Raw genomic sequence first — 144,179 nt, forward strand, 5'->3', positions numbered from 1 at the left:
ATTCATGGCAATGAGGTAAGCACTTTATATTTGAAATCTGAACGTTTATGTAGATGTACGGGCCGTAAACGGAGAAGGAGCAAAAACCAGGTTGAAGTTTCGTCATGACTGTCATGTTTCAGGGCTAAATATTAGCATGTCTTACCTGAGAAGCTGTTGATCCAGAAGTAACGTGCGCTCTGTCTGGAAAAACTGACGGTACGGCTGTACTTTTCAACAGTCGTCTCTTTGGAAGATACTTGTAGTCTGTCTTCAGAAAATGACCACTGCACACATACGTTTGGTACGCTTGCCTTGCGTCTGTAATCAACCATAACTTCCACAACTCTTTATTCTCGAAAGGAAAACGATGTAAAGTTTTGTCTCCACAAAAATCACGCGTCCACAAACTTGACTAAAGACACTAAAGTTAGTGTAGGCTGCTTGCTGTGGGTGTGTCTGTGAGTCAGGGAACAGCGTGGTGAGTTTGTTTACAAACCAAACCTCGCGAGATGTGAAACGTTTCCCCCGCGAGAGTTGAGGCCGCATCTATCATTATATAATTTATGTTTAATTATATATTTTTTAATCATAAAGTTGACAAAAACTCGTTTGTTCGCAAACACAATATATAGGTAAATTTAATATAACATACATTTTTGTTTATATTTTATTTTTGAAGTTTAAACCTACTGTATTGTGTGTATAACATTGTTAAATAAAGTTAAAACCTCTAAAATGCCACGGTTTCGCTGTGTGCGGGAAAGTTGCTGATCTACAAGCTCACCATGACTCTGACATGGCGTTTTGTGAGCTTGTAGATCGGCTATTTTCCCACACGCAAACGCGCGCACCTTCAAATGACGCAATGTGCATCCCTTCAACCAATGAGCGGCGTGCATTCGGCGGGCAGCCGGCCAATCAGAGGAGTCACGTGCGGTCTGTGGGCGTTGAGGTAGGTAGCAGCTGAGAGAGCGCTTCAGTCAGTGTTTGATGCTTCAACAACAGAGGACTTCTGACTCGCTACTGCCTGCGGTAGATAACTGAAGACGACAGACATCACTGTTTATTGACAGTTGCTTACGGTTTTATCGTATCTTCGGTGGAGTTTAGCATTATGGTGAGTAGCCTACAGTCATTATGAAAAATATCTAGAGTTAAGCTTGTTATTCTCCCGTTACTAAACGTTAACGTTGGTGTCGCTCGCCGAACTGTGTGATCTTCCAAGCTTATAACCGACGCTTTGTCAGCTTGAAGATCTGTTCTCTGCTGGTCGACAAGCGATGTTCATTGAGTTTCAGTCTTTTGCGTTGTGGTGTTTGTGGCTTATTTGACGTTATTTGGTTGTGTTCGTGCTGTTTTGGTTGCTGTTTGCTCATGTTTGCTGGTTCAACGGCTTTAAAACGTTGGTTGTTGAGAGCATTTTGAATATTTTGAACGTTGGTGAAGTGTGTTTTGAACCTTCGTCGATCGTTGCTTTTTAACTAAATTCAGAATTGAACGGTTTTATCTTATCTTCGGTGGAGTTCAGCGTTATGGTGAGTAAAATAATTATGAAAAAAAACTAGAGTTAAGCTTGTTATTCTCCCGTTAGGCTAAACGTTGACGTTATGGTGTTGGTGTCGCTCGCCGAACTGATCTTCCAAGCTTATAACGGACGCGTTAACTTGTCAGCTTGAATATCTGTTTTGGTTGCTGTTTGGTGATGTTTGCTGGTTTAACGGCTTTTAAACGTTGGTTGTTGAGTGAATTTTGAATGTTGTGAACGTTGGTGAAGTGTGTTTTGAACCTTCTAAATAGTGCTGCACGATTCTTGCTCAAATGTGAATCACGATTTTCCTCCATGAGAATTGAGATCACGATTCTCACACGATTCTCTTGTAAATATAAAAATATTAAGCACAATTTCTTTTTTTTTTTTAATGTTTTTTTTTCTTTTTTTTTTTTTATCGCCATAATTTAAAATCGAGATTGCATAGGTGTCTGAATCGAGATCACGATCTTTTTTTGATTAATTGTGCAGCACTACTTCTAAACGTAAAGTGCAGTTTGAACGTTGCTTTTTAACTAAACACGTTGTTTTTAATGTCTGTTCTGCTCGGCAAGCGACATGAATTGAGATTGAGTCTTTTGGGTGTTAATATGTGGCTTAATTTATGTTGTATTTGATCCAGTATTGGTTTTTGGTGAATCTTTTAAACCTCAAGTGCATTTTTAACGTTGCTCTTTGTAACTGTTTTTGTTTCTGTTTTTGAATGTTAGTTTCAACAGTGGATGAACGTGCAGAACCCTGCATACATGGGGAAGACCAACAGTGCTCCAAAGAGAGCTGCTCTTGGAGACCTTTCCAACTTTGCCAACAAGGCTTCTAACACCAAGGTAATATTTAAACCCCTTATTCTCAACCTTTACAATTTCACAGTTTTTACTTTTTTTCAGATCCCTACACTGAAATCCTTTTGTTAATTTAAACTGACTGTTCATTTAAACAATTACGTTGTTTACATTTAATTTGTATACCTCTAATGTAAGGTTCCCTTTGTAAACTCTCAGTTCAAGACAGTACAACAGGACAAGGCCCTGGATGGTGTCTACACAAGAATCCTACAGAGGATCCCTGATGTACCATGGGTGAACGTGGACCACATCAGAAATGTGGACCTCTGCAGAGGCCTCCCGAGAGTCGCAGACAAGGTCAGGGAGAGAACGGTGGCTGGGCACTGGCAGGCACCTGAAACTGATGGCAAACAAACATACACAAGGCACAGCTAGGAGGGGAGAGAGGCGCACCACCTATGTAGACACACTGCAGCGTGACAGCAGAGCTAACAACACTGCAGAGCTCCTGACGGGGGACAGGAAGGTGTGGAGAGCGTCCATCCTGGAATCCCGAGTAAGTTTTTGCTAGTCTGCACTGTAGCACTGCATATCATCGCTGTCGGGTGGAAACATATCTCCATATTTCAACTTTATGTTTTTATATAAATGAATGAATGCTCTACGTTGTCGTATCATGCAAAAGTAGTTACTCGACTAGTCACAACGCGTTTTTGAAGATGGCCAAACCTATTTAGCCCTGAGGCAGATTTCTTTTATAAACGGCCTCTAAATGCTAACCTTCTGAAAAAAAAATCTTCTTTATTAAAAAAAAGAAAAGAAAACTAAAATCATTTTGTCAGTTGCTATACAGTACATGGAAACATCTAAAATGACAGATGCTTTCCCAGATTGAAAGGTATAACAATGTATAGGCTTTCCAAGTCTAAATGGGTTAAGTGTGTGTGGGGTTTTATAAATATTGAACCAAATGACAGGTATTAACAAGAGCTTGTGACTAAATAATAACTACATTGGAGCCATTGGAATTGTTTCTTTTTTCCATTTCCTCAAAAGTAACAGTTATGGACATACAAGGTTTCTACCCGACAGTGACGATATACACTCAGAGTTACAGACCTGTAAGGGTCCATTTGGACCCCTGGTGGTCTCTGGACCCGATGTTCAGAACCAGTGATTTAAACTATGTACAAGAAACACATTACCTACAGTTTAACTTCAAAGAAGAATGTGTTTTGAATTTATTTTTTATTCTTTTCTCCTTCTCAGAGGACTGGAGTTGCCAGAGTTCAGGCACCTCCTCAAGTGTCTCCCTCCACTGGTCCAGAACAAGCTGCAGATGTTTCCATGAAGGAGGCCTTCCCTGACCCGCTTCTCACAGTAGAGGACATTGATGCAGGAGACTCACAGTTGTCCCACCTATGTTCTGAATATGTCAAAGACATATATGCACATCTAATGGATCTAGAGGTATGTGATGCCAGAGGCATGTTTTCTTTACTACATGATGTGACTCACTTTTTACTTGACGATTCATTGTCATACAAATAATTGCGATTAACGATTTAATTGTGTTTTTCAATTGAACATTGGAACATAAAAATGTAATTTCTATTTGGCTTTTAGGCCATGTAAACATTATGTAATAATTGTGACAGGCTTAGATGTGACCTGGCGTCTTGCAGCAATGTAATGAAGTCTTTTGTTTGTACAGGTAAAGCAGGCTGTGCGACCCGGGTTCTTGAAGGGCTACGACATAACGGCAGACATGCGAGCTAAGCTAATCGACTGGCTGATCCAGGTTCATTTAAGTTTCCAGCTGCGGCAGGAGACACTCTATCTCACAGTTGCCATCTTGGATCGTTTTCTGCAAGTAAGGGCAACTTACAAATTAGTTTGCCATTTGATCTGCTCTTGTCTTTCTTTATTTTCTTTTCCTTTTCTTTTTTTAATGAGCTGTTGTGATGTATTACAGGTTCGGTCAGTTTCACCAAAGAAGCTCCAGCTTGTTGGTGTCACTGCCTTGCTGGTGGCCTCAAAGTACGAGGAGATGAGACAAATAGGTGCCCCAGGGATCCAGGACTTTGCCGACATCACAGACAACGCCTTCACAACCACTCAGATTAAACAGATGGAGCGTGTAATGCTGAGGTACCTCAACTATGAGCTGGGGTTCCCGCTGCCCCTGCACTTCCTCAGGAGAGCATCCAAGGCTGCAAGCGTGAGTCACTGTTCACATGGTTCACTAACATACAAGGTGTAGTGATCAGACTTGACCCTCTGCACCAAGACTTTGTCCAGACTGCAGGCAAAATCTGATCTTTAGGACTGACTGTCAACACTGTTATTTGCAAGTGGTTAGTTTGGATTTGTGTTGAAAATAGCAGATCTACATGTCACAATTTGACATGTAAGCTTGTGGATCGTCTATTTCCCACAAGCGCCATGATCGTTCACAGTTTCAGTGTTCAGACTGAAACACACATTTAGAAAATTAGATTTCCATGAGGTTTTATGCTGTTCAGACTTGATAAAACAACTCTGATTTCCAATCTGGTTAGGACAATTATCAGATTTGGCCTGACGGTGTGAACATAGTCTAAATGAACATAGGTGGTGACTGGTCAAATGGTGGTTAAAATAAAACATGTAGAAGGGTATTTTCAATTTATTATGCAAGCATGCTTTTTAATAGTGTTGTTTGTTTGTTCTAGTGTACTGTGGAGAGACACATGCTGGCCATGTATCTCATGGAGTTGACACTCCTTGACTACGACATGGTTCACTACCGGCCCTCTGAGATTGCTGCTGCTTCACTGTGCCTCGCTCAGCTGCTGCAGGGTGGCCTGCCATGGGTGAGTTCAATAGAATCAATGTATATGTTGGCTTATTAGTACAGATGACTAGCTTGACATTTTGTCTTTGATTCTAGTTTTTTTCCCCTACAGAGCAGTATTGCACCACATATGATGATCCTAGCGATTGTTTTTCATGTGTTGCAGACTCCTACAGAGCAGCATTATACCAGGTATGACGAGGCTCACCTGAAGCCCATAATGCAGCACATGGCAAAGAATGTCGTTGCTGTCAATGAGGGGAAAACAACGTTCCAGGTGAGTTGGCAAACAAAGGCATTTGGAAGTTGATGGAGTAAGATGTGGATGTTTGAATAGATGAATACTAATGCTAAGATTCCCTCTCCACTAGGGTTGGCGTTAGGATAAATATAGGTTAGCATGTTATTTAGACAGATGCTAGGTTCATGTGTTTATCTGGCATCCTATAGTTTCAATGTACAGATTATTTACGTTTTGATACTATATTATTTAGACTGATGCTAGGTTCTTAGTTTTCCTATGATCCTAGATTACTAAGACACTACACTGTCTCTCTGCATGTGATGTACAGTGTGTTTACCTGGCTTAATTGCTAATGCTTACTGTAAGTTGCTCTGGATAAAGAGCGTCTTCTGAATGCCTTAATTGTAAATTGTAGTATAGTATAATGGAGTATACTATAATAAAGGAATAATAGGGATGTTTGCATAGATGAATAGTGAAGTACTAATATAAATGTTCCCTCTCCACTAGGGTTAGGGTTAGTATAATGTAGTATAATATAATGGAGTGAGATGGGGATGTTTAAATAGATTAATACTAATGCTAGTTTTCCCTCTCCACTAGGCTGTCAAGACAAAGTTTTCTGACTGCAAGCTGCTGAATGTCACTGAACTCTCCGAGCTGCAGTCCTCCATAGTGAAGAGCTTGGCTGCTCCCCTGCTGTGGTCAGTTTCTTCTGCATGATTGTGTCATTGCTGCCGTGGGTCTTATGGCATTATGTTGTAATGAGTCTATTTAGCTCCAGGTATTCTATCTATTGTGTCAGTGTCCTATTATAGTTTGTTGACACAGAGAGCGTTCTGCTTGGCTTAACTTAGTCAACGACTAGTCAGTGGACTTCTATCACTCTGAGTTGCCTGTGTTCATAAATGAACAATAACAAAAGGCATGTATATAAATCAATAATCTCTAACAGTTTTATTATTATTATTTTTTTGTCTGTGCGTATATAGGTATTTACATGTGTGTGTATATGCATATTAGTTATTATTATTGCTTTCTTCTTTCCTTTTTTTTTCATTCTAGAATTCAGCTAACAGTCTTTGACACTAACGTACTATTCAGTAATGCTTCTTCTTCTTCTTTCGTGTGTCATCATCAGATTTCCAGTTCAGTAGTGTACAGCCACGCCCTCGTCTCAGGTCCCACATCGAAGAGGCCGGCCTCCGAGGGTGGTTTATACAGGGGACAGACTGTGATTATGTGCTCAGCGGTCTGCTCCGGCTCCCCACACTCGCATGCTGCTCCGTCCGCCAGGCCCCACTTCCTCATGGATGTTTTGAAGCATCCGACCCCGGTTCGCAGGCGGTTCAGCAGGGTCCATTGCCGGCGTGGCAGTTCCTCTCCTTTAATGCCGCCTCCCGGGTCCTGGATGTAACGGTGGATGCATGTGGGCCCGGCCAACTCCCACTCCTGCTTCCAGGCTGCCGCCAGCCATGCCTCTGTAGACAGGTCCTCAGGGATGGACCTGAGCAGCTCTTGTACCGCCTTGCTGTACGGGTGGCGGGACTTGAGCCTATCCAGAGGCAACACTGTTGTGGTGGTGTTGTGCAGGATATGCCAGTCATGTCTACGGGCTTTCCTTGCAAGGGATTCAGTAATGCTGTTGACTGTTGTGTATGTACAGTATGTTTAGGAGCCAGGGATTAAGGTGTGTGTGTGTGTGTGTGTGAGAATGTTTGTATATATCCATGTAAATATCTATGAATTATGTAAATATCATTAATATAATAAAATGATCAGTTTGAACCATGAGAATTGTTGACTCTTGAATTGGAGTTCTATTCTCCTTCCAGTAGTATGGTAATGTTTATGTTGAATTAAAAGAAAGTCATGGCACTAGGTGTAATTCTCACGCCCATGAAACCTCCACCCGGTTTACTATGTACTTTTTCATTTGTCTAAGAAATAATTGAATAGACAAGTGGTTCCTATTGGTGTGCCTTGGGATTGTTTGACAGACACGCATTAATACAAATACAACTATACAATTTTTTAATATACATAAGTATTTTGTGCACACTCATTTCCCAATACAGAGGCAAATTATATACCCACTAAGAATATTTTAACCACTTTCAACCTGGCGTCCTTATTAAGGCATTTCTTTATAAGCTATATATTTTTTCCCAGACAAAAAACAAGCTCGTATTGTGCCATACTGAGCTTGTAGATCGGCTATTTTCGCTATGAATACAGGTGTGCCTTGAGATTTGTCTGTTGGTGTTGTGCACAAAAAGTGTGAAAAGCTGTGGAATAGACACAGTGGGGAACCATATGTGTGTTATACTGTCTATACCACCGTGCTGTATAGTAGTAGGCTACACTGGTTCTCAACGTTGGGTTCTGAGCCCATCAGGGGTCCAATAAATGAACCCTTACCAAATGCATAAATGGAAAGTATAGACTGGGGTCCCAGAGATAACAAATTGTATCAATGGGGGTCTGTGGCCTAATGCGTATCAAACTGGAGGTCCTCGAAATGGAAAAAGGTTTAAGAATCAGTGGTATAGAATATCTGCCATAATCTGCAAGAAACCCCATTGGTTTTAGTGCAAAGTTTGAAGGCAAGACACCAGACTGCTCCTCAGGGGAATTTAGGTGTTCACTGTCTTAATGACTGCATTCAGTGTCTTGGAATCAATACAGTTCCTTTATCTTTGCAACACCAAACCCATTCCTAAATGTAAACATTTTCTTATGTGGGCAACCCCATGTGTAGTGGTAGTACACTGCCACCTGGTGTCCAAAATACACCTCCTTGGTGTTACAAGAACTATTGCTGCACTATTATCGTAACAAACAGTGCAGAAATCAGTGCTACTGTACATGTTGATGTTAGTTAAAAGCTTAATATTTTTATCCAATTCCTGGTCTTCAAATCTCACTTAATGATCAGAAAGAGTGTTTTCTTTTGAATAATCAGAGGTGACATCATCATCAGTAGATCATGCCTCTATATTTTTTCATATCTCCTGAACATTCCTTCAACAAATCCTGAACAGAAATCATAATTTTTGACACTTGCTTTTCACTGCAAATTTTGATCTGTACAATGATGACTCCTCTATTCAAAAGATTCTATTCTTCATCTTGCGTGGGTCTAGAATCTGTTTGCTGTATGCTGTAAGTATGAGGGAAACATTTAGCAGCTGGTGATGACATGGGGTTAGGGTACTAAACACAACTAACTGTTCTGTGGTAAAATGTATCACTGGTAAATTCCATCATAAAGGGGTCACTAAATGTTACTGCTGCAATGGCGCCCTGGTACAACTTCCACTGCAAATAGATACAGAGTACATAAATTGCCTCAATATTATTTAGATTCATTAAGTGACATGTTAAGTTGAGAAAAAACACAGAATCCAACCGTGTGCACAAAGGAGATAAAATGTCTAAAAAAGCATGCTGAAGGTGCTTCTAGGATCAGGAGGAATGCAGGCTTAAAAATAAGAGGAGATCCACGAGCACTCAAAAAAGTTGAGGAGACCATTTATGGTCTTCAGTTCTCGCCCTGTTGAAGACCGTAACTGGTCGAAACATGTTGGCATTTTAACTCCATATCCTTTCCACTTTTTTGAGTGCTCGGATCTCCTCTTTGACATGTTAAGTTATTGTTTGTAAAAGTTCACACCATCAGACAAACTCACTTAAGCCAAACATGGTTCAGAGTCATATCGGCGATCTGGTTTTGAACAAAGAGCCTCCAAAGCAACACTTGCAGACAAAACATTATTGTCACTGATAAATCTATCAACTCTTAATAACCTTGCTACCTAATGTATGTGATTACAACATGTAGATTGTAGGTGTAGGACAACTTGACTCTTGAGCCCTGTTCCAGGTCCAGGACATGGAATCTTTGCCCATGTTGTTCTGCAAAAAGCTTCAATCTCCACTCCACTGGAACCTGAAGGACATCTCTTAGTTGTGACTTGTGATGATTGTAGACTTATGACTGAATTGTAGAAAAGTGTGTTCCTTCCTGTGTATCTGTCTAGTGTCTCTTTCCCTCCGTCTCAGGCAATTTGCTAAATGTGTGCATGTGTTTGTATTTAGGTGCCAAATGTGTCAAATATATAAAATAATACAAATGCCAAACTGAACGCCTGAGCTGCCATTAGAAGTTATGTTCTTAAATATTCGGTTTAAGATGTTGTTTTATGGGGTTAAATAGACCACATCTCTCCATTATTTACTGGCACTCTCAAATTTTTTATTTTCTCCACCATGTCTTAGCTTGTTTAGTTTTCATCTGTGTTCCACATAAGACGTAAAATACACAACCCACACACTACCAAAGTGTAATTGATCTTTAATAGCACATCAATGGCCTCAAACTCACTTAAGCCAAACATGGTTAAGGAAAGTAAGGTTCAGAGTCATACCAGTGATCTGGTTTTGAACAAACCGCCTCCAAAGCAGCACTTGTCGACTCAAAATAAATACTTTGTGTGTGTCGATATGCCCAAATGTGATGACTGACATCAGTTCTTGTGCTATATACAGTATCTTCAGATTGCAGTTCATTGAAAGGAGATGGGCACAGACTTTGGGGGGGAGGATCCTCCCTGGCTGGATGGGTTCTCTGCGGTTGGGTCTTTCCATAGAAACATAACCCTCATCTTTAAAGAGGTCCAGGTAGTCTGTGTGGGGGGTGGACGAATTCACCTGGAAATCGACCTGGAAATTAAACAGAATATTGTTAACCATTATTTAAATATTTGACATTTGAATCTGGACAGAATACAGGATCAATGTCATGAATATAGATATTGTGCTCTAACCTACCTTGCAAGAAGCCTTCCAAGAGGCACAGGATCCTTTCTAGGACCACTTCTGCCTCTTTGGGGAGTTGGAAGGGGCAGATCATGTCTGCGCACCAATTGCCACTATTGCCTTTTTTTGGCTCCCCCCACAACAAGAGGGGCCTTCATTTTCACCATCTTAAACAATGAAAAGCATATAAGCAAACTTAGAAACATTTTCATGGCAGGGTTACAAAGGCTAATGAACGGCTATTTCAGTTTAATATCAAGCCTGATATTCTGTCTTAAGCTGGTGTCGCTCACTGAAAAAAGCAGATAAACATGCTCTGTTTGCGTCACTTCCAATATCGGACAACACGGTCATACGTAAATAAACAAACATTAGTCCTGTCCAGATACATCTACCCTGTTCATTTGATATCCGAGTGCACAAATGTAACCTTTAGTGCAGGATCTCTGCAAGTCGGTTTTAATACCACTTTCAATGAGGTTCAAGACCAATTTATCAATAGCAAAAATGTTCACAGTGAGGCCTACTACTCAGATTTAGAGTCAATCACGTACAGTATGTCCCAGTTTTTAATAAAGTTCAGATGGCAAAAAGTTTAACAGTTAAGACATATTTTGGCAAATCATTAAACAACTATTCATTACTATATTTTTCTACCAGACATAAGGCTGTTCAGTTCATAGAGTTCAGTTCAAGGTCCTGGTGCTCACTTTTAGAGCTCTGCATGGCCAGGCACCTGAATATTTAACTGACTTGCTTGAACCATATGTGCCCAGCAGGTCCCTGAGGTCAGCAGACCAGGGTCTATTGGTCATTCCTCGTACCTGGTTAATCACCAAAGGTGAAAGAGCTTTTCAGTCTGTAGCGCCTAGACCGTGGAATGCCCTTCCTCGTGGCCTGAGAGCTGCAGCTTCTGTGGTTATTTTTAAGAATCAGCTAAAAACTCTACTGTTTCAACATGCTTTCGCTCATTGTTTGGTAGCTCATTGTGAGCTACCAAAAGATCTGTTTTAATCTTTGCAGCCCATCCAAACAGTCTCAGTAACATTAAGACAAGACATAGGCTGTGCAGGTGCTACATTGTTCCATTTCTCATTTATAACATCAGTTTGAACGTGTCTTGTAATGATTGGATGCCCTTTGCTATGGGTCCATCTGATAGCACTGAAGAGAAAGGAAGTCTGAAGATCTTATTAGAGCTCCCAGCTATTCATTTAGTTGAGGTGGACGTTTCGAACCCACACTGGTCTTCACAACATCAGCGACATTTAACGTCAGGGTGAACATGGCCAAATAATAACAAACAGACAAACTAACTCTGGCGAAGCAGGCTATCATTTAGCTCTGGTCCAGAGCAAGCTCCGGCTACTAAACAAAAACAACATCATAGTCAATGAACCCAAGTCCCTAAACAAGACAAAAACATTCGTAGTCTATAACAAAACTGGTGTTTCACCCCCCACTGCGCTGTGCAATATTATTTATAAGTGTAATGGATTAGAAAAGTAAAGACTGCTGGGTCTATATGTGAAAAGGCCCTTAAGACCCTTTCATACTGTATGATACTGTCTCATGTCCAGTCGGGGACATAGCCGAATATCTAACCTGGTAGATATTTGAAAATGGTCGGGAAGCCGATTGTTGTGCTAACTGGAACTAGCAATGGCTGGCAAAAATAGAAAGACAAAATGTTTATTACCGTACCTGTATCACACTGAGATCCACCACGTTTGACTGGTTGCTGCCATCTTTCATCTTCTTTGCCCAGGTTTGGGCCTTCTCTCTGAATTTCTTCAGGCTTTGGGTGTGCCTCTCTTTTCAATGCAACAGCTTCCCACACTGTGTAAGTGAGAGAGAGCAAGGATGAGAGAGCTATACAAATGGGTTCTAACTTAGCTGTGATACTAGAGACCCATAGTGTTTTTTCTTTCTAGACTTCTATGAAAAATAAACGTATATATGTTGTGTATACCTTTTATTGCATTTTCTAGATATCGTTGCTGTCGGGTGGACACCTTGTATGTCCAAAACCGTTCCTTTTTTATTATTATATTACAACATTTTAAAATAGTGAAAATAGCTGATCTACATGTTTGATCTGCTATTTTCACTACCTTTGTGTGACACTCTTGTATGATGAAGTATAGGGCATTCATTTACGAAAAAACTAAAAGATGAAACATGGAGATATAAGTTTTCTGCCCGACAGCAGCAATATACTGTATGAGTGTGTGTGTGTATAGATAAGTACCCCCCCCCCCCAATATTCTGCATGCTCACTGCTGTTAAACAACTTTTACCATGTATTTTTGTACCTGGACTATTGCCACCTTTATTCTATCTTATTTATATTACATCTGCATTGGCACAGGGGAGGGTGATCACTGGCACACTGGGATGTGAGAGTTTTTTTCTTTTAAAATTAATGATTCCCAAAAAACGCAAATGACATCCTGCACATAATTCTACATTCATTTAAACTCCTAACTGACTGGGGAGGGAGTCAGAGAGATAGGTGGGGTTATTGCTCTGAGTCTAATGATCATTACATCCTTTGGACAATCAAAATCAGTCTGTAATATTTATGTGGTTTCATAATTAAACTTAATGTTGATATGACTATCTACTTTATGGCACTTCATGTCATAAAGGTTGCAGACCCCTGACGTAAAAACATAAAAAGTTGAAATATGGAAATGGAAGGTTTCTACCCGACGGCGATGATATGCAATGCTACAGTGCAGACTGAGAAAAACGTACTTGGTGCTCTCCACAACTTCCAATCCCCCATCAGGAGCGTGCGTCTACATGGGTGGTGCGCCTCTCTCCCCTCCTAGCGGTGCCTTGTGTCAGTTTGTTGGCCATCAGTTTCAGGTGCCCGGCACAGTGCCCAGCCAGCGTCATCCTTCTCTCCCTGACCTTGTCCGTGGCCTCTGTAGAGGTCCACATTTGGTGATGTGGTCCACCCATGGTACATCAGGACTCATCTGTAGCATTCTTGTGACATGTGTAGACGCCATCCAGGGCCTTGGCCTGTTGTACTGAGAGTGTACAAACCCGTAGTGGGGTTTCCTAAACTTTAATTTTGAAGGGGTTACCTGCCCAAACGTCAGGTCTCTGAGTAGCATATGCTTGTCTCAAAGATTAAGCCATGCATGTCTAAGTACAAACGGCTTGTACAGTGAAACTGCAAAAGGCTCATTTAAATCAGTTATGGTTCCTTTGATCGCTCCTCAGTTACTTGGATGCGGTGAGTAAACTAATTGTAAAATAACTAGTTTGCTTGTTGTTCAGTTCTCCTGGTTGTGGCCAGTTGGCACTGACCAGTATGGGGCTGCAGAAAGCAGAAACCAGCAGTACAATAAAACTGCCTCGTGGTGGAGGAGCGAGGACGGCACCACTATGGGACCAGCATAAGGAAAATGTTTGTTTGATACAGGGCACGGACAGTCAAGTTCAAAAGACAGGTAAGGAAAGGATGGACAAACGTCAAACATGAATGAGACGTGAGTCGCCTTTGATCGTAAGTTGTCTGGATAAAGAGCGTCTGCTAAATGCCTAAATTGTAGAATAGTATAGAGTAAGATAGGGATGTTTGCTTAGATAGGGGCGGCAGTGGCTCAGGGGTAGAGTGGCCGGGTAGAGTGAACTGGAAAACCGCAAGGTTCCCAGTTCGATCCCGGGCTGGGGCGCTCCCCTTGAGTTAGTGTCGAAGTGTCCTTGAGCAAGACGCTGAACCCCTAATTGCTCCCGATGAGCAGGTTGGTGCCTTGCATGGTTTCCTCCGCCATCGGTGTATGAATGTGTGTGTGAATGGGTTAATGGCACAATCAATGTAAAGCACTTTGGTTAAAAGCGCTATATAAATGCACCATTTTTACCATTTAGATGAATAGCGAATACTAATATAAATGTTCCCTCTCTACTAGGGGTAGGGTTAGTATAATGTAGTATAATATAATGGAGTGAGATAGCGATGTCTAAATAGATTAATACTAATTTTCCCTCTCCACTAGGCCGTCAAGACGAAGTTCTTTGAGAGCAAGCTGATGAATGTCACTCAACTTTCTGAGCTGCAGTCCTCTTATCGTGAAGAGCCTGGCTGATCCCTGCTTGTCATAGCAAACAATCAAAGGAAAGATCCATTGCCTTCATCACTCTTCATGGCTGCATGAATGATACAATATATTTTTTGGAGTATGTATGCTAAACATGGATCGTCAAAGCATTATTAATAATAATATGATGTAATCTGCTAGAAGGTGCAATGTGTCCATTACACTCTCAGAGTTCATTTCTGAATTGTGGTGTGAAGGTTGGCCGATGGCTCGAGGCTCCAAAAAGTTGACAAAGTCCAGAATGTAGGTTTGGGTATATTTATTTCTCCCAAACAACAAAAGTCCTGTGCAGTATTTACAGTGCAGCTAGGCAAAATTCATAGGTTAACCGAATACGAATCAAAAATAATAAAGACATCAAAATGAAGACTTGGACAAACTGGATAACTGCAGACAAAAAGACAAAACAACTCAGGCAGTGCTATAGCAGGCTATACCTTCTAACTAAGGCCCTGCAGCTCTCTCCCCTGACTGTTGTATGTTGCTAGCCAAACACAGACTCAACTTGACTCATCCCAACCTGCCCTTTATACCAGGTGGATCCTACCAAGACAATGACCTGTAATGCGTAATCAATTAACTAAAATAAAGCTACATTATAGGCCATGAGTTACTTACCCAATTACATAAGGAATGTACCAACAATTCAAATACATTTCCTGCAAGCACCAATTAATTCCCCAAACTTAAAACAGAGTACTCTTAAACATGGACAAAACACCCCTCCTCTAAAGCACTTGGCACCTCCCAATCAAACAGGGTTGCCAACTTGCCAGTACTGCAGAGGAGAGACAGGTGACAAACAATCGCTCATTTCACAGTTTCAAATAATACATTTGAAAAAAAGAAAACCTTTAAACCATTGAATAGTCCTTGTAATCTTTATCAATGCACAGGTGTCCATGATGAGTGTAAGTAAACATGCAATACAGAACTAAGACACTTCCAAGCCGGCTTGATGATAACTGGAAGCAGTTGTATAGTTTGTGTGCATGCAAAGTTACTGTTCTTGTCTATAGTGCACAGGTTGCCCCGTGACATGTGGCCTGGTTTGTTAACCTGTGTTCATGCAAATAAATATCACACAAGTGACAGTTAACTATGATGTTTAAGTGACAGGTGCTGAGAAAGGTCCCTGGCCACCTTCTCAGACAGGAATGTGACTTGATGACTGGCCAATGACATCCAAATTAAGGTCTAATAGATACAAAATGATTTGTCCTAAGACCAGTGAATGCTCTTAACCCATTGATACCTGGAACGCTTCTGTGTCACTTTAGATGCCTTTGGCTATTCAAAAATAGCAGATATACAAGCTCATAGCGCGGCGAGTGCCGCGCTACGAGCTTGTAGATCTGCTATTTTTGAAAAATCAAGGAAAAAAAATGTGGGTTTTTCTTTCAACATTTTTTTAGGATTTAGAAGACATTTCTAGAATCTTCTCAGGTCTTAAAGGGTTAACCTGTACATGTAGATGAAGCCCTTTGGTAAATTGTGTTTGTGTGCTGTATATGTGTATGACTATTATATAATGTCTGCTCTGCCCCTCAAACTAATTCATGCTAGGGGACAAATTGTTGATCAGATTCTTTACTGTCTTGTATCATTTTAAGAACATTATGACATCACATTGTTGGCTTTATGAAGAGGTACTCTTTAAATCAGTGATTCTTAAAGTGGGGTCCTGGGACAACCATAGGTCCTTGAGGGGGTTCCAGGTGGTCCACAGGAAAATGAAGAACAGTTTAATTTCAATATTATTTCAGTTTAGAAAACCTTTTCAAATCAGGCTCCGTGGCCTAATACCATTTTGGGGGTCCTTGACAAGAAAATGTGTGAGAACCACTGCTTCAAACTGACTACAAAGTAAAAGGCCTTGGTACTAATTTAACTGTACAAATGTAGCCTTTTGTACACTCAATTAAAACTGAGGATTTGACTGTGCAGTGTGTATCGTGTCATACCTGTACAGTATGCTGATTAGTTGACAGTTTATCAATCACTGTACATTTTATGGGGTAACACGCCATTTAAAGTGGTGTACATAAGACTTACATGACACTGTCATAAACATGAAGCTTCATTAAGTGTCATTTATGAAGAAGAGGAAGTCCGCACACTGTTGATGTTCCAGCGACCACAATTTATTTAAGTTTCATACAACGTTTCGACCCCTTCGGGTCTTCATCAGGTATGAGGAGTGCAGACATAGGCAGGTTAAAATAGGGAGCAAACAAATCAAATCCCAGCTGTGTCGGGGATAATGGACACACCCCCCCTTTCTTAAGGGGACAGGCTACAAACAGTATGAGTAGAGGAACAGAAAATCAGTTCATTTTTAGAACAGTTCATTTTTAGAAATTCAATTCATTCTTCGAAAAAAGAGAAAATCAATTCATCCTTTAGAAAAATATAAATCCAATTCATTTTTAGAAAAATAGAATAGAAATATAGAAATTCATTCATTCCAATTCATTTTTAGAAAAATATAAATTCATCTTTAGAAAAATAGAAATGCATTCATTTTTTGTGACATAGTGTAGTGACATAATGCAACACAATACAGTTTTAAGAGGCAATGAAAAGCCAAAGGACTAATTATAGGCAGTATATACTGTAGGTGTTTTTGGGATCCCAAAAAAAGACACATTAGGAATAGAGCAATAGTTTAGCAGCTCCAAATAGACATTACTCAAGGCCTAGATGCACAGATCAAATAAGTACACAAAAATGGTACCATAAAGAAGGCATAGACAAAAAGACAGTATAATAAAGAGAACGTATAATAAAGAGAAGTTAAAAAACAAAAACAAAAAAGCTATTACAGAAAAGGTTTAACGTTAAACTCCTCATTCAGCCCATGAGGGGCCATGGTATTTAATGTATGTATATATATATATATATATATAGAAAGATTCTCGTTGCAGTAATAATCGATTCTGATCACCTCCTCGAGGGGGTCTATCTACCTTCTCTATACCCCAGTAGCGTAGAGAGGCAATGCTGTGTCCCATTTTCTTGAAATGGGCCGCTACTGGGTTTCGTTCATCCCCACATCTAATGTTACTTCTGTGTTCGCTTATGCGGGTACGTAGGGCTCTACTGGTTTTGCCCACATATGCAAGTCCACAGGGACATTTTATCAGGTAAACAACAAAAGTTGTGGAACATGTGATCACTCCTTTTATGGGCAGCTGCTTCCCACTGTGAGGGTGAGTAAAAGATTGGCATTTAGAGGTATAGCTACATTGAGTACAATTTGAACACTTATAGTTACCAGCAGATATGTTTGATAAAAAGGTAGAGGGGGTGGTGGAGGGAGTGTAAGAGCGTATGAGTTGGTCCCTTAAGTTAGGGGAACGTTTGAAAACCAACTTCGGAGGCTCTTTAAAGACCACTTTTAGTTTAGGATCAGTGTCAACAATGTGCCAATGTTTGTAGAGGATCTTTCTAAATTCAGCACCCATAGGAGAATATCTAGTAATACAAAGAGGAGATTTTTTTTTTGTTTAGAGCGTTTGGTTGGGTTCAGACACTCTTCCTGTGTGACAGATTCAAAACGCTTAGATGCAGTGTGAACCCATTCAGGTTTGTACCCTCGTGACAGAAAACGGTTTGTTAGGTCAGTTGCTTGTGTCTGATAACCTTCATCTGTGCTACAGATCCTTCTAGCCCTGTGGAACTGGCTAATGGGAAGGCTTCTAATGAGGTGACCAGGATGGAAACTGTCACCATGGAGTAAAGTGTTCCTGTCGGTGGGTTTCCGGTATAAATCTGTCTGTAGGGAACCTCCTTTCTTGGTTATTAGGACATCTAGAAAACTAATATGGGAATCACTATGTTCAAGAGTGAACTTCAAGTGTTCAGTGCATGAATTTAAGTAATTATGGAAGAGGCCCAAGTTTTCAGACGTGCCATTCCACACAATGAATATGTCATCAATATATCTCTGATAACTAAGTATGTGGGAATAGTAGGGGTTTACCTCAGAATACATAAGAGAGCTCAAACAAACCCATATACAGGTTAGCATAATTGGGAGCCATGGTGCTGCCCATTGCTGTACCGTTGATTTGAAGATAGAAATCATTTTTGAATTTAAAATAGTTAGTAGTGAGCACAAGTTCTGTAAGCTCACTAATACAAGCAGTACTGGGTTTGCTAGAGGGATCTCTCTGTCTGAGAAAATAGTTCACAGCCTCAATACCACCACTGTGGGGAATGCTGGTATATAGGCTGGACACATCAAAAGTAGCTAGAATACAATCAGAGGGTATATCAATAGCTTTCAGTTTGTTGATAAAATCTATAGAGTCTTTAGTGTACGATGACAGAGTTACCACCCAAGGTTTTAGTAAATGATCCACAAAAGTGGAGACGTTATTAGTGAGAGAGCCAATTCCACTCACTATTGGCCTACCAACTAAAGGAACAGTTTGGGATTTATGAACCTTGGGAAGGGTATAGATAACTGGTATAACAGGGTGATCTGTTTTCATGAAGGCATGTTCATCTTTACTGAGTTCCCCATTTTTAAACCAAAGATCAAGTTTGTCATGTGCATGTGCTCTGAGCTGAACTGTGGGGTCAGAGGGGAGTTTTCTATAGAAAATGATATCATTAAGTTGTCTCATAATTTCACAGCTGTAATCTGTAGCATTTTGAATGACCACACTGCCACCCTTGTCGGCAGATTTAATGACAATGGTGGCATCTTTGCGTAAATCATTAAGACATTCTCTTTCAGCTTTAAAATCACGTTTCTTTTTCAGAGCACATTGCACATCGTGTTCAACCATACGACAGTAAGTTTCAAGGGAGGCATTTCTATTTCTGGGAGGCATATACATAGATTTCTTTTTAAACACAACTTTATTGACCATAGGGGTGTCAGACTGCCCTATTGGTTCAGTAGTGACTGGAACCACATCACTATGTGCCGTATTGGACACATTAGAAGTACTGGAATAAGAAAAATTAGCAGTAGTAGGATGGAAAAGTTCTCTGAGTCTCAGTGTTCGAAAGAATTTTTGAAAATCGATATAGGTTTCAAAGTCATTGGTGGTAGCAGTGGGTGAAAAAGACAGCCCTTTATTCAGAGCCGACCTGGCCAAATCAGTCAGAGGCTTTGATGAAAAGTTCATTACCGTGTTTTCTTGCTGGACCGGGTGTAGTGTGCGTGGTCTCTTGTGTAAACCTCTTCGGAGTCGTCTGACGCATGTTGGTTGTTTCTGCTGTGTCTCCGACCCCGACCCCGTCCTCGTCCTCGTCCTTTTGTACCGCCTGGCTGCTGACGCCGGGTGGGTTCTCCTAAAAAAGGGACTCCCCGACTGTTGGCATCAGAGTCGACGGAGGAGGAGGAAGGCCAGGAGGATGGTGGTAGTGGTAGTGGGGGGCGACCATGTTGAGGGTTGCTCTGCGACGATGGAACTCCGTCTGGTGCCGGATCCGGTGTCGTGGGTTTCCTCCAGAAGTAGACATTCTCGTTCCTGTAGTCCTTGGTGTCTCTGGTGAACTTCTTTCTTTTCTTAATCAGCAGTTCATCGTAGGTTTTGGTTTTTAAAATTTCAATCTCTTTCTTAATTTCAGACAATGCAGTTTTGTCTGTGTATACAGTGTCAAGGCGGGCAGCAATGACCGTTATCTCCTCTCGTGTTTTGGTCAGTAATGCTGACGTCTCTTTTATCACGAGTGCCATTAAGTCCATAGAGCATTGTTGAGAATTTCACACCAATGGTCTAAAAACTCTGGACTGTCTACGCCGATAGCAGGGGACAGTTTTTGTACCCTGAGGCCCCTCGGTATTATCTTGCTGCGTATGCAGTCACTGAGGGACACGGCGTGTAGATATTGTTTGGTCTCACGTACCGAAAGCACTTTAAGTGATTTCACAAGCGAGTCGGTGTCATCTTGGGCGTTGATGCTTGCAACGTTGAACAGAGAGTCAGCCAAGAGAATGTTAGAGACCTCTTCAGAGGAGAATTCAAAGGTCTTGAATAGACGAGCTGGTATGTCGCTCAAGTCTTCCGCCATGTTTTTTGTTGTCCTGCCGTTGTTTAGGTCTGTGGAATCAGAGTGAGAGTGCTGTGCAAAAAATTTAGACCTTAGAACAAAAAGGGGATGCACGCACATCTCCACAAAAATGTGCAGGTGCTGGACTCAAAAATACACACCATAAGAAGAAGAGGAAGTCCGCACACTGTTGATGTTCCAGCGACCACAATTTATTTAAGTTTCATACAACGTTTCGACCCATTCGGGTCTTCATCAGGTATGAGGAGTGCAGACATAGGCAGGTTAAAATAGGGAGCAAACAAATCAAATCCCAGCTGTGTCGGGGATAATGGACACCCCCCCCCTTTCTTAAGGGGACAGGCTACAAACAGTATGAGTAGAGGAACAGAAAATCAGTTCATTTTTAGAACAGTTCATTTTTAGAAATTCAATTCATTCTTCGAAAAGAGAGAAAATCAATTCATCCTTTAGAAAAATATAAATCCAATTCATTTTTAGAAAAATAGAAATATAGAAATTCATTCATTCCAATTCATTTTTAGAAAAATATAAATTCATCTTTAGAAAAATAGAAATTCATTCATTTTTTGTGACATAGTGTAGTGACATAATGCAACACAATACAGTTTTAAGAGGCAATGAAAAGCCAAAGGACTAATTATAGGCAGTATATACTGTAGGTGTTTTTGGGATCCCAAAAAAAGACACATTAGGATTAGAGCAATAGTTTAGCAGCTCCAAATAGACATTACTCAAGGCCTAGATGCACAGATCAAATAAGTACACAAAAATGGTACCATAAAGAACAATTCTGTCATTTATGTCACTTTAAATGCAAAGTTGACAATATTTGGGAAGTCTTTGTTACGACAACATGATAACTAAGCCTGCTAGGTCATGTTTATGACAGGTGTTACTGTTGTCAGTAAAGTGTTCCCATCATAGACAGTCAGGAATCAATCTTCCTTTTGTGACATAATGCAGTAACTAGAAACAACCACCAGGTGTCTCATTCATCCAGTCTATGAAGAGCAGAGGATTTCTGACTGTCTGAGGGCCAGAAGATGCTTTTAGAACATCAATCACCGTCACTAAAATACATGTAGCATAATACTGTTACAATATATGTATGGAAATATGGATATCAAGTACTCAGATATTTTACTAAAGTAAAAGTATTACTACTGCAATACAGAAATACTATGTTGCAAGTAACAGGCCTGTATTCACAATATACAATGTTGTCCTTGGCCTCAGCAATGAGCTTGTCCTTTAGTTCCTTGGACATCTGAGGGTAGAGGAACTGTTTGAGGGCTCTCTCTATGGTCAAGGTCCACCGGTGCCTGAATGAACCCCTGCAGAAGAACTGTTTGATCTCATCTAAGTATGTCTGGTCACCAGGACGCCCTTTGACACCAATCATATCAATACAGATGTCTATGTTGAGCAGCCCCTCCTCCTCAGCCAAGCACATCTTGAGGAACTCATCCCCATTCAGCTATTTCACAGGCTTATTCTTCAGGTACTTGAAAGCGTAGGCAAAGTGAGCCTCGTCTCTGTTGACCTTCGCCCTCTCCTGGAACGTCTGCCTGAGAACTTGTCGAACTAGGGGCTCCCTGGCGATCTGCATGGCCACCATGTGTACCTTGTAGCTTCAACCACTGCCTCAGGAGTGGTGAACTGATTGCAGACATAATCTTTGGCTGGTAGCGGTGTCGCAAATTTTCTCCGAACTGCTCTGGTGTCAAGCCAAATTCTTTGGCCAAGCCATGAAGCCCCACTCTCTGGCAGAAGCTGTACATGTCCCTGTGTGAGGCCTGCTTCCGACGATCCTTGACCAGCTCACCTGATCCTTGAGCTGCTCTCCAGCTCACCAGGCTCATACAGCTCAAACACGCTCTTGCTGCTGTCAGCCACAACGTGAGCAAAGTCAAAGTCCCCACCAAAGGTCTCCTGGGCCTCCAGCAGGGCTGCATCAACCCTCTTCTTAATGGTGAGGGGTTGGTCGCCATCGTCCACAATGAAGTCGTCTAGGTCGGACTCCTCCTCCTGCTCCTCGTCATCACCGTGCTGAAGAGGCATATCAACGATCTCTTCATCCTCCAGCTCGCCCTCACCATCCCTGTCACCACTCACTGAAGATCTCATCTGCGATCTGTTTCTTCAGATCATTGGATGAGGATGGTGATGAGGACAATGACCTCTTCCTCTTCTTCCTCGCCGTCTCCTCCTCCATGAAAACATCAATGATGTGGCTCCCTACAGGATGAGAAACCATGAAACCATGAACCTACAAGCAGTTGTGGATACAAGTACTCAATTTCTTTACTTAAGTAAAAATATCAATACCACAATGTAGAAATACTCTGTTACAAGTAAAAAAAATATTGAGTAAAAGTACAAACGTACTGCATCAAAATATACTTAGAATACCAAAGTACAAGTAATCATTATGAATGGCCCACTTCAATTTCTTTTTAAAAATTGCTATCTTGGAAAAAAAACTCACGCACCGTGATGCGTTGTACATGTGAAGTTAAAATCAGGCCTTAAGTAATCAAAGGTTTTAAATAATTGTAGTTGAGTAAAAAGAACAATCTTTGTCTCTAAAATCTACTGGAGTATAATAAATTGAAATACACAAGTAAAACTAGGCTACCTCAAAATTGTACTTAAGTAAAGTACTTGAGTAAATGCACTTAGTTAGTTTCCACCACTGATGGAGATACAAGGTTTCTGCTCAACAACAACAATATACTGTATGTTATGTCTTTTGGGCTGTCTTCAAGAAAAATATAATATTAACTATTAATTGAATTGTACATTTTATTCATAAAAGTACTACGGTATGGTAATTAGAGTTATTATTTACAATGATTATTTGCAATGATTATTTACATTGATTAATGATGTATCCAGGGGTGGTGCAACAGGTCCTGTAATGTCGCCCTGTATGCTGGATCTTTGACTAGACAGCGGGTCAAAAAGTCCTGGCCACCTGAAAAGACAGAATTAAAAGTTAGTGAAAAGATGTGTGTGTACGCGCGAGTGTGTACTGTGAGAGAGTGACAAAGAGACTGTGTGAAAGCAAGCATGTTTGCATACATACATAGTTCCATACGCATGTCTAAATGTAACAGTGTAAAGTGGGTGAGTGCGGGTCTATGTGTACAATCATTTCATAGTTTATTTTATTGTATTGAATACTTTATTAGTCAGAAATGTAAACAGCAGTAAGACATTAAAGCTTAAAGGATAAGTGCAAATAAATAAAAGGAAGTATTTTGCTGTGTACTCGAGTGTGTGTGTATGGCTTACGTTGGGACAGCTGGTCCATCTCTAGCACTTGGAGGGTGATGTCAGCGTACCGGTCGAAGGGAAATTCTCCAAACAAGGTGACGTACGTCACCACTCCGAGTTGCCACACGGTGAATGGGACTGCCCTGTAGCGCGGCGGCCCATCTCCGTAGAACTCTGGAGGGTTGTAGAGGAGGGTTCCTAGAATCCACACAGACAGAAAGAAAGGGTAAGAGCAAGCGAGACCTAACAAGCAGGCATTGTAACCTTATGTTATGCCCGTACAATGTCCAGAGCAGACAGAGGCAGAAATAGTCAAACAAAGAATATTGTGGGAGGGAAGCCAGTCTGTGTTTTTTGTCACTGCACTAGCAACTCCTACAGGTTGATCAAGAAGGACTCCTGTCAGCAGGCATGTTCAACTGTGAGGAATAGGGTGGTTCCTCCACACACACTACGTCCTCCCGGTGAAGCTTCTCACTGGCACATGAAAAGAAGCGGCAGGATTCAGAAATTTCTATTTTCTATGAATTGATTACAAGGGACCCCAATGGAAACAAGCCATAGTGCTTTCTTGGGTTTCAAATCTTCTTAGCAGATCTTGTATTGAACTGTACTTTCCTGTGCTTTTTTTTGTTGCAAACTGCTAATACAATATTCAATCAAAAAAGGCGATTCCATGTGTATAATAGGAGGAGGTGTGATATCATCCCTGGGACCAACCAGTCCAACACACAACCAGTAGGGGTCAGCAGTGACAAGATTACACACAAGTAAGTGTGTGGGATATCAGGGAATTGCCATAACGACTATATTGGCAGATAATGGGGAAAGTTGGCACACAAAAAAGAAAAAGTCAAAAAAATATTGTACCAGCGATGTCGGTATATTCCTCATCTGTCTGGGCACAGCTACAGCCAAAGTCAATGATCCTGACTACTGGACCCTGAGAGCCTGTCTGCACTACGATGTTCTCCAGCTTGATGTCCCTGTGAAAAACACCTTTATGCTGGAGTTCCATCAGTGCGTCCACCAGCTGCTTTATTATGGCCTGAGAGAGAGAGAGAGAGAGAGAGAGCGAAAGAGAGAGAGAGACAGGGCCAGGGGATATGACAGAGAAAGACATGTTATGGGACTGTTGGACTGCTGTCATGACCTAGATTGATCTATTGAAAGGACATAGTACCTCCCCCAACACACACACACACGGTTCTGCAAAGCAGTGTTCTTTTTTTAATCTAATTATCTACAGGGCCCCTGGGCCATCCATCCATCCTCTTACCTTAGCCTCATGCTCCGGCAGGCTGCCTCCTCTTTCCATGACGTAGTTCAACAGGTCCATGGAGGGGACAGGTCTCTCCAGGACCAGGACCACCTGCTGACCCAGGTCAACCCAGTCCAGCAGGGTGACGGCTGCAGACTGACCAACAGAGGTCCCTGCTACCTGTCTCTGCAGCAACACCTCCATGGGAATCCTGAGCAGGTTCCCGTTCACAGTCTGAAGTCACAGTAACAAAGACTATTACATAATTATCTACTAGTATATTTTATATATTTAACTGTAAAGGTGCATTAACTAACAATGGCCATGACAGTGACTGGTTTCAGGTAAATGTATTGTCTAGAATAGATTCTACCACATAATATGGGGAGAGACAATATATTATAGAGAGAGAAGAACTGGTGAACATTTCAAACAACTAAAAACAACTCACCACTACTGTGAAGGTCACCTCCTCCTTTGGGATGTACTTTATCACCACCTTGAGGAGAGAGACACAAATATATCAATCATGGCTTCATCATGATAGGTCAATAAATAAGGTGTGTGTCTGTGTCTGTGTCTGTGTCTGTGTGTGTGAGATCCTTACCGGTAGGCTGTCAGCTCTACGGTAGCCTCCAAAGACGGTCCCTTCATCCAAAGGCTCTTGTTGGACATATTTGTATGTCAAACATATATCTAAAAGAGCTAAACAGACATAAAAATACAAGTTTAATCAATCAATCAATCTCTCTATCTATCTAAATTATATGGGCTACCTGACACTATCAATTATTTTCTTAGCGATTATTCTATCGATTACTTTCTCGATGAATCAAATCGTGTTTTTTGCGCACAGCGGTGTCCTGCGAAAATGGTGAAAATAACAGATCTACAAGCTCATAACACATCCCAATGTGACGTGTTACGAGCTTGTGGGGCGGCCATAGCTGAGTGGTTAGTGAGCCCGCCTAGGGAGCCAGAGGCCCTGGTTGCCCCAGGTACGATTCCAGGCCACGCCAGCATATGTGTCGATGAAATGAAATTTGTCCCTGAGCAAGACTCTTAACCCCTAATTGCTCACAGGCCCTCATTGGAAACAAGCCCGCAAGGACTTTCATGAACGTCCTGTTAAAAGGAATTATCCTTATCCTTTTTTTTGTAGATAGAATTTTTATCTTCTTTTGAAACGTTTAACCTATAAGTACATGCCCAAAATAGGGATCGATTATTAATAGATTATTTTTATTAAAGTATCCATTATCTACTTTTTTTTATACAAGCGATTACTTGGATTAAGTGTTGTGCGCTTACATTCTATACTGCATAGCTTACCTTTAATGGATGTATCCATCTCTGGATATATGGAGTCTGGGCTGTGGCTGTGGGAGGATGACCACCCCGATGCCCATGATGAGGACGATGAGGACGACAATGAGCTGTAGCCTTGGGAGAAAGACTGGGAGGACGTCCTCTTCCTCTCGCACTTCCTCCTCTCTGTCTCCTCCAGAACTCCTCCAGAACTCACTACAGGATGAGAAACATGAAACCATGATGAGCTTTTACTGCATTTTAAAACTAACAACAATATAACAACGTGTTGAATATCTATCCATCTATCTATAGAGATGAACCCATACTAGTTTTTCCTTCCCGATACCGATTCCGATGCGTATCGGTCGATACCGAGTACCGATCCGATACCAGTGTGTCAAAAATAAAAAAGGTCTAGGACAACTGGTTCTCAAACTGGGATCCGGGGACTCTGAGGGTTCCTTGAGGGGGTTCCAAGTGGACCCTTACAGGTCTGTAACTCTGAGTGTACAAATGGAACCAAATGGACCCGTAGGGTCCTTGAAGTTATACGTTTGAGAAGCACGAATCTAGGAATACATAGAAATTCTAATTATAATTGTTAAGTTGCAGCTACAAGTTGGTAAAATAATAATAACGGAAAGAGTACAGTAAGAGTATAAAACAGTAGTGCAACATCAACTGAAACATTCAAAATATCTATCTATCTATCTAAGAGGTTATGTAATAAATCATTTGAAAACTGTAGCAATGCAGAATAGCAGGCAAATTTCAGACGATTAAAGAAATAATTTATTCAACATTGTTTAACAAAAAAAAAGAAAAAGAAGAAGAGGCCTAGTGGAAGGAACAGGTTATCACCTATTGCGAAATTGCACATTGTACACATATAAACACAACTCACCAGTGAAGGAAGGCTGGAAGATGGTGGCAGACAGCAACGTCTCATTGTCCTCAGAGGGTTTGCTAGGTTTCCCCCCACAGCGGCCGTGGTCCAGTGTGAGAGGTCGCAGGTCACCGGTGGGTTCTGGCAAGGTGAAGTCTGCGTCCACGGTGGTGCTCTCCTGAGTGTACAGTAGAATGAGTAGATTGAGAGATAACATTTTTGTTAGTCGTGTTCTTAAAAAAAGCCCTACAGATGATAAACAAGTGAAATATCATGTTAATTCTGTTTCAGTTAGTTCTTCAGAGGATGGTCAAGTTCACTCTGAAGAAACAGAATTATTGGGTTTGTTGCTCATAAACACTTTTACACAACAAAGCAGTATGATGCAAAAGAAAATGTCCCCAAGGGGTACCTGGTGGTTCAGACAGCATGTCCATGCCTTGCGAATCCCACGGATCCGCTTTCCAATCCACCGTGCAACTTTAGCAAGCCTTTTCTTGCTCCGTCCTCCTGGTCTCTCCTCTCGCTGTCCTCCAGGCATCTCCTCTCTCTGCTCTAGGATCTAAATAAAGGATAAAAATGACAAAAAATAAACCCCAACAGCTCATGCAACCTAAGTAGGAAAGTTCAGTTCAAGTCCTTCTGGTGTTAAATGTATTACATTATTTCAGTTTGAATGTTAAAACATTGTAAATCGTACAAAATTAGGATTGACACAGTATTTAAAAACCTAGAAGTCCCACTAATGAAACGTCTCTGTTGGGTTGGTTCAAAACTGTTACTTTTCAGGATTCTAATTAGAAAATAGCAAAAGCCGCAGATCTACAAGCTCAAAACGCGTTGCTTTGTGCCGTGTTTCGAGCTTGTAGATCTGCTACTTTTGATGCTTTTGTGTGACGCTGTAGTATTGTGAAGTGGGGATTTAATTTAAGAAAACAAAAAACAAAAGTTAGAATATGGAGATAAGAGGTTTCTACCCGACAGCAACGAAAAGCAAAGCAAGCAAATACATACAAAACGTAGAACATTCATATTAAAGTGCTACAGTGCAACACTGTACCCTTACATGCATGTCTGGAACGTTGTCCGCGAGGAACTGTGCACACCTATCACACAAACAAGTACAAAAAGTCATTGATTAGACAAATATTAACCGATCAAAATTTTTGTAATCAAATGAGTTAGTGATGTATCATGTAAACATTTGTTAAATGTACTACAACTTTATATATATCATGAAATAAAAAAAAGTTTGTGGGTAAATATCCCAATTTATTTTAAACAAATAACAGGTGATTATCATTAAATTACAACCATGGCCAATAAGCTGCCCTAATAGCATATACTTCAATAATATTTAGCAGAAATAGCATCTAACTGTGAGCTTGTAGATCGGCTATTTTCAGTGACAAGATTTGGTGTAGACTCTAGACTTTTCCCCCTCTACACTGTAGAAGTACTCTGTTACAACAAATTTACTTGAGTAATAGTATTAAAGTATTGGTATCGAAATGTACTCAAAGTACCAGTAGAAAGTACTCATTATGCAGAATGTTTTCAAATGTATAATTAATAATATCAAAAACATATTTTGAAAATAGCTGATCTACAAGCTCACAATGCATCACATCGCGACACATTGTGAGCTTGTAGATCGGCTATTTTCAAATGGCCAAAATGTATACAGGGCTGAAGTGGTTACTATTATGTTTTGTAATAATCAAAATCTACAAAGTAACAAGTAACTAAAGTTTTCAAATAATTGTAGTGGAGTAAAAGCACAATATTTGCCTCTGAGATGTAGTGGAGTAGAAGTAAAAGTATTGAAAATTGTAAATATTCCAGTAAAGTAAAAAATACCTCAAAGTCTTACGTAAGTACATAGCCCCATTTGGAACCTCTCCCTTGGAGCTAAATAGCGGAGGGAGAGGATCCGATTGGAGCTATAAGTACAGTACTTGAGTAAATGTACTTAGTTACTTTACACCACTTGCAACAGAATATTTCTACATTTATATTATTTGTATTACTACTTTTACTAAAGTCAATCAAATCTGAGTAGGCCTGTTTCTCCCACCACTGAATTAAACATCTTGAACTGCTGGTACAACGGTTTCCTGTGCAAAATAAAAGAACAGGTCTAAAAGCTAAGCCCATACTACAGGTTGTTAGCTTGTAGATATGTTCTTTTTCCACATGAATGACAACAGCTAGCGTTCCGTTGATACATTTAATTGATTAAAACAAAAACAAGCTACAATCAGACGTTTTAAATGTAACTAGTACAATTATAGCATGTTGTAGTGAAAAGATAGTCTGTTAAAAATGACATATCCCCCTGTTGAGAACGATATTTTTTTTAAATCAACGTTGTTGATTAAAAAAAAGACGTTATAACGTCTACAAACAAGCTTTTTCTGACAAGCATATGGTAGCTTCAATTTAGGAGGAGATATCTGATGGTTAAATCAAAGAAGAGGACCGCACACTGTCAGAAACTTGCAAAAAAAATGTAGCTTTTTATTCGACGTTTCGGTCGTTAGACCTTCATCAGGAGTCCTGAAGAAGGTCTAAACGACCGAAACGTCGAATATAAAGCTACATTTTAAGCATTTTAAGCTAATAAAAAGCTTTTTATTCGACGTTTCGGTCGTTAGACCTTCTTCAGGACTCCTGATGAAAGCTTGGTCAGCTTCATCAGTCCTGGTCTAACAGCCAAAACGTCGAATGAAAAGCTACATTTTTGCAAGTTTCTGACAGTGTGCGGGTCCTCTTCTTTGATTTAACCGTCAGAGATCTCCTCCTAAATTGTTATGCTATTTAAAATGCCTTGCTCTGTGTGTTTGATTGTCCTTGATCTCCTAAATTGTGCATGTTTTACTTACACACCTGTCGCCAACCTTTGGCTTTGAGGTGTGCATCGGCCTCGTTTACAAAAAATAGCATAACAGTGACATTTCCCCTTAACCCCAAGACCCGAGCATCATCAAACTGAACTCACCTAGTTGTCGTTGAACGTTAGAAGTGAAGAAAGGCTGGAAAAAAGAAAGTGAACACCAAAAAGCCAAAACAAATCTGGTAGTTGGTGAAATAAGTCCGTTGTGCGTTGTCGGTTGTCCGTTGTCCGTTGTCCGTGGTTCGTTGTTCGTTGTCCGTTGAGAAGATGTGTCTCGCAGGTGGAGATGCAGCCGATCGAAGTCAATGTCACAGAGCATCTGAGGGTTGTTCGCGCTGCGGGACATTTAAACTCGGTGTCTTGCGCGAGCTGCGCGTCCATTGGTCAGCGTTCATAACAGCTCCTACGTCACATGTGCGTTCTGTTCCCGTGTCTCGCGAGAATGGTCTGAACTGGCAAACGACGCCCTGGCCGTTTTTCATTGGCTGCACGAAAGCACCGTAAGCCAATGAGAACAGCGTGTCTAGAAACTGCGTAGGCCGATGGACGATCCTTGTACCCAAGAGGACGGACAGGTGTTTGTTTTTGATGATTTTTCAAATCAAAGCAACTTTTCATCAACGTCACGAAAAGTACAAGCCTGGGATGAAGATTAGTCGTTACAGTCAGTGTTGCCAGATTCTGTGAGAGAAACAAGCAACCAGGTCTAGGAAAACCAGCCCAAAAGAAGTGACTATAATGGGCCACACCACACATGTGCACTTTAACATGTACATACATCAGCTATTTGAAAATAGCAGATCTACAAGCTCTCAAAGTGTTGCATCGCGACGCGTTGCGAGCTTGTATATCTGCTATTTTCAAATAAAATCTTGCGAGGAAATTATAATAAGCAGATCTGGCAACCCTGGTTACAGTTACAACCAGACTGTAGAGATGCAGTGAAACAGTGTTTGTAACATCATTGACCAACAGTTCTACACAACTGAGTAAGTCATTTAAATGTAATTTTACTAATCTATGCTACATTATATCAGGATTATACACTCATTATATACGTTATATACACTCCTGTTTCAGTAACTGTGTTTTAAATCCATGTATCATCACCTGTCTCAAGAGACTTTTGGTATGTCTTGAGACAGGTTTATTGATCTTATCTTTCCTATATGCACCTGTCAGATACTTTTAATCTAGGTGTGCCAAAGCTTTTAGTTGTTATTTGAATGAACAAATATATTGAGCAGTATACTGTAATGGAGATTATGGAGTAGGCCTACATCAACATCATAGAAAAAACAACAGGCCTAACGGTAGCTCTGGTCCAGAAGGAGGAGTCCTCCTTCTAACGCTATGGACCAGAGCCAGCCTAACAGATACATAACTAAAATTAAAACAAAATCAAAGGAAAGCAACATTCTAGTCCATTGGTTCTCAAAGTGGGGTCCGGGGACCCCCAGGATGAGGGGCTACCAGGGGGTCCCCAGCTAAATGATTTATAGGAACCAAATGGACCCTTAAGTGTCTGTAACTCTGAGAGTGTACAAATGGAACCTAACGGTCCATTTGGTTCCATTTGTACACTCTCAGAGTTAAATTAACATTGCTTTTACAATATGAATTGGGGTCCCAGAGATAGAAATGCCATTAAATGGGGGTCCGTAGCTTAATGCATGTCAAACTAGGGGGGTCCTTAAATTACAATGATTGAGAATCACTGCTAGAGCCGTAAAAATCTTCTCTTATGGGGGTCCCTGGCTTATATTTTCAAATGGGTGTCCGCGGGCTAATATGTGTCAATTTGGGGGTCCTTGAAATGAAAACGTTTGCGACCCACTATTCTAGTCAGACAAAGCAAAGGAGCAAACGTTAGCCTAAATAGATTGAATGTAGTATTACTTAGGCTTATCCATTTTTTAATTCTAACTCTTTAAAGTTGACTTAACAAAGACTTGTACATACTGTAAGCATTTGATCTATATCAGGGGTCTTCAACAGGGGGTGATGTTTTCATGGAGGAGGAGACAGCGAGGAAGAAGAGGAAGAGGTCATTGTCCTCATCCTTATCACCATCTTCATCCTCATCTTCATCCTCATCCAATGATCTGAAGAAACTGATCGCAGATGAGATCTTTAGCGGTGACAGGGATGGTGAGGGCGAGCTGGAGGAGGAAGAGATCGTTGATATGCCTCTTCAGCACAGTGATGACGAGGAGGAGCAGGAGGAGGAGGAGGAGGAGTCCGACCTAGACGACTTCATTGTGGACGATGACGACCAACCCATCACCAGTAAGAAGAGGGTTGATGTAGGCCTGCTGGAGGCCCAGGAGACCTTTGGTGGGGACTTTGACTTTGCTCATGTTGTGGCTGGCAGCAGCAAGAGCGTGTTTGAGCTGTATGAGCCCGGCGAGCTGGAGAGCAGCTACATGACCCACCAGGACAGCAAGATCCGCTCCACCGACATGCCCGAGAGGTTCCAGTGGAATCCCTGTGGAATCTGCTGAGGATGACAAGCTGGAGGAGGAAGCAGAATGGATCTTTAGACACATCTTCTCCACCCCAACTATTTCCAAGCAGGTATTGTATCAGCTGTAAAAACTGACCAGACATATGCACAAACGCACACGCGCGCACACACACACGCACACGCACACGCACACGCGCACGCACGCACGCACGCACACACACACACACACACACACACACACACACACACACACACACACACACACACACACACACACACACACACACACACACACACACACACACAGTGTCATTGTGTGCTATACATTTTGTCTACCCAGTTGCACATCTTTGTTGATGTGAGACATGGAACGATATTACAATTCGTCATATGTAATAACAATAATTGAGGCTAAACGTTTGTTCAGTGATATTGCATTAGCTTAAAATTAGTTACTGTACATATTAAAATATTTCCATTTGTATTGCCTAAGTAAATAATTACCAGTTTACAAAAACTTTTACTCACACACCATTTTCTTAACCCACAACATCTATTGATTAAAATATAATGCAAGTTTATGTACGTGTGTTTCTTAATCAGGAGAGCACAGATCACCTGGACAGAGAAACAACCACAAGCAGGAAGGAATAATAATAATAATAATAATGCTATTATCTTTTCCTGTCATTCTCAGGCTATTGATATATAAAATCTGAAGAAGTTTCTGAAAAGCAAGAAACCTCATGTGGTCGCTGTTGCTGGAGAGAATAGGTGAGTGTTTGATTCCTTTCTTTGTTCTGTTTTGTTTTGTTTATTTTCAATCAGCTTTCTTAAGAGTGGTTTTCTTAGTACTGATGCCAAACCAGTTTTTCGTATGTCTGCAGAGATGCTCTTATGATAACGGAGGACAACAAAATGACCATCAGTGAGCTTGCAAAACAAACCTCTCTGCCCCCCGTGGGAGTGGAGCTGGTCGACATTGAACTGGCTACACTGTACACGAACAGCAAGAAGTCTGAGGTAAATAATATATTTGTACATAGTGTTTTATTTGTTTGTGACATGTATTATCGTGTAAATGTTCTATGCTATGTTGATGAATTGAATACATAGGACCACAATGGAAACAAGTCCCCAGGACTTTTTGGGGTTATCGTTTTAGCCTTAATGTCTTACTGTACCATGTGCTGTTTACATTTCTGACTAATAAAAAGAACACACAGCACCAGTGTTTCCTAGGAGCCTATGTAAGGAGCCTATAACAGCAGGTTTTAACATGATAGAACTGTGCCCTGTATGTAGGCAGTCAAGTGGCTCACAGCAACTCACCATAACAATCTGCACCTGAACATCTCTACACTTTAACTGCTATGATTGTGTTTCATATCGGCCCATCTTGATGAACACCAACATCCACAGCATAAACACACTGACACCGCTAAAGGAGAATCTTTCCAGATGTGTTGTAATAAATCTGTGTCCTCCGTCTGTCTGCCCCTGTGTTCAGGTTGATTTCAGAGACTACCCTCCCCTGCTGCGACAGGCTGTGTCCATAGCCAGGAAGCTCCAAGATCCTCTGGTGGAGTATGCTCAGGTCTGCAGCAGTGACGAGGACATCCTCTGCCTCAAACTGCACTCCACTACAGGTGAGAGATGGGGGAATGGTGGGTGGAGGGTCAGGAGGTGCAGTGAAATGTACAGTATGTCATGTGACATCACTTGGGCCATACCTGTGGTCTGGCATCTTTAGCCCACTGACTCCCAGTATGCTTGACATTACTGCCGACCATTTTCCAAAGCTAGTTTGATTGATTTTAGAGGAAGCCAGTGGATTCCATACATTTCAGTACTATATAGAAATCAACGTGCAGAGACAAATAAAATGATAAATAATCCACCACACAAAATATCAATGATACAGATATTCTTTGTTAAATTGTTATTATAATAGTATTATTACCCTTGAATGCATTTTAAAAGGAGAATTACATTGAAAAGACAAGCTGAATATATAGTCCTTAGAGAAAAGATTGACTTTCAAAATTCAAATGTCCATGACTCGCAATGATCTTTAGCAAACATTAACTCAGTTATTCAGGTAAGCTCTGTAACGTAATAACTTTTGAAAAATGTAAACAAACGCGATGAGAGTCGATCTACAAGCCCACAACGTGTCGCAAAGTGTTATGAGCTTGTAGGCTATTTTTAAAGAATGGGTTAGGGAAAAAATTGGAATTTTTACAACACAAATCTTGTACAAGGATCTCAGGCACAAAATATTTTCAGATGGTGGGTCTGCGGCCAAATACATATTAATTTGTGCACTAACAACAATATCCAGTTAGACAAGAGGACAAACCAATAACTGTACTTCATTTGAAAGGGTGAACAACACTGACCTTGAAACAAATACATTTCATCCAGGTTAATTGCACTCTTGACAAAAGCTTGCATTTCAAACCGGTATGATTTTGCTTGAGCGAGACACACAACCCCCAACATCTTTGGAGATCAATTGGAAATGATTGTAACAGGAGAGGATTAAAGCATGTGACCACGCCACCACAGAGGTTGTGGGTTCAAATCCACGTGGTGCATCCGGCTTTGTGGAGCGTCTACAAAGGATGTAATGATCATTAGACTCAGAGCAATAACCCCACCTATCTCTCTGACTCCCTCCCCAGTCAGTTAGGAGTTTAAATGAATGTAGAATTATGGGCAGGATGTCATTTGCGTTTTTTGGGAATCATTAATTTTAAAAGAAAAAAAACTCACATCCCAGTGTGCCAGTGATCACCCTCCCCTGTGCCAATGCAGATGTAATATAAATAAGATAGAAGATCAAGCTTGTAGATCAGCTATTTTCACTATTTTAAAATGTTTTAATATAATAATAAAAAAGGAACGGTTTTGGACATACAAGGTGTCCACCCGACAGCAACGATATCTAGAAAATGCAATAAAAGGTATACACACAACATATATACGTTTATTTTTCATAGAAGTCTAGAAAGAAAAAACACTATGGGTCTCTAGTATCACAGCTAAGTTAGAACCCATTTGTATAGCTCTCTCATCCTTGCTCTCTTTCACTTACACAGTGTGGGAAGCTGTTGCATTGAAAAGAGAGGCACACCCAAAGCCTGAAGAAATTCAGAGAGAAGGCCCAAACCTGGGCAAAGAAGATGAAAGATGGCAGCAACCAGTCAAACGTGGTGGATCTCAGTGTGGTACAGTTACGGTAATAAACATTTTGTCTTTCTATTTTTGCCAGCCATTGCTAGTTCCAGTTAGCACAACAATCGGCTTCCCGACCATTTTCAAATATCTACCAGGTTAGATATTCGGCTATGTCCCCGACTGGACATGAGACAGTATCATACAGTATGAAAGGGTCTTAAGGGCCTTTTCACATATAGACCCAGCAGTCTTTACTTTTCTAATCCATTACACTTATAAATAATATTGCACAGTGCAGTGGGGGGTGAAACACCAGTTTTGTTGTAGACTATGAATGTTTTTGTCTTGTTTAGGGACTTGGGTTCATTGACTATGATGTTGTTTTTGTTTAGTAGCAGGAGCTTGCTCTGGACCAGAGCTAAATGATAGCCTGCTTCGCCAGAGTTAGTTGGTCTGTTTGTTATTATTTGGCCATGTTCACCCTGACGTTAAATGTCGCTGATGTTGTGAAGACCAGTGTGGGTTCGAAACGTCCACCTCAACTAAATGAATAGCTGGGAGCTCTAATAAGATCTTCAGACTTCCTTTCTCTTCAGTGCTATCAGATGGACCCATAGCAAAGGGCATCCAATCATTACAAGACACGTTCAAACTGATGTTATAAATGAGAAATGGAACAATGTAGCACCTGCACAGCCTATGTCTTGTCTTAATGTTACCAGTGACTGTTTGGATGGGCTGCAAAGATTAAAACAGATAGCTCACAATGAGCTACCAAACAATGAGCGAAAGCATGTTGAAACAGTAGAGTTTTTAGCTGATTCTTAAAAATAACCACAGAAGCTGCAGCTCTCAGGCCACAAGGAAGGGCATTCCACGGTCTAGGCGCTACAGACTGAAAAGCTCTTTCACCTTTAGTGATTAACCAGGTACGAGGAATGACCAATAGACCCTAGTCTGCTGACCTCAGGGACCTGCTGGGCACATATGGTTCAAGCAAGTCAGTTAAATATTCAGATGCCTGGCCATGCAGAGCTCTAAAAGTGAGCACCAGGACCTTGAACTGAACTCTATGAACTGAACAGCCTTATGTCTGGTAGAAAAATATAGTAATGAATAGTTGTTTAATGATTTGCCAAAATATGTCTTAACTGTTAAACTTTTTGCCATCCGAACTTTATTAAAAACTGGGACATACTGTACGTGATTGACTCTAAATCTGAGTAGTAGGCCTCACTGTGAACATTTTTGCTATTGATAAATTGGTCTTGAACCTCATTGAAAGTGGTATTAAAACCGACTTGCAGAGACCCTGCACTAAAGGTTACATTTGTGCACTCGGATATCAAATGAACAGGGTAGATGTATCTGGACAGGACTAATGTTTGTTTATTTACGTATGACCGTGTTGTTGGCCGATATTGGAAGTGATGCATACAGAGCATGTTTATCTGCTTTTTTCAGTGAGCGACACCAGCTTAAGACAGAATATCAGGCTTGATATTAAACTGAAATAGCCGTTCATTAGCCTTTGTAACCCTGCCATGAAAATGTTTCTAAGTTTGCTTATATGCTTTTCATTGTTTAAGATGGTGAAAATGAAGGCCCCTCTTGTTGTGGGGGGAGCCAAAAAAAGGCAATAGTGGCAATTGGGGCGCAGACATGATCTGCCCCTTCCAACTCCCCAAAGAGGCAGAAGTGGTCCTAGAAAGGATCCTGTGCCTCTTGGAAGGCTTCTTGCAAGGTAGGTTAGAGCACAATATCTATATTCATGACATTGATCCTGTATTCTGTCCAGATTCAAATGTCAAATATTTAAATAATGGTTAACAATATTCTGTTTAATTTCTAGGTCGATTTCCAGGTGAATTCGTCCACCCCCCACACAGACTACCTGGACCTCTTTAAAGATGAGGGTTATGTTTCTATGGAAAGACCCAACCGCAGAGAACCCATCCAGCCAGGGAGGATCCTCCCCCCCCAAAGTCTGTGCCCATCTCCTTTCAATGAACTGCAATCTGAAGATACTGTATATAGCACAAGAACTGATGTCAGTCAAATACAAAGTATTTATTTTGAGTCGACAAGTGCTGCTTTGGAGGCCATTGATGTGCTATTAAAGATCAATTACACTTTGGTAGAGTGTGGGTTGTGTATTTTACGTCTTATGTGGAACACAGATGAAAACTAAACAAGCTAAGACATGGTGGAGGAAATAAAACATTTGAGGAGTGCCAGTAAATAATGGAGAGATATGGTCTATTTAACCCCATAAAACAACATCTTAAACCGAATATTTAAGAACATAACTTCTAATGGCAGCTCAGGCGTTCAGTTTGGCATTTGTATTATTTTATATATTTGACACATTTGGCACCTAAATACAAACACATGCACACATTTAGCAAATTGCCTGAGACGGAGGGAAAGAGACACTAGACAGATACACAGGAAGGAACACAATTTTCTACAATTCAGTCATAAGTCTACAATCATCACAAGTCACAACTAAGAGATGTCCTTCAGGTTCCAGTGGAGTGGAGATTGAAGCTTTTTGCAGAACAACATGGGCAAAGATTCCATGTCCTGGACCTGGAACAGGGCTCAAGAGTCAAGTTGTCCTACACCTACAATCTACATGTTGTAATCACATACATTAGGTAGCAAGGTTATTAAGAGTTGATAGATTTATCAGTGACAATAATGTTTTGTCTGCAAGTGTTGCTTTGGAGGCTCTTTGTTCAAAACCAGATCGCTGATATGACTCTGAACCATGTTTGGCTTAAGTGAGTTTGTCTGATGGTGTGAACTTTTACAAACAATAACTTAACATGTCAAAGAGGAGATCCGAGCACTCAAAAAAGTGGAAGGGATATGGAGTTAAAATGCCAACATGTTTCGACCAGTTACGGTCTTCAACAGGGTGAGAACTGAAGACCATAAATGGTCTCCTCAACTTTTTTGAGTGCTCGGATCTCCTCTTATTTTTAAGCCTGCATTCCTCCTGATCCTAGAAGCACCTTCAGCATGCTTTTTTAGACATTTTATCTCCTTAGTGCACACGGTTGGATTCTGTGTTTTTTTCTCAACTTAACATGTCACTTAATGAATCTAAATAATATTGAGGCAATTTATGTACTCTGTATCTATTTGCAGTGGAAGTTGTACCAGGGCGCCATTGCAGCAGTAACATTTAGTGACCCCTTTATGATGGAATTTACCAGTGATACATTTTACCACAGAACGGCTAGTTGTGTTTAGTACCCTAACCCCATGTCATCACCAGCTGCTAAATGTTTCCCTCATACTTACAGCATACAGATTCTAGACCCACGCAAGATGAAGAATAGAATCTTTTGAATAGAGGAGTCATCATTGTACAGATACAAATTTGCAGTGAAAAGCAAGTGTCAAAATTGATGATTTCTGTTCAGGATTTGTTGAAGGAATGTTCAGGAGATATGAAAAAATATAGAGGCATGATCTACTGATGATGATGTCACCTGATTATTCAAAAGAAAACACTCTTTCTGATCATTAAGTGAGATTTGAAGACCAGGAATTGGATAAAAATATTAAGCTTTTAACTAACATCAACATGTACAGTAGCACTGATTTCTGCACTGTTTGTTACGATAATAGTGCAGCAATAGTTCTTGTAACACCAAGGAGGTGTATTTTGGACACCAGGTGGCAGTGTACTACCACTACACATGGGGTTGCCCACATAAGAAAATGTTTACATTTAGGAATGAGTTTGGTGTTGCAAAGATAAAGGAACTGTATTGATTCCAAGACACTGAATGCGGTCATTAAGACAGTGAACACCTAAATTCCCCTGAGGAGCAGTCTGGTGTCTTGTCTTCAAACTTTGCACTAAAACCAATGGGGTTTCTTGCAGATTATGGCAGATATTCTATACCACTGATTCTTAAACCTTTTTCCATTTCGAGGACCTCCAGTTTGATATGCATTAGGCCACAGACCCCCATTGATACAATTTGTTATCTCTGGGACCCCAGTCTATACTTTCCATTTATGAATTTGGTAAGGGTTCATTTATTGGACCCCTGATGGGCTCAGAACCCAACGTTGAGAACCAGTGTAGCCTACTACTATACAGCACAGTGGTATAGACAGTATAACACATATTTGGTTCCCCACTTTGTGTGCCCAACACCAACAGACAAGTCAAAATCTCAAGGCACACCTGTATTCATAGCGAAAATAGCCGATCTACAAGCTCAGTATGGCACAATATGAGCTTGTTTTTTGTCTGGGAAAAAATATATAGCTTAGAGCATATAAAGAAATGCCTTAATAAGGACGCCAGGTTGAAAGTGGTTAAAATATTCTTAGTGGGTATCATTTGCCTCTGTATTGGGAAATGAGTGTGCACAAAATACTTATGTATATTAAAAAATTGTATAGTTGTATTTGAAATAATGCGTGTCTGTCAAACAATCCCAAGGCACACCAATAGGAACCACTTGTCTATTCAATTATTTCTTAGACAAATGAAAAAGTACATAGTAAACCGGGTGGAGGTTTCATGGGCGTGAGAATTACACCTAATGTGCATTGCAAAAGATTGATTTCAATAAATAATTCATTTAATGTCAAAATGGAATAAAAGGCCACACTGAAAGGAATTCAAGTGTACCATGATTAAAGGAAAGACTTAATTCTCATCTCTACTGGTTAAAATGTATGTTTTGTAATGATAATCAAAGTCTACAACTAGTCACTAAAGTTTCCAAATAATTGTAGTGGAGTAAAAGTACAATATTTGCCTCTGAGGTGTAGTGGAGTGGAATCTACTCCAGTAGAAGTAAAAGTATAGAAAATTGGAAATACTCCAGACCGGCGCCTATACTCCTTTACTGGAGTCTCCAGTAAAGGAAAAGTACCTACAAATTGTACTTAAGTACAGCACTTGTGGGTACATGTACTTAGTTACTTTACACCTGTGTGTGTGTGTGTGTGTGTGTGTGTGTGTGTGTGTGTGTGTGTGTGTGTGTGTGTGTGTGTGGGGGGGGGGGGGGGGGGGGGGGGGGGGGGTTTAAATGGTGCATTTATATAGCGCTTTTATCCAAAGATTAGCCACATGATTTAGTCTACCAGCACCATCTCTGTTGAGCCCACTGATTTGTCTGTATCCACCATTACAACAAGTGTTATCAAGTCCTCCAGTTTAAACCAGTGTGAGGATGCTTTACCCTCTTCTCCATGATTCTTGCCTTGATGTCCAGCACCTGGCCTAAATACAGGTACAAGATGTGCACACAATCTCCTCTGTGAAATGTTTAGGACAGGTGTCATGTCAGTCAAGTGTTACCATCATAGCCAGTCAGGAATCAACCATCCTTTTGTGACATAATGCAGTAACTAGAAACAACCACTAGGTGTCCTCATTCATCAAGTCTATGAAGAGCAGATTCACATTTTAAATTACTACCAATGTTTTAGTTTAAAGCTGGACTGAAATATTTTCACAAACTACATGTGGGACAAAAGATAAGTTACAGCTCTTGTGGTCACATGACCACAAGAGCAATTTTGTCATTATGCCAATTGATTTCTTCCCTCACACATTTCTGTGTAGTCATTGCTGTTGCGTCCTACTGACTCAGCTACCAGCGAGGAGCCCCCACCAGGAGGACATAGAGCCTTTGTCCTACTCCTCCTGCCCAACACTCCCTGCTTACAGGTTCCGCCCCAGCCTGTAGGATTATTACATGCAATGACAAATATCAGCCTCCCCGCCCGGCTTCCCTCCCCCGAACACAGGCCAATTGTGTTTGTGTACTTTAGATAGATGAATACTAATGCTAGTTTTCCCTCTCCACTAGGCCGTCAAGATGAAGTACTCGGGGAGCAAGCTGATGAATGTCACTCGCCTTTCTGAGCTGCAGTCATCTACTGTGAAGAGCCTGGCTGGCTGCTCCCCTGCTTGACAACCCCCGAGGTTGAATCAGGCATGCAGACTTGTTGCCTTTCAGCTACATTCATTATCTTTTTTTTTCCCGGATGGGGTGACAATTGAGAGCCTGCTCAAAATGAAAGGATGCGTGTGACTCTACAGAAAATGGCCAATCTACAAGCTCACGTGTTGTGTTGGGACCTTGTACACAGCCTATGACAAAGGGTTGTCTACTGTTTGTCTGTCTACTTGTCATGTGAATATTTGTTTTTTGTACAAAAACAAATCATGTAACATCAATTCTGTTAATGTTGTGTGCCATCAAGTATGTGTATTATGTAAAAAGCAAACTAGCAAAGGTCTCATATATCCATCTATAAATTAAGTAAATGTCCATTAGTATAATAAAATGATCAGTTTGAACCATGAGAATTGTTGGTCTGACTCTTGAATTGGAGGTCTAATATGACGAGGCGAGGCGGAGGCCCACCTGAAGCCAATATATGCAGCACATCACTAAGAATGTAGTCGTCGTCAACCAGGGGAAAGTTCCAGGTGCAGTTTTGGCAAACGAAGGCATTTGGAAGTTTGTTTTCTGGCCAAGAGAGATGTCGGCAGCTTTTATCATAGCTCTTAATAGGCTCTACGCACAGCAGCCATATTGTAAAGAAATTGGGCCTCTTTCTTACTTCCTTCACAGGTCTTACCAATGATACTAATGAAGGCTCTGTTACATTCTGGTCAAACAGAGTCAGGGTGCTGGTATTGTGCATGTTGGCTCACTAGAAACACTCTGGTGCACCAGTGGGTTCCTTGGGAGGGTTCCAAATGGACCCCTTACGGGTGTGTAACTCTGAGAGTGTACAAATGGATTTGGTTCCATTTGTACACAGAGTTATGGAGCGGAGGCCTTGGAATTAAAACGTTTGAGAACCACTGTGCTACACTACAGTAAATGGAACAGAGCCTTCATTAGTGTCATTGGTAACACCTGTGAAGTAAGGAAGAGGCCCAAAATCTTTCTAATATGGCTGCTGTGCATAGAGCCTATTATGCTCCTCAAACGCCGGTGTCAGATGTTCGTACACCTCCCTCGTCTCCTCATCTGTCCTGAAGCTCCTACAGGCTGAGCTGCACAGTTGTGGAGTAAAGGATCTGTGGGGAGAGGAAAGGAAGAGGGGAGAAAAGAGGAAAAGAGAAATCATGAAACCACCTTCACCACTTCAGAAACATATCACTATCATCATCGTGTTTTCTGTTATGATTACCATCATTATCATCATCTGAATGTTTAAAGCCTCCTGACACTCTTCTTGCTCTGAGCACTTCCTGGATCTGCTGTCGCTCTCTCTGGACGGGTGAAGTTCACACAGGCAGTCTGTGCAGAACTAGCCTCACTACCAGCTTGGCTGCTTGATGAGGATGCTGTACTATCATGAGCCAAGTCCATTGAACTAAAACGTGTGTCTAGTGAAGCAAGGCCAGGAGAGGCTAGAGATTTTGGTGGACACAGAGGCCTATATGGACGGGTTGATCTTTTGATATTTATGACAGCTGGTGTTGACTCTGGTAAACCATCCTGTTTACAAAAGAAAATCAATGTTGCACAGTAACGGTATATACGGCGGTATATACACCATTAGATATGTCCAGTAAACTATTCAACTTAGCAAATTCTGTATAATACATGTGGCCCCTCAACCTCCCTTTCATTTGTGGACATCTCCAGGCTAGTTGATGCATACATACATCTTAGAACACATCATATGGAGATATACTTCAATAAAAGAGACATTTAAAATAAAATGGAGTGCATCTATATTGCCAGCACATAATAAAAAAATAGCTTCTCTTGGTGAGCTTTGCTGACACCGTAGTATGTCCCAGATATGGATTGACATGGACGTGCCATTGATGAAGGAATGTCTTTTTCTGCAGGACTCATAATCGAGGCCAAAGTAGGAACATGTGTGTTTTCAGAACCAGGGATTTCCTGAAATAAACAGAGGATGGGTTATATATTAGGACAAACTGTACTGTATTGCAATGGTTCTCAAAGTGGGGTCTGGGGACCCCCAGGGGTCTTTGAGGGTGTTCCAGGGTGGTGAAATTGTTTAATATATAAAAATCTGTTTAACCACTTTAACTATATGGTTGGCTGTTTGAAAATAGCAGATGAACAAGCTCACAACGTGTTGTGAGCTTGTAGGACGGCCTTTTTCAAAAATATCTTGAAAACATTTGACAAATAAGGAATATTTATTTAACAAATCTTGTATAGGGTCCCTGGCAAAAAATGTTTTCAGATGTGGGTTTGCAGTCAGATATATGGTAGTCCTCAACATGAAAACGAGAACCACCGCTGGAGTGAAAATTATAGCTACATACCGGTACACATACTACATATTGTCTGGATACCTGATGCCAAGAGTTGAAGAGACGAACTGGCGTAACGCCGTAGTATGAGCCAGATCTGTGTGGTCGTGCCTGTGTAGAAGAGGCCTTTCTGAGCACTGGACTGTACAGCTCAAGATTTGGAATACAGGATGGGAATTCTTCAGATATTGACTGTAATGAAATAAAAAAGATAACAAGAAAATTAATCGAATTAGCAAACAAACACTATTAGGTTGTGTTTTACTGCAATATCATCATGTTATAATACACAATCACACTATAAGACACATTCAACTATGAATCCAGTATGAAACACTATGGATGAAGAATGACTGTATATGCTAAAAAGTGTTTGTGGTTCAGGAATTTCCTCAGTAATTTATGCCTGCTGTGAAAAAAACAAAAACAGAAAAACAACTAGTATTCAACTTATCAGGCTATAGGCTCCTTTGGCTTCCCCCACCCAAACATATTATCTAGCTAGCTATCTGCTTTTCAAAATATCTTCTTCTAGGATGTTCCTCAGGTTATTTTTTTTCTCTGCATTTTTTTGTTTTGTTTGTACATATAGTGTTATTCTTTCTGTATTTTTGTGTTGATATTTGAACTGTTTTGTTGCTACTATAAATGCCTATGAATTGAACACCAAGGACCCCAATGGAAACAAGACAGCAAGGACTTTTTTGGACAGACCTTTTAGGCAAAGTATTATAAATGTAATTGTGCTGTTTACATTTTTGCTTAATAAAATATTTAATCAATCAATCAAAAGGAACCAGTTTACAAATCTAGCCAAGTATATGAAGTTAGCTAGATAAAAGTACATAGAATACACAAATCCAACAGTCCTGTGTGGAGGTGGTAGGAGAATGGAGAATGGACTGTGGACTGGCAACGTCCTGCTATGAACAGAGGGTGGGTTAACCAACTGTACTGTAATGCAGTGGGTTCCACATGATATACTATACAAAATTCTGTTTTTGAATGGGATGCTTTCCAAACATACACATCCACCCCTTATTTAACTTTAGCCTTGGTCCTCCTTGAACCAGCTCAAATGAACAAAGATCATATCTGAGTACAATATAATGACAAATGTCAACTGGAACTACGGTTAATTTATTTACTACAAACTATATACTATTAGCATGTTAGCTAGCCATGGATCACACGACGCTCGTCCGTCACGAGCGTCATGGCTGAATTTCAACCTGGTGTTTGCACGTTCTCCATTTACAGCCCGTACATCTACATAAACGTTAAGATTTCAAATATAAAGTGCTTACCTCATGGCCACGGATGTTACAATACTACTCGTGCCCTCAAAAGTACTCGCATCTTCCGTATTGTTCAATAAAAAGCATTTGAATCCGATCGGTGGCCATTCTTTGCATAGGCTTTCAACCGCGCGACCCTATCGGTTGGGAGGTGTATTGCAGTCTGATACATTATAACTCTATGAGAAAATGGCCACCGATCGGATTAACATGTTTCTTGACCACTGCACACTAGCTGTAGTATACAACCCTCGTAGACGTATTTATGATTCTGACGTTTTCAATCTACGAGAGTTGTAGGGCGCACTTCCCATAGTGACCTGCACTTTCTGCACTATGCCCCGTAGACACTCCAAACATTGTACAAAATGAAAATAAAGGCGCTTACCGCCGAGCCCCAAATGTTAACTGGGTCTACGGGGTAGTAGTGTAATGTAATAATCCATATCTTTCAATAAACAAGTGTTTTAATGCCGTCTGTGGCCGAACGCCATTTTTTCACCCTCGTTGACTTTTTGTTTACATTTAGTGTAATTCCGGGTTTCACCGGATGCGCCCCCTCACTTCCCGTCACTACCGCCCATTGGGAACTTCCGACAGAATCGGCCACAGACGGCATTAAAACACTTGTTTATTGAAAGATATGGATTATTACATTACACTACTACCCCGTAGACCCAATTAACATTTGGGGCTCGGCGGTAAGTGCCTTTATTTTCATTTTGTACAATGTTTGGAGTGTCTACGGGGCATAGTGCAGAAAGTCCAGGTCACTATGGGAAGTGCACCCTACAACTCTCGTAGATTGAAAACGTCAGAATCATAAATACGTCTACGAGGGTTGTATACTACAGTTAACTGCACACATAAGTTTGGTACGCTTGCCTTGCGTCTGTAATGGCGTGGAGCGCGGAGGGTGTCTGTAGCGATCAACCATAACTTCCACAACTCTTTATTCTCGAAAGGAAAACGATGTCAAGTTTTGTCTCCACAAAGACAAACTTGACTAAAGACACTAAAGTTAGTGTAGGCTGCTTGCTGTGGGTGTGTCTGTGAGTCAGGGAACAGCGTGGTGATTTTGTTTACAAACCAAACCTCGCGAGATGTGAAACGTTTCCCCCGCGAGAGTTGAGGCCGCATCTATCATTATATAATTTATATGTTTAATTCTATATTTTTTAATCATAAAGTTGACAAAAACTCGTTTGTTCGCAAACACAATATATAGGTAAATTTAATATAACATACATTTTTGTTTATATTTTATTTTTGAAGTTTAAACCTACTGTATTGTGTGTATAACATTGTTAAATAAAGTTAAAACCTCTAAAATGCCACGGTTTCGCTGTGTGCGGGAAAGCTACTGATCTACAAGCTCACGACATGACTCTGACATGGCGTTTTGTGAGCTTGTAGATCGCCTATTTTCCCACACGCAAACGCGCGCACCTTCAAATGACGCAATGTGCATCCCTTCAACCAATGAGCGGCGTGCATTCGGCGGGCAGCCGGCCAATCAGAGGAGTCACGTGCGGTCTGTGGACGTTCAGCTAGGTAGCAGCTGAGAGAGCGCTTCAGTCAGTGTTTGATGCTTCAACAACAGAGGACTTCTGACTCGCTACTGCCTGCGGTAGATAACTGAAGACTAGACTACAGACATCACTGTTTATTGACAGTTGCTTTCAGAATTGAACGGTTTTATCGTATCTTCGGTGGAGTTTAGCATTATGGTGAGTACAGTAATTATGAAAAATATCTAGAGTTAAGCTTGTTATTCTCCCGTTACTAAACGTTAACGTTGGTGTCGCTCGCCGAACTGATCTTCCAAGCTTATAACCGACGCTTTGTCAGCTTGAAGATCTGTTCTCTGCTGGTCGACAAGCGACGTGCATTGAGTTTCAGTCTTTTGTTTTGTGGTGTTTCTGGCTTATTTGATATTTGGTTGTGTTCGTGCTGTTTTGGTTGCTGTTTGCTCATGTTTGCTGGTTCAACGGCTTTAAAACGTTGGTTGTTGAGAGCATTTTGAATATTTTGAACGTTGGTGAACTGTGTTTTGAACCTTCGTCGATCGTTGCTTTTTAACTAAATTCAGAATTGAACGGTTTTATCTTATCTTCGGTGGAGTTCAGCGTTATGGTGAGTAAAATAATTATGAAAAAAAAACTAGAGTTAAGCTTGTTATTCTCCCGTTAGGCTAAACGTTGACGTTATGGTGTTGGTGTCGCTCGCCGAACTGATCTTCCAAGCTTATAACGGACGCGTTAGCTTGATCTGTTTTGGTTGCTGTTTGGTGATGTTTGCTGGTTTAACGGCTTTTAAACGTTGGTTGTTGAGTGAATTTTGAATGTTGTGAACGTTGGTGAAGTGTGTTTTGAATCTTCTAAATAGTGCTGCACGATTCTTGCTCAAATGTGAATCACGATTTTCCTCCATGAGAATTGAGATCACGATTCTCACACGATTCTCTTGTAAATATAAAAATATTAAGCAAAAAAATTTTTTTTAATATTTTTTTTTTTTTTGAAAAAAAATTGCCATAATTTAAAATCGAGATTGCATAGGTGTCTGAATCGAGATCACGATCTTTTTTCGATTAATTGTGCAGCACTACTTCTAAACGTAAAGTGCAGTTTGAACGTTGCTTTTTAACTAAACACGTTGTTTTTAATGTCTGTTCTGCTCGGCAAGCGACATGAATTGAGATTGAGTCTTTTGGGTGTTAATATGTGGCTTAATTTATGTTGTATTTGATCCAGTATTGGTTTTTGGTGAATCTTTTAAACCTCAAGTGCATTTTTAACGTTGCTCTTTGTAACTGTTTTTGTTTCTGTTTTTGAATGTTAGTTTCAACAGTGGATGAACGTGCAGAACCCTGCATACATGGGGAAGACCAACAGTGCTCCAAAGAGAGCTGCTCTTGGAGACCTTTCCAACTTTGCCAACAAGGCTTCTAACACCAAGGTAATATTTAAACCCCTTATTCTCAACCTTTACAATTTCACAGTCCCCAATTTGATACTTTTTTTCAGATCCCTACTGAAATCCTTTTGTTAATTTAAACTGACTGTTAATTTAAACAATTACGTTGTTTACATTTAATTTGTATACCTCTAATGTAAGGTTCCCTTTGTAAACTCTCAGTTCAAGACAGTACAACAGGACAAGGCCCTGGATGGTGTCTACACAAGAATCCTACAGAGGATCCCTGATGTACCATGGGTGAACGTGGGCCACATCAGAAATGTGGACCTCTGCAGAGGCCTCCCAAGAGTCGCAGACAAGGTCAGGGAGAGAACGGTGGCTGGGCACTGTGGCAGGCACCTAAAACTGATGGCAAACAAACATACACAAGGCACAGCTAGGAGGGGAGAGAGGCGCACCACCTATGTAGACACACTGCAGCGTGACAGCAGAGCTAACAACACTGCAGAGCTCCTGACGGGGGACAGGAAGGTGTGGAGAGCGTCCATCCTGGAATCCCGAGTAAGTTTTTGCTAGTCTGCACTGTAGCATTGCATAACATCGCTGTCGGGTGGAAACATTCTATCTCCATATTTCAACTTTATGTTTTTATATAAATGAATGAATGCTCTACGTTGTCGTATCATGCAAAAGTAATTACTCGACTAGTCACAACGCGTTTTTGAAGATGGCCAAACCTATTTAGCCCTGAGGCAGATTTATTTTATAAACGGCCTCTAAATGCTAACCTTCTGAAAAAAAACTCTTCTTTATTAAAAAAAAGAAAAGAAAACTAAAATCATTTTGTCAGTTGCTATACAGTACATGGAAACATCTAAAATGACAGATGCTTTCCCAGATTGAAAGGTATAACAATGTATAGGCTTTCCAAGTCTAAATGGGTTAAGTGTGTGTGGGGTTTTATAAATATTGAACCAATGACAGGTATTAACAAGAGCTTGTGACTAAATAATAACTACATTGGAGCCATTGGAATTGTTTCTTTTTTCCATTTCCTCAAAAGTAACAGTTATGGACATACAAGGTTTCTACCCGACAGTGACGATATACACTCAGAGTTACAGACCTGTAAGGGTCCATTTGGACCAGCGCCGGAGGAAGCCATTCCCAGTTGGGGGGGACATATTTGTACCGGCCCACGAAGTCGCGTGCGCACGCACCCCCACCCTCTCGCGCGCGGTTCTGGGCGGATATTTCCGAGTTTTGGGTGGTTATTTGCGGTTATTTCTTTTTATAACTCTTAATAAATGTGATTGTGCCGCTCTTCCACCTTCAAGCAGCTCACAGCAGCTCACAGCAGCAGCCAGCAGCCCTCCCGATCCAGGCAGCGGCCGCGGGGTCCTAGTGCCGGCCTCATTTGAGGCTTTTTTTTTCCTCCTCTTTTTCCCCGTGGCCTCGCGGCCCAAATACCGGTTCGCGGCCCACGCGAGGCCGCTCCGCGGCCCGCGGGGGACGAGTCCCCCCCGTCCCCCCCGTCTCCTACGGCCCTGATTTGGACCCCTGGTGGTCTCTGGACCCGATGTTCAGAACCAGTGATTTAAACTATGTACAAGAAACACATTACCTACAGTTTAACTTCAAAGAAGAATGTGTTTTGAATTTATTTTTTATTCTTTTCTCCTTCTCAGAGGACTGGAGTTGCCAGAGTTCAGGCACTTCCTCAAGTGTCTCCCTCCACTGGTCCAGAACAAGCTGCAGATGTTTCCATGAAGGAGGCCTTCCCTGACCCGCTTCTCACAGTAGAGGACATTGATGCAGGAGACTCACAGTTGTCCCACCTATGTTCTGAATATGTCAAAGACATATATGCACATCTAATGGATCTAGAGGTATGTGATGCCAGAGGCATGTTTTCTTTACTACATGATGTGACTCACTTTTTACTTGACGATTCATTGTCATACAAATAATTGCGATTAACGATTTAATTGTGTTTTTCAATTGAACATTGGAACATAAAAATGTAATTTCTATTTGGCTTTTAGGCCATGTAAACATTATGTAATAATTGTGACAGGCTTAGATGTGACCTGGCGTCTTGCAGCAATGTAATGAAGTCTTTTGTTTGTACAGGTAAAGCAGGCTGTGCGACCCGGGTTCTTGAAGGGCTACGACATAACGGCAGACATGCGAGCTAAGCTAATCGACTGGCTGATCCAGGTTCATTTAAGTTTCCAGCTGCGGCAGGAGACACTCTATCTCACAGTTGCCATCTTGGATCGTTTTCTGCAAGTAAGGGCAACTTACAAATTAGTTTGCCATTTGATCTGCTCTTGTCTTTCTTTATTTTCTTTTCCTTTTCTTTTTTTAATGAGCTGTTGTGATGTATTACAGGTTCGGTCAGTTTCACCAAAGAAGCTCCAGCTTGTTGGTGTCACTGCCTTGCTGGTGGCCTCAAAGTACGAGGAGATGAGACAAATAGGTGCCCCAGGGATCCAGGACTTTGCCGACATCACAGACAACGCCTTCACAACCACTCAGATTAAACAGATGGAGCGTGTAATGCTGAGGTACCTCAACTATGAGCTGGGGTTCCCGCTGCCCCTGCACTTCCTCAGGAGAGCATCCAAGGCTGCAAGCGTGAGTCACTGTTCACATGGTTCACTAACATACAAGGTGTAGTGATCAGACTTGACCCTCTGCACCAAGACTTTGTCCAGACTGCAGGCAAAATCTGATCTTTAGGACTGACTGTCAACACTGTTATTTGCAAGTGGTTAGTTTGGATTTGTGTTGAAAATAGCAGATCTACATGTCACAATTTGACATGTAAGCTTGTGGATCGTCTATTTCCCACAAGCGCCATGATCGTTCACAGTTTCAGTGTTCAGACTGAAACACACATTTAGAAAATTAGATTTCCATGAGGTTTTATGCTGTTCAGACTTGATAAAACAACTCTGATTTCCAATCTGGTTAGGACAATTATCAGATTTGGCCTGACGGTGTGAACATAAATAAATAAAGCATGTAGAAGGGTATTTTGAATTTATTATGCAAGCATGCTTTTTAGTAGTGTTGTTTGTTTGTTCTAGTGTACTGTGGAGAGACACATGCTGGCCATGTATCTCATGGAGTTGACACTCCTTGACTACGACATGGTTCACTACCGGCCCTCTGAGATTGCTGCTGCTTCACTGTGCCTCTCTCAGCTGCTACAGGGTGGCCTGCCATGGGTGAGTTCAATAGAATCAATGTATATGTTGGCTTATTAGTACAGATGACTAGCTTGACATTTTGTCTTTGATTCTAGTTTTTTTCCCCTACAGAGCAGTATTGCACCACATATGATGATCCTAACGATTGTTTTTCATGTGTTGCAGACTCCTACAGAGCAGCATTATACCAGGTATGACGAGGCTCACCTGAAGCCCATAATGCAGCACATGGCAAAGAATGTCGTTGCTGTCAATGAGGGGAAAACAAAGTTCCAAGTGAGTTGGCAAACAAAGGCATTTGGAAGTTGATGGAGTAAGATGTGGATGTTTGAATAGATGAATACTAATGCTAAGATTCCCTCTCCACTAGGGTTGTCGTTAGGATAAATATAGGTTAGCATGTTATTTAGACAGATGCTAGGTTCATGTGTTTATCTGGCATCCTATAGTTTCAATGTACAGATTATTTACGTTTTGATACTATATTATTTAGACTGATGCTAGGTTCTTAGTTTTCCTATGATCCTAGATTACTAAGACACTACACTGTCTCTCTGCATGTGATGTGTTGAACAGTGTGTTTACCTGGCTTAATTGCTAATGCTTACTGTAAGTTGCTCTGGATAAAGATATGCCTTAATTGTATAATGGAGTATACTATAATAAAGGAATAATAGGGATGTTTGCATAGATGAATAGTGAAGTACTAATATAAATGTTCCCTCTCCACTAGGGTTAGGGTTAGTATAATGTAGTATAATATAATGGAGTGAGATGGGGATGTTTAAATAGATTAATACTAATGCTAGTTTTCCCTCTCCACTAGGCTGTCAAGACAAAGTTTTCTGAGTGTAAGCTGCTGAATGTCACTGAACTCTCCGAGCTGCAGTCCTCCATAGTGAAGAGCTTGGCTGCTCCCCTGCTGTGGTCAGTTTCTTCTGCATGATTGTGTCATTGCTGCCGTGGGTCTTATGGCATTATGTTGTAATGAGTCTATTTAGCTCCAGGTATTCTATCTATTGTGTCAGTGTCCTATTATAGTTTGTCAACTACTAGTCAGTGGACTTCTATCACTCTGAGTTGCCTGTGTTCATAAATGAACAATAACAAAAGGCATGTATATAAATCAATAATCTCTAACAGTTTTATTATTTATTTTTTGTCTGTGCGTATATAGGTATTTACATGTGTGTGTGTGTATATGTATATATGCATATTAGTTATTATTATTGCTTTCTTCTTTCCTTTTTTTTCATTCTAGAATTCAGCTAACAGTCTTTGACACTAACGTACTATTCAGTAATGCTTCTTCTTCTTCTTCCTTCGTGTGTCATCATCAGATTTCCAGTTCAGTAGTGTACAGCCACGCCCTCGTCTCAGGTCCCACATCGAAGAGGCCGGCCTCCGAGGGTGGTTTATACAGGGGACAGACTGTGATTATGTGCTCAGCGGTCTGCTCCGGCTCCCCACACTCGCATGCTGCTCCGTCCGCCAGGCCCCACTTCCTCATGGATGTTTTGAAGCATCCGACCCCGGTTCGCAGGCGGTTCAGCAGGGTCCATTGCCGGCGTGGCAGTGCCTCTCCTTTAATGCCGCCTCCCGGGTCCTGGATGTAACGGTGGATGCATGTGGGCCCGGCCAACTCCCACTCCTGCTTCCAGGCTGCCGCCAGCCATGCCTCTGTAGACAGGTCCTCAGGGATGGACCTGAGCAGCTCTTGTACCGCCTTGCTGTACGGGTGGCGGGACTTGAGCCTATCCAGAGGCAACACTGTTGTGGTGGTGTTGTGCAGGATATGCCAGTCATGTCTACGGGCTTTCCTTGCAAGGGATTCAGTAATGCTGTTGACTGTTGTGTATGTACCGTATGTTTAGGAGCCAGGGATTAAGGTGTGTGTGTGTGTGTGTGTGTGTGTGTGTGTGTGTGTGTGTGTGTGTGTGAGAGAATGTTTGTATATATCCATGTAAATATCTATGAATTATGTAAATATCATTAATATAATAAAATGATCAGTTTGAACCATGAGAATTGTTGACTCTTGAATTGGAGTTCTATTCTCCTTCCAGTAGTATGGTAATGTTTATGTTGAATTAAAAGAAAGTCATGGCACTAGGTGTAATTCTCACGCCCATGAAACCTCCACCCGGTTTACTATGTACTTTTTCATTTGTCTAAGAAATAATTGAATAGACAAGTGGTTCCTATTGGTGTGCCTTGGGATTGTTTGACAGACACGCATTAATACAAATACAACTATACAATTTTTTAATATACATAAGTATTTTGTGCACACTCATTTCCCAATACAGAGGCAAATTATATACCCACTAAGAATATTTTAACCACTTTCAACCTGGCGTCCTTATTAAGGCATTTCTTTATAAGCTATATATTTTTTCCCAGACAAAAAACAAGCTCGTATTGTGCCATACTGAGCTTGTAGATCGGCTATTTTCGCTATGAATACAGGTGTGCCTTGAGATTTTGACTTGTCTGTTGGTGTTGTGCACAAAAAGTGTGAAAAGCTGTGGAATAGACACAGTGGGGAACCATATGTGTGTTATACTGTCTATACCACCGTGCTGTATAGTAGTAGGCTACACTGGTTCTCAACGTTGGGTTCTGAGCCCATCAGGGGTCCAATAAATGAACCTTTACCAAATGCATAAATGGAAAGTATAGACTGGGGTCCCAGAGATAACAAATTGTATCAATGGGGGTCTGTGGCCTAATGCGTATCAAACTGGAGGTCCTCGAAATGGAAAAAGGTTTAAGAATCAGTGGTATAGAATATCTGCCATAATCTGCAAGAAACCCCATTGGTTTTAGTGCAAAGTTTGAAGGCAAGACACCAGACTGCTCCTCAGGGGAATTTAGGTGTTCACTGTCTTAATGACTGCATTCAGTGTCTTGGAATCAATACAGTTCCTTTATCTTTGCAACACCAAACCCATTCCTAAATGTAAACATTTTCTTATGTGGGCAACCCCATGTGTAGTGGTAGTACACTGCCACCTGGTGTCCAAAATACACCTCCTTGGTGTTACAAGAACTATTGCTGCACTATTATCGTAACAAACAGTGCAGAAATCAGTGCTACTACTGTACATGTTGATGTTAGTTAAAAGCTTAATATTTTTATCCAATTCCTGGTCTTCAAATCTCACTTAATGATCAGAAAGAGTGTTTTCTTTTGAATAATCAGAGGTGACATCATCATCAGTAGATCATGCCTCTATATTTTTTCATATCTCCTGAACATTCCTTCAACAAATCCTGAACAGAAATCATAATTTTTGACACTTGCTTTTCACTGCAAATTTTGATCTGTACAATGATGACTCCTCTATTCAAAAGATTCTATTCTTCATCTTGCGTGGGTCTAGAATCTGTATGCTGTATGCTGTAAGTATGAGGGAAACATTTAGCAGCTGGTGATGACATGGGGTTAGGGTACTAAACACAACTAACTGTTCTGTGGTAAAATGTATCACTGGTAAATTCCATCATAAAGGGGTCACTAAATGTTACTGCTGCAATGGCGCCCTGGTACAACTTCCACTGCAAATAGATACAGAGTACATAAATTGCCTCAATATTATTTAGATTCATTAAGTGACATGTTAAGTTGAGAAAAAACACAGAATCCAACCGTGTGCACAAAGGAGATAAAATGTCTAAAAAAGCATGCTGAAGGTGCTTCTAGGATCAGGAGGAATGCAGGCTTAAAAATAAGAGGAGATCCACGAGCACTCAAAAAAGTTGAGGAGACCATTTATGGTCTTCAGTTCTCGCCCTGTTGAAGACCGTAACTGGTCGAAACATGTTGGCATTTTAACTCCATATCCTTTCCACTTTTTTGAGTGCTCGGATCTCCTCTTTGACATGTTAAGTTATTGTTTGTAAAAGTTCACACCATCAGACAAACTCACTTAAGCCAAACATGGTTCAGAGTCATATCGGCGATCTGGTTTTGAACAAAGAGCCTCCAAAGCAACACTTGCAGACAAAACATTATTGTCACTGATAAATCTATCAACTCTTATTAACCTTGCTACCTAATGTATGTGATTACAACATGTAGATTGTAGGTGTAGGACAACTTGACTCTTGAGCCCTGTTCCAGGTCCAGGACATGGAATCTTTGCCCATGTTGTTCTGCAAAAAGCTTCAATCTCCACTCCACTGGAACCTGAAGGACATCTCTTAGTTGTGACTTGTGATGATTGTAGACTTATGACTGAATTGTAGAAAAGTGTGTTCCTTCCTGTGTATCTGTCTAGTGTCTCTTTCCCTCCGTCTCAGGCAATTTGCTAAATGTGTGCATGTGTTTGTATTTAGGTGCCAAATGTGTCAAATATATAAAATAATACAAATGCCAAACTGAACGCCTGAGCTGCCATTAGAAGTTATGTTCTTAAATATTCGGTTTAAGATGTTGTTTTATGGGGTTAAATAGACCACATCTCTCCATTATTTACTGGCACTCTCAAATTTTTTATTTCCTCCACCATGTCTTAGCTTGTTTAGTTTTCATCTGTGTTCCACATAAGACGTAAAATACACAACCCACACACTACCAAAGTGTAATTGATCTTTAATAGCACATCAATGGCCTCAAACTCACTTAAGCCAAACATGGTTAAGGAAAGTAAGGTTCAGAGTCATACCAGTGATCTGGTTTTGAACAAACCGCCTCCAAAGCAGCACTTGTCGACTCAAAATAAATACTTTGTGTGTGTCGATATGCCCAAATGTGATGACTGACATCAGTTCTTGTGCTATATACAGTATCTTCAGATTGCAGTTCATTGAAAGGAGATGGGCACAGACTTTGGGGGGGAGGATCCTCCCTGGCTGGATGGGTTCTCTGCGGTTGGGTCTTTCCATAGAAACATAACCCTCATCTTTAAAGAGGTCCAGGTAGTCTGTGTGGGGGGTGGACGAATTCACCTGGAAATCGACCTGGAAATTAAACAGAATATTGTTAACCATTATTTAAATATTTGACATTTGAATCTGGACAGAATACAGGATCAATGTCATGAATATAGATATTGTGCTCTAACCTACCTTGCAAGAAGCCTTCCAAGAGGCACAGGATCCTTTCTAGGACCACTTCTGCCTCTTTGGGGAGTTGGAAGGGGCAGATCATGTCTGCGCACCAATTGCCACTATTGCCTTTTTTTGGCTCCCCCCACAACAAGAGGGGCCTTCATTTTCACCATCTTAAACAATGAAAAGCATATAAGCAAACTTAGAAACATTTTCATGGCAGGGTTACAAAGGCTAATGAACGGCTATTTCAGTTTAATATCAAGCCTGATATTCTGTCTTAAGCTGGTGTCGCTCACTGAAAAAAGCAGATAAACATGCTCTGTTTGCGTCACTTCCAATATCGGCCAACAACACGGTCATACGTAAATAAACAAACATTAGTCCTGTCCAGATACACCTACCCTGTTCATTTGATATCCGAGTGCACAAATGTAACCTTTAGTGCAGGATCTCTGCAAGTCGGTTTTAATACCACTTTCAATGAGGTTCAAGACCAATTTATCAATAGCAAAAATGTTCACAGTGAGGCCTACTACTCAGATTTAGAGTCAATCACGTACAGTATGTCCCAGTTTTTAATAAAGTTCAGATGGCAAAAAGTTTAACAGTTAAGACATATTTTGGCAAATCATTAAACAACTATTCATTACTATATTTTTCTACCAGACATAAGGCTGTTCAGTTCATAGAGTTCAGTTCAAGGTCCTGGTGCTCACTTTTAGAGCTCTGCATGGCCAGGCACCTGAATATTTAACTGACTTGCTTGAACCATATGTGCCCAGCAGGTCCCTGAGGTCAGCAGACCAGGGTCTATTGGTCATTCCTCGTACCTGGTTAATCACCAAAGGTGAAAGAGCTTTTCAGTCTGTAGCGCCTAGACCGTGGAATGCCCTTCCTCGTGGCCTGAGAGCTGCAGCTTCTGTGGTTATTTTTAAGAATCAGCTAAAAACTCTACTGTTTCAACATGCTTTCGCTCATTGTTTGGTAGCTCATTGTGAGCTACCAAAAGATCTGTTTTAATCTTTGCAGCCCATCCAAACAGTCTCAGTAACATTAAGACAAGACATAGGCTGTGCAGGTGCTACATTGTTCCATTTCTCATTTATAACATCAGTTTGAACGTGTCTTGTAATGATTGGATGCCCTTTGCTATGGGTCCATCTGATAGCACTGAAGAGAAAGGAAGTCTGAAGATCTTATTAGAGCTCCCAGCTATTCATTTAGTTGAGGTGGACGTTTCGAACCCACACTGGTCTTCACAACATCAGCGACATTTAACGTCAGGGTGAACATGGCCAAATAATAACAAACAGACAAACTAACTCTGGCGAAGCAGGCTATCATTTAGCTCTGGTCCAGAGCAAGCTCCGGCTACTAAACAAAAACAACATCATAGTCAATGAACCCAAGTCCCTAAACAAGACAAAAACATTCGTAGTCTATAACAAAACTGGTGTTTCACCCCCCACTGCGCTGTGCAATATTATTTATAAGTGTAATGGATTAGAAAAGTAAAGACTGCTGGGTCTATATGTGAAAAGGCCCTTAAGACCCTTTCATACTGTATGATACTGTCTCATGTCCAGTCGGGGACATAGCCGAATATCTAACCTGGTAGATATTTGAAAATGGTCGGGAAGCCGATTGTTGTGCTAACTGGAACTAGCAATGGCTGGCAAAAATAGAAAGACAAAATGTTTATTACCGTACCTGTATCACACTGAGATCCACCACGTTTGACTGGTTGCTGCCATCTTTCATCTTCTTTGCCCAGGTTTGAGCCTTCTCTCTGAATTTCTTCAGGCTTTGGGTGTGCCTCTCTTTTCAATGCAACAGCTTCCCACACTGTGTAAGTGAGAGAGAGCAAGGATGAGAGAGCTATACAAATGGGTTCTAACTTAGCTGTGATACTAGAGACCCATAGTGTTTTTTCTTTCTAGACTTCTATGAAAAATAAACGTATATATGTTGTGTATACCTTTTATTGCATTTTCTAGATATCGTTGCTGTCGGGTGGACACCTTGTATGTCCAAAACCGTTCCTTTTTTATTATTATATTACAACATTTTAAAATAGTGAAAATAGCTGATCTACAAGTTTGATCTGCTATTTTCACTACCTTTGTGTGACACTCTTGTATGATGAAGTATAGGGCATTCATTTACGAAAAAACTAAAAGATGAAACATGGAGATATAAGGTTTCTGCCCGACAGCAGCAATATACTGTATGAGTGTGTGTGTATAGATAAGTACCCCCCCCCCCAATATTCTGCATGCTCACTGCTGTTAAACAACTTTTACCATGTCTTTTTGTACCTGGACTATTGCCACCTTTATTCTATCTTATTTATATTACATCTGCATTGGCACAGGGGAGGGTGATCACTGGCACACTGGGATGTGAGAGTTTTTTTCTTTTAAAATTAATGATTCCCAAAAAACGCAAATGACATCCTGCACATAATTCTACATTCATTTAAACTCCTAACTGACTGGGGAGGGAGTCAGAGAGATAGGTGGGGTTATTGCTCTGAGTCTAATGATCATTACATCCTTTGGACAATCAAAATCAGTCTGTAATATTTATGTGGTTTCATAATTAAACTTAATGTTGATATGACTATCTACTTTATGGCACTTCATGTCATAAAGGCTGCCGACCCCTGACGTAGGGCATTCATTTCTATAAAAAGTTGAAATATGGAAATGGAAGGTTTCTACCCGACGGCGATGATATGCAATGCTACAGTGCAGACTGAGAAAAACGTACTTGGTGCTCTCCACAACTTCCAATCCCCCATCAGGAGCGTGCGTCTACATGGGTGGTGCGCCTCTCTCCCCTCCTAGCGGTGCCTTGTGTCAGTTTGTTGTTCATCAGTTTCAGGTGCCCGGCACAGTGCCCGGCCAGCGTCATCCTTCTCTCCCTGACCTTGTCCGCGACTCTCGGGAGGCCTCTGTAGAGGTCCACATTTCTGATGTCGTCCATCCATGGTACATCAGGGCTCATCTGTAGCATTCTTGTGACGTGTAGACGCCATCCAGGGCCTTGGCCTGTTGTACTGAGAGTGTCCAAACCCGTAGTGGGGTTTCCTAAACTTTTATTTTTAAGGGGTTACCTGCCCAAACGTCAGGTCTCTGAGTAGCATATGCTTGTCTCAAAGATTAAGCCATGCATGTCTAAGTACAAACGGCTTGTACAGTGAAACTGCAAAAGGCTCATTTAAATCAGTTATGGTTCCTTTGATCGCTCCTCAGTTACTTGGATGCGGTGAGTAAACTAATTGTAAAATAAATAGTTTGCTTGTTGTTCAGTTCTCCTGGTTGTGGCCAGTTGGCACTGATTGGAATGTAATCAAGTTCACCTGTGGAGCTGAAGCCCAGTATGGGGCTGCAGAAAGCTAGCCTGGTAAACCCCCCTCCCACCGGAAATCTCATTTGCATTTGATGTGTGTCGCAAACTTCTTCCATTTGACAGTCAGGTTAGCAGAAAGCAGCAGTACAATAAAACTGCCATGGTGGTGGAGGAGCGAGGATGGCATCAGCATAAGGAAAATGTTTGTTTGATACAGGGCACGGACAGTCAAGTTCAAAAGACAGTTAAGGAAAGGATGGACAAACGTCAAACATGAATGAGACGTGAGTCGCCTTTGATCGTAAGTTGTCTGGATAAAGAGCGTCTGCTAAATGCCTAAATTGTAGCATAGAGTAAGATAGGGATGTTTGCATAGATGAATAGTGAATACTAATATAAATGTTCCCTCTCCACTAGGGTTAGTGAGATGGGATGGGGATGTTTAAATGGATTAATACTAATGCTAGTTTTCCCTCTCCACTAGGCCGTCAAGACAAAGTTCTCCGAGAGCAAACTGACGAATGTCACTCAACTCTCTGAGCTGCAGTCCTCCATAGTGAAGAGCCTGGCTGCTCCCCTGCTGTGGTCAGTTTCTTCTGCATGATTGTGTCATTGCTGCCGTGGGTCTTATGGCATTATGTTGTAATGAGTCTTTATTTAGCTCCAGGTATTCTATTGTGTCCTATTATAGTTTGTTGACACAGAGCGTTTTGCTTGGCTTAACTTAGTCAACGACTAGTCAGTTGACTTCTATCACTCTGAGTTGCCTGTGTTCATAAATGAACAATAACAAAAGGCATAACTTTTTTTTTTTGTCTGTGCATATACAGTATAGGTATTTACGTGTGTGTATATATGCATATATTAGTTATTGTTATTGCTTTCTTCTTTCCTAACGTACTATTCAGTAATGCTGTTGACTGTTGTGTATGTATGTACGAGATTGTGATTGTGTGCGTGTGTGTAAAAAAAGAAGTGTTTTTAAAGAAAAGTTGTGTCCATCATCAAGTATGTGTAAATATGTTTGTATATATCCATGTAAATATCTATGAATTATGTAAATACCATTAATATAATAAAATGATCAGTTTGAACCATGAGAATTGTTGGTCTGACTGTGAGATAGCGATGTCTAAATAGATTAATACTAATTTTCCCTCTCCACTAGGCCGTCAAGACGAAGTTCTCTGAGAGCAAGCTGATGAATGTCACTCAACTTTCTGAGCTGCAGTCCTCTATCGTGAAGAGCCTGGCTGTTCACTGCTTGTCATAGCAAACTAGCAAAGGAAAAATCCATTGCCTTCATCACACTCTTCATGGCTGCGTGAATGATACAATATATTTTTTGGAGTATGCATGCTAAACATGGATAAGCACACCCAGCTTAGCGGTGGAGCTAGCAGGCTGCATCTGACTCTGGTAAGGGGAAAGCAGGGGGAGTGCGTATATTTTTTACGCGAATAACAGTTGGTGTTTTTCTCCACAGAGCAGTATTGCACCACATATGATGAGGATCACCTGAAGCCGATAATGAAGCACATCGCTAAGAATGTCGTTGTCAACGAGGGGAAAACAAAGTTCCACATATGATGTTGTGCAGACTCCTACAGAGCAGCATTACACCACGTGTGACGAGGATCACCTGAAGCCGATAATGAAGCACATCGCTAAGAATGTCGTTGTCAACGAGGGGAAAACGAAGTTCCACATATGATGTGGTGCAGACTCCTACAGAGCAGCATTACACCACGTGTGACGAGGATCACCTGAAGCCGATAATGAAGCACATCGCTAAGAATGTCGTTGTCAACAAGGGGAAAACAAAGTTCCAGGTGAGTAGGCAAACGAAGGCATTTGGAAGTTGATGCAGTAAGATGTGGATGTTTGAATAGATGAATACTAATGCTAAGATTCCCTCTCCTCTAGGATTTAGGCTTAATTGCTTACTGTAAGTTGCTCTGGATAGTCTGCTAAATGCCTAAATTGTAGAATAGTATAAGGGAGTAAGATAGGGATGTTTGCATAGATGAATACTGAATACTACCGTAATCTAAATGTTCCCTCTCCACTAGGGTTAGTATAATGTAGCATAATATAATGGAGTGAGATATAGGGATGTTTAGATTACAAGTAAGACGCGCGAATGCGGGAAGCAAACGCCCCAAAAAAAATTATGAAAAATAATTATTTAAAAAAAAGTAACCAATAAAAAAATATATAAGAAATACAAAAAAAGGAGCATCTTAGAAAAATACAAATTCACAAAGAAAAAACTTTGAATGTTTTTGAACAATTCAACAAAGTGTTTGAAGTGCCCGTTTCACCCACTTCCGGGGGGCGGAGCCAAAATCCGAGACCAAAGTATTTGTTCGTAGACCCCTCGTAGAAAAAGTTTCGGAGCGATTCGGGCACTTTTCATTTAACATGGGGTTTCAATGGGGAGTTTTTGGAGCCTTCTCCGGGGCGTGGCTTCCGGGGGAAGGGGCGGGCTTAAACGCAACCTTGACAGGTGTGTTCAGTTTTCAAAGACCTTTCATTTGATGTATGGTACATCTATATGGGACATTTACTTGGCTGCACACAGGCAGTGCACACAATACTGCACACAGAGACGCAGAGAGACACACAAGCCGAGCACGGTGTCATAGTAAGCTCCACTTGCGCGCCTCCTTCCGCTGCGTTCGCAAATACTAATGCTAGTTTTCCCTCTCCACGAGGCCGTCAAGATGAAGTACTCGGGGAGCAAGCTGATGAATGTCACTCGCCTTTCTGAGCTGCAGTCATCTACTGTGAAGAGCCTGTCTGCTCCCCTGCTTGACAACACCTGAGGTTGAATCAGGCATGCAGACTTGTTGCCTTTCAGCTACATTATCTTTTTTTTTCCAGATGGGGTGACGATTGAGCCTGCTCAAAATTAAAGGATGCGTGTGACTCGACAGAAAATGGCCAATCTACAAGCTCACGTGTTGTGTTGGGACCTTGTACACAGCCTATGACAAAGGGTTGTCTACTGTTTGTCTGTCTACTTGTCATGTGAATATTTGTTGTTTGTACAAAAACAAATCATGTAACATCAATTCTGTTAATGTTGTGAGCCATCAAGTATGTGTATTATGTAAAAAGCAAACTAGCAAAGGTCTCATATCCATCTATAAATTATGTAAATATCCATTAGTATAATAAAATGATCAGTTTGAACCATGAGAATTGTTGGTCTGACTCTTGAATTGGAGGTCTAATATGACGAGGCGAGGCGGAGGCCCACCTGAAGCCAATATATGCATCACATCACTAAGAATGTAGTCGTCGTCAACCAGGGGAAAGTTCCAGGTGCAGTTTTGGCAAACGAAGGCATTTGGAAGTTTGTTTTCTGGCCAAGAGAGATGTCGGCAGCTTTTATCATAGCTCTTAATAGGCTCTACGCACAGCAGCCATATTGTAAAGAAATTGGGCCTCTTTCTTCCTTCCTTCACAGGTCTTACCAATGATACTAATGAAGGCTCTGTTACATTCTGGTCAAACAGAGTCAGGGTGCTGGTATTGTGCATGTTGGCTCACTAGAAACACTCTGCTGCACCAGTGGGTTCCTTGGGGGGGTTCCAAATGGACCCCTTACGGGTGTGTAACTCTGAGAGTGTACAAATGGATTTGGTTCCATTTGTACACAGAGTTATGGAGGCCTTGGAATTAAAACGTTTGAGAACCACTGTGCTACACTACAGTAAATGGAACAGAGCCTTCATTAGTGTCATTGGTAACACCTGTGAAGTAAGGAAGAGGCCCAAAATCATTCTAATATGGCTGCTGTGCATAGAGCCTATTATGCTCCTCAAACGCCGGTGTCAGATGTTCGTACACCTCCCTCGTCTCCTCCTCTGTCCTGAAGCTCCTACAGGCTGAGCTGCACAGATGTGGAGTAAAGGATCTGTGGGGAGAGGAAAGGAAGAGGGGAGAAAAGAGGAAAAGAGAAGTCATGAAACCACCTTCACCACTTCAGAAACATATCACTATCATCATCGTGTTTTCTGTTATGATTACCATCATTATCATCATCTGAATGTTTAAAGCCTCCTGACACTCTTCTTGCTCTGAGCACTTCCTGGATCTGCTGTCGCTCTCTCTGGACGGGTGAAGTTCACACAGGCAGTCTGTGTGCAGAACTAGCCTCACTACCAGCTTGGCTGCTTGATGAGGATGCTGTACTATCATGAGCCAAGTCCATTGAACTAAAACGTGTGTCTAGTGAAGCAAGGCCAGGAGAGGCTAGAGATTTTGGTGGACACAGAGGCCTATATGGACGGGTTGATCTTTTGATATTTATGACAGCTGGTGTTGACTCTGGTAAACCATCCTGTTTACAAAAGAAAATCAATGTTGACAGTAACGGTATATACGCCGGTATATACACCATTAGATATGTCCAGTAAACTATTCAACTTAGCAAATTCAGTATAATACATACAACATGATCTAACATGTGGCCCCTCAACCTCCCTTTCATTTGTGGACATCTCCAGGCTAGTTGATGTATACATACATCTTAGAACACATCATATGGAGATATACTTCAATAAAAGAGACATTTAAAATAAAATGGAGTGCATCTATATTGCCAGCATATAATTAAAAAATACCTTCTCTTGGTGAGCTTTGCTGACACCGTAGTATGTCCCAGATATGGATTGACATGGACGTGCCATTGATGAAGGAATGTATTTTTCTGCAGGACTCATAATCGAGGCCAAAGTAGGAACATGTGTGTTTTCAGAACCAGGGATTTCCTGAAATAGACAGAGGATGTGTTATATATTAGGACAAACTGTACTGTATTGCAATGGTTCTCAAAGTGGGGTCTGGGGACCCCCAGGGGTCTTTGAGGGTGTTCCAGGGTGGTGAAATTGTTTAAAGGTATCATGACATTCATGTTTACACCACATTCAGAGTCTTTGTCCTGGTCCTTCAAACGTGTACAAAAAGTTTTAACTGAAAATTCCACTCCAGTGATTCACTGTAGGTGTTTTTGTCTCACATTTCTAAAGCCTTTTCAACTGCAATGAAAAAATAAATCTTTGCCTGCGGGTGTCGCTGGTGAGGGATTTTGCCTGTCAATCATCGCCTCTGCTCCGCCCCCCCCAAAGGAAAGGATAGGGAAGGGGAGGGGCGAGGAGGAGAGTGGGCGGGATTAATCGACTGTGACCTCACTGTCGAAGGGCCAAGCTCAGATTACTTTTCAGCCTAATTATTCAGAAAACCCCAGACCACAGAAAATCCACTGAATGTTCAAATTTTTTGGGTGTAATTGAGGTCATAAAACCCCCAAAAAAACATTAAAAAAAAAAATGTGAAAATGAATGTCATCGAACCTTTAATATATACAAATCTGTTTAACCACTTTAACTATATGGTTGGCTGTTTGAAAATAGCAGATGAACAAGCTCACTTGTAGGACGGCCTTTTTCAAAAATATCTTGAAAACATTTGACAAATAAGGAATATTTATTTAACAAATCTTGTATAGGGTCCCTGGCAAAAAATGTTTTCAGATGGGAGTTTGCAGTCAGATATATGGTAGTCCTCAACATGAAAACGAGAACCACCGCTGGAGTGAAAATTATAGCTACATACCGGTACACATACTACATATTGTCTGGATACCTGATGCCAAGAGTTGAAGAGACGAACTGGCGTAACGCCGTAGTATGAGCCAGATCTGTGTGGTCGTGCCTGTGTAGAAGAGGCCTTTCTGAGCACTGGACTGTACAGCTCAAGATTTGGAATACAGGATGGGAATTCTTCAGATATTGACTGTAATGAAATAAACAAGATAACAAGAAAATGTATCGAATTAGCAAACAAACACTATTAGGTTGTGTTTTACTGCAATATCATCATGTTATAATACACAATCACACTATAAGACACATTCAACTATGAATCCAGTATGAAACACTATGGATGAAGAATGACTGTATATGCTAAAAAGTGTTTGTGGTTCAGGAATTTCCTCAGTAATTTATGCCTGCTGTGAAAAAAACAAAAACAGAAAAACAACTAGTATTCAACTTATCAGGCTATAGGCTCCTTTGGCTTCCCCCACCCAAACATATTATCTAGCTAGCTATCTGCTTTTCAAAATATCTTCTTCTAGGATGTTCCTCAGGTTATTTTTTTTCTCTGCATTTGTTTGTACATATAGTGTTATTTTTTCTGTATTTTTGTGTTGATATTTGAACTGTTTTGTTGCTACTATAAATGCCTATGAATTGAACACCAAGGACCCCAATGGAAACAAGACAGCAAGGACTTTTTTGGACAGACCTTTTAGGCAAAGTATTATAAATGTAATTGTGCTGTTTACATTTTTGCTTAATAAAATATGTAATCAATCAATCAAAAGGAACCAGTTTACAAATCTAGCCAAGTATATGAAGTTAGCTAGATAAAAGTACATAAAATACACAAATCCAACAGTCCTGTGGAGTTGGTAGGAGAATGGAGAATGGACTGTGGACTGGCAACGTCCTGCTATGAACAGAGGGTGGGTTAACCAACTGTACTGTAATGCAGTGGGTTCCACATGATATACTATACAAAATTCTGTTTTTGAATGGGATGCTTTCCAAACATACACATCCACCCCTTATTTAACTTTAGCCTTGGTCCTACTCCTTGAACCAGCTCAAATGAACAAAGAACATATCTGAGTACAATATAATGACAAATGTCAACTGGAACTACGGTTAATTTATTTACTACAAACTATATACTATTAGCATGTTAGCTAGCCATGGATCACACGACGCTTGTCCGTCACGAGCGTCATGGCTGAATTTCAACCTGGTGTTTGCACGTTCTCCATTTACAGCCCGTACATCTACATAAACGTTAAGATTTCAAATATAAAGTGCTTACCTCATGGCCACGGATGTTACAATACTACTACGGCCCTCAAAAGTACTCGCATCTTCCGTATTGTTCAATAAAAAGCATTTGAATCCGATCGGTGGCCATTCTTTTCATATGCTTTCAACTGCGCGACCCTATCGGTTGGAAGGTGTATTGCAGTCTGATACATTATAACTCTATGAGAAAATGGCCACCGATCGGATTAACATGTTTCTTATTGAACAATACGGAAGATACGGGTACTTATACCCACCCGAAGTGAATTGAAACATTCATGGCAATGAGGTAAGCACTTTATATTTGAAATCTGAACGTTTATGTAGATGTACGGGCCGTAAACGGAGAAGGAGCAAAAACCAGGTTGAAGTTTCGTCATGACTGTCATGTTTCAGGGCTAAATATTAGCATGTCTTACCTGAGAAGCTGTTGATCCAGAAGTAACGTGCTCTCTGTCTGGAAAAACTGACGGTACGGCTGTACTTTTCAACAGTCGTCTCTTTGGAAGATACTTGTAGTCTGTCTTCAGAAAATGACCACTGCACACATACGTTTGGTACGCTTGCCTTGCGTCTGTAATCAACCATAACTTCCACAACTCTTTATTCTCGAAAGGAAAACGATGTAAAGTTTTGTCTCCACAAAAATCACGCGTCCACAAACTTGACTAAAGACACTAAAGTTAGTGTAGGCTGCTTGCTGTGGGTGTGTCTGTGAGTCAGGGAACAGCGTGGTGAGTTTGTTTACAAACCAAACCTCGCGAGATGTGAAACGTTTCCCCCGCGAGAGTTGAGGCCGCATCTATCATTATATAATTTATGTTTAATTATATATTTTTTAATCATAAAGTTGACAAAAACTCGTTTGTTCGCAAACACAATATATAGGTAAATTTAATATAACATACATTTTTGTTTATATTTTATTTTTGAAGTTTAAACCTACTGTATTGTGTGTATAACATTGTTAAATAAAGTTAAAACCTCTAAAATGCCACGGTTTCGCTGTGTGCGGGAAAGTTGCTGATCTACAAGCTCACCATGACTCTGACATGGCGCTTTGTGAGCTTGTAGATCGGCTATTTTCCCACACGCAAACGCGCGCACCTTCAAATGACGCAATGTACATCCCTTCAACCAATGAGCGGCGTGCATTCGGCGGGCAGCCGGCCAATCAGAGGAGTCACGTGCGGTCTGTGGGCGTTGAGGTAGGTAGCAGCTGAGAGAGCGCTTCAGTCAGTGTTTGATGCTTCAACAACAGAGGACTTCTGACTCGCTACTGCCTGCGGTAGATAACTGAAGACGACAGACATCACTGTTTATTGACAGTTGCTTACGGTTTTATCGTATCTTCGGTGGAGTTTAGCATTATGGTGAGTAGCCTACAGTCATTATGAAAAATATCTAGAGTTAAGCTTGTTATTCTCCCGTTACTAAACGTTAACGTTGGTGTCGCTCGCCGAACTGTGTGATCTTCCAAGCTTATAACCGACGCTTTGTCAGCTTGAAGATCTGTTCTCTGCTGGTCGACAAGCGATGTTCATTGAGTTTCAGTCTTTTGCGTTGTGGTGTTTGTGGCTTATTTGACGTTATTTGGTTGTGTTCGTGCTGTTTTGGTTGCTGTTTGCTCATGTTTGCTGGTTCAACGGCTTTAAAACGTTGGTTGTTGAGAGCATTTTGAATATTTTGAACGTTGGTGAAGTGTTTTGAACCTTCGTCGATCGTTGCTTTTTAACTAAATTCAGAATTGAACGGTTTTATCTTATCTTCGGTGGAGTTCAGCGTTATGGTGAGTAAAATAATTATGAAAAAAAACTAGAGTTAAGCTTGTTATTCTCCCGTTAGGCTAAACGTTGACGTTATGGTGTTGGTGTCGCTCGCCGAACTGATCTTCCAAGCTTATAACGGACGCGTTAACTTGTCAGCTTGAATATCTGTTTTGGTTGCTGTTTGGTGATGTTTGCTGGTTTAACGGCTTTTAAACGTTGGTTGTTGAGTGAATTTTGAATGTTGTGAACGTTGGTGAAGTGTGTTTTGAACCTTCTAAATAGTGCTGCACGATTCTTGCTCAAATGTGAATCACGATTTTCCTCCATGAGAATTGAGATCACGATTCTCACACGATTCTCTTGTAAATATAAAAATATTAAGCACAATTTTTTTTTTTTTTTTTTTTTTTAATCGCCATAATTTAAAATCGAGATTGCATAGGTGTCTGAATCGAGATCACGATCTTTTTTTGATTAATTGTGCAGCACTACTTCTAAACGTAAAGTGCAGTTTGAACGTTGCTTTTTAACTAAACACGTTGTTTTTAATGTCTGTTCTGCTCGGCAAGCGACATGAATTGAGATTGAGTCTTTTGGGTGTTAATATGTGGCTTAATTTATGTTATATTTGATCCAGTATTGGTTTTTGGTGAATCTTTTAAACCTCAAGTGCATTTTTAACGTTGCTCTTTGTAACTGTTTTTGTTTCTGTTTTTGAATGTTAGTTTCAACAGTGGATGAACGTGCAGAACCCTGCATACATGGGGAAGACCAACAATGCTCCAAAGAGAGCTGCTCTTGGAGACCTTTCCAACTTTGCCAACAAGGCTTCTAACACCAAGGTAATATTTAAACCCCTTATTCTCAACCTTTACAATTTCACAGTCCCCAATTTGATACTTTTTTTCAGATCCCCACACTGAAATCCTTTTGTTAATTTAAACTGACTGTTAATTTAAACAATTACGTTGTTTACATTTAATTTGTATACCTCTAATGTAAGGTTCCCTTTGTAAACTCTCAGTTCAAGACAGTACAACAGGACAAGGCCCTGGATGGTGTCTACACAAGAATCCTACAGAGGATCCCTGATGTACCATGGGTGAACGTGGGCCACATCAGAAATGTGGACCTCTGCAGAGGCCTCCCGAGAGTCGCAGACAAGGTCAGGGAGAGAACGGTAGCTGGGCACTGTGGCAGGCACCTGAAACTGATGGCACACAAACATACACAAGGCACAGCTAGGAGGGGAGAGAGGCGCACCACCTATGTAGACACACTGCAGCGTGACAGCAGAGCTAACAACACTGCAGAGCTCCTGACGGGGGACAGGAAGGTGTGGAGAGCGTCCATCCTGGAATCCCGAGTAAGTTTTTGCTAATCTGCACTGTAGCATTACATATCATCGCTGTCGGGTGGAAACATTCTATCTCCATATTTCAACATTATGATTTTATATAAATGAATGAATGCTCTACGTTGTCGTATCATGCAAAAGTAGTTACTCGACTAGTCACAACACGTTGTGAGCTTGTAGATTTGCTATTTTTGAAGATGGCCAAACCTATTTAGCCCTGAGGCAGATTTATTTTATAAACGGCCTCTAAACGCTAACCTTCTGAAAAAAACTATACAGTACATTGCAACATCTAAAATGACAGATGCTTTCCCAGATTGAAAGGTATAACAATGTATAGGCTTTCCAAGTCTAAATGGGTTAAGTGTGTGTGGGGTTTTATAAATATTGAACCAATGACAAGTATTAACAAGAGCTTGTGACTAAATAATAACTCCATTGGATCCATTGGAATAGGTTCTTTTTTCCATTTCCTCAAAAGTAACAGTTATGGACATACAAGGTTTCTACCCGACAGTGACGATATACACTCAGAGTTACAGACCTGTTAGGGTCCATTTGGACCCCTGGTGGTCTCTGGACCCGATGTTCAGATCCAGTGATTTAAACTATGTACAAGAAACACATTACCTACAGTTTAACTTCAAAGAAGAATGTGTTTTGAATTTATTTTTTATTCTTTTCATCTTCTCAGAGGACTGGAGTTGCCAGAGTTCAGGCACCTCCTCAAGTGTCTCCCTCCACTGGTCCAGAACAAGCTGCAGATGTTTCCATGAAGGAGGCCTTCCCTGACCCGCTCCTCACAGTAGAGGACATTGATGCAGGAGACTCACAGTTGTCCCACCTATGTTCTGAATATGTCAAAGACATATATGCATATCTAATGGATCTAGAGGTATGTGATGCCAGAGGCATGTTTTCTTTACTACATGATGTGACTCACTTTTTACTTGACGATTCATTGTCATACAAATAATTGCGATTAACGATTTAATTGTGTTTTTCAATTGAACATTGGAACATAAAAATGTAATTTCTATTTGGCTTTTAGGCCATGTAAACATTATGTAATAATTGTGACAGGCTTAGATGTGACCTGGCGTCTTGCAGCAATGTAATGAAGTCTTTTGTTTGTACAGGTAAAGCAGGCTGTGCGACCCGGGTTCTTGAAGGGCTACGACATAACGGCAGACATGCGAGCTAAGCTAATCGACTGGCTGATCCAGGTTCATTTAAGTTTCCAGCTGCGGCAGGAGACACTCTATCTCACAGTTGCCATCTTGGATCGTTTTCTGCAAGTAAGGGCAACTTACAAATTAGTTTGCCATGTGATCTGCTCTTGTCTTTCTTTATTTTATTTTCCTTTTCTTTTTTTAATGAGCTGTTGTGATGTATTACAGGTTCGGTCAGTTTCACCAAAGAAGCTCCAGCTTGTTGGTGTCACTGCCTTGCTGGTGGCCTCAAAGTACGAGGAGATGAGACAAATAGGTGCCCCAGGGATCCAGGACTTTGCCGACATCACAGACAACGCCTTCACAACCACTCAGATTAAACAGATGGAGCGTGTAATGCTGAGGTACCTCAACTATGAGCTGGGGTTCCCGCTGCCCCTGCACTTCCTCAGGAGAGCATCCAAGGCTGCAAGCGTGAGTCACTGTTCACATGGTTCACTAACATACAAGGTGTAGTGATCAGACTTGACCCTCTGCACCAAGACTTTGTCCAGACTGCAGGCAAAATCTGATCTTTAGGACTGACTGTCAACACTGTTATTTGCAAGTGGTTAGTTTGGATTTGTGTTGAAAATAGCAGATCTACATGTCACAATTTGACATGTAAGCTTGTGGATCGTCTATTTCCCACAAGCGCCATGATCGTTCACAGTTTCAGTGTTCAGACTGAAACACACATTTAGAAAATTAGATTTCCATGAGGTTTTATGCTGTTCAGACTTGATAAAACAACTCTGATTTCCAATCTGGTTAGGACAATTATCAGATTTGGCCTGACGGTGTGAACATAGTCTAAATGAACATAGGTGGTGACTGGTCAAATGGTGGTTAAAATAAAGCATGTAGAAGGGTATTTTGAATTTATTATGCAAGCATGCTTTTTAATAGTGTTGTTTGTGTTTGTTCTAGTGTACTGTGGAGAGACACATGCTGGCCATGTATCTCATGGAGTTGACACTCCTTGACTACGACATGGTTCACTACCGGCCCTCTGAGATTGCGGCTGCTTCACTGTGCCTCGCTCAGCTGCTGCACGGTGGCCTGCCATGGGTGAGTTCAATAGAATCAATGTATATGTTGGCTTATTAGTACAGATGACTAGCTTGACATTTTGTCTTTGATTCTAGTTTTTTCCCCCTACAGAGCAGTATTGCACCACATATGATGATCCTAACGATTGTTTTTCATGTGTTGCAGACTCCTACAGAGCAGCATTATACCAGGTATGACGAGGCTCACCTGAAGCCCATAATGCAGCACATGGCAAAGAATGTCGTTGCTGTCAATGAGGGGAAAACAAAGTTCCAGGTGAGTTGGCAAACAAAGGCATTTGGAAGTTGATGGAGTAAGATGTGGATGTTTGAATAGATGAATACTAATGCTAAGATTCCCTCTCCACTAGGGTTGGCGTTAGGATAAATATAGGTTAGCATGTTATTTAGACAGATGCTAGGTTCATGTGTTTATCTGGCATCCTATAGTTTCAATGTACAGATTATTTACGTTTTGATACTATATTATTTAGACTGATGCTAGGTTCTTAGTTTTCCTATGATCCTAGATTACTAAGACACAACACTGTCTCTCTGCATGTGATGTGTTGTACAGTGTGTTTACCTGGCTTAATTGCTAATGCTTACTGTAAGTTGCTCTGGATAAAGAGCGTCTGCTAAATGCCTTAATTGTAAATTGTAGTATAGTATAATGGAGTATACTATAATAAAGGAATAATAGGGATGTTTGCATAGATGAATAGTGAAGTACTAATATAAATGTTCCCTCTCCACTAGGGTTAGGGTTAGTATAATGTAGTATAATATAATGGAGTGAGATGGGGATGTTTAAATAGATTAATACTAATGCTAGTTTTCCCTCTCCACTAGGCTGTCAAGACAAAGTTTTCTGAGAGCAAGCTGCTGAATGTCACTGAACTCTCCGAGCTGCAGTCCTCCATAGTGAAGAGCTTGGCTGCTCCCCTGCTGTGGTCAGTTTCTTCTGCATGATTGTGTCATTGCTGCCGTGGGTCTTATGGCATTATGTTGTAATGAGTCTATTTAGCTCCAGGTATTCTATCTATTGTGTCAGTGTCCTATTATAGTTTGTTGACACAGAGAGCGTTCTGCTTGGCTTAACTTAGTCAACGACTAGTCAGTGGACTTCTATCACTCTGAGTTGCCTGTGTTCATAAATGAACAATAACAAAAGGCATGTATATAAATCAATAATCTCTAACAGTTTTATTATTTATTTATTTTGTGTCTGTGGTGCGTATATAGGTATTTACATGTGTGTGTGTATATGTATATATGCATATTAGTTATTATTATTGCTTTCTTTCCTTTTTTTTTCATTCTAGAATTTAGCTAACAGTCTTTGACACTAATGCTTCGTCTTCTTCTTCTTTCGTGTGTCATCATCAGATTTCCAGTTCAGTAGTGTACAGCCACGCCCTCGTCTCAGGTCCCACATCGAAGAGGCCGGCCTCCGAGGGTGGTTTATACAGGGGACAGACTGTGATTATGTGCTCAGCGGTCTGCTCCGGCTCCCCACACTCGCATGCTGCTCCGTCCGCCAGGCCCCACTTCCTCATGGATGTTTTGAAGCATCCGACCCCGGTTCGCAGGCGGTTCAGCAGGGTCCATTGCCGGTGTGGCAGTTCCTCTCCTTTAATGCCGCCTCCCGGGTCCTGGATGTAACGGTGGATGCATGTGGGCCCGGCCAACTCCCACTCCTGCTTCCAGGCTGCCGCCAGCCATGCCTCTGTAGACAGGTCCTCAGGGATGGACCTGAGCAGCTCTTGTACCGCCTTGCTGTACGGGTGGCGGGACTTGAGCCTATCTAGAGGCAACACTGTTGTGGTGGTGTTGTGCAGGATATGCCAGTCATGTCTACGGGCTTTCCTTGCAAGGGATTCAGTAATGCTGTTGACTGTTGTGTATGTACAGTATGTTTAGGAGCCAGGGATTAAGGTGTGTGTGTGTGTGTGTGTGTGTGTGTGTGTGAATATGTTTGTATATATCCATGTAAATATCTATGAATTATGTAAATATCATTAATATAATAAAATGATCAGTTTGAACCATGAGAATTGTTGACTTCTATTCTCCTTTCAGTAGTAACGTAATGTTTATGTTGAATTAAAAGAAAGTCATGGCACTAGGTGTAATTCTCACGCCCATGAAACCTCCACCCGGTTTACTATGTACTTTTTCATTTGTCTAAGAAATAACTGAATAGACAAGTGGTTTCTATTGGTGTGCCTTGGGATTGTTTGACAGACACGCAGTATTTCAAATACAACTATACAATTTTTTAATATACATAAGTATTTTGTGCAAACTCATTTCCCAATACAGAGGCAAATTATATACCCACTAAGAATATTTTAACCACTTTCAACCTGGCGTCCTTATTAAGGCATTTCTTTATATGCTCTATAAGCTATATATGTTTTCCCAGACAAAAAAAAAGCTCATATTGTGCCATACTGAGCATGTAGATCGGCTATTTTCGCTATGAATACAGGTGTGCCTTGAGACTTTGACTTGTCTGTTGGTGTTGTGCACAAAAAGTGTGAAAAGCTGTGGAATAGACACAGTGGGGAACCATATATGTGTTATACTGTCTATACCACCGTGCTGTATAGTAGTAGGCTACACTGGTTCTCAACGTTGGGTTCTGAGCCCATCAGGGGTCCAATAAATGAACCCTTACCAAATGCATAAATGGAAAGTATAGACTGGGTCCCAGAGATAACAAATTGTATCAATGGGGGTCTGTGGCCTAGTGCATATCAAACTGGAGGTCCTCGAAATGGAAAAAGGTTTAAGTGCAAAGTTTGAAGGCAAGACACCAGACTGCTCCTCAGGGGAATTTAGTTCACTGTCTTAATGACCACATTCAGTGTCTTGGAATCAATACAGTTCCTTTATCTTTGCAACACCAAACCCATTCCTAAATGTAAACATTTTCTTACGTGGGCAACCCCATGTGTAGTGGTAGTACACTGCCACCTGGTGTCCAAAATACACCTCCTTGGTGTTACAAGAACTATTGCTGCACTATTATCATAACAAACAGTGCAGAAATCAGTGCTACTGTACATGTTGATGTTAGTTAAAAGCTTAATATTTTTATCCAATTCCTGGTCTTCAAATCTCACTTAATGATCAGAAATAGTGTTTTCTTTTGAATAATCAGAGGTGACATCATCATCAGTAGATAATTTTTTCATATCTCCTGAACATTCCTTCAACAAATCCTGAACAGAAATCATCAATTTTGACGCTTGCTTTTCACTGCAAATTTTGATCTGTACAATGATGACTCCTCTATTCAAAAGATTCTATTCTTCATCTTGCGTGGGTCTAGAATCTGTATGCTGTATGCTGTAAGTATGAGGGAAACATTTAGCAGCTGGTGATGACATGGGGTTAGGGTACTAAACACAACTAACTGTTCTGTGGTAAAATGTATCACTGGTAAATTCCATCATAAAGGGGTCACTAAATGTTACTGCTGCAATGGCGCCCTGGTACAACTTCCACTGCAAATAGATACAGAGTACATAAATTGCCTCAATATTATTTAGATTCATTAAGTGACATGTTAAGTTGAGAAAAAACACAGAATCCAACCGTGTGCACAAAGGAGATAAAATGTCTAAAAAAGCATGCTGAAGGTGCTTCTAGGATCAGGAGGAATGCAGGCTTAAAAATAAGAGGAGTTCCGAGCACTCAAAAAAGTTGAGACCATTTATGGTCTTCAGTTCTCGCCCTGTTGAAGACCGTAACTGGTCGAAACATGTTGGCATTTTAACTCCATATCCTTTCCACTTTTTTGAGTGCTCGGATCTCCTCTTTGACATGTTAAGTTATTGTTTGTAAAAGTTCACACCATCAGACAAACTCACTTAAGCCAAACATGGTTCAGAGTCATATCAGCAATCTGGTTTTGAACAAAGAGCCTCCAAAGCAACACTTGCAGACAAAACATTATTGTCACTGATAAATCTATCAACTCTTAATAACCTTGCTACCTAATGTGATTACAACATGTAGATTGTAGGTGTAGGACAACTTGACTCTTGAGCCCTGTTCCAGGTCCAGGACATGGAATCTTTGCCCATGTTGTTCTGCAAAAAGCTTCAATCTCCACTCCACTGGAACCTGAAGGACATCTCTTAGTTGTGACTTGTGATGATTGTAGACTTATGACTGAATTGTAGAAAAGTGTGTTCCTTCCTGTGTATCTGTCTAGTGTCTCTTTCCCTCCGTCTCAGGCAATTTGCTAAATGTGTGCATGTGTTTGTATTTAGGTGCCAAATGTGTCAAATATATAAAATAATACAAATGCCAAACTGAACGCCTGAGCTGCCATTAGAAGTTATGTTCTTAAATATTCGGTTTAAGATGTTGTTTTATGGGGTTAAATAGACCACATCTCTCCATTATTTACTGGCACTCCTAAATTTTTTTATTTCCTCCACCATGTCTTAGCTTGTTTAGTTTTCATCTGTGTTCCACATAAGACGTAAAATACACAACCCACACACTACCAAAGTGTAATTGATCTTTAATAGCACATCAATGGCCTCAAACTCACAAGCCAAACATGGTTAAGGAAAGTAAGGTTCAGAGTCATACCAGTGATCTGGTTTTGAACAAACCGCCTCCAAAGCAGCACTTGTCGACTCAAAATAAATACTTTGTGTGTGTCGATATGCCCAAATGTGATGACTGACATCAGTTCTTGTGCTATATACAGTATCTTCAGATTGCAGTTCATTGAAAGGAGATGGGCACAGACTTTGGGGGGGAGGATCCTCCCTGGCTGGATGGGTTCTCTGCGGTTGGGTCTTTCCATAGAAACATAACCCTCATCTTTAAAGAGGTCCAGGTAGTCTGTGTGGGGGGTGGAGGAATTCACCTGGAAATCGACCTGGAAATTAAACAGAATATTGTTAACCATTATTTAAATATTTGACATTTGAATCTGGACAGAATACAGGATCAATGTCATGAATATAGATATTGTGCTCTAACCTACCTTGCAAGAAGCCTTCCAAGAGGCACAGGATCCTTTCTAGGACCACTTCTGCCTCTTTGGGGAGTTGGAAGGGGCAGATCATGTCTGCGCCCCAATTGCCACTATTGCCTTTTTTTGGCTCCCCCCACAACAAGAGGGGCCTTCATTTTCACCATCTTAAACAATGAAAAGCATATAAGCAAACTTAGAAACATTTTCATGGCAGGGTTACAAAGGCTAATGAACGGCTATTTCAGTTTAATATCAAGCCTGATATTCTGTCTTAAGCTGGTGTCGCTCACTGAAAAAAGCAGACCAACATGCTGTATGCATCACTTCCAATATCGGCCAACAACACGGTCATACGTAAATAAACAAACATTAGTCCAGTCCAGATACATGTCTACCCTGTTCATTTGATATCCGAGTGCACAAATGTAACCTTTAGTGCAGGGTCTCTGCAAGTCGGTTTTAATACCACTTTCAATGAGGTTCAAGACCAATTTATCAATAGCAAAAATGTTCACAGTGAGGCCTACTACTCAGATTTAGAGTCAATCACGTACAGTATGTCCCAGTTTTTAATAAAGTTCAGATGGCAAAAAGTTTAACAGTTAAGACATATTTTGGCAAATCATTAAACAACTATTCATTACTATATTTTTCTACCAGACATAAGGCTGTTAAGTTCATAGAGTTCAGTTCAAGGTCCTGGTGCTCACTTTTAGAGCTCTGCATGGCCAGGCACCTGAATATTTAACTGACTTGCTTGAACCATATGTGCCCAGCAGGTCCCTGAGGTCAGCAGACCAGGGTCTATTGGTCATTCCTCGTACCTGGTTAATCACCAAAGGTGAAAGAGCTTTTCAGTCTGTAGCGCCTAGACCGTGGAATGCCCTTCCTCGTGGCCTGAGAGCTGCAGCTTCTGTGGTTATTTTTAAGAATCAGCTAAAAACTCTACTGTTTCAACATGCTTTCGCTCATTGTTTGGTAGCTCATTGTGAGCTACCAAAAGATCTGTTTTAATCTTTGCAGCCCATCCAAACAGTCTCAGTAACATTAAGACAAGACATAGGCTGTGCAGGTGCTACATTGTTCCATTTCTCATTTATAACATCAGTTTGAACGTGTCTTGTAATGATTGGATGCCCTTTGCTATGGGTCCATCTGATAGCACTGAAGAGAAAGGAAGTCTGAAGATCTTATTAGAGCTCCCAGCTATTCATTTAGTTGAGGTGGACGTTTCGAACCCACACTGGTCTTCAAAACATCAGCGACATTTAACGTCAGGGTGAACATGGCCAAATAATAACAAACAGACAAACTAACTCTGGCGAAGCAGGCTATCATGTAGCTCTGGTCCAGAGCAAGCTCCGGCTACTAAACAAAAACAACATCATAGTCAATGAACCCAAGTCCCTAAACAAGACAAAAACATTCGTAGTCTACAACAAAACTGGTGTTTCACCCCCCACTGCGCTGTGCAATATTATTTATAAGTGTAATGGATTAGAAAAGTAAAGACTGCTGGGTCTATATGTGAAAAGGCCCTTAAGACCCTTTCATACTGTATGATACTGTCTCATGTCCAGTCGGGGACATAGCCGAATATCTAACCTGGTAGATATTTGAAAATGGTCGGGAAGCCGATTGTTGTGCTAACTGGAACTAGCAATGGCTGGCAAAAATAGAAAGACAAAATGTTTATTACCGTACCTGTATCACACTGAGATCCACCACGTTTGACTGGTTGCTGCCATCTTTCATCTTCTTTGCCCAGGTTTGGGCCTTCTCTCTGAATTTCTTCAGGCTTTGGGTGTGCCTCTCTTTTCAATGCAACAGCTTCCCACACTGTGTAAGTGAGAGAGAGCAAGGATGAGAGAGCTATACAAATGGGTTCTAACTTAGCTGTGATACTAGAGACCCATAGTGTTTTTTCTTTCTAGACTTCTATGAAAAATAAACGTATATATGTTGTGTGTATACCTTTTATTGCATTTTCTAGATATCGTTGCTGTCGGGTAGACACCTTGTATGTCCAAAACCGTTCCTTTTTTATTATTATATTACAACATTTTAAAATAGTGAAAATAGCTGATCTACAAGTTTGATCTGCTATTTTCACTACCTTTGTGTGACACTCTTGTATGATGAAGTATAGGGCATTCATTTACGAAAAAACTAAAAGATGAAACATGGAGATATAAGGTTTCTGCCCGACAGCAGCAATATACTGTATGAGTGTGTGTGTATAGATAAGTACCCCCCCCCCCCAATATTCTGCATGCTCACTGCTGCTAAACAACTTTTACCATGTCTTTTTGTACCTGGACTATTGCCACCTTTATTCTATCTTATTTATATTACATCTGCATTGGCACAGGGGAGGGTGATCACTGGCACACTGGGATGTGAGAGTTTTTTTCTTTTAAAATTAATGATTCCCAAAAAACGCAAATGACATCCTGCACATAATTCTACATTCATTTAAACTCCTAACTGACTGGGGAGGGAGTCAGAGAGATAGGTGGGGTTATTGCTCTGAGTCTAATGATCATTACATCCTTTGGACAATCAAAATCAGTCTGTAATATTTATGTGGTTTCATAATTAAACTTAATGTTGATATGACTATCTACTTTATGGCACTTCATGTCATAAAGGCTGCCGACCCCTGACGTAGGGCATTCATTTCTATAAAAAGTTGAAATATGGAAATGGAAGGTTTCTACCCGACGGCGATGATATGCAATGCTACAGTGCAGACTGAGAAAAACGTACTTGGTGCTCTCCACAACTTCCAATCCCCCATCAGGAGCGTGCGTCTACATGGGTGGTGCGCCTCTCTCCCCTCCTAGCGGTGCCTTGTGTCAGTTTGTTGTTCATCAGTTTCAGGTGCCCGGCACAGTGCCCGGCCAGCGTCATCCTTCTCTCCCTGACCTTGTCCGCGACTCTCGGGAGGCCTCTGTAGAGGTCCACATTTCTGATGTCGTCCATCCATGGTACATCAGGGCTCATCTGTAGCATTCTTGTGACGTGTAGACGCCATCCAGGGCCTTGGCCTGTTGTACTGAGAGTGTACAAACCCGTAGTGGGGTTTCCTAAACTTTTATTTTTAAGGGGTTACCTGCCCAAACGTCAGGTCTCTGAGTAGCATATGCTTGTCTCAAAGATTAAGCCATGCATGTCTAAGTACAAACGGCTTGTACAGTGAAACTGCAAAAGGCTCATTTAAATCAGTTATGGTTCCTCTGATCGCTCCTCAGTTACTTGGATGCGGTGAGTAAACTAATTGTAAAATAAATAGTTTGCTTGTTGTTCAGTTCTCCTGGTTGTGGCCAGTTGGCACTGATTGGAATGTAATCAAGTTCACCTGTGGAGCTGAAGCCCAGTATGGGGCTGCAGAAAGCTAGCCTGGTAAACCCCCCTCCCACCGGAAATCTCATTTGCATTTGATGTGTGTCGCAAACTTCTTCCATTTGACAGTCAGGTTAGCAGAAAGCAGCAGTACAATAAAACTGCCATGGTGGTGGAGGAGCGAGGATGGCATCAGCATAAGGAAAATGTTTGTTTGATACAGGGCACGGACAGTCAAGTTCAAAAGACAGTTAAGGAAAGGATGGACAAACGTCAAACATGAATGAGACGTGAGTCGCCTTTGATCGTAAGTTGTCTGGATAAAGAGCGTCTGCTAAATGCCTAAATTGTAGCATAGAGTAAGATAGGGATGTTTGCATAGATGAATAGTGAATACTAATATAAATGTTCCCTCTCCACTAGGGTTAGTGAGATGGGATGGGGATGTTTAAATGGATTAATACTAATGCTAGTTTTCCCTCTCCACTAGGCCGTCAAGACAAAGTTCTCCGAGAGCAAACTGACGAATGTCACTCAACTCTCTGAGCTGCAGTCCTCCATAGTGAAGAGCCTGGCTGCTCCCCTGCTGTGGTCAGTTTCTTCTGCATGATTGTGTCATTGCTGCCGTGGGTCTTATGGCATTATGTTGTAATGAGTCTTTATTTAGCTCCAGGTATTCTATTGTGTCCTATTATAGTTTGTTGACACAGAGCGTTTTGCTTGGCTTAACTTAGTCAACGACTAGTCAGTTGACTTCTATCACTCTGAGTTGCCTGTGTTCATAAATGAACAATAACAAAAGGCATAACTTTTTTTTTTGTCTGTGCATATACAGTATAGGTATTTACGTGTGTGTATATATGCATATATTAGTTATTGTTATTGCTTTCTTCTTTCCTAACGTACTATTCAGTAATGCTGTTGACTGTTGTGTATGTATGTACGAGATTGTGATTGTGTGCGTGTGTGTAAAAAAAGAAGTGTTTTTAAAGAAAAGTTGTGTCCATCATCAAGTATGTGTAAATATGTTTGTATATATCCATGTAAATATCTATGAATTATGTAAATACCATTAATATAATAAAATGATCAGTTTGAACCATGAGAATTGTTGGTCTGACTGTGAGATAGCGATGTCTAAATAGATTAATACTAATTTTCCCTCTCCACTAGGCCGTCAAGACGAAGTTCTCTGAGAGCAAGCTGATGAATGTCACTCAACTTTCTGAGCTGCAGTCCTCTATCGTGAAGAGCCTGGCTGTTCACTGCTTGTCATAGCAAACTAGCAAAGGAAAAATCCATTGCCTTCATCACACTCTTCATGGCTGCGTGAATGATACAATATATTTTTTGGAGTATGCATGCTAAACATGGATAAGCACACCCAGCTTAGCGGTGGAGCTAGCAGGCTGCATCTGACTCTGGTAAGGGGAAAGCAGGGGGAGTGCGTATATTTTTTACGCGAATAACAGTTGGTGTTTTTCTCCACAGAGCAGTATTGCACCACATATGATGAGGATCACCTGAAGCCGATAATGAAGCACATCGCTAAGAATGTCGTTGTCAACGAGGGGAAAACAAAGTTCCACATATGATGTTGTGCAGACTCCTACAGAGCAGCATTACACCACGTGTGACGAGGATCACCTGAAGCCGATAATGAAGCACATCGCTAAGAATGTCGTTGTCAACGAGGGGAAAACGAAGTTCCACATATGATGTGGTGCAGACTCCTACAGAGCAGCATTACACCACGTGTGACGAGGATCACCTGAAGCCGATAATGAAGCACATCGCTAAGAATGTCGTTGTCAACAAGGGGAAAACAAAGTTCCAGGTGAGTAGGCAAACGAAGGCATTTGGAAGTTGATGCAGTAAGATGTGGATGTTTGAATAGATGAATACTAATGCTAAGATTCCCTCTCCTCTAGGATTTAGGCTTAATTGCTTACTGTAAGTTGCTCTGGATAGTCTGCTAAATGCCTAAATTGTAGAATAGTATAAGGGAGTAAGATAGGGATGTTTGCATAGATGAATACTGAATACTACCGTAATCTAAATGTTCCCTCTCCACTAGGGTTAGTATAATGTAGCATAATATAATGGAGTGAGATATAGGGATGTTTAGATTACAAGTAAGACGCGCGAATGCGGGAAGCAAACGCCCCAAAAAAAATTATGAAAAATAATTATTTAAAAAAAAGTAACCAATAAAAAAATATATAAGAAATACAAAAAAAGGAGCATCTTAGAAAAATACAAATTCACAAAGAAAAAACTTTGAATGTTTTTGAACAATTCAACAAAGTGTTTGAAGTGCCCGTTTCACCCACTTCCGGGGGGCGGAGCCAAAATCCGAGACCAAAGTATTTGTTCGTAGACCCCCTCGTAGAAAAAGTTTCGGAGCGATTCGGGCACTTTTCATTTAACATGGGGTTTCAATGGGGAGTTTTTGGAGCCTTCTCCGGGGCGTGGCTTCCGGGGGAAGGGGCGGGCTTAAACGCAACCTTGACAGGTGTGTTCAGTTTTCAAAGACCTTTCATTTGATGTATGGTACATCTATATGGGACATTTACTTGGCTGCACACAGGCAGTGCACACAATACTGCACACAGAGACGCAGAGAGACACACAAGCCGAGCACGGTGTCATAGTAAGCTCCACTTGCGCGCCTCCTTCCGCTGCGTTCGCAAATACTAATGCTAGTTTTCCCTCTCCACGAGGCCGTCAAGATGAAGTACTCGGGGAGCAAGCTGATGAATGTCACTCGCCTTTCTGAGCTGCAGTCATCTACTGTGAAGAGCCTGTCTGCTCCCCTGCTTGACAACACCTGAGGTTGAATCAGGCATGCAGACTTGTTGCCTTTCAGCTACATTATCTTTTTTTTTCCAGATGGGGTGACGATTGAGCCTGCTCAAAATGAAAGGATGCGTGTGACTCGACAGAAAATGGCCAATCTACAAGCTCACGTGTTGTGTTGGGACCTTGTACACAGCCTATGACAAAGGGTTGTCTACTGTTTGTCTGTCTACTTGTCATGTGAATATTTGTTGTTTGTACAAAAACAAATCATGTAACATCAATTCTGTTAATGTTGTGAGCCATCAAGTATGTGTATTATGTAAAAAGCAAACTAGCAAAGGTCTCATATCCATCTATAAATTATGTAAATATCCATTAGTATAATAAAATGATCAGTTTGAACCATGAGAATTGTTGGTCTGACTCTTGAATTGGAGGTCTAATATGACGAGGCGAGGCGGAGGCCCACCTGAAGCCAATATATGCATCACATCACTAAGAATGTAGTCGTCGTCAACCAGGGGAAAGTTCCAGGTGCAGTTTTGGCAAACGAAGGCATTTGGAAGTTTGTTTTCTGGCCAAGAGAGATGTCGGCAGCTTTTATCATAGCTCTTAATAGGCTCTACGCACAGCAGCCATATTGTAAAGAAATTGGGCCTCTTTCTTCCTTCCTTCACAGGTCTTACCAATGATACTAATGAAGGCTCTGTTACATTCTGGTCAAACAGAGTCAGGGTGCTGGTATTGTGCATGTTGGCTCACTAGAAACACTCTGCTGCACCAGTGGGTTCCTTGGGGGGGTTCCAAATGGACCCCTTACGGGTGTGTAACTCTGAGAGTGTACAAATGGATTTGGTTCCATTTGTACACAGAGTTATGGAGGCCTTGGAATTAAAACGTTTGAGAACCACTGTGCTACACTACAGTAAATGGAACAGAGCCTTCATTAGTGTCATTGGTAACACCTGTGAAGTAAGGAAGAGGCCCAAAATCTTTCTAATATGGCTGCTGTGCATAGAGCCTATTATGCTCCTCAAACGCCGGTGTCAGATGTTCGTACACCTCCCTCGTCTCCTCCTCTGTCCTGAAGCTCCTACAGGCTGAGCTGCACAGATGTGGAGTAAAGGATCTGTGGGGAGAGGAAAGGAAGAGGGGAGAAAAGAGGAAAAGAGAAGTCATGAAACCACCTTCACCACTTCAGAAACATATCACTATCATCATCGTGTTTTCTGTTATGATTACCATCATTATCATCATCTGAATGTTTAAAGCCTCCTGACACTCTTCTTGCTCTGAGCACTTCCTGGATCTGCTGTCGCTCTCTCTGGACGGGTGAAGTTCACACAGGCAGTCTGTGTGCAGAACTAGCCTCACTACCAGCTTGGCTGCTTGATGAGGATGCTGTACTATCATGAGCCAAGTCCATTGAACTAAAACGTGTGTCTAGTGAAGCAAGGCCAGGAGAGGCTAGAGATTTTGGTGGACACAGAGGCCTATATGGACGGGTTGATCTTTTGATATTTATGACAGCTGGTGTTGACTATGGTAAACCATCCTGTTTACAAAAGAAAATCAATGTTGACAGTAACGGTATATACGGCGGTATATACACCATTAGATATGTCCAGTAAACTATTCAACTTAGCAAATTCAGTATAATACATACAACATGATCTAACATGTGGCCCCTCAACCTCCCTTTCATTTGTGGACATCTCCAGGCTAGTTGATGTATACATACATCTTAGAACACATCATATGGAGATATACTTCAATAAAAGAGACATTTAAAATAAAATGGAGTGCATCTATATTGCCAGCATATAATTAAAAAATACCTTCTCTTGGTGAGCTTTGCTGACACCGTAGTATGTCCCAGATATGGATTGACATGGACGTGCCATTGATGAAGGAATGTATTTTTCTGCAGGACTCATAATCGAGGCCAAAGTAGGAACATGTGTGTTTTCAGAACCAGGGATTTCCTGAAATAGACAGAGGATGTGTTATATATTAGGACAAACTGTACTGTATTGCAATGGTTCTCAAAGTGGGGTCTGGGGACCCCCAGGGGTCTTTGAGGGTGTTCCAGGGTGGTGAAATTGTTTAAAGGTATCATGACATTCATGTTTACACCACATTCAGAGTCTTTGTCCTGGTCCTTCAAACGTGTACAAAAAGTTTTAACTGAAAATTCCACTCCAGTGATTCACTGTAGGTGTTTTTGTCTCACATTTCTAAAGCCTTTTCAACTGCAATGAAAAAATAAATCTTTGCCTGCGGGTGTCGCTGGTGAGGGATTTTGCCTGTCAATCATCGCCTCTGCTCCGCCCCCCCCAAAGGAAAGGATAGGGAAGGGGAGGGGCGAGGAGGAGAGTGGGCGGGATTAATCGACTGTGACCTCACTGTCGAAGGGCCAAGCTCAGATTACTTTTCAGCCTAATTATTCAGAAAACCCCAGACCACAGAAAATCCACTGAATGTTCAAATTTTTTGGGTGTAATTGAGGTCATAAAACCCCCAAAAAAACATTTTAAAAAAAAAATGTGAAAATGAATGTCATCGAACCTTTAATATATACAAATCTGTTTAACCACTTTAACTATATGGTTGGCTGTTTGAAAATAGCAGATGAACAAGCTCACTTGTAGGACGGCCTTTTTCAAAAATATCTTGAAAACATTTGACAAATAAGGAATATTTATTTAACAAATCTTGTATAGGGTCCCTGGCAAAAAATGTTTTCAGATGGGAGTTTGCAGTCAGATATATGGTAGTCCTCAACATGAAAACGAGAACCACCGCTGGAGTGAAAATTATAGCTACATACCGGTACACATACTACATATTGTCTGGATACCTGATGCCAAGAGTTGAAGAGACGAACTGGCGTAACGCCGTAGTATGAGCCAGATCTGTGTGGTCGTGCCTGTGTAGAAGAGGCCTTTCTGAGCACTGGACTGTACAGCTCAAGATTTGGAATACAGGATGGGAATTCTTCAGATATTGACTGTAATGAAATAAACAAGATAACAAGAAAATGTATCGAATTAGCAAACAAACACTATTAGGTTGTGTTTTACTGCAATATCATCATGTTATAATACACAATCACACTATAAGACACATTCAACTATGAATCCAGTATGAAACACTATGGATGAAGAATGACTGTATATGCTAAAAAGTGTTTGTGGTTCAGGAATTTCCTCAGTAATTTATGCCTGCTGTGAAAAAAACAAAAACAGAAAAACAACTAGTATTCAACTTATCAGGCTATAGGCTCCTTTGGCTTCCCCCACCCAAACATATTATCTAGCTAGCTATCTGCTTTTCAAAATATCTTCTTCTAGGATGTTCCTCAGGTTATTTTTTTTCTCTGCATTTGTTTGTACATATAGTGTTATTTTTTCTGTATTTTTGTGTTGATATTTGAACTGTTTTGTTGCTACTATAAATGCCTATGAATTGAACACCAAGGACCCCAATGGAAACAAGACAGCAAGGACTTTTTTGGACAGACCTTTTAGGCAAAGTATTATAAATGTAATTGTGCTGTTTACATTTTTGCTTAATAAAATATGTAATCAATCAATCAAAAGGAACCAGTTTACAAATCTAGCCAAGTATATGAAGTTAGCTAGATAAAAGTACATAAAATACACAAATCCAACAGTCCTGTGGAGTTGGTAGGAGAATGGAGAATGGACTGTGGACTGGCAACGTCCTGCTATGAACAGAGGGTGGGTTAACCAACTGTACTGTAATGCAGTGGGTTCCACATGATATACTATACAAAATTCTGTTTTTGAATGGGATGCTTTCCAAACATACACATCCACCCCTTATTTAACTTTAGCCTTGGTCCTACTCCTTGAACCAGCTCAAATGAACAAAGAACATATCTGAGTACAATATAATGACAAATGTCAACTGGAACTACGGTTAATTTATTTACTACAAACTATATACTATTAGCATGTTAGCTAGCCATGGATCACACGACGCTTGTCCGTCACGAGCGTCATGGCTGAATTTCAACCTGGTGTTTGCACGTTCTCCATTTACAGCCCGTACATCTACATAAACGTTAAGATTTCAAATATAAAGTGCTTACCTCATGGCCACGGATGTTACAATACTACTCCGGCCCTCAAAAGTACTCGCATCTTCCGTATTGTTCAATAAAAAGCATTTGAATCCGATCGGTGGCCATTCTTTTCATATGCTTTCAACTGCGCGACCCTATCGGTTGGAAGGTGTATTGCAGTCTGATACATTATAACTCTATGAGAAAATGGCCACCGATCGGATTAACATGTTTCTTATTGAACAATACGGAAGATACGGGTACTTATACCCACCCGAAGTGAATTGAAACATTCATGGCAATGAGGTAAGCACTTTATATTTGAAATCTGAACGTTTATGTAGATGTACGGGCCGGGCCGTAAACGGAGAAGGAGCAAAAACCAGGTTGAAGTTTCGTCATGACTGTCATGTTTCAGGGCTAAATATTAGCATGTCTTACCTGAGAAGCTGTTGATCCAGAAGTAACGTGCTCTCTGTCTGGAAAAACTGACGGTACGGCTGTACTTTTCAACAGTCGTCTCTTTGGAAGATACTTGTAGTCTGTCTTCAGAAAATGACCACTGCACACATAAGTTTGGTACGCTTGCCTTGCGTCTGTAATCAACCATAACTTCCACAACTCTTTATTCTCGAAAGGAAAACGATGTAAAGTTTTGTCTCCACAAAAATCACGAGTCCACAAACTTGACTAAAGACACTAAAGTTAGTGTAGGCTGCTTGCTGTGGGTGTGTCTGTGAGTCAGGGAACAGCGTGGTGACTTTGTTTACAAACCAAACCTCGCGAGATGTGAAACGTTTCCCCCGCGAGAGTTGAGGCCGCATCTATCATTATATAATTTATATGTTCAATTATATATTTTTTAATCATAAAGTTGACAAAACCTCGTTTGTTCGCAAACACAATATATAGGTAAATTTAATATAACATACATTTTTGTTTATATTTTATTTTTGAAGTTTAAACCTACTGTATTGTGTGTATAACATTGTTAAATAAAGTTAAAACCTCTAAAATGCCACAGTTTCGCTGTGTGCGGGAAAGTTGCTGATCTACAAGCTCACGACATGACTCTGACATGGCACTTTGTGAGCTTGTAGATCGGCTATTTTCCCACACGCAAACGCGTGCACCTTCAAATGACGCAATGTGCATCCCTTCAACCAATGAGCGGCGTGCATTCGGCGGGCAGCCGGCCAATCAGAGGAGGCACGTGCGGTCTGTGGGCGTTGAGGTAGGTAGCAGCTGAGAGAGCGCTTCAGTCAGTGTTTGATGCTTCAACAACAGAGGACTTCTGACTCGCTACTGCCTGCGGTAGATAACTGAAGACTACAGACATCACTGTTTATTGACAGTTGCTTACGGTTTTATCGTATCTTCGGTGGAGTTTAGCATTATGGTGAGTAGCCTACAGTCATTATGAAAAATATCTAGAGTTAAGCTTGTTATTCTCCCGTTACTAAACGTTAACGTTGGTGTCGCTCGCCGAACTGATCTATCTTCCAAGCTTATAACCGACGCTTTGTCAGCTTGAAGATCTGTTCTCTGCTGGTCGACAAGCGATGTTCATTGAGTTTCAGTCTTTTGCGTTGTGGTGTTTGTGGCTTATTTGACGTTATTTGGTTGTGTTCGTGCGGTTTTGGTTGCTGTTTGCTCATGTTTGCTGGTTCAACGGCTTTAAAACGTTGGTTGTTGAGAGCATTTTGAATATTTTGAACGTTGGTGAAGTGTGTTTTGAACCTTCGTCGATCGTTGCTTTTTAACTAAATTCAGAATTGAACGGTTTTATCTTATCTTCGGTGGAGTTCAGCGTTATGGTGAGTAAAATAATTATGAAAAAAAACTAGAGTTAAGCTTGTTATTCTCCCGTTAGGCTAAACGTTGACGTTATGGTGTTGGTGTAGCCATGGTTCACATGACGCTTGCATACAAGCGTCATGGTGCCGAGTCCCCCTGGTCTAAAGTTGTGTTCGATTTTTTCACATTGCCATCTCTCACATAAACATAAACGTTCAGATTTCAAATATAAAGTGCTTACCACCGAGCCACGGATGTTACAAGGCGATGCGGACCGCGATGAGTACCCGTATCTCCCGTATTGTTCAATAAAAAGCATTTTAATCCCATCGCCGGCCATTTTCTCCAAATTGTCTACGACACTAATGGTTGGGAGGTGTATTGCACTCTGATACATTACAAAACAAAACAAAAAAGAAAAAAGAAAATGGCCGGCGATGGGATTAAAATGCTTTTTATTGAACAATACGGGAGATACGGGTACTCATCGCGGTCCGCATCGCCTTGTAACATCCGTGGCTCGGTGGTAAGCACTTTATATTTGAAATCTGAACGTTTATGTTTATGTGAGAGATGGCAATGTGAAAAAATCGAACACAACTTTAGACCAGGGGGACTCGGCACCATGACTGTCATGGTATGACAGTCATGTTTCAGGGCTAGGTGTTGGTGTCGCTCGCCGAACTGATCTTCCAAGCTTATAACGGACGCGTTAACTTGTCAGCTTGAATATCTGTTTTGGTTGCTGTTTGGTGATGTTTGCTGGTTTAACGGCTTTTAAACGTTGGTTGTTGAGTGAATTTTGAATGTTGTGAACGTTGGTGAAGTGTGTTTTGAACCTTCTAAATAGTGCTGCACGATTCTTGCTCAAATGTGAATCACGATTTTCCTCCATGAGAATTGAGATCACGATTCTCACACGATTCTCTTGTAAATATAAAAAATATTAAGCACAATTCTTTTTTTTTTTTGTAATGTTTTTTTTTTTTTTTTTTTTTTAAATCGTCATAATTTAAAATCGAGATTGCATAGGTGTCTGAATCGAGATCACGATCTTTTTTTGATTAATTGTGCAGCACTACTTCTAAACGTAAAGTGCAGTTTGAACGTTGCTTTTTAACTAAACACGTTGTTTTTAATGTCTGTTCTGCTCGGCAAGCGACATGAATTGAGATTGAGTCTTTTGGGTGTTAATATGTGGCTTAATTTATGTTGTATTTGATCCAGTATTGGTTTTTGGTGAATCTTTTAAACCTCAAGTGCATTTTTAACGTTGCTCTTTGTAACTGTTTTTGTTTCTGTTTTTGAATGTTAGTTTCAACAGTGGATGAACGTGCAGAACCCTGCATACATGGGGAAGACCAACAATGCTCCAAAGAGAGCTGCTCTTGGAGACCTTTCCAACTTTGCCAACAAGGCTTCTAACACCAAGGTAATATTTAAACCCCTTATTCTCAACCTTTACAATTTCACAGTCCCCAATTTGATACTTTTTTTAAGATCCCCACACTGAAATCCTTTTGTTAATTTAAACTGACTGTTAATTTAAACAATTACGTTGTTTACATTTAATTTGTATACCTCTAATGTAAGGTTCCCTTTGTAAACTCTCAGTTCAAGACAGTACAACAGGACAAGGCCCTGGATGGTGTCTACACAAGAATCCTACAGAGGATCCCTGATGTACCATGGGTGAACGTGGGCCACATCAGAAATGTGGACCTCTGCAGAGGCCTCCCGAGAGTCGCAGACAAGGTCAGGGAGAGAACGGTGGCTGGGCACTGTGGCAGGCACCTGAAACTGATGGCAAATAAACATACACAAGGCACAGCTAGGAGGGGAGAGAGGCGCACCACCTATGTAGACACACTGCAGCGTGACAGCAGAGCTAACAACACTGCAGAGCTCCTGACGGGGGACAGGAAGGTGTGGAGAGCGTCCATCCTGGAATCCCGAGTAAGTTTTTGCTAGTCTGCACTGTAGCACTGCATATCATCGCTGTCGGGTGGAAACATTCTATCTCCATATTTCAACTTTATGTTTTTATATAAATGAATGAATGCTCTACGTTGTCGTTTCATGCAAAAGTAGTTACTCGACTAGTCACAACGCGTTTTTGAAGATGGCCAAACCTATTTAGCCCTGAGGCAGATTTATTTTATAAACGGCCTCTAAATGCTAACCTTCTGAAAAAAAAATCTTCTTTATTAAAAAAAAGAAAAGAAAACTAAAATCATTTTGTCAGTTGCTATATACAGTACATGGAAACATCTAAAATGACAGATGCTTTCCCAGATTGAAAGGTATAACAATGTATAGGCTTTCCAAGTCTAAATGGGTTAAGTGTGTGTGGGGTTTTATAAATATTGAACCAAATGACAGGTATTAACAAGAGCTTGTGACTAAATAATAACTACATTGGAGCCATTGGAATTGTTTCTTTTTTCCATTTCCTCAAAAGTAACAGTTATGGACATACAAGGTTTCTACCCGACAGTGACGATATACACTCAGAGTTACAGACCTGTAAGGGTCCATTTGGACCCCTGGTGGTCTCTGGACCCGATGTTCAGAACCAGTGATTTAAACTATGTACAAGAAACACATTACCTACAGTTTAACTTCAAAGAAGAATGTGTTTTGAATTTATTTTGTATTCTTTTCTCCTTCTCAGAGGACTGGAGTTGCCAGAGTTCAGGCACCTCCTCAAGTGTCTCCCTCCACTGGTCCAGAACAAGCTGCAGATGTTTCCATGAAGGAGGCCTTCCCTGACCCGCTTCTCACAGTAGAGGACATTGATGCAGGAGACTCACAGTTGTCCCACCTATGTTCTGAATATGTCAAAGACATATATGCACATCTAATGGATCTAGAGGTATGTGATGCCAGAGGCATGTTTTCTTTACTACATGGTGTGACTCACTTTTTACTTGACGATTCATTGTCATACAAATAATTGCGATTAATGATTTAATTGTGTTTTTCAATTGAACATTGGAACATAAAAATGTAATTTCTATTTGGCTTTTAGGCCATGTAAACATTATGTAATAATTGTGACAGGCTTAGATGTGACCTGGCGTCTTGCAGCAATGTAATGAAGTCTTTTGTTTGTACAGGTAAAGCAGGCTGTGCGACCCGGGTTCTTGAAGGGCTACGACATAACGGCAGACATGCGAGCTAAGCTAATCGACTGGCTGATCCAGGTTCATTTAAGTTTCCAGCTGCGGCAGGAGACACTCTATCTCACAGTTGCCATCTTGGATCGTTTTCTGCAAGTAAGGGCAACTTACAAATTAGTTTGCCATTTGATCTGCTCTTGTCTTTCTTTATTTTCTTTTCCTTTTCTTTTTTTAATGAGCTGTTGTGATGTATTACAGGTTCGGTCAGTTTCACCAAAGAAACTCCAGCTTGTTGGTGTCACTGCCTTGCTGGTGGCCTCAAAGTACGAGGAGATGAGACAAATAGGTGCCCCAGGGATCCAGGACTTTGCCGACATCACAGACAACGCCTTCACAACCACTCAGATTAAACAGATGGAGCGTGTAATGCTGAGGTACCTCAACTATGAGCTGGGGTTCCCGCTGCCCCTGCACTTCCTCAGGAGAGCATCCAAGGCTGCAAGCGTGAGTCACTGTTCACATGGTTCACTAACATACAAGGTGTAGTGATCAGACTTGACCCTCTGCACCAAGACTTTGTCCAGACTGCAGGCAAAATCTGATCTTTAGGACTGACTGTCAACACTGTTATTTGCAAGTGGTTAGTTTGGATTTGTGTTGAAAATAGCAGATCTACATGTCACAATTTGACATGTAAGCTTGTGGATCGTCTATTTCCCACAAGCGCCATGATCGTTCACAGTTTCAGTGTTCAGACTGAAACACACATTTAGAAAATTAGATTTCCATGAGGTTTTATGCTGTTCAGACTTGATAAAACAACTCTGATTTCCAATCTGGTTAGGACAATTATCAGATTTGGCCTGACGGTTTGAACATAGTCTAAATGAACATAGGTGGTGACTGGTCAAATGGTGGTTAAAATAAAGCATGTAGAAGGGTATTTTCAATTTATTATGCAAGCATGCTTTTTAATAGTGTTGTTTGTTTGTTCTAGTGTACTGTGGAGAGACACATGCTGGCCATGTATCTCATGGAGTTGACACTCCTTGACTACGACATGGTTCACTACCGGCCCTCTGAGATTGCTGCTGCTTCACTGTGCCTCGCTCAGCTGCTGCAGGGTGGCCTGCCATGGGTGAGTTCAATAGAATCAATGTATATGTTGGCTTATTAGTACAGATGACTAGCTTGACATTTTGTCTTTGATTCTAGTTTTTTTCCCCTACAGAGCAGTATTGCACCACATATGATGATCCTAACGATTGTTTTTCATGTGTTGCAGACTCCTACAGAGCAGCATTATACCAGGTATGACGAGGCTCACCTGAAGCCCATAATGCAGCACATGGCAAAGAATGTCGTTGCTGTCAATGAGGGGAAAACAACGTTCCAGGTGAGTTGGCAAACAAAGGCATTTGGAAGTTGATGGAGTAAGATGTGGATGTTTGAATAGATGAATACTAATGCTAAGATTCCCTCTCCACTAGGGTTGGCGTTAGGATAAATATAGGTTAGCATGTTATTTAGACAGATGCTAGGTTCATGTGTTTATCTGGCATCCTATAGTTTCAATGTACAGATTATTTACGTTTTGATACTATATTATTTAGACTGATGCTAGGTTCTTAGTTTTCCTATGATCCTAGATTACTAAGACACTACACTGTCTCTCTGCATGTGATGTACAGTGTGTTTACCTGGCTTAATTGCTAATGCTTACTGTAAGTTGCTCTGGATAAAGAGTGTCTTCTGAATGCCTTAATTGTAAATTGTAGTATAGTATAATGGAGTATACTATAATAAAGGAATAATAGGGATGTTTGCATAGATGAATAGTGAAGTACTAATATAAATGTTCCCTCTCCACTAGGGTTAGGGTTAGTATAATGTAGTATAATATAATGGAGTGAGATGGGGATGTTTAAATAGATTAATACTAATGCTAGTTTTCCCTCTCCACTAGGCTGTCAAGACAAAGTTTTCTGAGAGCAAGCTGCTGAATGTCACTGAACTCTCCGAGCTGCAGTCCTCCATAGTGAAGAGCTTGGCTGCTCCCCTGCTGTGGTCAGTTTCTTCTGCATGATTGTGTCATTGCTGCCGTGGGTCTTATGGCATTATGTTGTAATGAGTCTATTTAGCTCCAGGTATTCTATCTATTGTGTCAGTGTCCTATTATAGTTTGTTGACACAGAGAGCGTTCTGCTTGGCTTAACTTAGTCAACGACTAGTCAGTGGACTTCTATCACTCTGAGTTGCCTGTGTTCATAAATGAACAATAACAAAAGGCATGTATATAAATCAATAATCTCTAACAGTTTTATTATTATTTTGTCTGTGCGTATATAGGTATTTACATGTGTGTGTGTGTGTGTATATGTATATATGCATATTAGTTATTATTATTGCTTTCTTTCCTTTTTTTTTCATTCTAGAATTCAGCTAACAGTCTTTGACACTAACGTACTATTCAGTAATGCTTCTTCTTCTTTCGTGTGTCATCATCAGATTTCCAGTTCAGTAGTGTACAGCCACGCCCTCGTCTCAGGTCCCACATCGAAGAGGCCGGCCTCCGAGGGTGGTTTATACAGGGGACAGACTGTGATTATGTGCTCAGCGGTCTGCTCCGGCTCCCCACACTCGCATGCTGCTCCGTCCGCCAGGCCCCACTTCCTCATGGATGTTTTGAAGCATCCGACCCCGGTTCGCAGGCGGTTCAGCAGGGTCCATTGCCGGCGTGGCAGTTCCTCTCCTTTAATGCCGCCTCCCGGGTCCTGGATGTAACGGTGGATGCATGTGGGCCCGGCCAACTCCCACTCCTGCTTCCAGGCTGCCGCCAGCCATGCCTCTGTAGACAGGTCCTCAGGGATGGACCTGAGCAGCTCTTGTACCGCCTTGCTGTACGGGTGGCGGGACTTGAGCCTATCCAGAGGCAACACTGTTGTGGTGGTGTTGTGCAGGATATGCCAGTCATGTCTACGGGCTTTCCTTGCAAGGGATTCAGTAATGCTGTTGACTGTTGTGTATGTACCGTATGTTTAGGAGCCAGGGATTAAGGTGTGTGTGTGTGTGTGTGTGTGTGTGTGTGTGTGAGAGAGAATGTTTGTATATATCCATGTAAATATCTATGAATTATGTAAATATCATTAATATAATAAAATGATCAGTTTGAACCATGAGAATTGTTGACTCTTGAATTGGAGTTCTATTCTCCTTCCAGTAGTATGGTAATGTTTATGTTGAATTAAAAGAAAGTCATGGCACTAGGTGTAATTCTCACGCCCATGAAACCTCCACCCGTTTTACTATGTACTTTTTCATTTGTCTAAGAAATAATTGAATAGACAAGTGGTTCCTATTGGTGTGCCTTGGGATTGTTTGACAGACACGCATTATTTCAAATACAACTATACAATTTTTTAATATACATAAGTATTTTGTGCACACTCATTTCCCAATACAGAGGCAAATTATATACCCACTAAGAATATTTTAACCACTTTCAACCTGGCGTCCTTATTAAGGCATTTCTTTATAAGCTATATTTTTTTTCCCAGACAAAAAACAAGCTCATATTGTGCCATACTGAGCTTGTAGATCGGCTATTTTCGCTATGAATACAGGTGTGCCTTGAGATTTTGACTTGTCTGTTGGTATTGTGCACAAAAAGTGTGAAAAGCTGTGGAATAGACACAGTGGGGAACCATATGTGTTATACTGTCTATACCACCGTGCTGTATAGTAGTAGGCTACACTGGTTCTCAACGTTGGGTTCTGAGCCCATCAGGGGTCCAATAAATGAACCCTTACCAAATGCATAAATGGAAAGTATAGACTGAGGTCCCAGAGATAACAAATTGTATCAATGGGGGTCTGTGGCCTAATGCGTATCAAACTGGAGGTCCTCGAAATGGAAAAAGGTTTAAGAATCAGTGGTATAGAATATCTGCCATAATCTGCAAGAAACCCCATTGGTTTTAGTGCAAAGTTTGAAGGCAAGACACCAGACTGCTCCTCAGGGGAATTTAGGTGTTCACTGTCTTAATGACCGCATTCAGTGTCTTGGAATCAATACAGTTCCTTTATCTTTGCAACACCAAACCCATTCCTAAATGTAAACATTTTCTTATGTGGGCAACCCCATGTGTAGTGGTAGTACACTGCCACCTGGTGTCCAAAATACACCTCCTTGGTGTTACAAGAACTATTGCTGCACTATTATCGTAACAAACAGTGCAGAAATCAGTGCTACTGTACATGTTGATGTTAGTTAAAAGCTTAATATTTTTATCCAATTCCTGGTCTTCAAATCTCACTTAATGATCAGAAAGAGTGTTTTCTTTTGAATAATCAGAGGTGACATCATCATCAGTAGATCATGCCTCTATATCTTTTCATATCTCCTGAACATTCCTTCAACAAATCCTGAACAGAAATCATCATTTTTGACACTTGCTTTTCACTGCAAATTTTGATCTGTACAATGATGACTCCTCTATTCAAAAGATTCTATTCTTCATCTTGCGTGGGTCTAGAATCTGTATGCTGTATGCTGTAAGTATGAGGGAAACATTTAGCAGCTGGTGATGACATGGGGTTAGGGTACTAAACACAACTAACTGTTCTGTGGTCAAATGTATCACTGGTAAATTCCATCATAAAGGGGTCACTAAATGTTACTGCTGCAATGGCGCCCTGGTACAACTTCCACTGCAAATAGATACAGAGTACATAAATTGCCTCAATATTATTTAGATTCATTAAGTGACATGTTAAGTTGAGAAAAAACACAGAATCCAACCGTGTGCACAAAGGAGATAAAATGTCTAAAAAAGCATGCTGAAGGTGCTATAGGATCAGGAGGAATGCAGGCTTAAAAATAAGAGGAGATCCGAGCACTCAAAAAAGTTGAGGAGACCATTTATGGTCTTCAGTTCTCGCCCTGTTGAAGACCGTAACTGGTCGAAACATGTTGTCATTTTAACTCCATATCCTTTCCACTTTTTTGAGTGCTGGATCTCCTCTTTGACATGTTAAGTTATTGTTTGTAAAAGTTCACACCATCAGACAAACTCACTTAAGCCAAACATGGTTCAGAGTCATATCAGCGATCTGGTTTTGAACAAAGAGCCTCCAAAGCAACACTTGCAGACAAAACATTATTGTCACTGATAAATCTATCAACTCTTAATAACCTTGCTACCTAATGTATGTGATTACAACATGTAGATTGTAGGTGTAGGACAACTTGACTGTTGAGCCCTGTTCCAGGTCCAGGACATGGAATCTTTGCCCATGTTGTTCTGCAAAAAGCTTCAATCTCCACTCCACTGGAACCTGAAGGACATCTCTTAGTTGTGACTTGTGATGATTGTAGACTTATGACTGAATTGTAGAAAAGTGTGTTCCTTCCTGTGCATCTGTCTAGTGTCTCTTTCCCTCCGTCTCAGGCAATTTGCTAAATGTGTGCATGTGTTTGTATTTAGGTGCCAAATGTGTCAAATATATAAAATAAAAATGCCAAACTGAACGCCTGAGCTGCCCTTAGAAGTTATGTTCTTAAATATTCGGTTTAAAAGGGATATTTCACTTTCAAAAAAACCTTGGGTCATTTTATCGTCTACTCAGGCTTTTGTGAGCCCCCCAAACCGTTTTTAAGTTGCTTGATTCAGTATTTAGATATTTAATATGCATTTTATCAGACCTATCCTATACAAACCCATTATAGCTTCAAACTCCATTTTTAACATGTTAGTCAAAAACACCCGTCCTTGGTTCTGGTGACTCACCCTGCCATCCTAATACGCGAGGGGGGCGTGTTTTTTCGATTACTTTTTTCATTTATAGAGAACTGATGTCAGTCATCACATTTGGGCATATCGACACACACATTTTTTATTTTGAGTCGACAAGTGCTGCTTTGGAGGCGGTTTGTTCAAAACCAGGTCGCTGATATGACTCAACCTTACTTTCCTTAACCATGTTTGGCTTAAGTGAGTTTGAGGCCGTTGATGTGCTATTAAAGATAAATTACACTTGGGTAGTGAGTGTGAGTTGTGTATTTTACCTCTGTGGAACACAGAGATGAAAACTAAACAAGACAAGACAGGTGGAGGAAATAAACATTTTAAGGAGTGCCAGTAAAAAAATCTATTTAACCCCATAAAACATCTTAAACCGAATATTGTCATTACACAGAACCGGGAAAGTCAAGAATAAAAGGAAAATGGTGTCATTTTGCAGGGTGGGTATCACAGAAATACTGAAGGGCAACACAAATGCAGATGACCAAGACTGAGCCGGTGCGGTTCAGTGATTTAACACACAAAATGACGTATGAAAATTAAAACACTGAGTGTCCGTTTGTGGCTAAGGGCAATTTTTTCACTTTGCCTTCTCAATATTTAGGGAAATACAGCTGTAAACTAACATGCAAGTCTATTGGACATTGTATTGTGTTGTCAAATCCAGTGCTGCTTTGAGCTCTGGATCAGCCGCTGTCCATGGTGCTGAAGCGCCGCAGCTTCAAAACCTCCCAAGTCAAACTAAGGATTCAGTCAAGCCTGGAGGCTCCTTGATAAGGGGTTTGAGTTCGATTGCTTAGTTTTTATCCTGCTCACTGCCTACTGATACTTTGACACACTTCAAAACATACAGGCCATTGATTAGCTGTGACAAGGAAGCAGACATATTTTCTCACTTAACAGACAGAACAAAAACTTGGGACAGGTGGGTCAGGTTAAAGGTTGCTTTTTATTGACTGGAACACAGCTGCAGTGTCAATAGAACAGATTGGGAAGCTTCCAAAAAGACAAAAGGTTTGGAACAAAGCCTAGTGTCATCCTAGCCTGGGATCCAGCCTGCTTCGCTACGTTCGGCGGACTTTTTTTTCTCTCTTCGCTTCTCAGTCTGGAAAGCACCCCATCTCCAAGGGAGGCGGGTCATGGCATACGGCTGGAATCAAACCGTGGTTTCTGATTGGTCTGTGGTGCGGGGCGGGACAAAAAAAACAGTGTGATCGTTGTGATTCGTCATTCGTTTGAACAACATCCAATCAGCAACGACGTTGCCTAACGTAACATATGTAGTTCCAGTGTAGTTCTGCAAAACGAGTCAATGGGGTGCTTTTTGGATACCAGGCTAGTGTCATCCCCCCAAAAACTACAATTCTTTCAAATGGACACTTCTTTTTTTTAACAGGCTTCTAGACCTTTGCCCACCAACAGTGTAAATGACAGCTTTACAGTTTCTAGAACATGGACTGAAACCTCACCCAAATAAAAAGTGCAAATTAACAAGAGTCATTACAAATTAAACATTCTTTCAAAAAACACAACATGGGGAAAGGCAAAGGATTGTAACACTGGCAGTATCATGTTAAGGTGCCCACAAGCATCTGAATTCAGAACTTTCCATCTTATGAAGACTACCTCTGTCTTTTTTGAGATGCATGACTTCACACAGCAGCGACTGGCATTTAAAAAAGACACAGGCAAGTCTCTTCCCTCTCACTGAACAAGGGCCTCTACCAATAAAACCCATTCTTCTCATCAATTTTCAATCATCAGTTGCCACTGAAGGCACTCCTCTAAATCCAGATTCTCAAACTATGAAAACTATTCCAAATGCACAAACTAAGTAGTATTAACATACACACAAAAGGCACAACAGACAAATTCACACATGTTCACAGGCAGTGATGTTTGTCTGATCTCAATAAAAGTTCAGAAAACAGTAGAAATATTAATATAACAAAATTCCAGTGCTAAGTAACATCACATTAAGGGCTTGGGCGAGCTTGTATCGAACATGCATCGAAAAGAGGACTCACTGAGCATGTGTAAATGTCACAGACACACACGCAAGCAAATAACGCTTTGTTGGCAAGTTGTGGGTGTGCTCTGTGTAACAATGTGTGCTATATAGTGCAAAGTGTCTGCAGATGTAGTATGTGTGTACAGGACATTCTGCAATGCCTGGGGATGTCTGTGTGTGAGCTCTCAACAGTAATTTGGTTTCTATCGTGGTTAAGTATTCTACCTGTTGGGGATGTCTAACTGTGGCAGAGTGCCACCGCAGAGAAACGGACTTCGCCCTTCTCCCGTTCCATAAATTCGCGACACACAGCAGCAGCATCCTGGAGGGGAAGAAAAGGAAAACGGTTGTGCAAAGTTTGGCAAGATCACTGTGGTCCTTTTTGTGCCCAAGGCACACCAATGGACATGTAAAAGAATTCAAGGCACACCTGTATTCATACGTGTGCAAAATAGCCTCTAGAACACAATTTTTAACCCCGTAAACTTTTATTTACCAATGCCAAGTTTAACATCATATGTATGGGCTCAATTTAGTGCCAATATTATGTTGTACTTGTAAAAAGATTTTGTATTTGTAAACAAATTTTGTATTTGTAAAAAAAATATTTGTATTCGTAAAAATAATTTGTACTCGTAAAAAAAATATTTGTATTCGTAAATAAAAGATTTGTATTCGTAAAAAAAAGATTTGTATTCGTAAAAAAAAGTTTTGTATTTGTAAGCAAAATATTTTTATTCGTAAACTTTTTTGCTATATATTTTTTTTTTTGTGTTTGTAACATGTGTTAAACATGTTGTAATTGTAGAATTATATTTACAATGAACATTGTGACCAGAAAAAAACAACAGTTTGCTCGCTCGAAGATCTGTTCTACGGATTGCAAAACTTTATTTTTGGCACTCTGCACTTCCGGGTATGAGCCAATCACGTGAGGCCTTTTCCACTACCCAATCATAAAGCTCCATAGGTCTCCATGGCAACATGGCAAACGGGGTTGCCATGTTGCAACCCCAAGAGTTTTAGCTGCAACATAATTCCATTGCTCAGGAAATAAACAACGGATTACAATAATATAACATTCCCTATAATCAGTAACATGTAGGTGATACCTATGTCTATCAAATATGGTTTTATTGAAAGGTAATCAAAGGCTAGATCGAGTTTAGAAAGCAAACAGGTAATGTCAGGGGGCCTCAGTGCGGCTGCAGAGTTTGATTGAGTGTGAGACTAGGACACTCATTATCCCACATGCCATATGTCAAAATGACCGGCTTCACCGGGAATCGTGCGTGTGTATTTTGCTAAGAGATTGGTTACATAGTTTAATTGATATTAATTTATTAGTGCATTAAATTTCCCCATCCACTTTAATGGGAAAATGAAAAAACTCGATTTCAAGTATTTTTTTCTCAGAAACTGTAAGGGCTAGAGTTACAAGGCTTGGAGGGGAGGTTCATAATTTAGTCCGAAATTATCCAAAAACAAAAGTACACCAGTCGGCCTCATGGTGGTGCTATAAAAGCCCCCTTTACGTTTTGGCCTATAACTTTTGAACCGTAGGTCGTAAAATAAAAATCTTTTTTTCCCTAGATTCCTTGGGTCATGACACAACTCCCCGTATAGGCCACGCCCATTTGCGTCAGGATAGATTTTCCGCCATTTTGAATTTTCTTCAAAACACACTTTTAGCTCCTCCTCCCACATATTTTGTCCAAATTTCACAAAAATCGGTGCACATGATCTCTGGACCCATACGATAAACACCCCCAAACGGAATTTCATTCAATAAATGACTTCCAAAATTAGCGGGAGGGATTTTTACAAAAAAGGCCAAAACCGGTCAATCCCAAATTTGAATCACATGTCAAGGGTAGTTTACTCAACGAATCCCTAAAAGCATTCCCACTTTGATCCATAGGGGGCGCCACAAATGCACAAAATGTAACCGTTTGATGCAAAAACATGATTCTTTTTGGACCAATCCACTCCGTTTAAGCTACACATGATCTCTGATGACATGTGACAATGTAATTGGCTTGCACAATTAGTGGGAGGGGCCTACAAAAAATGTAAAAGCCTGTGACTTAATTTGGACTAATAAATATTTTTTATTTTATAATTCAAAAACTTTTATTATTTAATTGATATTTATTGTTAATTAAAGTTGTACAATGCAGATTCACAAATAAAACATTTTAGCAACCTCTGCTGGTCACTACCGTCACTGCATACAATTTCCGTAGTCCTCGATTACCCAGAATTACATTTGTTTTCACCGGAAGCCGGAAGCGTTTCAAAAAGCGTTCTTTTAATTGTTTTATACTATCTGCGCATCGTTTCTCTTAGCCAGTGGAGCATTAGTTACCATGAGCTGTGCTTTCTTTTTCTGTTCTTTTTCGATCTTCCAATCCTACATTCTCTTAAAATCAGCGTGAGCTTCCTTTTTGTTATTAGCGCGGTAGTTCCTGGCCAAACAGGAAACCGTTGCGGTAGTTCCTGGCCAAACAGGAAACCAGTGCATTTCCGCCTCCGTTTTCCGGCCAGATGACGTCATTTTCCCGGGAAAGTCCCCCCCGTCCACGTTCAATAGAAAATATATAAATAAAAGGCTTCCGGGGGTGAAATTCATGGAGTGGGTGTTGTGAAACTTTTGCCACTCACAAAAGATATACAATTTAACTTTAGTTTAGTTGAAAACGTTACCTAGTATGCCTTTAAATCTATTAAAAGATTGTTTAGGAGATATTTGACAGTTCCTGGGAGGATTCTACCTGGCTTTTGTTGTGTATTAATATAATAATAATAATAATTTCTCTACACTTCTAATAGCCTACATGACTCATATATGCTATTTAATGGTAATAGAAGAAATATGCCTACATATATGAGACACACAGGGCTAAATGCGTATTTGATGTGGCCTGTGTCAAATACATAAATGTGAATGAATACATATTTCTTCTATTACCATTAAATAGCATATATGAGTCATGTAGGCTATTAGAAGTGTAGAAAAATATGTAGGCCATATGTATATGCCAGCGCTGTAGTCTAGTTTTTGGCAGGATGTGATTCCCTCCAACACACATATATACAGTAGGCTATCTAATAATAATAATAACAATAAAATAATAAAGCATCACTCTTGCACTCTTAAATGGTAATAATAAATGTTCTGCATTGAAAATTACAAGCTGATGAACATGTGCTCTCTATTATTCTAGTCTCACTCTGCAGCCGCACTGAGGCGCCCGGACATTACTGACAAAATATGTGGGAGGAGGAGCTAAAAGTGTGTTTTGAAGAAAATTCAAAATGGCGGAAAATCGATCATGACGCAAATGGGCGTGGCCTATATGGGGAGTTGCGTCATGACCCAAGGAATCTAGGGAAAAATATTTTTATTTTACGACCTACGGTTCAAAAGTTAAAGGCCAAAACGTAAAGGGGGCTTTTATAGCGCCACCATGAGGCCGACTGGTGTACTTTTGTTTTTGGATAATTTCTGACTAAATTATGAACCTCCCCTCCAAGTCTTGTAACTCTAGCCCTTACAGTTTCTGAGAAAAAAATACTTGAAATCGAGTTTTTTCATTTTCCCATTAAAGTGGATGGGGAAATTTAATGCACTAATAAATTAATATCAATTAAACTATGTAACCAATCTCTTAGCAAAATACACGCGCACGATTCCCGGTGAAGCCGGTCATTTTGACATATGGCATGTGGGATAATGAGTGTCCTAGTCTCACACTCAATCAAACTCTGCAGCCGCACTGAGGCCCCCTGACATTACCTGTTTGCTTTCTAAACTCGATCTAGCCTTTGATTGCCTTTCAATAAAACCATATTTGATAGACATAGGTATCACCTACATGTTACTGATTATAGGGAATGTTATATTATTGTAATCCGTTGTTTATTTCCTGAGCAATTGAAATATGTTGCAGCTAAAACTCTTGGGGTTGCAACATGGCAACCCCGTTTGCCATGTTGCCATGGAGACCTATGGAGCTTTATGATTGGGTAGTGGAAAAGGCCTCACGTGATTGGCTCATACCCGGAAGTGCAGAGTGCCAAAAATAAAGTTTTGCAATCCGTAGAACAGATCTTCGAGCGAGCAAACTGTTGTTTTTTTCTGGTCACAATGTTCATTGTAAATCTAATTCTACAATTACAACATGTTTAACACATGTTACAAACACACAAAAAAAAAAATATAGCAAAACAGTTTAAAATCTTTTTTTTATGGACAAAATTAAATTATTTTACGAATAAAAATATTTTGCTTACAAATACAAAACTTTTTTTTACGAATACAAATCTTTTTTTTACGAATACAAATTTTTTATTTACGAATACAAATATTTTTTTTACGAGTACAAATTATTTTTACGAATACAAATATTTTTTTTACAAATACAAAATTTGTTTACAAATGCAAAATCTTTTTACAAGTACAACATAATATTGGCACTAAATTGAGCCCATACGAAAGGCCAGGCATGGAGAATGTAAACCGTCTTCGGCCATAACAAAAACGATAATGATGCAGTGCCAAAAAACATTTGTTTTGTGGAACAAAATCCAATAACTCCACAACAGGAGTGAAAGCATGTCTGCTCCCTTTCTGTTTTAATTAGTGTGAGCAGCAGACCCGCACACAGAGAAGAATTGACAAGGTATCTGCAGTGGCTCAGGAGGTAGAGTGGCCGTCTGGGAGTCGGGAGCTTCCAGGGTTGATCCCCGAATCCAGTGGCCTTGAGCAAGATACTGAACCTTCTCTCTTGCTGCCACTGGCCAGCCATCTTGGTGAATAGTTAAACAGCCTGGAGTGTAAGTCTTCCCTTGTCAGTAGGACTGGACAATATATTGATAATAATATCTTGATATGATATGACATAGGCCCAATTGTTGTCGTTTCTTGGTGCTAAAGGCTGCGTTACAGTAAAGTGGTGTAATTTTCTGAACTTAACAGACTGTTCTGGCTTTGCAATTATTTGCCTTCACCCACTTAGTTGTAGAGATTACTGATGATTTTATTTTTTTTAATCTTCATTTTTAAAATATTTTGCGGAAGCACCAATAGTCACCCCCACAATGTCGTCACAAAAGCAGTATTGAGGTTAGTCAGAAACACCATGATATCTGATTTTTACACACTGTAGGCTACTCTCCTCGACCAAGGCTCTAGCCAATGGTTATTTGTGGAGTGCGTAAGGGCATTGCTGGCACAAATGGAGGCTACGAGGTCAAGGATAATGACGGTGAAATCACACCTTAAACACTCACCCTCAGTCCCTGAGGGCTTGATTAACCACTTAAACCCATTCATTGACTGAGGTCACCCGGTCTCAGTAGCCTACTGGGCGGTGCTTCTTTCGCTCTACATTAGAAGAGTTGGGAACGTTGGGGGTTGTCACATTCTAATACAGCCCAAATACCCATTATTACCGGCCTCAGTGGCGCACCTTGCTAATCATTAGTCTCCCAATCCACTAGCATTTAGAGTCTGGGATCGACTCCCGCTTGGGACAATACTTTTTCAAACAATCGCTGACTACTTTTTTTCGCCGATAAAGTATAGTTTTGGACCGGACCATGACGGAGGCGCGCCGACTCAGCAGACCTTGAGGCCGAGGAGTCGCGCCCGAGCGCCTCCAGGCGCGAGTTCCCGCGACGACCGGCCGATGGTCTGCTAGTCGACTAAGCGCCGTCCGAGTTATGTACCGATAGGCACAGAATCGTACATGATGTTGTGGGGACTGCGTTTTCCCCAACTCGTTTCACTCAACTCGCCTGTCTCTCCCCGCACCCGCCCCCCGCTACTGAGACCGGGGGTAAAAACCACCCAGGGCTCCAATAGGCCCCCTCCATTTTCCCTCCACACCAAATCTCTTCTTCTGAAACAGCAGATCTGTAAGCTCACCAGGTGACGCAACACAGCGTGTGTGCTTGTAGAACTGCTATTTTTGCCAAGGTGTCCTCAGTGAACTCCCACAGACTTGCGTTGTTCTCTCAGTCCTTCTCCTCTTTCAACACTTTTCTCTATTCACTGCCTCAACTCTTTATTCCCTATTTAGTCCCAACAGTAATGTCTCTCTTTCTATGGTGCTGTATAAGCTCAAGACTCTCTCCTCTGTCCTAGTTTATTGCAGAGATAAACAATAAACCTATGGCACCTTCCCTGGCATGAACCCAGTAGATAAAGATAAATAGATACAGATGAAATAATTATGTTCTGTGAATACAAATGGCTGTCTTTATGTCAGTTGTCTCAGTTGGTCTGGGAAGATATAAGGCTCAGGGAGCCCGCCCTCACAAGGTCCTCTGTAAACACATCTCTCCAGACTCCACCTCACCCCCTATACTGTAGCACTCTATGTCAGTACAGTACTTCTCTATTTAGACATAGTTAATTACACTAGTTATCCAGATGTATGTTGGTTAGTTGTTCAAATACACTACATTATTTAGATAGATGTAGGTAGTTTGCTTGTCCACAGATGCTACAGTAAGTATATACTATTTAGATAGTTGTTTAGACATACGCTAGATTTGAAGTTTACGTACTTGCTACTATCTACTGTAGATACATTGTAGCACTTATATACTTTGCCGTACGACAAATCGGGGAAATAGCCTCTCACAACTGTTGTGAAGATAATGTCATGCTCAAAATAGGGATGCCAGGTTGAAAGTGGTTGATTGTTTTCTTGGCACTGTATTAGACCTTCGGGCCTGGAGGAGGCTGCTGCTGACATACCACCAGTCGGCAGTGCTGCGTAGATGGGACTCACAGTCTGGAGGAGGAGAGGACAAACAGCTGGAGACAGCTGACAGCACCACAACCACTACACATGCCCCACCTGCTATCAAACAGGTGAGTCCAGGATTGGACTGTTCAGCCATCAAAGAACTTACCACTGATGGACAGAAGTAGAAGTTGCCCTCAGATTCGATGGACAACTATAAGCAAGCAAGCGTTACTGTATGCGTTGGTGTATTACAAACACGCACGCACGCACGCACGCACGCACGCACGCACGCACGCACGGACGTACGCACGCACACACGCACGCACGCACGCACGCACGCATATAAACAGAAATAGACACACACAAAGACATATTTGTACTACTGCACAATCATGCTGACTCATGGCCAATAAAGCAAAGTATCATGCTGAAGATAGTTCACAATTTGTCTTAGTATTGTAGCTATTCTTTAATATTTCTTTGCTATGGTTGTTACAATGTTGAACGAAAACCAAAGAAGTTGACTTGTATCGAAGATTTAACAATACAAAACCTTGAATCTTACAGTATACTGTATGGCTCCCTGTTGTCAAATATAGAGGGAAAAAACGTTGCCATGCCTAGACACAGCGAGAGAACGTTGGTCACTGAGGCTTGGTAAATAGTGACCAAACCGCATGAGAAGCTAATGAGCAAGTTTATGAGGACAGACCAAGCCCCCAGAACCCAGTGGTTTCATTGAAGCCAATTGAACATGCTGGCCATTTGAGGTATTGCAGGTGTGGCCAATGTATGTGAACGAGGCCATGGGGCTTCGAGAATCTTCAGTGACGCGTTCGAGGCCCCAAATAGGCCTCGCCCATCACATTTTCCAATACGTTTCCAACCCGGAAGAAGGGTTCAAATAGGCACATGCGCTGGGTGAGCAACTCAATGCAAGTGGATGGGAGGCGATATCCGGTGCCCTCTCTATTATTTTTAACTCTATGGGACAGACAGACAGACAGACAGTTGGAAAGAGAGAGTGAAGACGTGAGACGAAGCATCACTGCGGATTCGGAACCAAGTGTCTGTTTGTTGATCCAACATGGCGACTCATGCCGTAAACAGTGTGAGATGTTGCACCATCTCAGACTTTCAGAGTCTCCACTTTGATTCTTATCCATATTTTCTGCTTCAATCTGTCCCAGTTCCAGTGTATTTTTGTTGTTGCAATCTTTACTTTCAATTTCACCCCCCCCCCTCTCTTTGACACACATATAAATCTTTTTCTTTCTCCGTCTCTCTTGAAAAATATAATGAGAATAGAGTGAGTTTGGTTTGTTGGCAAGCAAGCACATATACGCACGTGTGTGTGTGTGTGTGTGTGTGTGTGTGTGTGTGTGTGCGGGTGTGTGTGCGTGCGCGGGCGCATGCAAATGCTTCTCTGTGTGTACATGTGTGTGTGCGCATATTCTGCATAATATTCTATACTCACAGTGAGGTACACTCCATTATTGCAAGGTACCCTGTGTGTGTGTGTGTGTGTGTGTGTGTGTGTGTGTGTGTGTGTGTGTGTGTGTGTGTGTGTGTGTGTGTGTGTGTGTGTGTGTGCATGCATGCATGCATGCATGCATGCATGCGTGTGTGTGTGTGTGTGTGTGTGTGTGTGTGTGTGTGTGTGTGTGTGTGTGTGTGTGTGTGTGTGTGTGTGTGTGCATATGCATTATGTCTTAATGCTGTAGTTGTAATTCTGCAACCATCAACTTCCTCTTCTTCCAATCACTCCCTGTGGTTTCTGAGGAGTCACAGTGTGTGCTGACTGGCTTCAGGCAGGCTGTGGAGCCTGGGCCACAACACCAAGATGACACGTAAAACTCTCTCTCCATTACTGGTACACTAGTAACAATTAAACTAAACAAAGAATATGCTACCGTAGTACAGTATAGGCCTACTGCTAGTTGTCTGTGCTATACCAAGATGTTAGTTGAACTCATCCTGTTGTTCTTGCCATGTTAGCTGGCAAATGAGGGACCTGGGGTGAGTTATCAGGTAAATGCAGTTAAACCCAGCTGGTACAAAACCAACACGATGGGTCACTTGTCTTAGAGGAACAGGGTTCAAGAACCCGCAATGCAGCGCGTTGTGAGCTTGCAATTTAAAAAATGTTCTGTTGTACAACGATGTTGTGTAAATATTATGTTGTCTACAACATCCAGTTCATCTGTAGTACAGATTAACTGTAATTTACAATACAAATCTGGAATTAGTATAATAAAGATTGTTTGATTCAACACACAGCAATTCAACATCTTCTCAAGGAGTGATGCTTTAGCCGTCATCCACTTCTATGATCAGCTACATTAGTAAGCTACAACAACACACAAATGATTATACATTTTTACATCTCTTTATTGAGTTTTCCAAGTTGCATATACTTATAAAATCACTTTACAAGTTTACAACGCAAAACTGATCTCTCACCTACTGTACTCACCCACTCAGCTCGTACCCCAAGTAAGTAAGTAAGGCATGTCATTATAGGTAAAACAATTTCAACAGAATTCCCCAAATGTCGAAACCTTTCCAAAAATCACTAAACTTTTTCAAAAATCTTGAAAATAACCGATCTACAAGCTCACAGCGCCTTGCGTCGCAACACTTTGTGAGCTTGTAAATAGGCTATTTTGTCACAAACCTGGACTAAGTAGGGCTTATAGGGCTTAACTGGTTAATGGCATTACATTTCAGACTGTCCATTCAACAGCTGTAATAATAAACCAATATAATAATTACAATAGTAAAGAAAAACACACAGCAAATAAAAATGTTAATAAAATATGGAGAGGGGTAAATAAAAGGTTTCAGCATACAGCTATACACATTTTGTCTACACATTCTTGTCTTGTGTGAATTGAACCTTTCATTCCCTTTGGGTACATTTTATCTTCTCTATAGTTTTAAATGAAACATGACATCTTTCAACCATCAACCATGAGTAGCTGGAGGCTTATTGGGAAACAAGTTGTACTTCTCAGCTGAAGATATCGAAAGAGTGCTTACCCTCTTCTTTTTTCCCTCTACACTAAATCTGTTCTGTGAAAATACTTACTAAAAAAATATTAATAGCTGATCTACAATCACACAACACAGCACAATAACGTGCGTTGTGAGATTGTAGATCGGCTAATTTCGCTGAATGTTCACCTATTTTCACACACCTGTGATGACATGCCCAGAATAGGGTTTACAGTGGTTAACTAGAAAAGTTTGCTCCTCAGAGCGCAGGTCTCCACCAGGCCAGGTTGCCTACCCAGGGCTGTGGTGTAACCTGTTATAGCACCACCATGAGGCCGATTTGAATTCCTTGGCCTACTTGGGAGTGTGTCAGGGCCGGACTGGGATTCAGCCCTGGCATTTTGGTCCGAACCGGCCCACCACCCCCCGGGCCGTTTTGTCACCGGGGGGGGGGAGCGTTTCACTGTTTCAGACCTGGGCTGCACATGAACTCTGCAGCCGCACTGAGGCCCCTGCTGGAAAGCATCCCAGCCCAAACATTAACGTAACTAATAATTGGGCCGCGCGACCCAGAAATGATCGTAATAATCCTTAAACGGGAGCGAAAATATATTTTTAAAAAAATTGGGTGGCCCAGTGGCCCACTGGCCCAGCGGCCCACCGGGCATTTGCCCAGCGGCCCACCGGGCATTTGCCCGGTACGCCAAATGGCCAGTCCGCCGCTGGAGTGTGTTCAAATTTCACAGCAATTGGACACTGCGTTCATGATTTGTGGCATTTTGTGCAAAACGAGCCCCTCCCGCAAAACTTTGAAAGCCATTTGTAGCCAATCGGAATGGAATCTGAAAAATCTGACAGATAAATCTTGATCACGTGACTACAAAGATAAGGTGTACCAATTTGAGTGAGTTTTGGACAAAATCTGTAGTAGATGAAATTATTTTTTAAACCAAAATCGGCCTCATGATGGGCTTTAACAGGCCGATTTGAATAATAACTAGAAAAAGTGCTCCTCGGAGCACAGGTCTCCGCCAGGTCAGGTAGGTTATTGTGGCCAACTGGTGGCGCTATAACAGAACAGTGTGAAAAGGGTGGCATTTCTTTCTCGGGCTAGTGGGAATGTGCATGCAAGTTTTCAGGGAAATCGCACGCTGTGTTCATGATTTGAGACATTTTGTTCAAAACGGACCAATCCTGCAAACTTTGGAAGCCAACCTTAGCCAATCTGGGGGGAATATGAAATATCGGACAGATCCGTCTTGATCACATGACTATAGAGATACTGTGTACCGACTTGTGTGATGTTTGGATAAAATCTGTAGGAGTAAATGGGTTTTGCACAAATCAGCCTCCTGGTGGCGCTATAACAGGCCCATGTGAAAAATTTGGGGCAGAGGTTCTGAATTGGCATCCAGGCAGTGTGTGCACAGTTTCGCAGCGACCGGGCCAACGGTGCCAGAGATTAGCTGGTAACACACGGACAGGACAGGACACACGGACGGACACACGGACGGACGGACGGACGGACGGACGGACGGACAGGGGGTAAAACATACTCTCTCGCTATGCCTTTCGGCCTGGCGGAGACAATAAAGCAAGGTAATAAGAGTTAAAACGGCAACGTACAAATCTAAACATGAAATAAACATAAATTAAAAACAAATACCATCAAATAACATGAATAAAAACATGAAAAAGGCATACAGGGAGATTATCACGGATAAAAGAAAGAATAAAATAAACACTATGAAAAGGCCTCGACATTTAAGTAGATTTTCATAAGTGATTTAAAAGATGACACTGACTTGCTAGCCTGTTAGATCCTCAGACGGCATTCCAAAGCAAAAGCCGCATTACTCCAGGTAATGAGGCGAGTTTTAGGAACCACCCAGTAAATGGGCCCTTCACAGAGCGTGGAGTGAGATGTAAATCTCTTCTCTGTATAGAGCTAACTTACTGGAAGACCTGAATTGAGAGGAGAGGAAGAGGCTAATAACTCTGAAAATTTGTTATGAAAATGTTATTCATGACTCTGGGTTTAAAAGTTTAAAGTACAATTTACAAGTACAATTTAGGCATTTAGCAGATGCTCTTAATCCAGAGTGATTTACAGTAAGCAAGGACAGCACAAGGTAATACATCAAATGCATAGAAATAGTAATCTAGGATATAAGTTAACCAAGAACCTATCATCAGTCTAACAGTAGAATATCCCCAAAAGTCAATAATCTGTACATTGAAACTATACACACTATAGGATCAATGACCTTGATGACCTTTCATCAACAATGACCTGGCATCGGTCTACATAACATGCTATCTAAATTGTCTAAGAACAACATTGGCTGTTCTCATTCTACATTTCTGACCTTTGCCCTCATTCCACCTCATTCACTTCACTCACATCCTCCAACCAAATTTTCTCTGTTATTGCGTTAAAATGTTTAATCTCTTTCATTTCATAAGTTAATTAGCGCAGTTAAGTCAAGTTATTTTGACAGTCCTAGTTTTTATATTCCTATAATTTGTCTTAACAAATGTAATATTCAATATTCAAGTCTTATCATAATCTGACACTCACATTGGCTTCAGATATTTTCATATATTGCGCAACTTGTCCTGCCCAGTCGACCAACATCACTCTCTCTTTCACACATTTCCTGGTCTTTGGAGCTGGCATTCATCATGGTTCTATTGGCAGGAGAACCACAGGGTTCTGACTGTGTCTTGATCCTCTTGGTCCACATTTCAGAAGAGAACTCGACGGTCTCCGCCAGGTCAGGCCCGGCGCCACGGGGGGGCCTGAGGGGGCCTGGCACCCTCAGTTTCAAATTGTGCCCCCTTTATTTAGAAAGAAAGAGTGCGCGAAAGAGTGTGCGCGAAAGAGTGTGCGCGCCCGTGCGCGCGTGCGACTGGTGTGCACCCTCAGTCATTTCATCCTGGCGCCGGGCCTGCGCCAGGTCAGGTAGGTTATTGTGGGCCAGCAATGTTCGGAATTCGCCAATCAGGATGGAATATGAAAAATCAGACGGATTCGTCTTGATCACTTGACTATAGAGATCATGTGTACCGATTTGCGTGCATTTTCAATAAAATCTGGGAGTAATATATATATATATATATATATATATATTTTTTTTACATAAGTCGGCCTCCTGGTGGAAATATAAAATGTGAAAAATGCAGGGCAAAGGTTTTTCCTTGGCCTCTAGGTAAAAACACTAATTGGCCTGTTATAGCGCCACCATGAGGCTGATTTAAAAAAAAATGAGGCATTTTGTTCAAAACGGAGCACTCCTGCAAACTTTGGAAGCCAATCTTAGACAATCAGGATGGAATATGAAAAGTCCAGTTTCGTGTAATGACTATAGAGATACTGTGTACCGATTTGCTGGATTTTTTTGACAAAATCTGTAGGAGCACTGTCAAAAAATGTGTTTGGCAAAAAGCGACCTCCTGGTGGCGCTATAACAGACCCATGTGAAAAATGTAGGGTTCTGCTCTGGCATCCAGGGATCTCTCACACACACACACACACACACACACACTCTCGCCATGCTTTTCGGCCTGGCGGAGACAATAAAGACAGCCTTGTCACCTAGTATGTAGGGAAGAGCATGGATGAATGGAAAATAAAGACCAGTTGAATGATAAATCTAACAAAACCAGGAGCACATGGGAGCGACAAAACATACAGAGCTGGGAAGCTAAATGATCTGTCCAGAGCAACCAGGTGAATCTCCTCATGCTAACGACGTCCACGCTGCTGCCTCTTCCTGAAAGGAATAGGAATAGGAGCATCACAACCAACACAACAACCAATCAATTGTGGAAAAGTGGTGATTATGAGGTCATACTTATGAGGTTGTGCTGTAGATGGTATCATAACATCATAAGTATCCTGATTCATAGTGGCTGGTTGGAGACTCTGATAGGTGGAGTCTGGACCTGTGGTGTGTGGACCTCCACGCTGCTGTCTCTTCCTGGAAGGAGACGAGAGCACAAGCAGTAGGACAGTAGAGTAGAAAGAGAGGCAGCATTCAACCAAGACAACAATAATCAACTAGAAAAAGTGCTCCTCGGAGCACAGGTCTCCGCCAGGTCAGGTAGGCTATTGTGGCCTCCTGGTGGCGCTATAATAGGCCAATGTGAAAAGGGTGCCATTTGTTCTTAGGCCTTGCATGACAATTGGACCCTGACTGCATTCATGATTTGAGGCATTTTGTTAAAAACACTTGTTTTGCTAAATTAGACCTGCTGGTGGCGCTATAACAGGCCAATGTTAAAAGGGTGGCATTTGTTCCTCAACATAGTGTGAATGTGCGTGCAAACTCAAAGTTTGACCGCAATCGGACGGTGCGTTCATGATTTGCGGAATTTTGTTCAAAACAAGCCAATAATGCAAACTTTAGATGTCAATCTTAGCCAATCAGGATAGAATATGAAAAATCAAACACATCCGTCTTGATCACATGACTATAGAGATCATGTGTACCGATTTGCGTGGAATTTGGATACAATTGGAAGGAGTAGTATAAAATAATGTGTTTTACATAAGTCGACCTCCTGGTGGCGCTATAAAAGGCAGATTTGAAAAATGCAGGGCAGTGGTTTTTTGTTGGCCTCTTGGGAGTGTGCATACAAAGTTTTACACAGATTGGTGCAGTTATAGGTAAAAACATGAATCGGCCTGTTATAGCGCCACCATGAGGCTGATTGGAAAATTTTCAAGTGGCATTTCTTCCTCGGCCTAATGGGAATGTGCGTGCAAAATTTCACGGAAATTGCATGCTGTGTTCATGATTTGAGGCATTTTGTTTAAAACAGAGCACTCCTGCAAACTTTGGAAGACATTTTAGCCAATCAAAAAAATCTGAAAGACCTGTTTCGTTTAATGACTTTAGAGATACTGTGTAGCGATTTGCGTGATTTTTGGACAAAATCTGTAGGAGTACTGTCAAAAAATATGTTTTGCACAAATCGGCCTCCTGGTGGCGCTATAAAAGGTTCATGAGAAATATTTGGGGCAGAGGTTCTGAATTGGCATCCAGGGAGTGTGTGTGCACAGTTTCGCTGCGACCGGGCCAACGGTGCCTGAGATTAGCTGCAGACAGATGGACGGACGGACACACACACACACGGACACACGGACCGACAGGGTGAAAAACATACTCTCTCGCCATGCCTTTCGGCCTGGCGGAGACAATAATAATAATTGTGAATTGGCAGCGGTTCTTCCTTGGCCTACTGGGAGTGTGCATGCAAAGTTTCATGCCGATCGGTCCAGCGGTGCCCGAGATTAGCTGTTTACGTATTCCAAAACAGAGGTGCTTTCTAACTCAAAATGCTTTCCGAATTGCAACCAGACCCTTAGCGTCGGAGTTACAGGAATATTGGCTGAACTGCCAGTGGAGCCTTGTAAAGCAGAGGAAGCTAATGGGAAGGTATGAAAGTTATTAGACTCTGCTTCAACCCAGTCTGCCACATTTTCCTCAGAAACCTTGACCCCAAAAATTACCTTTTGAATATTACTAGCCCAGTAATAATACAAGGACATTTTCCTTCCTTCTTAAGAAATGCCACCTGACACGTGGCTGCTTATTGTTCCATATACTGTACATTTGTAGAAAATACTATAAATCAGAGCACATTTCTTTGGAATAAATATTGGAATGTTTTGGAAGATATGCTAGAATTATAGGGACTACTGTATGTCAGGAATGCGGAATGACTGAACCCAAAATGCAGAACCACAAGCAGAATAGTTTCAATTCACGGATTTATTAAGGCAGTAATTTAGCTTACAGCAAAGACGAAGTAAATCAAGCAGTAAACAGGAAGTGCAAACCTTATAGAAACACAAGTCAGCGGACAAGACTCTCCAAGGCAGCGCACAAGAATGACAATGTATGTACTGACAATGACTGTGTGGAATGAGTCCAGTTTTATAGGCAGCAGGGTGATTAGGGAAGTGTTCACAGGTTGGTCAAGGGCAGGGCACTGCTGGGCTGATGAGGGAGTGGGGACAGGTGTGTAACTAGGACAGAGAGCAGGAATGGAAAGTGGGAGTGGCCGAAGTGGTGACACGGTCTGTGGAGAGGCAGACCGTGACAGACTATGCACATTTTATTCAAATTCATGCAACCAGCTACTGATAGGGGTAGGGTGTGCCAACGTTCTAAACCAAATAATAATGTAAATATTTTAATATCCTTTAAACTAATTTGAATACATTCTACTTTATTACTATAATACATTATATACAGAGTGAACGTCATGAATCATCAAAAGGATCTTGAAGCCACCAAACAAGAATGGAATAGTGTGGCAGGACTTACAAAAGCCTCTGCCATACAACCTTAAATGAAAGAGAATACAGCTAATGTCATAGCTCCATTATGGTTTGTAATTTTCACAAGCAATAATGGTGAAAGCTATGAAAAGTAAACGAGCATCATTACTGCGTTCCCTGCTGAGGGCTGTACAATCAAGTGCTAATAGCATTTCATACTATGATACAACAACAAAAAACATAATAAAGACATGTTATGTTTGTAATCATCCAAACTGGTCGCTACATTGGTGAAATGCAGTCCTGAAATCCTACAGTCTGATCTAAGCATCTCAACATGTAAAACCTTCATTTCAATGTCTTCATTTCAGAGTCAGTCCTGGATTGAAAACAGCAGCCAGAGGCACACCATTTAGTCAATCATGACTGAGATACTGGCCTTCGCTGACATCTTTAACCTCTCCCTCTCCCAGGCTGTGGTCCCTGCAGGGTTCAAAATGTCAACCATTGTGCCCATTCCCAAAAAGGCCAAAGTGACATGCCTGAACGACTGGAGACCTGTCGCTCTCACCCCGATCGTCAGCAAGTGCTTCGAGAAACTGGTGAGGGAATACATCAGCTCCACGCTACCTGCCACACTGGATCCGTGGCAGTATGCATACCGCAAAAACAGATCCACCGACGACGCTATTGCCATGGCTCTCCACACCGTCCTCTCGCACATGGACAACAAGCTGCTGAAGGACAAATATGTACGTATGCTGTTCGTGGACTACAGCTCAGCATTCAACACCATTGTCCCAGCAATACTTGACAAAAAGCTCAGAGACCTAGGGCTACACCCAAGCATGTGCGACTGGATACAGGACTTCTTGTCCAACCGACATCAGGTGGTGAGAATGGGCAGCATCACATCCGACCCCCTGACCCTCAACACCGGAGCACCCCAGGGATGCGTGCTGAGCCCTCTCCTCTACTCCCTGTACACGTATGACTGCATAGCCACACATGTCTCCAACACCATCATAAAGTACGCGGACGACACGACAGTGATAGGCCGAATCGTCAACAACGACGAGTCTGACTATAGAGAGGAGATCAACTCACTGGCACTCTGGTGCCGGGAGAACAACCTCTCTCTTAACGTCGACAAGACCAAAGAACTGATCGTGGACTTCAGGAGGCCGCGGAGAGACCATGCGCCCATCCTCATCGACGGTGCTGCAGTGGAAAGGGTCAGCGAGTTCAAGTTCCTCGGAGTACACATCGAGGAGGACCTCAAATGGGAGACGCACACCACACACGTGAGGAAAAAGGCTCAGCAGCGACTGTACTGGCTCCGCCGCCTGAAGAAGCTCGGAGTAGGACGTCGCATCCTCAGGCTGTATTACAACAGTTCTGTTGAAGGCATCCTAACAGGCTGTGTCACGGCCTGGTACGGGAACTGCACTGCCCGAGAAAAGATCAGCCTACAGCGAGTAGTGCGATCGGCAGAGCGAATAATGGGAGACGAGCTCCCAGCGCTCCAGGAACTGTACAAAAAGCGGTGCGTGGTCAAAGCCAAGCGCATCATCAAGGACAAGCACCACCCAAGTCACAGACTGTTCAAACCCCTACAACGACCGCGACCGGGCAAGGGGCTCTACCGCAGTATCAAGAGTTCCACCACCAGGTTCTGGTGCAGTTTTAATCCGGCTGCTGTCAGGATGCTGAATGAGGCATAATAAGCCTTGTTCAGCAGCCTGACAGCAGGCGGTGCAAAACTTTTCTGGCTCTTCCTGAACACACCTGTGGATTATACCAGGGACAATGACTTTGTGTTGCACTCCCTCATGGAGCTACTTGCGGATTATACTAGGGTCAGTCCACCCTAGGTGGACACGCACTGACCTTTTGCACCTTAATCCCATGTATAACACACTGACTTTTTTTGTCTTTTTTATTGTGCTCTTTTTTTTCTCTAAGCACCTTAACGTCCATATGTATATCATGCACAGTATAAGTATAACATGCACAGTATACATACATTGCTGCTATGCTCAGGCACCTTAGTTTTTTATTATCTCAGGTACTTTGTAAATATGTAGATAACTTGTCTGGCCTTCTGTTGCTCTCTTGTTTTGATCTCCTTCCCACTTGCCCCCCACCCCTCTTCTTCCCCCCCCCCCCTCTTCTTTCTATGGAAATTAACGTTGCGATGGGAACGATGTACAAAAACGAATTTCACCCACTTTTTTACCTTGTAAACCTGTGATGTGACAATAAAACTGATTCTGATTCTGATTCTGATGTGGGCCAAAGTTCAGTTGCTGAGTTCCTCCTCACAATGTCTTTCTGGAACAGGCTATGTCTTGTAGAATGCTTTTGGTTTGGGGCTGACAAATAAAAGCAGAATTTGAGGTGAGTGCACAGAAGAAAATCATGGCAGCAAAATAAAATAATGATAAGGTCGTGGCTCCTGAACCGGTGCCCAATTTCTACGAGCTCAGAATTGCGGTCATGCAATCTCAGTGGCTAACCGGCTAACCGCTGTCCCAGATGCATGGCCTGACCTTAACCACACCGAACCCATACGCCATACCTAAACTTAACTATCTCTAACCTAATGCCTAAAACAACATTTTGTCGTTATACCTGATGCTACAGTACAGTAGGTCATCTATAAATGTAATAATAATAATAAATAGAAGGTACTGTTCCTGAAGAAACAGTGTGGGATCGCTAAGAATGTTGATGGTATTGAGTATTGATAGTGTTAGTAGAGTTAAAGGTTTGAAAGGTTTAAAGGTTTGAAAGGTTTTAAAGGTTCTAAAGCTTTGAAAGGTTCTAAAGGTTTGAAAGGTTTGAAAGGTTTAAGAGGTTTGAAAGGTTTAAGAGGTTCTAAAGGTTTGAAAGGTTCTATAGGTTTGAAAGGTTTGAAAGGTTTGAAAGGTTTGAAAGGTTTGAAAGGTTTGAAAGGTTTGAAAGGTTTAAGAGGTTCTAAAGGTTTGAAAGGTTCTAAAGGTTCTAAAGATGTAAAAGGTTTTAAAGGTTCTTAAGGTTTGAAAGGTTCTAAAGGTTCTAAAGGTTCTAAAGGTTCGAAAGGTTTAAAAGTACAAATTATTAAAAAAATTCTAATGGTAGCCGACATGCCCTAAGTAGGCCAAACGTTGTAGAGTTGGAACAGAGTTTGTAGCTAAAATAATGAAGGACTAGTTTGCCGTCAAAAAACGAAAATAATTGATTTTTGGGCAATTGAAAGTGAAATATCTCTAAAAGTACAACTTATTAAAAAAATTCTAATGATAGCCAATATGTCCTAAGTAGGCTGAACGTTATAGAGTTGGAACGGAGTTTCTAGCTAAAAGTATGAATTTCCCCATTGAAATGAATGCGAGTTTTTTAGCAGTAAAAAGTGAAATATCTCTAAAAGTACAAATGATTTCAAAAATTCTAATGGTAGCCAATATGTCCTAAGTAGGCTGAACGTTATAGAGTTGGAACGGAGTTTCTAGCTAAAAGTATGAATTTCTCCATTGAAATGAATGGGAGTTTTTTAGCAGTAAAAAGTGAAATATCTCTAAAAGTACAAATGATTTCAAATATTCTAATGGTAGCCAATATGTCCTAAGTTGGCTGAACGTTATAGAGTTGGAACGGAGTTTCTAGCTAAAAGTATGAATTTCTCCATTGAAATGAATGGGAGTTTTTTAGAAGTAAAAAGTGAAATATCTCTAAAAGTACAAATGATTTCAAAAATTCTAATGGTAGCCAATATGTCCTAAGTACATGGGGGGAACATTATAGAGTTGGAACGGAGTTTCTAGCTAAAAGTATGAATTTCTCCATTGAAATGAATGGGAGTTTTTTAGAAGTAAAAAGTGAAATATCTCTAAAAGTACAAATGATTAAAAAAATTCTAATGGTAGCCAATATGTCCTAAGTAGGCTGAACGTTATAGAGTTGGAACGGAGTTTCTAGCTAAAAGTATGAATTTCTCCATTGAAATGAATGGGAGTTTTTTAGAAGTAAAAAGTGAAATATCTCTAAAAGTACAAATGATTTCAAATATTCTAATGGTAGCCAATATGTCCTAAGTAGGCTGAACGTTATAGAGTTGGAACAGAGTTTCTAGCTAAAAGTATGAATTTCTCCATTGAAATGAATGGGAGTTTTTTAGAAGTAAAAAGTGAAATATCTCTAAAAGTACAAATGATTTCAAAAATTCAAATGGTAGCCGATATGTCCTAAGTAGGCCGAACGTTGTAGAGTTGGAATGGAGTTTGTAGCTAAAAGTATGAAGGACTAGTTAGCCGTCAAAAAACGGTGGGAAGATATAATAATAACTAGAAAGTACTGTTCCTGAAGAAACAGTGTGGGATCGCTAAGAATGTTGATGGTATTCTAAAGGTTTGAAAGGTTTGCAAGGTTTAAGAGGTTTGAAAGGTTTGAAAGGTTTAAGAGGTTCTAAAGGTTTGAAAGGTTCTAAAGCTTTGAATGGTTCTAAAGGTTTGAAAGGTTTGAAAGGTTTGAAAGGTTTGAAAGGTTTAAGAGGTTCTAAAGGTTTGAAAGGTTTAAGAGGTTCTAAAGGTTTGAAAGGTTCTAAAGGTTCTAAAGGTTTGAAAGGTTTGAAAGGTTTAAGAGGTTCTAAAGGTTTAAGAGGTTCTAAAGGTTTGAAAGGTTCTAAAGGGTATTTACTTTAAATTCTTTTTAGTCACTTTATTTACTTTAAAGTATTTTTTACTAATTTTTACAACTTTTAAGTATTTTTACTATTTCTTTTTCAACTTTTAAGTATTTTTACTCATGTTGAGTACTTTTAAGTATTTTTACTCAGTATAAGTACTCTTAAGTATTTTTAATCAAGGTACTTTAAAGTATTTTTAGTCACTTTATTTACTTTAAAGTAGCTTTTACTCTTTTTTACAACTTTTAAGTATTTTTACTCTTTTTATCAACTTTTAAGTATTTTTACTATTTCTTTCAACTTTTAAGTATTTTTACTATTTAAAAAGTGAAATATCTCTAAAAGTACAAATTATTTCAAAAAATTCTAATGGTAGCCAATATGTCCTAAGTAGGCTGAACGTTATAGAGTTGGAACGGAGTTTCTATCTAAAAGTATGAATTTCTCCATTGAAATGAATGGGAGTTTTTTAGAAGTAAAAAGTGAAATATCTCTAAAAGTACAAATTATTTCAAAAATTCAAATGGTAGCCGACATGTCCTGAGTAGGCCGAACGTTGAAGAGTTGGAACGGAGTTTGTAGCTAAAAGTATGAAGGACTAGTTAGCCGTCAAAAAACGGTGGTGAAGATAACAGTAGTGTGATCGCTTTAGCGATCCCACAACTAGAAGGTACTGTTCCTGAAGAAACAGTGTGGGATCGCTAAGAATGTTGCTGGTATTGAGTATTGATAGTGTTAGTAGTGTTGAAGGTTTGAAACGTTCTAAAGGTTTGAAAAGTTCTAAAGGTTTGAAAGGTTCTAAAGGGTTGAAAGGTTCTAAAGGTTTGAAAGGTTTGAAGGGTTTGAAGGGTTTGAAAGGTTTGAAAGGTTTGAAAGGTTCTAAAGGTTCTAAAGGTTTGAAAGGTTCTAAAGGTTTGAAAGGTTTGAAAGGTTCTAAAGGTTTGAAAGGTTTGAAAGGTTTGAAAGGTTTAAGAGGTTCTAAAGGTTTGAAAGGTTCTAAAGGTTTGAAAGGTTTGAAAGGTTTGAAAGGTTCTAAAGGTTTGAAAGGTTCTAAAGGTTCTAAAGGTTTGAAAGGTTTGAAAGGTTTGAAAGGTTCTAAAGGTTTGAAAGGTTTAAGAGGTTCTAAAGGTTTGAAAGGTTCTAAAGGTTCTAAAGGTTCTAAAGGTTTGAAAGGTTTGAAAGGTTTGAAAGGTTTAAGAGGTTCTAAAGGTTTAAGAGGTTCTAAAGGTTTGAAAGGTTCTAAAGGGTATTTACTTTAAATTATTTTTAGTCACTTTATTTACTTTAAAGTATTTTTTTCTAATTTTTACAACTTTTAAGTATTTTTACTCTTTTTATCAACTTTTAAGTATTTTTACTATTTTTTTCAACTTTTAAGTATTTTTACTCATTTTGAGTACTTTTAAGTATTTTTACTCAATATAAGTACTCTTAAGTATTTTTACTCAAGGTATTTACTTTAAAGTGTTTTTAGTCACTTTATTGTGGGATCGCTAAAGCGATCACACTAATGTTATTGCCACTATTTATTATTATTCCGCCCGTTTTTTGGCGGCTAACTAGTCCTTCATACTTTTAGCTACAAACTCCATTCCAACTCTACAACGTTCGGCCTACTTAGGACATATCGGCTACCATTTGAATTTTTGAAATCATTTGTACTTTTAGAGATATTTCACTTTTTACTTCTAAAAAACTCCCATTCATTTCAATGGAGAAATTCATACTTTTAGCTAGAAACTCCGTTCCAACTCTACAACGTTCGGCCTACTTAGGACATATTGGCTACCATTTGAATTTTTGAAATAATTTGTACTTTTAGAGATATTTCACTTTTTAAATAGTCAAAATACTTAAAAGTTGATAAAAAAGAGTAAAAATACTTAAAAGTTGTAAAAATTTGTAAAAGCTACTTTAAAGTAAATAAAGTGACTAAAAATACTTTAAAGTAAATACCTTGAGTAAAAATACTTAAGAGTACTTATATTGAGTAAAAATACTTAAAAGTACTCAAAATGAGTAAAAATACTTAAAAGTTGAAAAAAATAGTAAAAATACTTAAAAGTTGATAAAAAGAGTAAAAATACTTAAAACTTGTAAAAATTAGAAAAAAATACTTTAAAGTAAATAAAGTGACTAAAAATAATTTAAAGTAAATACCCTTTAGAACCTTTCAAACCTTTAGAACCTCTTAAACCTTTAGAACCTCTTAAACCACCTTTCAAACCTTTAGAACCTTTCAAACCTTTAGAACCTTTAGAACCTTTCAAACCTTTCAAACCTTTCAAACCTTTCAAACCTTTCAAACCTTTCAAACCTTTCAAACCTTTAGAACCTTTAGAACCTTTAGAACCTTTCAAACCCTTCAAACCTTTCAAACCTTTAGAACCTTTCAACCCTTTAGAACCTTTCAAACCTTTAGAACTTTTCAAACCTTTAGAACCTTTCAAACCTTCAACACTACTAACACTATCAATACTCAATACCAGCAACATTCTTAGCGATCCCACACTGTTTCTTCAGGAACAGTACCTTCTAGTTGTGGGATCGCTAAAGCGATCACACTAATGTTATTGCCACTATTTATTATTATTCCGCCCGTTTTTTGGCGGCTAACTAGTCCTTCATACTTTTAGCTACAAACTCCATTCCAACTCTACAACGTTCGGCCTACTTAGGACATATCGGCTACCATTTGAATTTTTGAAATCATTTGTACTTTTAGAGATATTTCACTTTTTACTTCTAAAAAACTCCCATTCATTTCAATGGAGAAATTCATACTTTTAGCTAGAAACTCCGTTCCAACTCTACAACGTTCGGCCTACTTAGGACATATTGGCTACCATTTGAATTTTTGAAATAATTTGTACTTTTAGAGATATTTCACTTTTTAAATAGTCAAAATACTTAAAAGTTGATAAAAAAGAGTAAAAATACTTAAAAGTTGTAAAAATTTGTAAAAGCTACTTTAAAGTAAATAAAGTGACTAAAAATACTTTAAAGTAAATACCTTGAGTAAAAATACTTAAGAGTACTTATATTGAGTAAAAATACTTAAAAGTACTCAAAATGAGTAAAAATACTTAAAAGTTGAAAAAAATAGTAAAAATACTTAAAAGTTGATAAAAAGAGTAAAAATACTTAAAACTTGTAAAAATGAGTAAAAAATACTTTAAAGTAAATAAAGTGACTAAAAATAATTTTAAGTAAATACCCTTTAGAACCTTTAGAACCTCTTAAACCTTTAGAACCTCTTAAACCTTTCAAACCTTTCAAACCTTTCAAACCTTTAGAACCTTTAGAACCTCTTAAACCTTTCAAACCTTTCAAACCTTTCAAACCTTTCAAACCTTTCAAACCTTTCAAACCTTTCAAACCTTTCAAACCTTTAGAACCTTTCAAACCTTTCAAACCTTTAAACCTTTAACTCTACTAACACTATCAATACTCAATACCATCAACATTCTTAGCGATCCCACACTGTTTCTTCAGGAACAGTACCTTCTAGTTTACTTTAAAGTAGCTTTTACACATTTTTACAACTTTTAAGTATTTTTACTCTTTATCAACTTTTAAGTATTTTTACTATTTAAAAAGTGAAATATCTCTAAAAGTACAAATTATTTCAAAAATTCAAATGGTAGCCAATATGTCCTAAGTAGGCTGAACGTTATAGAGTTGGAACGGAGTTTCTAGCTAAAAGTATGAATTTCTCCATTGAAATGAATGGGAGTTTTTTAGAAGTAAAAAGTGAAATATCTCTAAAAGTACAAATGATTTCAAAAATTCAAATGGTAGCCGACATGTCCTGAGTAGGCCGAACGTTGAAGAGTTGGAACGGAGTTTGTAGCTAAAAGTATGAAGGACTAGTTAGCCGCCAAAAAACGGCGGGAATATGGAATAAATAGTGGCAATAACATTAGTGTGATCGCTTTAGCGATCCCACAATAATGGCAATAACAGTAGTGTGATCGCTTTAGCGATCCCACAATAATATATAGTGGCAATAACATTAGTGTGATCGCTTTAGCGATCCCACAATAAATAGTGGCAATAACATTAGTGTGATCGCTTTAGCGATCCCACAAATAGTGGCAATAACATTAGTGTGATCGCTTTAGCGATCCCACAACTAGAAAGTACTGTTCCTGAAGAAACAGTGTGGGATCGCTAAGAATGTTGTTGGCTTGAGTACTGATAGTTTTATAAGTGTTAAAGTGTTAAAGTATTAGTAGTGTGAAAGGTTTAAGGTTTAAGGTTCTAAAGGTTTGAAAGGTTTGAAAGGTTTGAAAGGTTTGAAAGGTTTGAAAGGTTTGAAAGGTTTAAGGTTCTAAAGGTTTGAAAGGTTTAAGGTTCTAAAGGTTTGAAAGGTTCTAAAGGTTCTAAAGGTCAACGTTCTAAAGGTTTTAAAGGTTTGAAAGGTGTTAAAGTGTTGACAGTGTTCAATAATAATAATAATGTAAGATTTATTTTTTTAGGGTAAAACAGTGATTGCTAGGGTCTAATAGGCGGTTGCTATGGTCTAATAGGCAGTTTTTTAGGGTAAAACTGTGGTTGCTAGGGTCTAATAGGCGGTTGCTAGGGTCTAATAGGAGGTTGCTAGGGTCTAATTGGTTGCTAGGGTAAAACAGGTGGTTGCGAGGGTCTAATAAGTGGTTGCTTGGGTCTAATAGGGGGTTGCTAAGGTCTAATATACAGTTTATATGGTCTAATATGCGGTTGCTGGGGTAAAACTGGTGGTTGCTAGGGTAAAACGGTGGTTGCTAGGGTCTAATAGGCGGTTGCTAGGGTATAATAGGTGGTTGCTAGGCTCTAATATGGTGTTGCTAGGGTCTAATAAGCAGTTGATAGGCTCCACTGTAGCTAAATGGCATTTCTCCATTGAAATGAATGGGTTTTTTAAGCAATTAAAAGTGAAATATCTCTAAAAGTACAAATTATTTCAAAAAATTCAAATGGTAGCCAATATGTCCTAAGTAGGCTGAACGTTATAGAGTTGTAACGGAGTTTCTAGCTAAAAGTATGAATTTCCCCATTGAAATGAATAGGATTTTTTTAGCAGTAAAAAGTGAAATATCTCTAAAAGTACAAATTATTTCAAAAATTCAAATGGTAGCCGATATGTCCTATGTAGGCCGAACGTTGTAGAGTTGGAACGGAGTTTGTAGCTAAAAGTATGAAGGACTAGTTAGGGGCCAAAAAACGGGCGGAATATGGTTGCGAACGCAGCGGAAGGAGGCGCGCCGAAGTGGAGCTTACTATGACAGGCTTGTGTATCTGTGTGTGTGTGTGTCTGTGTGCACTATTGTCTGCACTGCCTGTGTGCAGCCAAGTAAATGTCCAATATAGACGTACCATACATCAAATTAAAGGTCTTTGAAAACTGAACACACCTGTCAAGGTTGCGTTTAAGCCCGCCCCTTCCCCCGGAAGCCACACCCCGGAGAAGGCTCCTAAAAACTCCCCATTGAAACCCCATGTTAAATGAAAAGTGCCCGAATCGCTCCGAAACTTTTTCTACCCCCCCTAAGTGGGGGTCTACGAACAAATACTTCGGGCTTGGATTTTGGCTCCGCCCCCCGGAAGTGGGTGAAACAGGCACTTCAAACACTTTGTTGAATTGTTCAAAAACATTCAAAGTTATTTTTTTGTGAATTTGTATTTTTCTAAGATGCTCCTTTTAACGCAGGAGCATCTGGTTACTTTTTGTTAAATATTTAAATACAGAGTACAGTTTTATCTACTCACAGCAGCCCATACCCAAGGCCAAGGGCGTAATAGAATTTTCGTCCTGGTGTGTGTGTGTGTGTGTGTGTGTGTGTGTGTGTGTGTGTGTGTGTGTGTGTGTGTGTGTGTGTGTGTGTGTGTGTGTGTGTGTGTGTGTGTGTGTGTGCGGTTTATCATTTGACCTGGCATTAGTACTCACTTTTTGCATTTGCAGAACCGATGCCTCTGGTGCCTCTGCGTCATCCTCCTCTGTTGCCAAAAAGAAAGAGGAAGAGAGAGAAAGAGAGTGAGAGTCAGATAGAAAGAGCAAGTGAGATACATTGGGACAGAAAGAGATAACGAAAGCAAGACACAAGCAAAGACCGAGGGACAGAAAGACATGGAGAGTAGGAAAGACAGTGTGAGAGACAGACACAAGACATTTAGAGTGACAGGTCCAGAGAGAGAGAGAGAGAGAGAGAGAGAGAGAGAGAGAGAGAGAGAGAGAGAGAGAGAGAGAGAGAGAGAGAGAATGTGACATAGAAATGAATGATGACAAAGATTCTTACATACCTGTCTGTGTCGTCGCATGAGGATGACAGTGAGGATGAGGATTTTGATTAGGATGATGATGGCGGTGACACCACCTATGGTCAAATACAGCCAAATGTCCACTGGGGCTCTCCCTGTGTACAACAGAGACGGAGACAAATATCAGAGTCAACATGCAACATAAAGTATAAGCAGAACATTAAAGGGACGTTTCACCTAAGTGACCTAATTTCATGAGGTATTATTTGGTTGTAAGGCTTCACTTTAACTGTAATTCCTAAAAAGAAACAAGCTAGTAAAGAGGTATAAAACTTATTTAGCTTCTCTTTTAGCCTAAACAGGCAATTGTTTTAAATGTCCTACATTAAAAAACATTGTGAATCAATCAATCAACAGTCTAGGCCTCCTGTATGTGCCCAGTATTCATAGATCATCTCCAATGTGCATCATTTTCACTAAACTGTTTATCATTAATGAGTGTAACACTGATGACATTGATGTTATGACAAATTCAAAGCTCACATAAAACATGGGTTAGTGCAAGACAGCTTATTGTTTCGGGGCAACGTGTGTGTGTGTGTGTGTGTGTGTGTGTGTGTGTGTGTGTGTGTGTGTGTGTGTGTGTGTGCGTGCGTGCGTGTGTTTGTGCTCGTGCGTGTGTGCGTGCGTGTGTGCGTACGTATGTACGTACGTAGGTACGAGTGTGATTACGGTATGTGCAGAATAAGTTGTCGTTTTTTTTCTGGTGAAATGTCTCTTGAATTTCGACAGTATCAAAACTGTGACCACAGCCACGTTCCGTTTCTCAGTCACTTCCTGTTCTTCTTACTTCCTTCCTGTACACCTACCGATCTTGAGCGTGATGTCGGCTGAAGTCACTACCGTTTTGTTCCTAACCAGCTCACACCTCCACCTCCCGGCGTCTCCTTCGCTCACCGCCGCGATGGTGAAGATGGGGGTGTGGGGCTGGGGGAGGGTTTTCACTGATGCTTCATGGTGCCATTTCACTTGTAGGTCAGAGGCCAAGGCGTGTCCAAGGCTGCAGGTCAGGTTGACCTGTTGGCCCACTCTTACTGTTGTTAGCCCTGTATCTAGGGACTGTGGGGAGGAGGAGACTAGGGAAGGAAGAAGGAAGGAAGGAAGGAAGGAAGGAAGGAAGGAAGGAAGGAAGGAAGGAAGGACGGAAGGAACAAACATACAAACAAAGAAGAATGGTCAAAGTTTTTGTTACCCTTTATCCATATTCATATCAAAAGTATAAATAATACACAGGTTCCATGACAACGCAGCATGACAGAAATTTGGACTCCCCCCACAAGGCTATGAACATCTGTTAGTGGGAGGTGAATGAGAAATGCTCACCACGTCTTTACTGTCAGAGTGCCCTTGAGAAAAGCACTGAACCCCAGCTGTGCTGCTACTGTATGCCTGCTTAATGCCCAGCAGTTTCACATGTACTGTCACTGACTGTACCAGGCAGTTCCCAAGGTGGGAGCGCATGGCAAGTATGCACGCATGCACGCACGCACGCACGCACTCGCACGCACACACAATCTCTCTTTTTCCCTTAATACAAACTGCTTCTTAGTGCAAGAATGTGTTCATAATCGGCTGGGTTAAATACGAGTTAAAGCGAGGGAAAGGATTGAGTGAAGTAGTATATTATAAAGACGACACAAAGGCGCACAAAGGATCCAATTATAATTCACTGTGCCGCTGCACTCCTCTGGTAGAATAGAGGCTCATTATTTGGTATTAAAACAAATGGAGGCAGACAAGTGTATTAGCCACTGAATTAGACACATGTCCCAACAGGGACACAGTTCCCAATAAAACCTCACAACAGGGAGAGGAGGAAACTGGCCAGGCACGACGGAACAGAACTGAAGAGATTATCATCTACTGCAGTGTATATCAACCCTGGCAAACGTCCCAATTTTGGGCCGGGGCTACTGCTGAGGTGTACCTTTTTCAAGGTTTGAAAAAATATCATTTTGGAAAAAACAAAACAAAAACTTTTTTTTTTATTTTTTTTTTTTAACTATAATAATAATCAGGCATGCAAACACCCCCGAGGTGAAAAGGGTGACAAAATGCTGTTTTTTTTCGGGTCAGGTGTCACACTATTGCCCTATTTGGATTCAAAACGGCTAGTGGAAGCTGAAAAGCTACAAGTTTGCATGTCTGAATAATGCAAAAACAGAAATATTTGTTTGCATTTGATTTTTTTCTCCCCCATATATTTTCATGATCGTATCGTATCGAAATCATATTGAAGTTGTGTGCCCAATATCGTATCGTTTCGTGAAATTAGGCACACCCCTAGTGTGTGTATATAGATATACCATATATATATATATATATATATATATATATATAATTATATATATATATATATATATATATATACCGTATATCTAGGTGTGCCCTGGGATTTTTTGGCTATGCCAGGTGTGCCTTGGCACAAAAAAGGTTGATAGACACTGATCTACTGTACTGTACTAGGCGAGGGAGGTTGAAATAAAGAGGTTGTAGTAGTAACAGAGAGAAAAACAAACGGATATCAAAAGCCATCCATCTTGTCTGTGTTTTATCCAGGGTTCGATTTGGTGAAGGGGGGGGGGGGGGGGTGATCCATGCCTGCCTGCTTTTTAATCCCCCCCTCTGGTCATTGTATCACCAGTGGAGATATGTTTTATTCCTGCTTCAGGTCAGACTCAATTAAATACATACATTTCCTTTTTGGAAATGTCTGATATTTCTGATATTTCTGATATGTCTGATATGCTTGATATTTATATTAATATCACAGTTTAACAATTTTATAAAAAAATATATGTTAACCACATTAACCTTGGTGCCCTATTTTGGGTCAAAAATGTGTTAAAACGTTCCTATTTTCTAAAAACTCTCACAACGCAGCATGGTGCAATGCATTGTTGCATCGGCTATTTTTGCTATTTGTGGAACAACAAAGTATAGGCCTTAAGTGGTTAAGAAAATGTCACCCCTTTGTTTGCACTTTACAAATCTAACCCTGGTTTGATCTGATATGATATCACAGAACGACAGAGAGACTTACTCTTTAACACCTCCACGTATACACTCTTCCTCAGGGTGATGCCATTTTTGAACTCCAGGGCACAGGTATAGTTTCCTCTGTCGGCCTCCTTTGCTTTCTTCCGCCACAGGGACAGATTCCTTTTCTGGGGGTCTAGATGAATGTCCAGCATCATGTTATTAGGTGGAGCCAACTGCCAGGTGGGGGGACTCTCCCCCTCTAGCGAGAAGGAGAAGAGCGTCAGAGGAACACCAGAGAGGGGGACGAAGCTCCATTGGCCCCCCTTGAGGCCCTTTGTCTTGAGGAGTTCCCAGGAGATGTGATGAGGAATGGAGCAGGGGATGTTGAGAGGGGAGGACACAGGGGCGTAACAAGGAGCTGAGGGGCCTGGGGAGAGGTCTGAAGATGAGAAATGAAAAGAGGGAAGGAAGGAAGGAAGAGGGGGAAAAAAACACAGTAGGTGTGAGCCAGCAGTGCCAACAAGTCTGAGCTACCTTGTGAATGTGATACTGCATTTTTATAACACAGGCACGCACGCACACACACACACACACACACACACACACACACACACACACACACACACACACACACACACACACACACACACACACACACACACACACACACACACACACACACACACACACACACACACACACACACACACACACACACACACACACACACACACACACACACTTTGTCGGGGCTTTGGGCCCCAACAAAGTTCAACTTCTTCCCTCCTCTAGGGGCACCCCTCAACATATGCACACTTACTGTATGCACCTACATGCAGACCTGCATGCCTTTTTAGAGACAGACGTACTGTACAAATGCACACACAAACACGAACCTTATTATGGAGAACTGCATTGCTTTTGCTCAAAACGACTCACCTACAACGGTAACAGAGGATTTGACGCCGGATATGATCATTATGTCATTATGTGTCACTTCACAGGTCCAGTCTCCATGGTCTTGACTATTGGCAATACGTGGTTGTTGCTTGGTCTGTCCCTGGGGACTCAGCCACTGTATCTTGGGTTGTGTCTTGAGCTGTATTCCACTCGGAGGCCTGTCTACTTCACAGTTCAGAGACAGACTCTTCCCGGCTAGCACAGTGATGTTTTGGGGGCTTACAGTCACTAACACGGAAAATGATGGAAATGGAGAGAAGTAGTGTGACATTTTTTAATTAAATGGAATTAATTTAAAGTGCAATGAAATACAGCACAAAAGCTCATTTAAATTGTAATGTATCTATATGTGTTTGATTGTTTACAGAATGTTTTTTTCAAGGTGGACATATCGTACTGCCAAACGAAATTACGTGCATTTCATATTTGATACATGTAGGTAACTGTCTGAACATGTCACTTTGTGATTATTCTTACTTTTGAGAAGATGATATTTTGATGTCTTTATTATACTGTGACTGTCCCTCACTTCACAAGTGAAGGTTTTGAAATCTTCTGGTTTGAGGTCTTTGATGGTCATGGAGAAGTCTGTCGGGGACCCAGACACTTTTTTCCATCGATCCTCTGCATTGCAGGAGTCAGAACAAAAACAGACATGATACATTTATTTGAAGGCTTTCATTTTAAAATGCAATGTGTCCAATTTTCGCTTTTTGTAATCATTATTTTGAAACCACATACAATTGTGACCTCAATTGTACAGGGCAAAGGTAAATGGCAATAATCCAGTCACCTTAATATATGTTTCATTTAAAAAACATTGAGTGCCAGATAATTCAATTCATAATAATAATAATAATAATAATAATAATAATAACAATAACAATAATAATAATAATAATAACAACAATAACAATGACAATGACAATGACAATAACAATAATAATAATAATTATTATTATTATTATTATTATTTTCAAAATAAACTATTCCATAACATAATAGATTCCCTATACCTTTTGAATCTAAACAACAGCTACGTGTGAATAATGTAATGCTTACGTTACCTGCCGTCCAAACATAAAATGTATTATAATATTATTATTTATAATAAGAATTATTATCATTATCGTTATTAAGGTACTGTAGGCCTATGTAAGGTCTAATCTTCTTACAATCATTTTGTAAAAGCAAATGCTGATTACCTCTTTTTCAAATTAAACTATTCCATTCATACATAATAGATTCCCTATACCTTTTGAATCTAAACAACAGCTACATCTGTGAATAATGTAATGCTTACCGTTGCCGTGCATCCAAGCACCACCAAAGTTATTATTGCGAGTGAGCAATCTGGAGTTTGGATCATCAAAGGTCCAGTAGACATACCCCTTGGGGATGTTTACTTGTGCGTCCATTGGAAGGGTTACTGTCCCACCCAGCCGACCATACACCATCACCACATCAGCCACTAGTTAAAAAGACAACATAACTTAACACATTAGGACCTGAGGCCGATTCTACAAATATTTATTTAAAGCATTCTCTGGCACGGTAAACTACCTGTTGCTGGAATTAGGACCATGAGGATGGAGAAACATCGGATAAAATACTTCATTTTGCACCACTCTGAAAACACAGATATCGAATAATTATTAGTAGATTATAGATAGCCAGCATCATATTTCACATCTATGAACAGTATATCATCTCTAACTAATACAATTGTATTACATTAGACAATTAATGTCAATAAGCAGAAACATTTGCCAAATTTGGAAAAAGACTGTTTGAATGCCACGTTGGATTGAGATAAATTATCTCTATTTGAGTCGCTTGAGAGAACAGGTCTTGCCTAATGCTGCCGGCACACGTCACAGGAGACACAGGATGGGGTTTGTGGTGGTCTCGGATTCAGAGAGATTTTCAAAGCAAAAAGAAGAAGGGAAGAGCTTTGAGAGACGAGTAGGACGTGGTGGGCTTAAGATGAAAGGAGAGAAAGAAGAAGTGAGAGAAGGTAGAGAAAGAGAGAGAGAGAGAGAGAGAGAGAGAGAGATTGAGGGGAAGCATATACACTGGGGTTGTGGTGGGCCCTGATTTCGTGAGGTGTAGATTTTTATCCCAATCCCCTACAGTAGGCTACCTCCACCTCTCTGTCTTTCACTAGCCTGGTAAACCCCCCCTCCCTCCGGAAATCTCATTCAAAATGTGTGTCGCAAGCTTCTTCCATTTGACGGAGTGAGGTTAGTCTTTCACACCCCCTCTCTTCCTCTGCTGTTCCACGAAAGGCGGATTTCTCCACGCTTGATGAGAGAGAGAACAACCACAGCAGCACACCTAAAGTGTGGTTTAAGGTCTCTCTCTCTCTCTCTCTCTCTCTCTTCTGTGTTGAAGTTGTGATTTTGCCAAGAAAAAAAGCCGCTTTTGAGAGAATTCTTGTCGACACATACCATATTGATGATGTTGTTGTCTAATAAAAATGGACATAAGGAACAAAAGGTTGAATTAAACCTCTTGGCATTTGGGCTCTATTTTTGTTTCTAACAGAATCCTCATGGGATTGTGAATGTGTGTATGAATCTATAAGCTATATCATAGTTACAGGCTGGTATGCAGATAAGGACAGGACACTTCAGTTGCATCTCAAAGGCCCAAGTAGTCTAGACCACATTCCCTCGGATTTTAACAAAGAGAGACAGAGGCTTCCAGAGGGTTCTTGTGTTTGGTTCTTTGAAATTATTTGCGTTTGAGCATTGAACAGAATTATGACTTTTCAGTTCAGTTCAAAATGCAGCCAGGACTGACATTCAATTAATGCAGTTAATTATGATTAGTGTTATTAATTTGCCGTAAAAATGTGAAAATAGTGAAAATATGAATAGTGTTGCTGAGAAATACTCGCTGGCAAACCACCATTGGTGGTACGCTATTTTAAAGGTGTGAACTTAAGGGTTGTTTTTGATAAATGCAAGTGCGTGCGTGTGCCCCTGCTTACCGTACACCACGGTACCACGTGTAAAGAGCACTGCACCACTGGTCACACCCCCAGTGTGTAAGGATTATTTAGAACGGAATATAGTGTGCTGAATCATTATTGCTGCATTGATTTTGTTTAGAACTGTATAATTATTAAGATTACATACATCCTGCACCTATACGTATCCATAAAGGGTTGTGTTACTGTATGTTTGATGAACATAACATTGTAAAAAGTTTAAATATAATGCTGAATAGTCAAGGTTCACTGCTCAAAGCTGATGACAACACAACATCAAGGGATTTGTGGTACACTTTAAAACAAAGTATTCCTCCATATACTCTATTTAACTTTATTTTGAATCTACATACCCCTGGTTCGTTCGGGGGGGGGGGGGGGGGGGGGCAAAACCGAGGACCTTCCGATAACCAGAAGGCCTCTCTATTCGCTAAATTGCGGCCGTCGCTGAGATAACTGTCAGAAAGTTTACAACCTGACCAACACATGAACATTATGTTGTAATTTGCAACATAGCATGAAGTTACAGAGGAAACATGCAGTGTTCATACTATCTGATGGGATTTTGTCAATTCTGTGTAAACACTCACACTGACTCCATATTGTATAAAAAGCGTTACTACTGAAATTCAGAGTAGGCAATTTTAAGAAAAACAAGGGAGAGACCGACAGAGAGTTTGACTGTGTTTGAAGCAACAGACAGGAGAACACATCACACACACCTGCCAAGCTAACCCAGAAAAGCAGATGATCTTCTGTGGTTGGGGCGGAGGTTCAACAGCCAGCTACTGTATGGGGTGGGAAGAGGTGAGAGAACGGAAGAGAGTTAAAAAGGCAAAAGAAGCATAGCAGCACAGAGTCACAGGGTGACAATCCTATTTATTTAGCCAGGTATTGTGTCCAATTTGAAGAATATTGTTTTGTTGAACGTTGAGCATTTTATATCCCCATGTTTCAACCACAACTGGTGCTAAATGAAATGAAAGTAAAAAAAAAAAAAGATGAGAGAGGTACTGGTACAGCTCATACCATATAGGCTCTAATGAAGCCTGACAGTGCGTCGCGGGTTCGAATCCCGTTCCCAACGACCTTTCTGTGTGTCCCTCCCTGTTTCCTGTCCATCTCCACTATCTTCTATTAATAAAGGCCGAAAAAGCCCCAAAAATGTCTTTTAAAAAAAACCAAAAACACCAAGGCAGCTCTTCTAGTAGCAAAAATGGGCTTTATTTCTTGGCTAGTTCATTAGTACAGTAGAACATTCGTCCTTCATCTTGCCCTGACAAAGGCCAGTGATATGGCCAAGATACATTGGTTTTTAATGTTCTGTTAATGAACTATCCAAGAAAAATAGGCTTTTCAAAAAGTTTTGGATACAACCATACTGGTGGCAGCAGTGTATCAGGAGTTAGAGCTGCCCCCTGGGAAGCAGAAGGTTCCTGGTTTGAACCCCCTGGCTCCCCCTGGGTTAGTGTCAAAAGTGTCTTTGAGCACTGACACTGAGCCCCTAATTGCTCCCAATGAGCAGGTTGGTGCTTTGCATGGTTTCCTCTGTCATTGGTGTGTGTGAATGGGTCAATGTTATGCACATTGTAAAGCGCTTTAGATAAAGGCGCTATACGTAAATGCACCATTTACTAACATTGTAAAGCACTTTAGATAAAGGCGCAATACGTAAATGCACCATTTACTAGATCTACATCAACTGTGGAGATTTAACCACTTAAACCCAACAGATATATACGTTATTCCCTCTACAACAAATTATTTTTGGTGAAAATAAGCAGATATTCAAGCTCTCAGCGCATCACGTTGCGAGCTTGTAGATCTGCTATTTTCGGCAAATGTTCACCCCAGAATGAGGATGCTATTAGGGTTCATGCGGTTAAATGCAACTGTATGTGTAAATGTGCTATACAAATAAAATGGCTTTGCCTTGCCTGCCCAAATAATTCACAAATAAATGTGTAACGCTGACGTATGGAACTGTAGGTTCAGCTTGCTCTTAACCGTAAAGCGTGAAATGGACTGAATTTTATGTTTGTTTGTATTTTCATTGTCAATATGAGGCACTTAGATCCTATAGCCCAGACAATTTAGGCAAGCTTTTCATAAGCAACTGCAGCGAAGCAACTGCAGCGAAGCAGCTTCGCGCTGTACTGGCCTGGGTATGGATATTCATAATGTTTGAGTGTGTTGCACACAAATTAATAAATTACAGACAAATCAAGATCAATAGAGTTGTATGATTGTGGGCATACTTTATTTATAGGACTAGACTACTTTTTTTTTTAAAGGGAGAGAAGTGGAGCTATCTCCTGTAGTGTAGCCTACACGTAATACCTGAATGAATGAAACCCTTCTATTGATACACAGCAAAATATTCATTGCAAATTAAAATCTCTCCCATTGTACATTATGCATATACTGTATGTAGAGTATATTGTTTGAGAGGTACTGTAGGTTGTTTGTGTGGAAATGGATAGCAGTGACACTTTTTGTGAATTTCATTGTGAATTGTGCGAACTAAAACATTAAGCAACAAGGACGGCATGAAACATGGAATGACGCGAATTTTAACAACTATTTTCAGTCTATGATCTTTTGTTAACGTAGAAGAGAGTCTTGAGTACCGCAAGTCTCCAATGATCACTAAAATACTTTTTGGTTTAGTTCAATGTTGTTATCATTCCAAGCAATGATGAGCTTAATTAGGCTAAATGTATAGAATTACATTTAGCCTAAAATAACTCTTCAAAGGCAGTGATTAAATGTAATTATAGCCTACTGCTCATGTTCACCTTTAAATCACTGTAAATTGATCTTTCTATACAGTGTTGTTGATATAGAACACACACTGAACACTTAATAAGCCATTCACTTAACCACTTAAACCCCAGCATCCATGTTGTGAGGAAAGCTTTCGCTGAAAATAGCAGATCGACAAGCTCACAACATGTCGCAGTGTGAGCTTGTCGATCGGCTATTTTCATCGAAAGCTTTCGCCACAATAACAGAGAACAGAAAATACACTAGTGCCCTGAGGGTCTCCGCTCAACCATATGGGGTTAAGTGGTTAATAACAGAATAGATGCATCAGAATACATTCATAATTATAGCGATAACACTGGGGCTGCGTAACTTATACAGGTTGATAAACATCCATAACTGTGCAGTTATTTGCATATAATCATTAGATTTTTATTACATTTTAATTCTACAATTCATCAATCAGGTATATATTGAGGAATACTGAAATATTTAATTTCATTTAGAAATACTGCCATATTTCAAATTGTCAACATGTTGATATGAGATACAAATAATTATCGTATGCTTTTGAATAATTATGATTAATAACCTGGATTATAATAGGAAAATACATATTCAAGATGAACATATTAAGAAGACATCATCAAATACTATAGGCCTACCTTATACTTACTTTAGATGGTATCTGTAGTTGAGTGTCCCGTGGCGCAGCTATCAGGAAGTGTTGAATCTTCACAGAAACCAAATATTTTAAAGGATTGTTGCACCTCCTTCTGAACTGATTGGTCTGAAAAGAAACAGACAGTTATCGGTCAAACCTACAGTCAAGGTTATGACCTTGTGATTGGCTGCTGACAGAGAAATAGGGTGGGATTCCTTAACAAGATTTTCCTTGTCTGTTTTAAGCTCATTAAGCTATTAGTTAAACCGATTGTTCATATTTTAGTGATTCACTGTTATTAATGAGTTACAGAGATACTTATACAACATTTAATGAAGAGATAATAAAAGCAATAACTCTGGCAATCATGCAGTTGTGCTACTGTATTAGTCTGGGATTTGAAAAAACTAATTGTCTTTTCCTTTGCCAATGTATCAACCTTTAATATACCCAACTGTGTAAAAACGTTTCTTATTATCATACATTAAATTAACCAAAGGTCTCTTTAGATTTGTTATCTACCTCTAACACATTCTAAATAAGACATTAGGGCGGCTTACAGGCCTAATTTATTGTAACTGCTCCATTGATTTGACCTCCCCAGTGTCATAACTACAGTGATTAGTGTTTCAGAATTCAACACATGAACTGTTGGCTAAGTCATGTCATAAGTGTGTGATAATTGTAAATGGATATGCTTCAAAAACAGAAAAACATAGATAATCTCTGCCACTGTTTAAATTAAAGGAGGTTAATTTGGTCAAAAGGTCTCACTTAAATTCTACTATCCAAAAAGTGCAATGAGTGTCAAAATGACAAAATATATATCTGTTTAAAGCAGCCGTCTTTTAATGCAGTGTAGTCGGATATAATGCTCCTGTAACTAATAACGAACCACAAACAGCAGCAATACATTTTCAATTCATTTAAGATTCCACATTTAAAATCTTATGAGCCAAGCTTGCTGGCAATTTGCCTCAGGGTACTTAAGATGAATATAATGGACAGGACAGATTAGCAATGCGCTTTACCCCCGCACAGTATACCCATTATTCTGTACAGTACAACAAAATGCACATATCAGTTAGACAAAGCCTGGTAATTAACATAATGTATGTGCAGAGCGCATAGTAACAGGTGCCAAGATAGAAATTTATTACAGTGCATTTTGCATATTTTCTATACTAACAGCCTTTATTTAACTTCAAACCAAACTGTTGTATCTACTTACAATATAGGTTAATTGAAAGATGGTTGCTTTTTAATTCATTACTGTACTAGATGAACATCAGATATAGAGAGAACACCTACAAATATTTTCAGAATGTCTATAAATATTGTTTTAGAATAAAAAATTGTTGGACACAAGCTATACACATCAGCGGCAGCATAAACTGACTCAGGACTCGAGCAGCAAGATTGATGACATATTAAAAGTGTAAACTCTAAAGAGGCACTTACTACAGCTGATATAAATTCATTAAAAACATATTTTAAAGCAAAATACGACACTACAGCTTCAGTCCATACATTCTTCCCTTGATTGCTATTCAAAGTGAAACCCATTTTCTAGAATGCCAACATTTAGTTTTAACCTTTTTTCTTTCTTTAAACTAGAAATGACTTGAATGTACACCTGTGTGATATCAATACATCTGCATGACCTGTTCATCTTCATCACCATGTGCTGCAGTTAACCTCTTGTACATTCACATTCAGTACATCTGTTGATCTTTAGGCCGTTATTGAATGTGTGTAGGGCTTTAAAACTGTGGTTCTCATACTAGTTGTAAATCCCAATAATATACTTTATAGGCCTAGATAACCCACCCAACGATGGTTCTTGCACAGAACATTTATTGATAAAAACGTGTTTTAGACAAATGAGAGGAAGGTGTTGAGCCATGCCTTTTCTTATGCACCTGCCAACCTATAGTCAGGTGTTAAAAAGCAGTTTAAACAATAAAATATATAAAACCCTTGAAATCTGCCTAATCTTTCACTTGTAGCCGATGCCAGCGTCTGTGCACAGTAATAGGTAATGCAAGCCTGATTGTCTCCGTAAAACTCTGCCTATATACAGTACGGCGTCGGTCGTGTGTCTGTTCTGTTGTATTACCAATTTACAATTTAGGCATTTAGCAGACGCTCTTAATCCAGAGCGATACAGTAAGCAAGGTAAACACGAGGTAATAGCCTACATCAAATGCATAGAAATAATCTAGGATCCTATAGGTAAACCAAGAACCTATCATCAGTCTAAAAAGTATAATATCCAAAAATAAATTATCTGTACATCTACAAACTATAGGATGCCAGGTCAACAAGAATCTGGCATCTGTATAAATAACATGCTATCTACAGTAAATTACATTTTAACCTTTGCATAAGCCTGCAAGGTCGTCAAGTGCTACGGCAAGTGTATGGGCTCAATTTAGTGCCAATATTATGTTGTACTAACAAATTTTGTATTTGTAAAAAAAAAAATTTATTCGTAAAAAAATGTTTTACTCGTAAAAAGAATATATGTATTCGTAAATAAAAGATTTGTATTCGTAAAAAAAAAGATTTGTATTCGTAAATTTTTTTTTTTGTATTTGTAAGCAAAATATTTGTATTCGTAAGATGTGTAATTGTAGAATTATATTTACAATGAACATTGTGACCAGAAAAAAACAACAGTTTGCTCGCTCGAAGATCTGTTCTACGGATTGCAAAACTTTATTTTTGGCACTCTGCACTTCCGGGTATGAGCCAATCACGTGAGGCCTTTTCCACTACCCAATCATAAAGCTCCATAGGTCTCCATGGCAACATGGCAAACGGTGTTGCAACCCCAAGAGTTTTAGCTGCAACATAATTCAATTGCTCAGGAAATAAACAACGGATTACAATAATATAACATTCCCTATAATCAGTAACATGTAGGTGATACCTATGTCTATCAAATATGGTTTTATTGAAAGGCAATCAAAGGCTAGATCGAGTTTAGAAAGCAAACAGGTAATGTCAGGGGGCCTCAGTGCGGCTGCAGAGTTTGATTGAGTGTGAGACTAGGACACTCATTATCCCACATGCCATATGTCAAAATGACCGGCTTCACCGGGAATCGTGCGCGTGTATTTTGCTAAGAGATTGGTTACATAGTTTAATTGATATAAATTTATTAGTGCATTAAATTTCCCCATCCACTTTAATGGGAAAATGAAAAAACTCGATTTCAAGTATTTTTTTCTCAGAAACTGTCTGTAAGGGCTAGAGTTACAAGACTTGGAGGGGAGGTTCATAATTTAGTCAGAAATTATCCAAAAACAAAAGTACACCAGTCGGCCTCATGGTGGCGCTATAAAAGCCCCCTTTACGTTTGTGCCTTTAACTTTTGAACCGTAGGTCGTAAAATAAAAAAAATGTTTCCCTAGATTCCTTGGGTCATGACGCAACTCCCCATATAGGCCACGCCCATTTGCGTCAGGATCGATTTTCCGCCATTTTGAATTTTCTTCAAAACACACTTTTAGCTCCTCCTCCCACATATTTTGTCCGTAATGTCCGGGCGCCTCAGTGCGGCTGCAGAGTGAGACTAGAATAATAGAGAGCACATGTTCATCAGCTTGTAATTTTCAATGCAGAACATTTATTATTACCATTTAAGAGTGCAAGAGTGATGCTTTATTATTTTATTGTTATTATTATTATTAGATAGCCTACTGTATATATGTGTGTTGGAGGGAATCACATCCTGCCAAAAACTAGACTACAGCGCTGGCATATACATATGGCCTACATATTTTTCTACACTTCTAATAGCCTACATGACTCATATATGCTATTTAATGGTAATAGAAGAAATATGTATTCATTCACATTTATGTATTTGACACAGGCCACATCAAATACGCATTTAGCCCTGTGTGTCTCATATATGTAGGCATATTTCTTCTATTACCATTAAATAGCATATATGAGTCATGTAGGCTATTAGAAGTGTAGAGAAATTATTATTATTATTATATTAATACACAACAAAAGCCAGGTAGAATCCTCCCAGAAACTGTCAAATATCTCCTAAACAATCTTTTAATAGATTTAATTAACAATAAAAATATCAATTAAATAATAAAAGTTTTTGAATTATAAAATAAAAAATATTTATTAGTCCAAATTAAGTCACAGGCTTTTACATTTTTTGTAGGCCCCTCCCACTAATTGTGCAAGCCAATTACATTGTCACATGTCAGAGATCATGTGTAGCTTAAATGGAGTGGATTGGTCCAAAAAGAATCATGTTTTTGCATCAAACGGTTACATTTTGTGCATTTGTGGCGCCCCCTATGGATCAAAGTGGGAATGCTTTTAGGGATTCGTTGAGTAAACTACCCTTGACATGTGATTCAAATTTGGGATTGACCGGACGTTTCGTTCGTGAGTTTTGGCTTTTTTGTAAAAATCCCTCCCGCTAATTTTGGAAGTCATTTATTGAATGAAATTCCGTTTGGGGGTGTTTATCGTATGGGTCCAAAGATCATGTGCACCGACTTTTGTGAAATTTGGACAAAATATGTGGGAGGAGGAGCTAAAAGTGTGTTTTGAAGAAAATTCAAAATGGCGGAAAATCTATCCTGACGCAAATGGGAGTGGCCTATACGGGGAGTTGTGTCATGACCCAAGGAATCTAGGGAAAATCTTTTTTATTTTACGACCTACGGTTCAAAAGTTATAGGCCAAAACGTAAAGGGGGCTTTTATAGCGCCACCATGAGGCCGACTGGTGTACTTTTGTTTTTGGATAATTTCGGACTAAATTATGAACCTCCCCTCCAAGCCTTGTAACTCTAGCCCTTACAGTTTCTGAGAAAAAAATACTTGAAATCGAGTTTTTTCATTTTCCCATTAAAGTGGATGGGGAAATGTAATGCACTAATAAATTAATATCAATTAAAATATGTAACCAATCTCTTAGCAAAATACACGCGCACGATTCCCGGTGAAGCCGGTCATTTTGACATATGGCATGTGGGATAATGAGTGTCCTAGTCTCACACTCAATCAAACTCTGCAGCCGCACTGAGGCCCCCTGACATTACCTGTTTGCTTTCTAAACTCGATCTAGCCTTTGATTACCTTTCAATAAAACCATATTTGATAGACATAGGTATCACCTACATGTTACTGATTATAGGGAATGTTATATTATTGTAATCCGTTGTTTATTTCCTGAGCAATGGAATTATGTTGCAGCTAAAACTCTTGGGGTTGCAACATGGCAACCCCGTTTGCCATGTTGCCATGGAGACCTATGGAGCTTTATGATTGGGTAGTGGAAAAGGCCTCACGTGATTGGCTCATACCCGGAAGTGCAGAGTGCCAAAAATAAAGTTTTGCAATCCGTAGAACAGATCTTCGAGCGAGCAAACTGTTGTTTTTTTCTGGTCACAATGTTCATTGTAAATATAATTCTACAATTACAACATGTTTAACACATGTTACAAACACACAAAAAAATATATATAGCAAAAAAGTTTAATTTTTTTTCTTACGAATAAAAATATTTTTCTTACAAATACAAAACTTTTTTTTACGAATACAAATCTTTTTTTTACGAATACAAATCTTTTATTTACGAATACAAATATTTTTTTTACGAGTACAAATTATTTTTACGAATACAAATATTTTTTTTACAAATACAAAATTTGTTTACAAATACAAAATCTTTTTACAAGTACAACATAATATTGGCACTAAATTGAGCCCATACATATGCCCCATTTAATAGAGTCATATATTTTAATCATAACAATATCTGCCATTTTCAGTACTTGTGAAAATATTTTTTTTAATAAAAGAGTAAATAAAATGTAACCTACAATGACATGCCCAATATAGGGACAACAGGTTTAAAAGTGGTTCTATATTTGTCTGTAGAGGTACAGAATTAGGAAAAGAGGGCACACAAGTACTGGTATAGTACATTTGAATTCATAACGTTGTATAGCTTTATATATTGCAATAAGGTATGGTTGTCAAAATCCCAAGGCTGATCTCGCAGCACACAGGTCTACCCTAGTTCAAGTTGGTAACCCATCAAGTCACATTCTTCATGCAAACAAAACTGTGCCAATAAAGTGACTATTACTGTAGTTCTGATTTTCGTCTTCAGAGAACAGGGCTGCATTTGGCTTTATAACCAAGTCCTTGCAATAAGTAATTTCACGCAAAGCTGTAAGAATAGCAACAGAAACATGACCATAGTTATTACCTTAATGAAGGAATCATCTGTGGTGGCTCCATGCTTCACTGCCCCATTCATTCTCCCATCTAAAAAAATATAAGAAAACGCACATTGCAACTGAAATACTAAGCAAGGACACACACACACACACACACACACACACACACACACACACACACACACACACACACACACACACACACACACACACACACACACACACACACACACACACACACACACACACACACACACACACACACACACACACACACACACACACACAGTATGCAGTCTGTTGCACAACACAGCAGATGCTTAGAACCCTTTTCTTACACTACTTTTGCTTAACCCTTGCATTGTGTTAGAAAACTGCATCCACTTGTGGTGTTAGCGGGTCAAATTTGCAGAAGGAGCGAGTGCATTTTACGGCAGCGGAACTGCCGCGGAACTGCCGGCAGTGACTGCCGCAACTGCCGGTGGAGGAGCGGC

The 144,179-nt window shown here is 40.4% G+C and overlaps 7 protein-coding genes across 9 annotated transcripts in view; 4 read left to right on the top strand and 3 right to left on the bottom strand.

The window, feature by feature from the left end:
* Positions 1-847: 847 nt before the first annotated feature.
* LOC308095675 (G2/mitotic-specific cyclin-B2-like) lies at positions 848-41,611 on the top strand (the record flags this gene model as incomplete). The annotated part of the gene is made up of 9 exons (XM_080442719.1): positions 848-934; positions 2,242-2,358; positions 2,533-2,673; positions 3,586-3,786; positions 4,031-4,189; positions 4,292-4,537; positions 5,031-5,171; positions 5,319-5,429; positions 41,507-41,611. The coding sequence occupies 9 exons, from the start codon at positions 848-850 to the stop codon at positions 41,609-41,611; spliced, it is 1,308 nt and encodes a 435-aa protein (XP_080298845.1).
* Positions 41,612-49,939: 8,328 nt separating this feature from the next.
* On the top strand, positions 49,940-61,031 carry LOC308095686 (G2/mitotic-specific cyclin-B2-like; the record flags this gene model as incomplete). Its single annotated transcript, XM_080442729.1, has 7 exons — positions 49,940-50,062; positions 50,307-50,465; positions 50,568-50,813; positions 51,269-51,409; positions 51,557-51,667; positions 60,288-60,388; positions 60,972-61,031. 7 exons carry the CDS (start codon positions 49,940-49,942, stop codon positions 61,003-61,005), a joined length of 915 nt encoding a protein of 304 aa, XP_080298855.1. The 3' UTR covers positions 61,006-61,031.
* Positions 61,032-67,826: 6,795 nt separating this feature from the next.
* Positions 67,827-83,281, top strand: LOC308095697 (G2/mitotic-specific cyclin-B2-like; the record flags this gene model as incomplete). The annotated part of the gene is made up of 9 exons (XM_080442739.1): positions 67,827-67,913; positions 69,200-69,316; positions 69,499-69,639; positions 70,526-70,726; positions 70,971-71,129; positions 71,232-71,477; positions 71,973-72,113; positions 72,261-72,371; positions 83,171-83,281. The coding sequence occupies 9 exons, from the start codon at positions 67,827-67,829 to the stop codon at positions 83,279-83,281; spliced, it is 1,314 nt and encodes a 437-aa protein (XP_080298865.1).
* Positions 83,282-84,057: 776 nt separating this feature from the next.
* Positions 84,058-88,408, bottom strand: LOC308095708 (uncharacterized protein; the record flags this gene model as incomplete). The annotated part of the gene is made up of 5 exons (XM_080442747.1): positions 84,058-84,378; positions 85,088-85,234; positions 86,110-86,259; positions 87,781-87,901; positions 88,404-88,408. The coding sequence occupies 5 exons, from the start codon at positions 88,406-88,408 to the stop codon at positions 84,343-84,345; spliced, it is 459 nt and encodes a 152-aa protein (XP_080298873.1). The 3' UTR covers positions 84,058-84,342.
* A 78-nt stretch (positions 88,409-88,486) lies between these two features.
* On the top strand, positions 88,487-95,042 carry LOC308095719 (G2/mitotic-specific cyclin-B2-like; the record flags this gene model as incomplete). The annotated part of the gene is made up of 10 exons (XM_080442758.1): positions 88,487-88,573; positions 90,452-90,568; positions 90,751-90,891; positions 91,811-92,011; positions 92,256-92,414; positions 92,517-92,762; positions 93,256-93,396; positions 93,544-93,654; positions 94,225-94,325; positions 94,922-95,042. The coding sequence occupies 10 exons, from the start codon at positions 88,487-88,489 to the stop codon at positions 95,040-95,042; spliced, it is 1,425 nt and encodes a 474-aa protein (XP_080298884.1).
* Positions 95,043-99,417: 4,375 nt separating this feature from the next.
* Positions 99,418-144,179, bottom strand: part of LOC308095751 (ubiquitin carboxyl-terminal hydrolase isozyme L1-like) — a gene marked incomplete at its 5' end in the record, with an annotated part of 54,075 nt that continues 9,313 nt past the window's right edge. Inside the window, 2 exons of the mRNA XM_080442793.1 lie at positions 99,418-100,395; positions 143,715-143,773. Of these exons, the coding sequence (XP_080298919.1) occupies positions 100,312-100,395; positions 143,715-143,773 (143 nt within the window). The 3' untranslated portion in view covers positions 99,418-100,311. The remainder of the gene's footprint in view (positions 100,396-143,714; positions 143,774-144,179) is intronic.
* LOC308073922 (T-cell surface glycoprotein CD4-like) lies at positions 109,321-137,585 on the bottom strand. Of its 3 annotated transcripts, XM_080413199.1 has the most exons (12): positions 137,469-137,585; positions 134,749-134,814; positions 132,595-132,660; positions 132,335-132,502; positions 131,509-131,655; positions 131,011-131,259; positions 130,133-130,510; positions 127,899-128,165; positions 127,072-127,184; positions 126,719-126,768; positions 113,689-113,814; positions 109,321-113,607 (listed from the first exon to the last, which is right to left on the bottom strand). In XM_080413199.1, exons 3-12 carry the CDS (start codon positions 132,647-132,649, stop codon positions 113,580-113,582), a joined length of 1,581 nt encoding a protein of 526 aa, XP_080269325.1. In that variant the 5' UTR covers positions 132,650-132,660; positions 134,749-134,814; positions 137,469-137,585; the 3' UTR covers positions 109,321-113,579. The 3 variants fall into 3 exon arrangements, with proteins under 3 accessions (XP_080269325.1, XP_080269324.1, XP_080269326.1); XM_080413198.1 differs by having other exon boundaries at positions 109,321-113,814; XM_080413200.1 differs by lacking the exons at positions 109,321-113,607; positions 113,689-113,814 and adding an exon at positions 118,409-118,498.

This window comes from Gymnoscopelus braueri, assembly GCF_963280865.1.
Source record: "Gymnoscopelus braueri genome assembly, chromosome: 2".
NCBI classification, from domain to species: Eukaryota; Metazoa; Chordata; class Actinopteri; order Myctophiformes; family Myctophidae; genus Gymnoscopelus; species Gymnoscopelus braueri.

Coding starts and splice junctions, on each gene's coding strand:
- LOC308073922 (XM_080413198.1), bottom strand. CDS start 132,649: ATGAAGTATTTTATCCGATGTTTCTCCATCCTCATGGTCCTAATTCCA. Junction 127,185..127,898: donor CGACATCACGCTCAAGATCG/GTAGGTGTACAG, acceptor TGTTGTACACAG/GGAGAGCCCCAGTGGACATT. Junction 126,769..127,071: donor TCATGCGACGACACAGACAG/GTATGTAAGAAT, acceptor TTTTGGCAACAG/AGGAGGATGACGCAGAGGCA.